Source organism: Mustela putorius, unplaced genomic scaffold (assembly GCF_011764305.1).
Source record: "Mustela putorius furo isolate JIRA1106 unplaced genomic scaffold, ASM1176430v1.1 tig00537297_pilon_pilon_pilon, whole genome shotgun sequence".
NCBI classification, from domain to species: domain Eukaryota; kingdom Metazoa; phylum Chordata; class Mammalia; order Carnivora; family Mustelidae; genus Mustela; species Mustela putorius.
Window position 1 is genome coordinate 395,927 of NW_025422435.1, and position 122,165 is coordinate 518,091.

At 41.6% G+C, this 122,165-nt stretch overlaps 2 protein-coding genes across 12 annotated transcripts; both read left to right on the forward strand.

Moving 5' to 3' along the window:
- The first annotated feature begins 20,274 nt into the window (after window positions 1-20,274).
- Window positions 20,275-29,590, forward strand: LOC101683861 (rho-related GTP-binding protein RhoG-like). Of its 2 annotated transcripts, XM_004777234.3 has the most exons (4): window positions 20,275-20,641; window positions 24,307-24,370; window positions 25,781-25,878; window positions 26,060-29,590. In XM_004777234.3, exons 3-4 carry the CDS (start codon window positions 25,867-25,869, stop codon window positions 26,648-26,650), a joined length of 603 nt encoding a protein of 200 aa, XP_004777291.1. In that variant the 5' UTR covers window positions 20,275-20,641; window positions 24,307-24,370; window positions 25,781-25,866; the 3' UTR covers window positions 26,651-29,590. The 2 variants fall into 2 exon arrangements, with proteins under 2 accessions (XP_004777291.1, XP_004777290.1); XM_004777233.3 differs by lacking the exon at window positions 24,307-24,370.
- Window positions 29,591-36,393: 6,803 nt separating this feature from the next.
- Window positions 36,394-112,546, forward strand: TAF1 (TATA-box binding protein associated factor 1). 10 transcript variants are annotated; one of them, XM_045074012.1, is made up of 40 exons: window positions 36,394-36,636; window positions 37,597-37,711; window positions 37,851-37,967; window positions 41,703-41,822; window positions 43,106-43,347; window positions 43,730-43,948; window positions 44,342-44,560; window positions 44,912-45,116; window positions 46,369-46,545; window positions 47,033-47,160; window positions 47,272-47,379; window positions 47,503-47,676; window positions 48,337-48,510; window positions 48,717-48,821; window positions 49,493-49,693; window positions 49,866-50,007; window positions 50,372-50,502; window positions 51,188-51,268; window positions 55,990-56,139; window positions 56,320-56,439; window positions 56,739-56,914; window positions 57,530-57,708; window positions 59,137-59,350; window positions 59,822-59,987; window positions 61,447-61,658; window positions 64,446-64,554; window positions 64,774-64,872; window positions 65,181-65,358; window positions 69,000-69,067; window positions 70,592-70,714; window positions 71,434-71,526; window positions 71,610-71,694; window positions 95,746-95,813; window positions 96,237-96,353; window positions 96,504-96,509; window positions 100,127-100,252; window positions 101,092-101,193; window positions 101,462-101,618; window positions 102,688-102,865; window positions 112,421-112,546. In XM_045074012.1, the coding sequence occupies exons 1-40, from the start codon at window positions 36,457-36,459 to the stop codon at window positions 112,497-112,499; spliced, it is 5,643 nt and encodes a 1,880-aa protein (XP_044929947.1). In that variant the 5' UTR covers window positions 36,394-36,456; the 3' UTR covers window positions 112,500-112,546. The 10 variants fall into 10 exon arrangements, with proteins under 10 accessions (XP_044929947.1, XP_004777293.1, XP_004777294.1 ...); XM_004777236.2 differs by lacking the exon at window positions 112,421-112,546 and adding an exon at window positions 105,455-107,304; XM_004777237.2 differs by lacking the exon at window positions 112,421-112,546 and adding an exon at window positions 105,455-107,304 and having other exon boundaries at window positions 59,140-59,350.
- Window positions 112,547-122,165: the final 9,619 nt, after the last annotated feature.

Genomic DNA, 122,165 nt, shown 5'->3' on the forward strand with positions numbered 1-122,165 from the left:
GAGAAAGCACAAGCAGGGGTTGGGGAAGAGGCTGAGGGTGAAGGAAAAGACTCCTTGCTGAACAGGGAGCCCCATCCGGGGCTCAGTCCTGGGACTCTGGAATCATGACCTGAGCAGAAGGCAGACACTTAACTCACTGAGCCACCCAGGTGCCCCATGACTGTGTGATATTTTATTCTTTTTTATGTTAATGTGGTATATCACATTGATTGATTTTCGTATGTTGAACCATTCTTGCATCCCAGGGATAAATCCCACTCGGACATGGTATATGATCCATTTAATGTGCTGTTGAAATAAATTTCCTAGGATTTTGTTGAGGATTTTTACATCCATGTCCATCAGGAATATTGGCCTGTAGTTGTCTTTTCTTGTGGTGTCTGTCTGGATTTGGTATCAGAGTGAAGCTGGCTTCATAGAGTAAATTAGGAAGTTTCCTCCTCTTCAGTTTTTTTTTTGTTTGTTTGTTTGTTTTTTTTTTGGAAGAGTCAGAGAAAGACTGACGTTAATTTTTCTTTAAATATTTGGTTGAATTCACCAGTGAAGCCATCTGGTCCTGAGCTTTTCTTTGTCAGGGAGTCTTTACTGTTTCAAATCCTTACTACTCACAGGTCTTTATGGATTTTCTACTTTTTCCTGGGTTGGTTTTGGTAGATTGTGTGTGAAAGGGACATAATTTGTTTCCTCTACCAAGTGAATATTTCTGTATTCCAACTGTGTGGGTGTTTTTCCCACATCAAGCAATTATCCACATCTCTCTGCAGACTCTGAGTGTTCTGTAATTTAACTCGATTCTGACACTATCTCCTGGAGATAGCATTGTATCCCACAGGTTAAGGGCTCAGTTCCACAAGTCTCCCCCCACTTCAGATGCCAATTGCAAGTCCAGGTTGTCATTTGTGCTCCTGACTGACTAGCTACATATCAGGGGTCCCCATAACCCTCCTCCTTATATTTGATAATTTGCTGGAACAGCTCAAAAAACCCGGGAAAACAGTTAACTTACTAGATTACCAGTTTATTATAAAAGGATGAAACTCAGGAAGAGCCAGATAGAAAGATACAGAAATGTGTAAGGGAAGGGATGTGGAGCTTACATGCTTTCTGTGGGTATGTTTCCCTCTCAGCACCTAAACATGTTCACCAGCGTGGGAACTCTCTGAATCTCTTCAGTTCAGCTTTTTATGGAGACTTCATTACATAGACATGATTGATTACATAATTGGCCATTGGTATGACTCCAGCCTCTCTCCTTTCCATATTCTCTGTACACATTGTTGGTTCTCCTGGCTACCATCACTCATCCTGAGGCTATCCAGAAACCCCCAGCTACAAGTCTTATGTTTTTGGTTTTGTTCGGGTTTTTTGTTTCTGCAATGACCAGTCTGGTTGTACTATCCATTACTGAAAATGGAGTATTGAAGTCTCCAACTTATTATGGAACTGTCTATTTCTCCTTCAGCTTTGTTAATATCTGCTTTATATATTTTAGGGCTCTGTTCTTATGTTTAAAATTGTTATATATTCTTGCTGGATCAAACATTTTATCAATATATAATGCCATTTTTTGTTTTGTAATCTTTTTATATTTAAAGCCTTATTGTCTCACAGTAATATAGTTACCCCTGTGCTGTTTTGGTTACTATTTTCATGGAACATATATTTTTTTTAATATTTTATTAATTTATTTGACTGAGAGAGAGAGAGAGAGATCACAAGTAGGCAGAGAGGCAGGCAGAGAACGAGGGAGAAGCAGGCTCCCCGCTGAGCAGAGAGCCCTATGCAGGGCTCGATCCCAGGACCCTGAGATCATGACCTGAGCTGAAGGCAGAGGCTTAACCCACTGAGCCACCCAGGCGCCCCTCATGGAACATATTTTTAAATCCTTTTAGTTTCAGCCTCTTTATGTTCTTATGTTTAAAGTGACTTTCTTATAGACAGCATATAGATTCTGATCCTCATTTTAAAATACAATTTAGGGGCTCCTGGGTGGCTCAGTTGGTTAAGTGTCTGCCTTCAGCTCAGGTCATGATCTCAGGGTCATGTTTAAAAACTCATTTTTAAGCATGTGATCAAGCCCTGCATCAGGCTCCCTTGCTTGGCGCGGAACCTGCTTCTCCTTCTGCTGCTCCCCCTGCTTGTTCTCTCTCTCTCTCTGTCAAATAAATAAATAAATAAATAATCTTAAATCAAATCAAATCAAATCTGGCAACCTCTGCCTTTTACCAGGAGAGTTTAAACCATCTATATTTAATGTGAGTATTGATAAAGAGAAATTTACTTCTGTCATTTATCTATTTGTTTTCTTTTTTCACACCTAACCCCCACCACTTTAGTAATTGTAAGTTTGTTCTCTATAACTCAGAGTCTGTATCTTGATTTGTTTCTTTCTCCTTTTTTTTTTCCTTTGCTAGTTTGGTTTGATTCTTAAATTCTACATATGAGTTAAATTGTATGGTATTTGTCTTTCTCTGACTTATTTCGGTTAGCATTATGTTCTCTAGCTCCATCCTTGTTGTTGCAAATGGCAAGACTTCATTCTTTTTTATGGCTGAATAATATTCTACTGTACATAAAAGAAGGGAAGCTGGTGAAAGAATAGGTGGCCTGCATTTCATCTGTCCCTTGAATTCAGTTAGTTATGTATCAAATCATTCTGAAGACCTGTGAATCCAACCTGAAGTCTAAAAAAAGAATTACTGCAATTCTTCAGATAGAAAAGTGACCAGTTTTTACAAGAGTGGTGAAAGGAGCCTTCAGGAAGCAAAGGCCACATAGAGAAACCTGAAGCAGCTTACACTGAACCTGCACCCCTGGCAAGGGGTGATGCAACTCCACCCAGGCAAAGACAACTGAGAATCAGTGCAACAGGCCCCTCCCCCAGAAGACCAGCATGAACATCAGTCAAATAACAAGTTTATGGTTCACTCAGAACTGAAAAACTCCTGTGCTAGGGGAAAATAGTATATATAATTTGGGTTTTTTTCTTATGAGTCTATTGACTCATAAGTCTATTGACTTTTAAACTTACAAGTTTAAAATTTTCTTTTTCAGTTTTTTTCCTTGGGAACTAGTTTCTCATTTTGTCAACTTTTTGTTTTTAAGTCTTTTAAAATTTTCATTTGTACATTTAATAGATATATTCATTTTGTCTTCCTTTAACTATACACATATATAGTTTTTCTTTCTTTATAATTTTGGGATTTAGTGTCTTCTAACAAACAGACCAAAATACACCCAGGACCAAGTGGATCACCCTGTTTTGTCCACCTGTGAGATTATAATCTCTTTTTCTCCCTTTTTCTTTCTTTTCTGTTTTGGTTTCTGAACTTTTCAGATTTGTCTACTGTGTATTTCAGTGGTATTATGGTAGATATTTTTAAATTTTGTTCCTTTGTTCATCTGTTCTTCTCTGGACAAAATGACTAGAAGGAGAAATTCACAGTAAAAGAAAGAACCAGAAGTAATACTCCCCACCATAGATCTAATTGATATGGATATAAGTGAAATGTCAGAAATTGAATTCAGAATAATGATTATGGAGTTACTAGCTGGGCTTGAAAAAAGCATAAAAGACTAGAGAATCTCATAGTGCAGAAACAAAATCTAATCAGGCTGTAATAAAGAATTATTTAACTGAGATACAGTCCAAAATGTTTGCTCTAACATCTCAGGTAGGTGAGGTAGAAGAGAGGGTCAGTGACATAGAAGACAAAATGATGGAAAGGAGGGAAGCTGAGGGAAGGCTTTGAGAAATTGGTGATACCATAAAGCAAAAGAGTATTAGAATTATTGGGGTCTCAGGTGCATGTGGGTGACTCAGTTGAACATCTTCCTTTGGCTCAGGTTGTGGTCCTGAGGTCCTGGGAACAGGCCCCGTGTCCAGCTCCCTGCTTAATGGGGAGTATTCTTCTCCCTCTCCCCACTTGTGCTCGCTCTCACTCTCTCTCACTTTCTCTCTCAAATAAATAAAATCCTTTTTAAAAAGATGTTATTTATTAATTTTCTTAACAGAGACAGTGAGAGAGATAACACAATTGGAGAGTGGAAGAGGGAGAGTGGAAGAGGGAGAAGCAGGCTTCCCACCCAGCAGGGAGCCTTTGCAGGGCTTGATCCCAAGGCCCAGGGATCATAACCGGAGCCGAAGGCAGATGCCCAATGACTGAGCCACCCAGGCACCCCAGATAAATAAATAAAATCCATTAAAATTAAAAAAAAAAAAAAAGAACTGGGCACCTGTGTGGCTCAGTGTGTTGAGCCTCTGCCTTTGGCTCAGGTCATGATCTTAGGGTCCTGGGATGGAGTCCCACATCAGGCTCTCTGCTCAGTGGGGAGCCTGCTTCCTCCTCCTCCTCTCTCTCTCTCTCTGCCTGCCTCTCTGCCTACTTGTGATCTCTCTCTGTCAAATAAATAAATAGAATCTTAAAAAAAAAAAAGAATTATCAGGCTACCAGGGGAAGAAGAAAGAGAGGGATAGAAGATATATTTGAGCAAATCATAGCTGAGACCTTCTCTAAGCTGGGAAAGGAAACAGGCATTCAGGTCCAGGAGGTACAGAGAACCCCCCTCAAAATCAATAAAAATAGATCAGCATGCCAACATATAATAGTGAAGGTTGCAAATTTCATAGATAAAGAGAAAATCTTCAAAGGAGCTCAAGACAAGAGGTTCTTAACATATAAGGGGAGGAACATCAGACTGGCAGCAGACCTATCCACAGAGAACTGGCAGGCCAGAAATGGTTGGTATGATATTCAGGGTACTAAATGAGAAAAACATGCAGTCAAGGATACTTCATCCAGCAAATCTGTCATTCAGAATGGAAGGAGAGATAAAGAACTTCCAGGACAAACAGAAATTGAAAGAATTTGTGATTACTAAACCAGCCCCACAAGAAATTTTTTTTTAAGATTTTATTTTTATTTATTTGACAGAGGGGGGGGGCACGAGCAGGGAGAGCAACAGGCAGAGGGAGATGGAGAAGCAGACTCACCGCTGAGCAAGTAGTCCAATGTGGGGCTTGATCCCAGGACCCCGGGATCATGACGCAAGCCAAAGGCTGCTACTTAACCAACTGAACCACCAAGGCACCCTGCTACAAGAAATATTAAAGGGGATCCTGTAAATTAAGAGAGACTACAAAAGTAATATATACCCAAAAGAAGCAGAGACAATCTACAGAAACAAGGACTTTACAGGTAATACAATGGCACTAAATTTGTCTCTTTCAATAGTTACTCTGAGTGTAGATGGGCTACAAGTTCCAATTAAAAGACACAGATTATCAGATGGGATAAAAAAGCAAGACCCACCCATATGCTGTCTACTTGAGACTCATCTTAGACCTAAAGTCACCTCCTGATTGAAAGTGAGGGCGTAGAGAACCATTTGTCAGGCATAACTGACAAGAAAGTTGGGGTGCCTGGGTGACTCAGTGGGTTGAGCCTCTGCCTTCGGCTCAGGTCATGATCTCAGGGTCCTGGGATCGAGCCCCACATCGGACTCTCTGCTCAGCAGGGAGCCTGCTTCCCCCTCTCTATCTGCCTGCCTCTCTGCCTGCTTGTGACCTCTGTCTGTGAAATAAATAAATAAAATCTTTTAAAAAAATAAAAAATATTTTAAAAAAAGAAAGACACACTGGAGCAGATGGACTTCACTGATATATACAGAGCATTCCATCCTAAACCAACAGAATACACATTCTTCTCTAGTGTACATGGAATATTCTCCAGAATAGATCACATACTGGGTCACAAATCAGGTCTCAACTATTACCAAAAGATTGGGATCATTCCCTGCATATTTTCAGACCACAATGCTTTGAAACTTGAATTCAATCACAAGAGGAAATTCAGAAGGAAATCAAATAGCTGGAGGTTAAAGAGTATCCTATTAAAGAATGAATGGGTCAATCAGGAAATAAAAGAACTTTAAAATATCATAGAAACAAATGAAAATGAAAACAACAGTTCAAAACCTCTGGGATGCAGCAAAGACGGTTCTAAGAGGGAAGTACATAACAGTACAAGCCTTTCTCAAAAAGTTAGAAAACTCTTTTTTTTAAAAGATTTTATTTATTTATTTGATAGAGAAATCACAAGTAGGCAGAGCAGTAGGAAGAGGGGGAGGGGGAAGCAGACTCCCCGCTGAGCAGAGAGCCCGATGTGGGGCTCGATCCCAGGACCCTGGGATCATGACCTGAGCCGAAGGCAGAGGCTTTAACCCACTGAGCCACCCAGGTGCCCCAAAAGTTAGAAAACTCTTAAACACACAACCTAACCTTACACCTAAAGGACCTGGAGAAAGTAGAGCAAATAAAGCCTAAACCAAGCAGGAGAAGAGAAATAATAAAGATTAGAGCAGAAATCAATGAATTAGAAACCAAAAGAATAGTAGAACAGATCAATGAAACTAGAAGCTGATTCTTTGAAAGAATAAGATCAATAAAACTCTAACTAGACTTGGACACCTGGTGGCTCAGTCATTAAGTGGCTGCCTTCGGCTCAGGTCATGATCCCAGGGCCCTGGGATTCCAGGATCCCCGGCCCACATTGTGCTCCCTGCTCAGCGGGAAGCCTGCTTCTCCTTCTCCCAGTCCCCCTGCTTGTTTTCTCTTTCTCTGTGTCTCTCTCTGTCAAACAAATAAATAAAATCTTAAAAAAAAAAATCCTAAGGGCGCCTGGGTGGCTCAGTGGGTTAAAGCCTCTGCCTTCGCCTCGGGTCATGATCCCAGGGTCCTGGGATCGAGCCCTGCTTCGGGCTCTCTGCTCCGTGGAGAGCCTGCTTCCCCCTTTCTCTCTCTGCCTGCCTCTCTGCCTGCTTGTGATCTCTCTCTGTCAAATAAATAAATAAAATCTTAAAAAAAAAAACCCTAGCTACACTTATCAAAAAGAAAAGATGAAGGACCCAAATTAAGAAAATCATGAATGAAAGAGGAGAGATCATGACAACACCAAGAAATACAAACAATTTTACGAACATATTATGAGCAACTATATGCCAACATTAAGCAATCTGGAAGAAATGGATGCATTCCTAGAAACTTATAAACTACCAAAACTGAAACAAGAAATAGAAAACCTGAACAGACCCATAAAGAGCAATAAAATTGAAGCAATAATCAAAAATCTCCCAACAAACAGGAGTCTAGGGCCAGATGTCTTCCCAGGGGAATTCTACCAAACAGTTAAAGAAGAACTAATACCTATTCTTCTGAAGCTATTTCAAAGAAAGAAAGAAAGAAAAGGAGGAAAGGAAAACCTCCAAACTGGTTCTATGAGGCCAGCATTACCTTGATCACAAAACCAGAAAAAGACCCTACCAAAAAAGGAAAATTACAGACCAATCTCCCTGATAGACATGGATGCAAAAATTCTTACCAAGATATTAGCCAATAGGATCCAATAGTTTATTAAAAGGATTAGAGGCACCTGGGTGGCTCAGTGGGTTAAGCCTCTGTCTTTGGCTCAGGTCATGGTCTCAGGGTCCCGGGATCGAGCCCCACATTGGGCTCTCTGCTCAGCAGGGAGCCTGCCTCCCCCCTCCCTCTGCCTGCCTCGATGTCCACTTGTGATCTCTCTCTGTCAAATAAATAAATAAAATCTTTTTTAAAAAAGACAGCAGGTGCCCCATGAATGAGCTTTTAATGTATTGTTGGATTCAGTTGGCTAGTATTTTTTGAGAATTTTTGCATCTATGTTCATTGGAGACATTGGCCTGTAGTTCTCTTTTTTGTAGTGTTTTTATCTGGTTTTGGTATCTGGGTTGTGTATGACTTGTAGAATGATTTTTTGAAGTTTTCCTTCCTCTTCTGTTTTTTGGAGTCTATTTATTTTTTTTAATGCCTTATCTGCTCTATGCTGCCTTTGTTGGTAGTGTGCCTTTGTGATTTCCTTCTTTCCTTTTTGGAGTATTTTGAAGTTATTTTCTTACTAGTTACCTTGAGGATTACAGTTAACATTTTAAATTTATAACAGTCTAGTTTGAATATTCAATAGCACCTTAGTGTCTTTTTAAAAGTTTATTTATTTAAGTAATCTCTAACCCAAATGTGGGACTTGAACTCAAAACCCCAAGATCAACAGTCACACGATCCACTGACTGAGCCAACCAGGCACCCTAAAAACAATTTAGTTTCAATAGTATACAAATACTCTGTTCCCATCCCCATCTCTGCCCCTTCATTATCATTGTCACAAATTACATCTTTATACACTGTAGACCCATTAACATGGATTTCCAATTATGTTTTATGCATTTGCCTATGAGATCATATGGGAAAAATAAGTAATAAACCATACCAAAAGTACAATAATACTGTCTTTTGTATTTACTTATATAATTGCATTTTTCCAGTGTCCTTTATTATTTCTTTTAGCTTCAAGTTATTGCCCAGTTTCCCTTCATTCCAGCCTAAAATTCTCCCTGTAGCTTCTCGTAGGTTAGGTCTATTGGCAATAAACTCCTTCAGCTTTTATTTTTCTGGAAATGTCTTCATTTATCCTTCATTTATAAAGGATAGTCTTGCTGGATATAGAATTCTTGGTTTCCATTTTTTCCTTCAGAATTTTAAACATATCATCCTACTGCCTTTTTTTTTTTTTAAAGATTTTATTTATTTATTTGTAAGAGAGAGAGTGAGAGCGAGCACAGGCAGACAGAGTGGAAGGCAGAGTCAGATGGAGAAGCAGGCTCCCTGCGGAGCAAGGAGCCCGATGTGGGACTCGATCCCAGGACACTGGGACCATGACCTGAGCCGAAGGCAGCTGCTTAACCAACTGAGCCACCCAGGCGTCCCTCATCCTACTGCCTTAAGGCCTACATAGTTTCTGAGGCAAAATCAGCCATTAATCTTATTGAGGTTCCCTTGTTCATGATCAGTCACTTCTCCCTTGCTACTTTATATTCTTTTTGGGGCGCCTGGGTGGCTCAGTGGGTTAAGCCTCTGCCTTCAGCTGAGGTCATGATCTCAGGGTCCTGGGATGGAGTTCCACATCGGGCTCTCTGCTCAGCAGGGAGCCTGCTTCCTCCTCTCTCTCTCTCTCTCTCTGCTTGCCTCTCTGCCTACTTGTGATCTCTCTCTGTCAAATAAATAAATAAAATCTTGAAAAGAAATTTTTTTAAATTCTTTTTTCGCCTTTGGGATTCAATGACTTGACAATAATGTGTCTTGATATTGAAGATTTGAATTTGTCCTGTGCGGCATTTGTTGAGCTTCGTAGACATATATATTCATGTGTTTACTCAAATTTGGGACAAATTTGGCTATTTTTTTAATGTATTTATTTCTGCCTTCTCTCTCTTTTTTCCTTCTGGAACTCCTATGTGTACTGTGGTACATTTGATGAAGTCCCACAGGTCCCTCAGGCTCTGTTCATTTTTCATCATTCTTTTTTCCTTTTCCTTAGAATAGATGATTTTAGTGGTCTCATCTTATTCTTAATTTTCATATATTTATTTGGCAGAGAGAGAGAGAGCACGAGAGAGCACCAGCAGGGGGAGCGGCAGACAGAGGGAAAGGGAGAAGCAGGTTCCAAACTGAGCAGGGAGCCCAACATGGGATTCGATCCCAGGACCCTGGAATCACGACCTGAGCCAAAGACAGACACTTAACTGACTGAGCCACCTAGGTACCCCAGTGGTCTCATCTTAAAGTTTGTTGGTCTTCTGCCTTTTCGTGTCTTGCCTCTTGTATGTTTCATGTTGGCCCCTGGTGAGTTTTTTCATTTCAGTTATTGCATTTTTCAGTTCCAGAATTCCAGTTTGGTCCCTTTTTGTAATTTCTGTCTTTTGTTGATATCGTCATTTTAAAAAATACATTGTTAACTTGATTTCATTTAATTCTTATCCATGGTTTCTTTGAGCTTACTGGATATATATAAGACTGTTTATTTAATATCATTGGCTAGTAATTCCAATGTTTGGGCTTCCTCTTTCAAATCTTCTTTTCCCTGTGACTGGGTCATACTTCCATGTTTATTTGTATATTTTGTAAATTTTTTGAGAACTGGACATTTTGAGTATTACTATTGTGGTAACTCTGACATTTAATTCTCCACTCCCCTGGGACTGATGAATCTTGCTTGTTGAGGTTTAGAGCCATCTATTTATGACTTTTGTGAACTCTTTTTGGAAAACGTGTATTATTTGTTGTACATGGGCACTGACATTTCTGTTCTGTTATCTCTGCGGTCAGCCAGTAACCTGACAAAGATTTCTTTAAATGTCTCTGTCCCTAAAGGGGGAAAAGAAGCAAAACCCCTCCAAAGATCCAAGTACTGTTTCTTTAAATCTCTTGTAAGCTGCTTCAGCCCATGTGGACGGAAACAATGGTCAGCCTCTGTGCCAGCCTCTCAGCCCTCAAAAACGGCAAACCACATAATTCTGATATATGGAGGACAGTGCCTTTATTGCCCACTCAAGCTTCAGGAAGTTGCGCCAGGAACTGTTCCCTTATGTACCTGCCTCAGTGCTGGGAGATAGCAACTGCTGGGTAAAAGGCCAACATTTCAAGAAATTTACCAAAACTTTATAAGCCTTTTTATCAAGCTCTCCCATGGACTCTGCAGGAATTTAACTAGAGTCCATAGTTCCAAAATTGTTACTTTCAGCCAGTTTCTGCCAACTCAGTAATTGTTTAGGAGGATGGTTGGATTCCTAGAGCTTCCTGCTCTATCATCTTCCATGACATCTGGCTGGTATTATTCTACTCCTTGGAATTTGTTACTATTTTCTTGTAGCCTAGTACATGATCAATTTGGTAAGTGTTCTACAGCCTTTGAGAAGAATGTGTAGTCTATTTTGGGGTGCAAATTTCTACACAAATCTATTAAATCTGACAAATCTACAACCTTACCTAGTTTGGCTCTTTGGCTGTCAGTCTGAGAATGGTATGTCTCCGGCCATGATTTTATCTCTGTACTGTCTTGTATTTATAAATAGTTTTTACTTATGTTTCACTACTATCTTGCTCTGTATGAAAAGTTCAATGACAGCTATAACTTCCTTGTTGGTCAATTGTGCCCTTTGGCCAGTTTAAACAAATGGTACCTTTCTTGCACCACTTAACACCTTTTGTCTTGAATTCTACTTTATCCTATATTAATATTCCCATTCTGCTTTTTTAAAGTTTATTTATTTTGTTTATTAATCTTTACACCCGACATGGAGTTTGAATTCAGGACCTTGAGATCAAGAGTCTTCTGACTGAGCCAGGCACCCCCTCCATTTCTGCCTTTTTAAAAATCCTATTTGCCTGATGAGTTTTTATCCCTTTATTTTCAACACTTCTGTGTCATTTTGTTTTAGGTTTACCTCCTGTAAATAATAAATAATTGGATTTCTTTTAATTTTATTTTTTTTAAAGTTTCTGTTCATTTATTTGAGAGAGAGAGAGCAGGAGGATGAGCCAGGGAAAAGGGGGAGAAGGGCAGAGGGAGAGGGAGAGGCCTGACACAGGGTTCAATCCCAGGACTCTGGGATTGAGATTTGTGTTGAAGCCACCCAGGTACCCCTGGAATTTTTTTTAAGTAAGCTTCAATGCCCAATGTGGGCTTGAACTCATGACCCTGAGATCAAGAGCTGCATGCTCTACCTACTGAGCCAGCCATTGGATTTTTTTAAAACTAATTTTTCAGGGGTGCTGGGGTGGGGGCTCAGTTGGTTAAGCCACAGACTCTTTCTTTTTTTTTTAATTTGAATTCAAGTAATTAACATATAGTGTACTACTGGTTTCAGGGCTAGAGTTCAGTGATTCATCAGTCTTATATAATACACAGTGCTCATTACATCACCTGCCCTCCTTAATGTCCATCACCCAGTTACCCCTCCCCCACTCCCTCCCCTCCAGCAACCCTCAGTTTGTTTCCTATATTTAAGAGTCCCTGGGGCATCTGGGTGGCTCAGTGGGTTAAGCCTCTGCCTTTGGCTCAGGTCATGATCCCAGGGTCCTGGGATCCAGCCCCACATTGGGCTCCCTGCTCAGTGGAGAGCCTGCTTCTCCTTCTCCCTCTGCCTGCCACTCTGCCTACTTATGCTGTCAAATAAATAAATAAAATATTAAAAAAGAAAAGAGTCTCTAATGGTTTTTCTCCCTCTCTGATTTCATCTTGCTTTATTTTCCCCTCCCTTCCCCTATGATCCTTTGTTTTGTTTCTTAAATTCCACATATGAGTGAGATCATATGATAATTGTCTTTCTCTGATTGACTTATTTCGCTGGGCATAATACCCTCTAGTTCCATCTACATCATTGCAAATGGCATGATTTCATCTGTTTTTGTTGAATGAGTACTATTCCATTGTATATATATATATATATATATATATATATATATATATATCACATCATCTTTGTCCATTCATCCGTTGATGGACATCTGGGCTCTTTCCATAGTTTGGCTATTGTGGACACTGCTGCTATGAGCATTGGGGTGCATGTGCCCCTTCAGATCACTACATTTGTATCTTTGGGGTAAATACCCAGTAGTGCAATTGCTAGGTCATAAAGTAGTTCTTTTTTTTTTTTTTTTTTAACTTTTTGAGGAACCTCCATACTGTTTTCCAGAGTGGCTGCACCAGCTTGCATTCCCATCAACAGTGTGGGAGGGTTCCCTTTCCCTGCATCCTCCCCAACATCTGTTGTTCCCTGTCTTGTTAATTTGAGCCATTCTGACTGGTGTGAGGTGGTATCTCATTGTGGTTTTGATTTGTATTTCCCTGATGCCGAGTGATGTTGAGCACTTTTTCATGTATCTGTTGGCCAATTGTATGTCTTCTTTGGAGAAATGTCTGTTCATGTCTTCTGCCCATTTCTTGATTGGATTATTTGTTCTATGGCTGTTGCGAAGTTTCTAAAGGTGTAAGAGAATATACAGGTTAAAAATTTTCCTCTCAGGGTGCCTGGGTGGCTCAGTGGTTTAAAGCCTCTGCCTTTGGCTCAGGTCATGACCCCAGTGATCTGGGATCGAGCCCCACATGGGGCTCTCTGCTCAGTGGGGAGCCTGCTTCCTCCTCTCTCTCTGCCTGCCTCTCTGCCTACTTGTGATCTCTGTCTCTCAAATAAATAAATAAAATCTTAAAAAAAAAATGATTCCAGGGTCCTGGGATTGAGCCCCGCATCAGGTTCTCTGCTCAGCAGGAAGCCTGCTTCCCTTCCTCTCTCTCTGCCTGCCTCTCTGACTACTTGTGATCTCTGTCAAATAAACAAATAAAATCTTTAAAAAAATTTTTTCCTCTCACTGTTACTACCAAGCTATACAGGTTCTTTTTCTAGGAAACAACTAAAGTTATCAGTTTCTTACATATCTTATTAAAGACATTCTTTGCATATACAAACAAGTATTCCTAGCCTTTCCTTTTATTTTTTTCTAATTCAAATGATAGCATACCATCCTCATGTTCTGAATCTTACTTTTATCTTAACAACGTATCTTTGATGTCATTCCAAACTATCCATTTTTAAGCCTTTTATTGTGTAAATTTTTAAACATATAGAAAGCAAAAAGAATAATATAATGAACCTCCATGTACCCATCATCCAGTTCAATAATAATTAACATCCTGTTATTATTATTTTATATATCCCTTTCACTTATTAAGATTTCACTGGCATGCTTTATTTTATTTTAATTAATTATTATTATTGTTTTGCTGGAGCATTTTATTTTTTAAAAAATTATTTTTATTAACATATAACGTATTATTTGCCCCAGGGCACAGGTCTGTGAATCATCAGGCTTACACATTTCACAGCATTCATCATAGCCCATACCCTCCCCTTGCTGGAGCATTTTAAAGCATATTTTAGGTATCATTTTTAAGAACTTGGGCTCATTTTGGGCTCAGAAGATGAAGGCTTTAAAAAAATACAACCATAATACCATTATCATACTCAGTACAATATATAATTTCTCGGCATCATCAAATACTTAGTCTGTGTTTAGTTTTCTGTTAGTATCTAAAAAATGTTTTGTTTCATGGTTGCCAGTCTAAGGACATTTTTACTGACAATTTCAGAAGATCTGCCACTTCCACTCCTTGTTTCCCTTGAGTTCTTTCTCCTATTTGACACTGTTAACTATTCCTTACAACTTTAAAAGCTAGATACCCTTCTGTTCTAAATCTTTTTTGGGGGGTGCCTGGGTGGCTCAGTGGGTTACAGCCTCTGCCTTCAGCTCAGGTCATGATCCCAGGGTCCTGGAATCGAGCCCTGCATTGGGCTCTCTGCTTAGCGGGGAGCCTGATTCCTCTGCTCTCTCTCTCTCTGCCTGCCTCTCTGCCTACCTGTGATCTCTGTCTGTCAAATAAATTAAAAAAATTGAAATCTTTTTCTTCTATTTTCTTTTTAAAAAAATTTTATTGACATATAATGTCTTATTTGCTTCAAGTGTACAGGTCTGGGAATCATTAGTCTTACACAATTCACAGCACTCACCATAGCACATACCCTCCCCAATGTCCATAGCCCAGCCACCCTCTCCCTACCCCCACCATCCCCCATCTATTTTTTTCTTGGTTCCTCTATTTCCTCCTACCTTCATCTTTGAGGTCCAGTGTTAAAACTCTTTTTTCTCTTTTTCTCTAATTTACTTTCTTTAAAAGAGAGAGAGAGAGAGATAGACCATGAGCAGGGGTAGAGGCAGGGGAGAGGGAGAAGGAGAGGGAGAGGGACAAGCAGACTCTCCACTGAACAACACTGAGCCTGTTTCGGGGCTTGATCCCAGGACCCTGAGATCATGACCTGAGCCAAAGCCAGATGCTTAATCAACTGAGCCACCCTGGCACCCCTAACTTCTCTTCTTCTTCTTCTTCTTTTTTTAAGATTTTATTTATCCATTTGACAGAGAGATCACAAGCAGGCAGAGAGAGAGGCAGAGAGAGAGGTGGGGGAAGCAGGCTCCCTGCTGAGCAGAGAGCCCAATGTGGGACTCGATCCCAGGACCCTGAGATCATGACCTGAGCCGAAGGCAGTGGCTTAACCCACTGAGCCACCCAGGCGCCCCCTAACTTCTCTTCTTTTAAGTAATAATCCACATTATTATTTCAGTTATCACCTTTGCTGATGACTCTAAGGTCTTTGTCTCCAGGCCAAGCCTCTCATCCAAACGCAGGTTCTCTAACTGCCTAGAGGACACCTCTGAATAAAAAATCCTTTGTAAACTCAAAATGAAACTATCTGAAATGGAACTTATCTTTCTCTTCAAATAACTTTCTTCATTGTTTGATTTCTGATAATGGCAACTTCATTCTCCCTGTTCCTAATCTTAACATCCAAGTTATTTCTAAACTGTGATTCTCTTTCATCCCCCTTATTCAGTTAGTTAACAAGTACTATTGAGTCTTCCTTTGTAGTGTCTCTAGCTTCTCTCCAGTCTCACTGTTATTCCCTAAAACCTAATCACAGACGTTCACATAGGTAAATTAGCTACCATTCAGCATTATGCTAGAAATCCTAACCAATGCAGTGAAATGAGAAATCAAAATAAGAGGTATAAATATTGGCAACAAAAGCTATAACACATAAAAAATACAGGTAATGATCTCTTACGCAGGAGAGGACCAAAAAAGCACTAAGCATAAAAGAAAAACTTGAATATATCAAAATTAAAAACTTCTGCTATTTCAGAAAATGATACATAAGCCACAGAATGGAAGAAAGTATCACAAGACATATGTCTGACAAAAGATTTTTTTTTAAAGATTTTATTTATTTATTTGACAGAGAGAGATCACAAGTAGGCAGAGAGGCAGACAGAGAGAGAGAGGAGGAAGCAGGCTCCCTTCTGAGCAGAGAGCCCGATGCGGGACTCGATCCCAGGACCCCGAGATCATGACCTGAGCCGAAGGCAGCGGCTTAACCCACTGAGCCACCCAGGCGCCCCTGACAAAAGATTTTTTAAAAGATTTATTTATTTCTTTATCTTAGAGAAAGAGAGCAAGCATGAGCAGGGGCAGGGGTAGAAGGGAGGGAGAAGCAGACTCCCTGACGAGCAGGGATTTCCCTATGTGGGACTCGATCCCAGAACTGTGGGATCATGACCTGAGCCAAAAGGCAGATGCTTAACCAACTGAGCCACCCAGGCGCCCCAACATTGTCAATATACTAAAAAACCATTTAGTTGCACATTTAAAATGGGTGAATTTATGATGTGTAAATTTTTACCCCAATAAAGCTGTTTTAAAAAGATAATTACCCATTTGGGCCAGCCATCACATTCATATTTCCCTAAATGAACTGAAAATTCACGACCACACAAAAACCTGCACTTAGATATTTATGGTGCTTTATTCATAATTGCTGAATCTTGGAAGCAACCAAGACGTCCTTCAGAAGGTGAATATATAAATAAATTGTGGTACATCCAGACAATACAATATTATTCACTAAAAAGAAATGAGCCATCAAACCATAAAAAGACATGGAAGAACTTCAAATGCACATTACTAAAGGGAAACAGCCAATCTGAGAAGTCTACATATTGTATGATTCCAACTATATGGCATTCTGGAAAAGGCAAAACTATGGAGACAATAAAAAGATCTGTGCTTGCCAGCAATTGTAGGGAGAGGGGAATGAATAGGCAGACCACAGATGGTTTCTAGGACAGTGTAACTATTCTATATGCTGTTATAATAGTGGATATATGCCATTGTATATTTCTCAAAACTCATTGGATATACAACACCAAGAGTGAACTCTAAGATAGACTTTGGATAGTAACAGTGTGTCAACATAGATTCATCAGTTACAACAAATGTGCTACTCTGGTGTGCGGGATTTTGAGATAGCCTAGGCTCTGCCTGTGTGGGGTCAGGAGATAAATGGAAATTCTCTAATTCCTGTTTAATTTGCTGTACCTAAAACTGCTCTAAAAAATAAAGTCTATTGGGATGCCTGGCTGGCTCAGTTGGTACAGCATGTGACTCTTGATCTTGGGGTCATGAGTTCAAGTCCCACGCTGGGGGCAGAGCTTACGTAAAAAAATTCTAAATAAAAGTCTGTTAAAAATGAACCATTGGGGCACCTGGATGGCTCAGTTGGTTAAGTGTCTGCCTTCGGCTTGGGTCATGATCCCAGGCCTTGGAATTGAGTCCTGCTTGGGGCTCCCTGCTCCATGGGGAGCTTGCTTCTCCCTCTGCCTGCCAACGTCCTGCCTGTGCTCTCTCTGTCAAATAAATACATAAAACCTTTAAAAAATTAACTATTTATAGGGCCTTTGGGTGGTTCAGTTGGTTGAGCATCTGACTCTCGGTTTCAGCTCAGGTCATGATCTCCTGGGTCATGGGATCGAGCCTTGCACCAGGTCCCATGCTCAGGGGAGTCTGAACAAAGATTTTCTCCCTCTGCTCCTCCCCCAACTCATGCACACATACACTCTCTCTTTTTCTAAAATAAATAAATCTTTAAAAAATTTAACTGTTTAGGAGCACCTGGGTGGCTCAGATGGTTAGGCAGCTGCCTTCAGCTCAGGTCATGATCCCAGGGTCATGGGATCGAGCTCCGCATTGGGCTCCCTGCTCAGTGGAGAGCCTGATTCTCCCTCTGCCTGCTGCTCTGCATACGTGTGTGTGCTCTCTCTCTCTTTCTCTCTCTCTATATATATCTAAATTTAACTGTTTAAACAAAAAATAGTAACAGTGCATTGTGGGGTAAAAGTAAAATGCATAACAATAGTGTAAAGTCCAAGAAGAGAGAAATGGATGTACACTAATGTAAGTACATAACAACATATAACTCTACATGAAGTGGTATAATAACACTTGAAGGTAGACTGGTAGGTTATGGTTGTACATAATAAACCTATAAGATGTAACAAAACAGAGATATGAAGCTAATAAGCCAATAAGGAGATAAAAGTGAAATTAAAATAATACTGATTAATCCAAAAGAAGGTAGAAAAAAAGGAAAAAGAGAACCAAGAAGAGATGGGACAAATGGAAAATGAGAACATAACAATTCTACATATGTATGCGTATAATAATAATACAAGAGCTTCAGAATACATGAATCAAAAACTGACAAACTGCAAGAAAAGCTAGACAAATCTGCAGTACTAGTCAAATTTTAATACCCTTCTCTCAGTAATCAATAGAACGAGGAACCATAAAATTAGTGAGGATACAGAAGAAGTGAACAATACTATCAACCAAATTGACCCCATTGACATTTTTAGAACACTCCACCCAATAACAACAAAATACATATTCTTTTCAAGTGCACGTGGAGTATTTACCAGGGTAGACCATATTCTAGGCCACAAAAGAAGTCTCAATGAATTCAAAACGGTCAAGTCATACCAAGTATATTCTCTAAAAAAATGGAGTCAAATTACACACACCAACAACCAAAAGATCTCTGGAAATCCTCAAATATTTGAAAATGAAACAATCCACTTCTAGATATCCCATGGGTCAAAGAAGAAATCAAAAGAGAAATTAGAAAATATTTTGAACCAGGTGCGCCTGGGTGGCTCAGTGGGTTAAAGCCTCTGCCTTCAGCTTGGGTCGTCATCCCAGGGTCCTAGGATCAAGCCCTGCATAGGGCTCTCTGCTCGGAAGGGAGCCTGCTTCCCTTCCTCTCTTTCTGCCTGCCTTTCCGCCTACTTGTGATCTTTGTCTGTCAAATAAATAAATAAATAAAATGCTTAATTAAAAAAAAAAAAGAAAATACTTTGAACCGAATAAAGATGAAACCACACAATAATTTATGGCATTCTGCTAAAGAAGTATTTAGGTGGTAATTTTTAGAAATATATTTTATTTATTTATTTTGAGAGTGAGAGAGCAGGTGAAAGCTGGAGAGAGGGGCAGAGAGTGAGAGAATCTTAAGCAGGCTCCTCCACCCTCAGCACAGAGCTTGATGAGGGGCTTGAACTCGTGACCCCGAGATCATGACCTAAGCCAAAATCGAGAGCTTAATCCACTGAGCCACCCAGGTGCCCCTTAGCAAGCAGTTTTTATACACTAAAAACCTGTATTAGAAAAGAAGAAATGGGGGTGCCTGGGTGGCTCAGCGGGTTAAAGCCTCTGCCTTCTGCTAAGGTCATGATCCCAGGGATATGGGATCGAGCCCCGCATCAGGCTGTCTGCTCAGCGGGGAGCCTGCTTCCTCCTCTCTCTGACTGCCTCTCTGCCTGCTTGTGATCTCTGTCTGTGAAATAAATAAATAAATAAAATCTTTAAAAAAAAAGAACACAAAAAATGTCTCAAAACAATGACTTCAGCTTTTACTTCAGTAAAAAGAAGAGCAAATAAATTCAAAGAAACAAAAATAATGAAGATCAAAGTGGAAATCAGTGAACTAGAAAATAATAAAGAAAACCAGATTCTTGTAAGCCAGTATTCATAGCACCATTATTCACAATAGTCAAAAGTTGGAAAACAACCCAAAATGTCCATCAATAAATGAATGGTAGCTAGAAAAGTCAAATTCATGGAGAGAGAAAGTTGGTTTCCAGGGGCTGGAGGCAGGGGGAAATGAGGAGTTCTTGCTTAATGGGTACAGAGTTTTCTGTTAGGGATGATTTAAAAAGTTTTGGAAATATCAATGGTGATGCTTTGCACAACATTGTAAATGTACTTAATGCCCCTGAACTTTATACTTGAAAATGGGTAAAAGGGCAAATTTTGTTATGCAGTTACCACAATTAAAAAAAATTAATAAGGTAACACAAAAAAACACATTGAACTGTACAAAAAAATTTTTTTTAAAGATTCTATTTATTTACTTGACAGAAAGAGATCACAAGTAGGCAGAGAGGCAGGCAGAGAGAGAGAGTGGAGGAAGTAGGCTCCCTGCTGAGCAGAGAGCCTGATGTGGGACTCGATCCCAGGCCCCTGAGATCATGACCTGAGCCCAAGGCGGAGGCTTAACCCACTGAGCCACCCAGGCGCCCAAAATGTACAAACATTTTTAAAAGATTTTTTATTTTTAAGCAATCTCGACACCCAAGGCAGGGTTGGAAATTACAACCCCGAGATCAGGAGTCACATGCTCTACTGACAGCTAGACAGGGACCCCTGAACAGTACAATTTCAATGAGTGAATTGTGTGGTATATGAATTTATATCTCCATAAAGCCACTAAAAAAGGAGTGCATACTGTATGATCCCACTTACAGAAAACTCCAGAAAATGCAAATTAATATGGTGACTGAAAGTAACCCTAATTCGCTCACTCCCTCATTTTCTTTTATCGCCTCCATTTTTTCCTAATACTTCAGTTTCCTGCCTGCCTCCTACGTCAGGGCTGGTCTTGAGAAGGAAACCGGGGTCTGGGGAGGAAAGGGCGGCCTCACTTTGGCAAGGGAAAGAGGAGTCTTGGGGACCTCTGCACCGGGTAACTGGTCTTGTGGGTCCGCACCTGAGGGCCGGATCCAAGTAATCCTCGTTAGTTACTCCAAGGGGTAGTCAGTCTAGAAGCCTGTGAGTCGCAGACAGTGAGGCCGGCGCTAAGACTCCACTTCCCAGGAGGTGTCGGGGCATCCAGCGGAGGCTGCGTCTGACGACGGGGTTGGGACTCGGTAGCTGCCCGGATGTGGCGCCGAGCTCGCAGGGCCTGCCCACCCTCGCCACAGTCGCGCTGGGAGGCTCTGCCCGCTGTAGTCATCAGCGGTGGAAGACGACCGCTTTTGCTTTGGCAGGTAATCTTTATGGAGACTCCCCGCCCCCAGCGCTTCCGCACCACCCCCTCTTTATCCCCCACACTTTTCGTGAGTCTCCCCAGCTCCGGAGGCTTGCGTGAGTCTGTGAGCCATTCCCGAGATGGAAGGCATTGGACGGTGGGATGAGGTGTATGCCTATGGGGGAGACTGAGCCCGCTCCGGCTCTTGCTACTTGCGAATCCCAGGTGGGGCAGCGCTCTGTCCCAGGCTCACGAGTCCCTAGGAAGTGCGGGAACCAAGTAGGCCTGGTGGTGAAGGATGCGAAGGAAGTGCTGAGCGGGCTTGTGGAGCTATGCTGGGTCACTACTCCTGCGTCTCTGGTTAAGTTTCCAGTCGCGGGGTAGTCTTCCCCTGGCTCGGATTTGGGGAGTGTTCACATGGCTTCCTTCGGCTTCGAGAGTCCCAAAGCCTTTGGCTGGACCTGAACCAAAGAAGGCAGTCTCCGGTGTGAGAAAGCTGCCGGTGTTTAGTAGAGGAATTAAGTTGTGTGAGAGTAATAGATACAGATTGGGGGGCGGGGGGGGGTGTCTTCTGCTAAATTGTTTTGGTTCCAGAGAGTTACAGCGTGATTTCAAGTGCATTAGACTCAGACTTACCAAGAGGGTGAGACCTGGAGGAGAATGTGCTAGAAACAGTAATCCTTTGAGCTGCATTCTTGTCTTGACTGTTACTGGGTCTTTTACACTGTCTAACCTAGGAAAAAATTGACTCCTACGCAGACTGTACATGTGAAGAAGGATACTTTGTCAGAAGAGATGGGAAGACTTAGAAGAAACTAATTCCAGTTTACTGTGAATGGTTGGGAAGGGAACTTTCTGAGGGTCCTGGTTTCTGCAGCACCTCTCCCAGTTTCCAAACTTAAAGGCATACCTAAAGATCTCTGACTTGCTCTGATGTCTGCTTCCCAGAGCTACTGTGAAGCTTAAATAAGATATGTAAAAGTATTTGGCACAATGCCTGTAACCTCTCATTTTTAAGTTTCCCTTTGCTTCCCTACAGCAACTTTTTTCCCCTGTGAGCCATACATCATTTTGTATTATTGTTTGCTTTTTCATATGAGTCCTGCCTTTCCCACAAGATTGTAAGCTTCTAGCAGTCTTTCTCTTTACTCTTTTTTGAGTCCTTTCTAGCAGTTCGTTGCCCATAGGAGTACCGGGGAAAATGTAGATAGTGGTGGTGATGAGGAGGGCAAAGCTGTAGGTGATCCATGACAGGACCCCATTGTGCTAGATCCCGAGGCTGAGGTAAACAAGCTTTTCTCATTTACCTTTCTTTTATGACCCCTAGCCTTCTCTCAGAGCTCCAAATCCTTTAAAAATACTTTTATTTTTAGTACTTTAAACCATTTTAAAATATTCATTACAGTAGTGTTAACTATATATGTATTGCTGTGCAGTAGATCTCTAGAATTTTTCATCTTGGCAACCTAAAACTTTCATTTTAAAGATTTTATTTATTTGAGAGAGTACGTAAGCCTGTGAGCATGAGTGGGGGAGAGGCAGAGGGACAAGCAGATGCCCCGCTGACCATGAACCCACCCCCCTCAATATGAGCCTCGATCTCAGGACCCTGAGATCATGACCTGAGCAGAAATCAAGAGTCAGATACTTAACTTACTGAGTCACCAGGCACCCTGCAAAACTGAAACTTTGTCACCGGTAAACAACTCTCCATTAGGGTGCCTGAGTGGCTCAGTTGGTTAAGTGTCTGACTCTTGATTTTGGCTCAAGTCATGATCTCATGGGTCGTGGGGTAGAGCCCTGCGTCAGGCTCCATGCTCAGCAGGTACTCTGCTTGAAGATTCTCTCCCTCTGCCCTTCCTATTCTTTCTTTTCTCTCTAAAATAATTTTTTTTAAAAGCCCTCCCCATTTCGCCTCCCCCAGCCCTGGCAACTACCATTCTACTTTCTGTTTTTATGTGTTTGACTACTGTAGATACCTTATGTAAGTGGAATCATGCAGTATATTGCTGTCTATGTGATTTCACTTAGCGTATGTCCTCAAGTTTCATCCATGTTGTAGTGTATGAAGAGTTCCTTCTCTCTCTCTCTTTTTTAAGTAGCCACCATGCCCAGTGTGGGGCTTGAACTCATGACCCTGAGATCAAGAGTCGCATGCTCTACCAACTGAGCCAGCCAGGTGCTCCAACATTTCCTTCTTTTTGAGGTTGAATAATATACAACATATATATATATATATATATATGTTTTTATGTTTTATTATGTGTTTATCTGTTGATGGTCTTTAGGTTGCTTCCACCTCCTGGCTCTTGTGCATAATGTTGCAATGAACACTGGTGTACGAATAGCGCTTTGAGATCCTGTTTTTAATTCTTTTAGATATAGTTTTAGTATATTTAAACTTTTAACTGTGGATAATTCCAAACATACACATAATTAAATAACATGATGAACATGTGGGACATGTGGGACATGTGGGCTGAGTAAATGAGTCAGGTGCTTGTACAAAGTAGCCCCCCAAACTTTGATAGAGAATTTGCTATGGGTGAGGATGTCCTGGGTTTTGTTTCAGACCTGGGATGTTCTAGCTGCCCTTCATCATCTAGTCCCTCAGCCATAATCAGTGTGGTTTGAGTGCCCATCTGCAGACCATATATACCAGAAGGGTTAGTAGATATAAACAAGCAGAAGTGAGTGTAGATGCCTTTTCCTAGTTATTGAGATGAGGAGCTGAGAATTTGGGGTGCAAAGTGGTCTTTGGGTCTAAGAGTTTGGTCTGGTTCGGGAACCCCCTCAGATGCACAGTTGTCCTGAAAGCAGTCACTTTGAACAGAGATGTTGGCTACTGGATGATAAAGGATAGCAGGCTGGGAAGGTGAGTTGTTCATATAGGAATTGCTACAGGAATTCAGAGGAGAAAGAAGTTAATCCAGACTGGGAAAATCAAGGAAGGCTATTCTCAAAGAATGTGGTGGTGACTTTACCCTTTTCCCATTGACCTTGTATGTTTGATCCTTATGCCTGTTCCTAGGTGGAAAAAGATAGGGCTGATGGTCAGTGAATACTAAAGATGAATTACACTCCGGACTTTTAGCTGTGGGACCTGTGCTAATGAAGGCTTTAGGTGGAATGCCTTGTGAGTCAGAATTGGCTGTGTGGGAAGAGAGCTACCTCTAATAGGCCTGTGTGAAGCATACTCAGAAGGCCAACTTTTCTCTTTTCTTTTTTATTTTTTTTTAAGATTTAATTTATTTATTAGAGTGAGAGAGAGAGAGACAGAGACAGAGGGAGAGGGAGAAGCAGGCTCCTCACTGAGCAGGGAGCCTGATGCAGGACTTGATCCCAGGACCCCAAGATCATGACCTGAGCCAAAGGCAGACTCTTGACCCACTGAGCCACCCCGGTGCCCTAAAGGCCAACTTCTCTTTACTCTGACTGAAAATAAGATGTTTTGTTTTGTCTATGATATGGACCTTAGCTAATATGACAATAGAGGGGCGCCTGGCTGGCTCAGTCAGTTAAGCGTCTGCTTTTGGCTCAGGCTGTGATCCTGGAATCTCAAGATGCAGTTCCACATCGAGCTTCCCGCAGATAGCCTGCTTCTCCCTCTGCCCTTCATACTGCTAGTGCTCTTCCTTGTGCGCGCACATGCTCTCTCTCTTTCTCCCTCTCTCTCAAATAAAGAAAGAAGGAAAGAAAGAAAAAGACAACAGGATGAGCGATGTATCTATTCCTCCAAATTCCTAAGGTGAGAAACTAATTTGATTCTCAATTTTTAAAAAGATTTTATTTATTTGAGAGTCGGGAGAGAGAGCGAGAGCGCAAGAGTGGGGAGGGTCAAAGGGAGAAGCAGACTCCCTGCTGAGCTGGGAGCCCAATGTGGGACTGGATCCTGGGACTCTAGGATCATGACCTGAGCCAAAGGCAGTCGCTTAACTGAGCCATCCAGGCGCCCTCAGTTGTTTTTTTTTTTTTTTTCTATAATTAAATACTTAAGACAGTTTATCCCCTTTCCTCCATGTTCTGACACATGAAGTTAATGCTATCAGGATCAGGTCTGAAATTAGTGCAGTAGTTAAGCTAAAGGAAATGGAGTGCTCTGGGGGCACTGACAGGGTAGGGCGGTGATAGGGTTTTAAAATGGGGTATAAATGTGGGAGCTCATAGTAAACACGCTTCTTGGAGGTCATCTGTGCCTTACCGTTAACTCTCAAATGCTTGATTCCTGAAGAAGTAAAAGAGAAAGTATGGTGGTGGTATGACTAATGGTTTTGCTCAGATAAGGTAGGAAGGGATGAGATCTGTGGTTTGTCTAGCACTGGAATCACATTACAGAACTGTTGCCTTCCCCGGAACAGTACAAGAATTATTATGAAGTCATAGTAGTTTTGAACGCTTAATGAGTACTTTCTGTGTGACAGGCATTAGTAAGTACTACACAAACATTCTTTCACTTAAGCCATGGGTGAAGCACTTGCTGAAGTCGACAAAGCTTAGAAAAAGAAAGGACTGGAAAAAAAAAAAAGAAAAAGAAAAAGAAAGGACTGGTTTTGGACTCCAGGTGGCTTAACATCAGAGCCTGGACTCTTTACTCTGGGAGGCTAAGTCTGACTGGCCTACCTTTCTCCAGTTTTAGGACGTCACTGTCAGGAACAGAGATTGCTTTGCTGGGTCTATAGCCACAGACCCAAAGTCAGAGCCATATTTCTTTTGTTTCAACCTTTAGACCCTTCTTTCTACATCAGTGTGTTTTTTAAAAGACATATTTATTTATTTGAGAGGGAGGGAAACGGAGAGAGAGAGAACATGTGCATGCATGAGCAGGAGGGGCAGAGGGAGAGAGAATTTCAAGCAGAGTCTGTGCTGAGCATGCAGCCCAATGCAGGGCTCCATACCATGACCCCGAGATCACAGCCTGAGCTGAAACCAAGAGTCAGATGCCTAACCGATTGTGCCACCTGGGTGTACCAACATCAGTGCTATTTTAAAAATTAGTTTCCATTTACTGAGCACCCACTATGTTTTAGCACCTTTGATAGAGTATAGCCAGACCTGACAAAAATAAAACAGAAATACCTATGTATGTGAATGGTTTTTAATCTTTTTGGGCTCACAGCCTTTTTACCAATCTGATGACAGTTTGGGATCTTCTTTCCAGAAAAATTCACTTATGTACCTACACATAATATCACATACTTCAGAGGCGACTTCTAGGACCTACTGAAGTTTATCCTCTAGCAGTCCATGGACTCCATGGTAAGATCTCTTGTCCTATGTACTCTTTCTCAGCTGACTCTTCTATGGTGTTAAGGGGATGGTCGGTGGGTGGGGGGTCTTACCTCCTCTCTTTCTCCTCAGAGAGAAATGTTGGTAAAGCTTAGGCTCCCCAAATGAACCAAACATCTATGAATGTTCTTTCTTTCTCTATTGCACTTAGGACTCCAAGGAAAGAATGCAGACAATCAAATGTGTGGTTGTAGGAGATGGGGCTGTAGGTAAGACCTGCCTCCTCATCAGTTACACAACAAATGCCTTTCCTGAGGAGTATATCCCCACTGTCTTTGATAACTATAGTGCCCAGACGTCTGTGGATGGCCAGATCGTCAGCCTGAACCTGTGGGACACAGCTGGCCAAGAGGAGTATGACCGACTGCGAACTCTATCCTACCCCCAGACCAATATCTTTGTCATTTGTTTTTCCATTGGCAACCCATCCTCGTATGCCAATGTGAGGCATAAGTGGCACCCTGAGGTCTCCCATCATTGCCCCAATGTGCCTGTTCTGCTGGTAGGTACCAAGAGAGACCTGCGGGATGACATTGAGACAGTGAAGAAGCTGAAGGAACAGAGCCTAGTGCCCACAACTCCTCAGCAAGGCACTTCCCTGGCTAAGCAGGTGGGGGCTGTGAAGTATCTAGAATGTTCAGCCCTGATGCAGTATGGGGTGCATGAGGTATTTTCAGAAGCCGTCCGGGCTGTGCTTTACCCTGCCACAAAGAAGAACACCAAGAAGTGTGTCCTTTTATAGCTTTTGGGGTGCTATTTGGGGACTGCACCGAAGGGGGAATAAGAGGGATTCCTTTGATAGCATTGAACAATGCCAGCATGAGCCATTTGTCTCTTTTCCTAGAAACCCTAGACTCCAGGTTATCGGGATTTTGGAGGAACAAAGACAGCCTTGTTTGTACATGGTTGCTGTGAAGTTTGGTCTGAACCTTTTGGAGGAAGTTTGGGGGGAGAGGGGGAGAGAGAGAGAGAGAGAGAGAGAGACTGACTTTTACCTCTGAACTAGCTTTCCTAGCTGTATTACCATTGAGCAAGTGCCTCACAGAAGGACAAGTTTCTACAGTTTCGAAAGCATTGCCTTAAACTTTCTGATACAGTAATTTTGGAAAATTATTTTATGTGTGACTCCTGGGTGTTCCAGTGTCGACATGTTCTTCCCATTCTGGAGATGGGACATGTTTGCAAAAACGGTTAAGCAGCATTTCTTGAAGTTCTGGAAGATACTAATTGATGTTCCTTAACAAGGATCTGTGGTCAAGTAAGTCAGAAACCAGTGGGGTTTTTTTAAGTGTTTATTTAAATTCCAGTTAGTTAGCAGACTATGATATTAGTTTCAGGTGTACAATTTAGTGATTCAGCACTTCCATACAACACGTGGTGCTCATCACAAGTGCCCTTTAATCCCCATCACCTATTTACTCCAGCCTCCCCCCTTTTGGTAACCAGTGATTTAAGTAAAGCTGAACAGGTTCCTCTACTGGAGGGATTTATAACTTTTAGTAAGTGGGCAACATTTCTCAAATTTATTTCACTGAATTTTTTTTTTCTTCCACGCAACACCTGTTAACCTCTTTAGAAACACAGTTTCAGAGATGTTGGATTAAGAGGAGCTAGAAATTCCCAAAGAGTCTGGAAAAAAAAAGCATAATGTGGTCCTGTTCTTTTAGTTGTTTCCCTCTTTATGCCTTTGAGAGCAATGTTTATCAGCCATGGACTTGTTACTGGCTCCTTTTCCGCCCTTAGGTGTTGGATTTGGCACTTAGTCATGCTAGCACATTGGATGTGGGGTCTGATGGTCAGATCTGTTGTTAGATTATGATAGCACTATGGGCCTGGTGATGTGAAATTAATCCCCCATAAAGCTGTGTCCCTGAGGCCTCTGTGAGGCGCCTTTTTTTCTGTCAGCTTCTGCTTTAGGGAAAGACCACTGAAAGTTAACCCCATAAACCAACCAACCAACCAACCAACCAAAATATTCTGCCAGTCGTTATCAGGGAGTTGTGTGATTCTCCTCTGTGTCCTGCCTTGCTCTCTTCCTATTCCTCCCTCCTCTGTACGTGTGTGTATGTTTGTGTGTGTTTTCAGCTTTTGAGGTCTTTTAGTTGCTCATAGAAAGTTGGAGTATATTGGATTTCCAGACCCTGGGGCTGTCAACATTGGTAGGGATTTTGCCGGAGTTGCTCAGCCTGCCCTGCGGTGGTAGGAGTCACATTCTTTACCCTACTAAGCCTGTTTCTCCTTATTCTTTCTAGTTGTATTTTTTATTTTCCTCCTTTGATATGGAAGGGAAACTTCCTTCTCCACCTGGCAGATAGTGGTTAACAATTCCACTGGGCACATATCCTCCTACCCTGTCAAAATAAACAGTGGATCTTTGAGAGTTTGGGAAATGGAGTTAAAAGAATCACCTAGCTACTTCTGTGACAAATGAAGTGTCTGTGCTTTGCTCTGGGGTGGTCTCACTGTTGCTCTTTGACAATATATGATCACATTACTGCTCAGGTTAACTGAGCCTCCTGGACAGGGTTGCCAGGTAAAAGAGAGTAGTTTTTTTTTTTTTTAACAAATAATTTTTTAGTGTAAGTATGTACCATACAGTATTTGGGACTAGATTTAAAAAATATTTGCTCTTTATCTGAAATTCAAATGTAATGGGACACTTTGTATTTCTATTTGCTAAATCTGGCACCCCTATTCTTGGAGGATTGGAAAGCGGGAGGTCAGGCAATACCAAGTATTGTTAGAAAGTAAAAGGTACATAAGCTCACTGTTCCTCCTCCTTTTCTTCTGGTTTTCCTTTCCCTCACCATGGGCTAAAGTGTTCTGTTTTGCTTTTCCTGTATCACTGCACTCTCCTCTTCATACAGTAATTCATTGGTGTGTATTTCTACACCATCGTCTAAGGCTGTGTTGAATAGCCATTCAACACGCATTTTCCTGGTCAGTACTAGGAAATTTACTTGTGGAGGATCCAGGGTGGATAGCATTGTCTGGTAGATGTCTTCTCATTTTCAATGTACTGTATCTGTTTCTGGTGTGTGACCTAGGGCCTCCTGTTGCGGGGGCTGTAGGAGCTCTGTATGAACAGGGTGTTAACTGGAAGAGGGTGAGGGTGGCCCTCCTTAACTAAGGCCCACTAGCACTTTGGGAAGTGGGGTCTATTATCATAGTGTGGGTACTGTAAGAGTCAACTGGCCTGTTGGCAGGTGTACCAACTGCTGTGTGTAGTCCCTGAGTTTTCTCATGAGCGGCCAGATGAAGCGCCTATTGCTTGAGTGTGTTCTGGTCTCAGGATGTTTGGACTGATGCTGCCTGAGGTCCTTACGGACTTCATGGTTGAAAGGGGCTAGAAACACAGCTGTCACCTATGTCTCTGGGAACTTTCCATAGCTACTGAAATCTTTTTAACTGACTTTTAATTTAATAGTGCCTCCTGCTCCCACTTTGTCTGGGAAGATCTCAAATGTAAGCCTGGGCTTGGTTTTGTCAAACTCGCATCCTTTAATGAAGGGAGGTGTGATCCATAAGTCTGAGAGTATGGTTTTGTATTGGACTGACTTGATGGTCCTACATACACTGACATCTTGATTTTTATACTTAAAATGAATTTGTATAAGGACTAACATGCTAATATCACTTTTAAATTGTTCATAATGAATGGCAATAAACTTTTCTGATTTCACTGGGTCTGTTGCTTTCTAAAAATCAAAGCAATTCCTCAACCCTCCTCCTTTGTTGAGTGGTTTCTAAATCCCTTTCAACTTGCAAAGGATGAAATAACTATAATTGTATTCCACATCACACCTATGTGTAACTGTACTTATTTTTCTACCTCAGACAATCAGGGCAGGGAACTGTCTTCCCTGCTAACATCGATTCTCTTGTTCCTGCTGGTTTTCACTAATGACAGACCAGTTAGTTCCCTGTCGGCGATTTTTCTCACTTAGTACACTACATTCGGTAAACAATTATCACACTCCTATTGTGTTATAGGTATTATAGTAGTAGGGACTAGGGTTGTAAATATAGGATATAACATTTAATGTCCTTTGCCTCTTCCAGTTATTTCAGGAAAATATCTTTCTTCTGTTATAAAAATGAACTGATACTCTTAATTGTATATAGCGCTGGTGCACTATTAAGTGACTAGTAAGGAAGAGCAAAACCATGTTGTTTTGTGTTGCTTTGCAAACAGCTTTATTGAAATATAATTTACATACCAAAAAGCTCATCCATTTCAGGTGTATAATCTAATGATTTTTGGTAAATTTATTTACACAGCTGTTACCAAAATCCAGTTTTATTTTTTTAAGATTTTATTTTATTTTTTATTTATAGATTTTATTTATTTATTTGAGAGAGAGCACAAGACGGGGAAAGGGAGAAGCAGGCTCCCCTTCAAGTAGGGAGCTGATGTGGGACTTGATCCCAGGATGCTGGGATCACTGCATGAGCTAAAGGCAGATACTTAACCAACTGAGCCACCCAGGTGCCTTAAGATTTTATTTTTAAGTAATCTCTGCACCAAATGTGGGGCTAAAACTTACAACCCTGAGATCAAGAGTTGAATGTTCTACTGACTGAGCCAGCCAGGCACGTCAGCTAAAATCCAGTTTTAGAACATTTCTGTCACCTCAAAGAGATCCCTCATGCAGTGAATCCCTGTTCCTGGCCCCAACCCTAGGCAACTAGTTATCTACTTTCTTTTTTCTGAACATTTCATGTACATGGAATCAAATAATATGTGGTCTTTGTTTTTTTAATCAAGTAAGATCTGCACCCAATGTGGGACTTGAACTTGTGACCCTGAGATCAAGAGTTGCATGTTCTACCAACTGAGCCAGTCAGGATCCCCCAGTATGTGGTCATTTGGAACTCACTTTCTCTGTTTAGCATAATGTCTTCAAGGTTTATCTATTTCGCAGCACACGTTGGTACTTTCTTTCTTTTGGTGGGGGATCTTTTTTTGACCAAACTTACTTTTATCTTGAGAGAAGATCAAGAAAGGCTTTCTCCTCCACCCCACCTCCCTAATTATATTTATTGCCTCTCCCATTTTTCCCCTCAGTACATCCTAGTTTAACTATATCTTTTTTTTTTAAGATTTTATTTATTTATTTGAGAGAGAGACAGTGAGAGAGAGCATGAGAGGCGAGAAGGTCAGAGGGAGAAGCAGACTCCCCATGGAGCTGGGAGCCTGATGTGGGACTCGATCCCGGGACTCCGGGACCCTGACCTGAGCCGAAGGCAGTTGCCCAACCAACTGAGCCACCCAGGCGCCCTATATCTTTTTTTTTTTTTAAAGATTTTTATTCATTTAACAGAGAGAGAGAGAGTACAAGCAGGGAGAGCAGCAGGCAGAGGGGGAGGGAGAAGCAGGCTCTCTGCTGAGCCAGGAGCCGGATGTGGGACTTGATCCCAAGACCCTGGGATCATGACCTGAGCCAAAGGTAGCCGCTTAAGGAATTGAGCCACCCAGGCATCCCTGACTATATCTTTAAGTAAGAGAATTGCTCTGTTCCTCAAAGAACCTTGGTCATTTGAAAGCAATCTAAAGTGTTCTTCAAATTCCCATAGTTCTATGTATCTTTTATTTTCTAGAGTATATACTGTTGAAACCAAGTTATATGTATAAAAGTTGTATGTATCTTTTATCCTTTATAGCACATAGTATCAGAAAGAAAAACCACAGGCCCAAAATGGATTCACTAAGGTTAGGAGCCTGAGATCAGTAAAACCAAGACTTAATACCTAATTAACAAGTGTTTCAGTTCCACCAGGAATAGCCATTCAACACGCATTTTCCTGGTCAGTACTAGGAAATTTACTCATAGACCTCTCTGTTCCCCTTTAGAGGGTGACCTTGCCTAAAACAGTGCTTTCTTTATTAATAATTTGGAAGGGGTATTTAAAATTTACTTATAATCTCTATGCCCAATGTGGGGCTTGAACTCACAACACCGAGATCGAGTCACATGCTCCACCATCTGAGCCAGGCAGGCCCCCCTACTTCATTTCTTTTGATTGCTGAATAATATTCCACTGTATGGATATACCTTATTTTATCTACTTATAATTGAGGGGAATATGGATTGTTTCTACCTTTTAGCTATTATGAATAGTGCTGTTATGGACCTTTGTGTACAAGGTATTTTTTTTAGGTTTTATTTATCTGACATAGAGAGAGAACACACAAGCAGGGGGAGAGGCAGGCAGAGGGAGAGGGAGGAGCAGACCCCACAGGGAGCCTGACGTGGGGCTTGATTCCAGGACCCTGGGATCATGACCTGAGCCAAAAGCAGTCGCTTAACCAACTGAGCCACCCAGGTGCCCCTGTGTACAGGTTTTGTGTGGACATGTTTTCAGTTTTCTTGGGTATATACTGGAGTGCTGGAAATTGCTGGGTCATGTGGTAAATTTATACAAAACCACGTTTTGAGTCAAGAATAGCATCTTTAGTGTTTATAGTATGTGAAGTCCCCTTCCCCATTCTTTATTTTTTTTTCAAGAATTATTTAAAAAAATATTTTATTTATTTATTGACACAGAGAACGAGCACAAGTAGGGGGAGTGGGAGAGGGAGAAGCTGACTCCCAGCTGAGTCAGGAGCCCAACATGAGGCTCGATCCCAGGATGCTTAACTGACTAAGCTACCCAGGTGCACCGTGCCCCTTCCCCATTCTATAAGACTCTATCTACCTCTTGCTGGATCTGCTTTTCCTCAAGCACAAGCAACTAAGAAGCAGTGTAAAGTACATTTAGGGCGCTTGGGTGGCCCAGTTAGTTAGGTGTCTACCTTCGGCTCAGGTCATGATCCCGGGAGCCTGCTTCTCCCTCTCCCTCTGCTGCTTCCCTGCTTGTGTTCTCTGGCTCTGTCTGTCAAATAAATAAATAAAAATCTTAAAAAAAATAAAGTGCATTTAGGGGCGCCTGAATGGCTCAGTGGGTTAAAGCCTCTGCCTTCGGCTCAGGTCATGATCCCAAGACCTTGGGATCGAGCCCCACATTGGGCTCTCTGCTCAACAGGGAGCCTCCTTCCCCCTCTCTCTCTGCCTGCCTCTCTGCCTGCTTGTGATCTCTGTCTATCAGATAAATAAATAAAAATCTTTTAAAAATGTGCATTTAAAAACATATTCTATTTTGCTTTTTTGTTTTAAATACTAGTATAGCAATAGTATTCTAAATTTTCATTACAAAAGTGCAGCATCTCAGCTACTGTGCAGGTTCTGGCAGATTTTTGTCACCTAGCCTGGAAATATGACTACTGTTAACATTTCAAGGGATATCCATGCAATGAACTATCAAGGAGCCATAAGAATGAATGAGGAAGCATGCTAAAAAGTGGTACACTGTGATTTCCAGGCTAAATTATTAAGTGAAAAAGAGCAAGGTGAAAGAGTATATAGTATGCTACCTTTTGTATAATGAAAAAGAAGTAATATGTATACTCACTGACTTATTTTTGCAAAAAAGAAACATAGGAAATACAAATATCAAGTCATTATATTGTATACCTGAAACTAATAGAATGTTACATGTCAGTTACAACTCAATAAAAAAATAAACACAGGAAGGATAAGCCAGAAATTAATGAATGGTTACTTATAGGGAGTGGCTTGGTATTGGGGTAGAGGGCATAGGCACAGGAGTAAGACTTCTCTGGAAATAGCTTTTTACATACTTCTTACTTATAACCATGTAAAAATTTACATATTAAAAAATTAAAATGTATTTAAAAAGGATAATAAAAGCAAATCATAAAGTTGACTAGAAACAGAACTCCACAAGGGCACCTGGGTGGCTCAGTGGTTTAAAGCCTCTGCCTTTGGCTCAGGTCATGATCCCAGGGTCTTGGGATTGAGCCCCATATTGGGCAATCTTCTCAGCAGGGAGCCTGCTTTCCTTTCTCTCTCTACCTGCCTCTCCACCTACCTGTGATCTCTGTCAAATAAATAAATAAAATCTTTATTTATTTATTTGACAGAGAGAGAGAGAGGTCACAAGTAGGCAGAGAGGCAGGCAGAGAGAGAGAGGAGGAAGCAGGCTCCCTGCTGAGCAGAGAGCTGGATTCGGGATTCAATCCCAGGACCCTGAGATCATGACCTGAGCTGAAGGCAGAGGCTTAACCCACTGAGCCACCCACGCGCCCCAATAAATAAAATCTTAAAAAAAAAACAACAGAATTCCACAGAGGAAAAAAATGATTCAAGTAATTTTTACACACAGTGCATTATATATCCTTAATAGGATATAGTCTAAGGACAAAAAACTGCAAAGAACTTCTGAACTTTACTTAGGTTTATTGTTGCTAGTGGTATCCACCTTGCAATTCTGAGAAGGGTCAACATATGGATGTCGGGAACCAGAATTTTAAGAGAAGCAAGATAGAAATACGGAATGGGGAAAAGTGAGGGAGAACCCTGTGGTGTTGGACTTGAATTGGAAGTATTAGTATAAAACTCATTTTTAAAAAATTTCTGTTTTTTAAATGTAAGCTCTACACCCAATGTGGGGCTTGAACTCACAGCCCCAAGACCAAGAGTTGCATGCTCTACCGACTCAGCCAAAGAGACTCTCTCTCTCTCTCTCTTTTTTTTTTTAGCTCTCTCCACTGGAAGGGCTTATAAGCAATGATGCCCCAGTTTCTAAATACCATTCCCCACTAAAAGATATCAGGGCTCCTTGGAGAAATGGCTTATATCAGGTCTCGGACAGGGAATGTACAGAGTAAGCCTAGAACATCTTGTGCCAAAAAGCAAGGAAGTACTTTAAGACTAGTAACACAGGAGCCAGAGTGAAGTGGGTCCCTCTGGACAAAGTTGGAACAGTTTGAGCATCAAAAAGGATAATGATGGTGCTAGATTATGACACATTAAAATAAAACGGGAGGGGGAGGTAAGACCAAGTTCTTTACTGAATAAATGCACTTAATAAGTGTAAAAGGCATTTAAGAATAAGTCACTCTTAATCTCACAAAACAAACTGAGGGTTGCTGGGGGGAGGGGGGTTGGGAGAAGGGGGTGGGGTTATGGACATTGGGGAGGGTATGTGCTTTGGTGAGTGCTGTGAAGTGTGTAAACCTGGTGATTCAGACCTGTACCCCTGGGGATAAAAATATATGTTTATAAAAAATAAAAATTAAAAAAAAAAGAATAAGTCACCCTTCTGCACTCTCCCAATATAACTGATTCAGGCAAGAATCATTAAAGGATGCTAAAACCATTGGGCGAATATTCACACAATCTCAACCCCATTTACTAATTACAAAAGGAAAAATGTGCCTTTGGGATGGAGAGATCTGGTGCTCAAATACAGCATCACCAAGAGTGACAACCTGACATTTGTGCCTTCTGATGCCTGATAAAATAATTAACATAAATCAATTTGAAGAAACAATCAGATGAATTCAGAATATGGAATATTTTCAAGACAACTTGCCAGGATTCTTAAGAAAAAAAAATGTAGTATGCAACACAAAGAAAAGGCTGGTGTTTCTGGATTAAGACTGAAGGGAGATTACTAAGTGCAGTGCAAAAACCTTCAGCGGATCCTGGACTGGTGTAAAATGCTCCAACTAGGACACCTGGGGAAATTTAAATACGAAAATACAAACTGTATTCTAAATGATAATGATTCAATGTTAATTTTTGAAGATGCAGTAACGATTTTGTTGTTATGTAGAAAACGTCCATTTTTAGGGCTGGAGAATCACATTTGGTTCTGAACCTTTCAAATGGTTCAGAAATTAAAACAAAAATAAAACCTGGGGACGCCTGGGTGGTTCAGTTGGTTGGACGACTGCCTTCGGCTCGGGTCATGGTCCTGGAGTCCGGCATCGGGCTCCCAGCTCCATGGGGAGTCTGCTTCTCTCTCTGACCTTCTCCTCGTTCATGCTCTCTCTCACTGTCTCTCTCTCAAGTAAATAAATAAAATCTTTAAAAAAAATAAAAATAAAAAAATAAAACCTGTAAAAATGTCAACAATTGTGAACCTAGCTGAAGGGTCGGCTGTTCCTTTTACTCATCTTTGTCGCACTTCCCGAAAGAAACCGAGGGGGAAGGGACTCCATTTCCCTGGGGAAATGTCAATTCAAAAATTGGAGAGGTACTTCCGGCACAGTGCGATTTTCGGCCAGCCTCTCCTCCCGAAGCAGAAGCGAAGGGGCTTCTAATCTTTACTTCCGCGTACCACGGCGTGGTGACCCGCGGTAACCAGGACGTAGGCTACGTGACCCAAGCAGCTCCTTCTGATTGGAGGAACAGCCGTGACACCTATCCAATGCACTGGGAATGCTCATGCGCAGATTAGCAGAAGGGGGCGGGACCAAACATTTTCTTTGACCAACCGCTTTCCACATACCCAACCTCCTGATCCCTTACGGTCGAATCAAATGCCGTTATGTTAGTAAAGTAGTTCGCCTTTTTCGTAGGACGGCCGGTCTTTCCGGTTACGTCCCTCCACCCCCTCATTCCGCTTCCGGTAAGGCCTGGTGGGGTCAAGGAGCCCTGTAAGTCACTTCTGGGCGACTAATGTTTTTATTTCCGGTCCATGGGACCAGGCTGGGATTTGCTGCTCCCCGCAGCCTCCGGTGACACCACAACCGCCATCATGTCAGACACGGACAGCGATGAAGATTCTGCTGGAGGCGGCCCATTTTCTTTAACCGGTTTCCTTTTCGGCAATATCAATGGAGCCGGACAGCTGGAGGGGGAAAGCGTCTTGGATGATGTGAGGGGGGCGGGCGTGGGTATAGGGTTGGTGGTTGTCGGGCTGAGTGAGGAGAGTAGAGCCCCTGTGAGAGGGCGCGGTTAACGTAAGAGGAGAGGAAATGAGAAGCGGATGCTATCCTAGTAGAGCGTGGAGATCGTAGACTGGAGGCTTCGTTCTGGTTGAGGGTGGGAAGAAAGAACTGTAGGCAAGCTCTCGTAGGTCAGGGGTGCTGATGTGGGTGGCTTTGGGGTTAATGGTCATTCTCACAAGGCAGCCGGAAAATAGCTTAACCTTGTGACATTACATTTAAGCCATTGCTATGAGGACTTGGGAGATTCTTGAAACTGCCTGTCTGACATCGTTGACTTGAGGTGGCTCTAGATCAAGAGGACCTGTGACAAATCGTGTGGTTCAGGCCTCAGTTCTTCCAACAGCGAATGTTCAGACTATCTGGGGCAGACCTCTTCTTGTCCAGTACACTTCTTGGGTAGTTTTCTCTGACTTTCATGAAATTGTTTCCTGTGTCCGAATGAACCTTACCTACTTTCATTTAGATTCATTGTAACAAAAAGAAAATATTGATCAATATTTCTCCTCTGCATCACACACAAATACACAAAAGCCAGCAAAAAAAATTTCTTGCCATCCCTTCTTGAATCCCAGTGGCTTCAGTTGCCTTAGCCTTTATTCAGAGAACTACTGTTCTATTTGTTTAGTCTTGATGATGGTTCTTTGATCTTTTCTTATTAAAGTGTGGTGATGAAATTGGACTTAATATGTTGATAAAGATCTGATCAACGTGGAGTTTAGTGGAAGAGTTACTTTACAGTTCTGGAATGTGATGCTCCTTTTAGCACACTGCAGAGTTATATTTAATATGGATTTATAGCTTTATGCTGGACCAGGGAAATAAGCCTTGTGGTGTGGGAAGCTTAGATTTAGTTGTTATCTTCGATTCTGGTGCTGTCCCTTTTTCAGGAGTGTAAGAAGCACTTGGCAGGCTTGGGGGCTTTGGGTCTGGGCAGCCTGATCACTGAACTCACCGCAAATGAAGAATTGACTGGGACTGATGGTGCCCTGGTAAATGATGAAGGTGAAGTGTGGGTCATGGGGAGTAAGGAGGGAGGAGGCTAACCACTTACTGTGTATGCACTTTTCACTGGGAATTATCTAAGGGAGTGAGAGTTACTTGGCCTTTGTTGAGATATACCTGCCCTCCCCTTTATCTATAGGATGGATCAGGAGTACAGAAGATGCTGTTGACTATTCAGACATCAATGAGGTAGCAGAAGATGAAAGCCGAAGATATCAGCAGACAATGGGGAGCTTGCAGCCGCTTTGCCATTCAGGTGATTCTTTAGTGTCATCAGTAGAGCATTCCAGTCATTTTCTTACAGTGTAGTCCATTTTGTTTCTGTGTATGCTTTCTGCCATTGTTCCTTCTCTCCATCCTTTCCTTCTCTCTCTTTTTGTCAGCTCAGTCCCATGTAGCTCCTATCTTTTTTGTGTGTGTTCTGGGTCATTGTTACACTCGGGGGTTTATTCCTCAAACTGGTTATTTCCAAATTCTTGGTGAATGCCAAGTAAAGATGTTTTCCTTATCTGGTATTTGAGGATCTACAGTGTTCATGGCACTGTTTTAGAAATTATTTGAACTCAGGGGCGCCTGGGTGGCTCAGTGGGTTAAAGCGTCTGCCTTCAGCTCAGGTCATGATCCCAGGGTCCTGGGATCGAGCCCCGCATCAGGCTCTCTGCTTAGCGGGGAGCCTTCTTCCCCTTCTCTCTCTCTCTGCCTGCCTCTCTGCCTACTTGTGATCTCTGTTTGTCAAATAAATAAATAAAATCCTGTAAAAAAAAAAAGAGATTATTTGAACTTAGTCTTTGCTCTTAAGGACTTGGTAGTTCAAGGAGGATTAAGTATTTGCAATGTCCTATATAAACAAGCACACGTATTTACTGGCTTAATGTTTATTAATCACTTACCACCTGTATGCTGACAGAATGAACTTAGTGCTTGCTCCCAATATAGGTGTCTCTCCCTGGTGTAAGGTGCTACATATAGAATCAAAATCAGAGCTGGAGGGGGTCTTAATGATTGTCTATTATTAACTTCATCATAGGAAAAGAAAACTTGGACTTTAATAAGATGTGGGACTTTTTAAAAAGTTATATAAGTTAGGTAGTGGCAGACCTTGACTAATTCAGTAATTCAGGATATTAGACATTTGTTGAGCTATAAACTGTGATAGTATGGTTCAAAGGTGATCCGTTTTCTGATCTTGAGGAGTTTAGTTCTGTGGTCTTGAACCTAGAGCAACTGATCACAGTTCCTTTTTTCTGACTTGTAATTTTTTTACGACTTTTAATTGAGGTATAGTTGACATATGTATAAGTCATTGTTTCTACTGCCTTACCCTATCTCTCACTGCTTGACACTTTTTTATGAGGTTGCTCATTGTTTGTTCATTGTCCACCTCTTTGAATTAGATTTCAGTACCAGTTAATTGATTTGAGTGCTTATCATAGAGAGAGAATTAACTGTGCCACATACACAGGAGGTAACCCAGAAAAAATAGAAGATACAGGTCTCCCTCTCCAGGATATTATCATCATTTGGGAAAGTGGGATAAACAACAGGAAGCATAATTACAACAAAAAGACAAGCAGCTATAACCTCATATTTCTGTATAGAGTATTCTATTTCATTTCAGCAGGTTGACAGAATATCTGAGACAAATACTATAACTATTATTTTTGAGCCCCCTGACTTAGGCTAAGGGGGAAGTGGTAGCTCTGATTTCCAGGGAGTTTTGGAATTTTCAGGTTTTGGTTTGTTGTCTTGGATAGGAATGTTAAGGAAGATGACGAGTGGGGGTGTCCTATTAGGGTTTTATGAGCTGACCTCCTAGAAAAAGGGGATGCTGCATTCGGTAGTCTTAGTACTCTGGGATGCTCATTTCTAAGTTCTCTTATTTAGTGAGGGTGCCTTTACCTGTGTCCTAACTTCCTCCTCCTCTGGCATTGGCCCCTTCAGGTGGCTTGATTTACTAGGATTCTTCTTTGGAGTAATTAGAAGTGGATGGAGGTCATTAGAGAAGATGTCATGGAGGTGAATTTTGAGCAAAAGTTTGAAAGAGTTTCTTGGGGAGGAAGTAGCAGGGCATTTTGGTTTGAAAACATGGCTTCTCTAAAGGTTTAGAGATAGAAATAAGTGAATAGTGCAGGGGGAATTGGCCAGCAGGTTTTCTTGAAAGGAGTGGAAAACATACTAGGGATAGAGCAATTTGATAACACGTGTATGTATGCCTTACTTGGGATTTGATGTCATAAAGGATTGTAAACCAAACATTGTTGAGTAAAGGGCAGGGTGGTACAATGAAAAGATAATGAACTTTGGAGTCAGAATAATAGGTTCAAGCTGAAGCTCCATATTGAGTTTGATCCTGGGGAAGTTGCTTAGTCTTTGAAGCTTGGATTTATAATAATGCCTTAGTTTTCTTATCTTCAATAAAGGTGATAATACTTCATTAGTGGGTCTTATGTGGGAATTTAAGTTCAATATCACAGGTTGTGAAGACACCTACATAGTACAGGGTCATGGTAGATGCTCTGTAAGTGTTAGTTGCCTTTCCTTCCTAAATGAAAATGAGAAGTGACACTTGTTGCTTTAGGGTTTTGATTAGAAAAGGGGTAAAGGGGCAGACTAACTTAGAAACTGTTCTTGCAGGCTAGATAAAAAGTCATCAAGGTCTTGGGTAGGGTGACAGCTGAGGAAAATGCTAAGCAGAATTGAACTTGAGAGTTGCTGATAAAACATCAGTAGGACTGGGTAAGTAAGGAAATGCATTGAAATGAGTATAGGCTTTGTTCAGCCAGCCTTGAATTCTGATTTAGTCATTTAAAACTGTGTGACCCTGAGTAAGTCATTTCACTGTCTCAGAATAATTCCTACTTTGCTGACATTCTTGGGAGGATTATAGATAAAACCTCTCCCACTTCCCTTGCTTGCATTCCCTCTCTTGCTGTGTCTCTCTCTGTCAAATAAAGAAATAAAATCTTAAAAAGAAAAAAAAATATTTTAAGTTTATTTGTTTTAGAGAGACAGGGACAGAGCATGAGCAGGGGAAGGAGGCAGAAGGAATGGGGGAAATAGGGGCGCCTGGGTAGCTTAGTGGGTTAAGCCTCTGCCTTTAGCTCAGGTCCTGATCTCAGGGTCCTGGGATCGAGCCCCGCATTGGGCTCTCTGCTTAGCGGGGAGCCTGCTTTCCCCTCTCCCTCTGCCTACCTCTGCCTACTTGTGATATCTCTCTCTCTCTCTCTGTCAAATAAATAAATAAATAAAAATCTTAAAAAAAAAAGGGAAGGGGAAGCAGACTTCCCGCTGAGCAGGTAGCCTGATATGGGGCTCGATCCCAGGACCCGTAGATGATGACCTGAGCTGAAGGCAGACACTTAACCAACTGAGCCACCTAGGCGCCCCTGAGTGGAAAGGTTCTTTAGGCAGGAGAACATATGGTGTGATTGTAGAGGGGTAAGTCAGGGCCAGACCTTCAGATTTGGGGTTAATCCTGAATAAGGTTGATTCTTGAGTAAGGGAATGGGGCTTGTGTAGAGGAATAAAAGCAGAGTGTTCACCATCCGGTGTGGAGTGAATGCCAGAGGTAAAAAGTCAGTGGAAAGAATAACAGACTTTAGAAGGTAGATCAAAGAATGTGTCAAAGATTTGGGAAGTGGGAAGAGAGAAAGTCCAGTCTTAAAGGAAGCTGACAGAGAAGGAAGAATGTTAAATGCAGTTATGAGATTGAGCAGGATGAAAATAAAAAATCAAATAGAATTTGATCAGGAGATGGAGCAAAGGTTTTAAACAGTTCTTGGACGCTCCCTATATTTCTGTATGAGATATACGTAGTATTCTAGTATTTAGTGATGCTGTGTCATCATCTCTTTCTGAAGGTAGAACCTGCACCTCCTGCATGTTGAGAACAACACTTTGACGGGGTGCTTTAAATTCTTGTGTAACAAAGGAACTCAGGGCTGTTGTATGACATTCTGGATATTCAGAATCATCTTCCCGGTTTCATTAGATTATGATGAAGATGACTATGATGCTGACTGTGAAGACATTGACTGCAAGTTGATGCCGCCTCCACCTCCACCTCCAGGACCAACGAAGAAGGATAAGGACGAGGATGCTCTTACTGGTGGTAAGTAGAGACTATATTCTTTTGTCCAAGGAACAAGTTCCATTCATAGAGCTAGGCTTTTGGCATACCCATAGGGTACTATTAAAATTAAGCTGCTAGGAAAGGATACAGCTTCTGGAAGTGATTCATACAGTTTTCAAATTTTAATGTCAGAGGGAAGTTTTACTTTTTAAAATATTTGGCAACAGTATTTTAACAGGTACTCGAGGAAAAGTAATTGAGCTTAGTGGTTCTTAGATCTGGCTGCCCATCACAATCATCCCAAGCCTGTTAAAAAAATACAGATTTAGGGGCACCCGGATGGCTCAGTGGGATAAGCGTCTGCCTTCAGCTCAGGCCATGGTCTCAGAGTCCTGGGATCGAGCCCCACATCAGGCTCTCTGCTCAGCAGGGATTCTGCTTCCCCCTTTCTCTCTGCCTGCCTCTTTGCCTACTTGTGATCTCTCTCTGTCAAATAAATAAATAAAATTTAAAAAAAAAAATACAGATTTATGACTCTCACCCAGAGAGTCTGATTCTGAAGAGCTGGGTCAGAGCCCAGGAATTTCAGAGTGTTCTCCAAGTAATTGCTGATGCAACTGATCTGCATACTGGTATTTGGAAACTCCCTGTCTAGATGACTCTCTTTAAAATAAATGATTGAATGGGGAAGGCATCCTAGAATGTGTATAAATCAGAGAGAGCCAACTACCAGATTCAGAGATTTCCAAGGCGAGGGCTTTAGTGATCCTCTCCACCTTCCCTGTGTCAGCCACAGTAGAAACTCTGTCCTAGGCTAGGAGATTGCGGAATAGCAGTGTTTTTGATCTCCTGTATTTTGAGAATTATGTTGACCAGTTTTAGCCATTTCTGCATTAGTCTGTAGGCTAAATAACATCTGATAACTTGATGTCCTAGATAATTTCATTATCATCCTGTGGGCTTAAAAAAATTCTTCAGTTATGGGTCCCTGAACTAGAGATGATAAGGCCTGCTTGGTAAAAAAGTGTCATAATTTTGCTGTTGATCACATTCCTTTAATACATGTATAGAAAGTAGTAAATGTAGTAATAGTGTTTGTTTTCTCTCATCACAACCCTAGGGTACCGGGTACAAGGTGAGTTGGGGACAGTGGGGGATAATGAGTTGGAATGAGTTTTCTGGGTTGCATACTAGTGATCTGGGTTCTTGGAACTATATCCCCTGCCACTGAGCCATGCATATAGCTTAGAGTGGGTACTGGCTAAATCGGAGGAAGTATGCTCACAGTTACATGCCAAAGGGGTTTCTCTTCCTTGTTGCAGTGTCTGAGGATGGAGAAGGCATCATCTTGCCCTCCATCATTGCCCCTTCCTCTTTGGCCTCAGAGAAAGTGGACTTCAGTAGTTCCTCTGACTCAGAATCTGAGATGGGACCTCAAGAAGCAACACAGGCAGAATCTGAAGATGGGAAGCTGACCCTACCTTTGGCTGGGATTATGCAGCACGATGCCACCAAGCTGTTGCCGAGTGTTACAGAATTGTTCCCGGAATTTCGGCCTGGGAAGGTACTTTCCACGGAGAATGCCCATATTGCAAACCACTGACCTCTCCTAAATTCTGAGTTCTGTTGCTAAGGTGTTGGATACAGAAAGGATAAGATGTAAAAGTTTTCTTATTCAGTGACACTGCATTAGGTCTTTTTGAAAAAGCGTTGATGAGAATACATGTGATTTACATGGTTCTCATCAGAAATTGTCCTTGTTGTCTTAAAAGAACTAGTCCAAATTATTAAGGGATGCTTCTTTACTTTCTTGGTAGATGTTATAACTCTAAGTTGAGCACTCTTTGGTCCCCCCCACAGCTGAGTGGATCTCTCAGGGGAGTTTGTAGACCCAGATGCTGCTCTTTTCCTGTCTGATACTGAGTCTTTGAGCCTCTGTGTTGTAGGTGTTACGCTTCCTACGTCTTTTTGGACCAGGGAAAAACGTCCCATCTGTTTGGCGGAGTGCTCGGAGAAAGAGGAAAAAGAAGCACCGTGAGCTGATCCAGGAAGAGCAGATCCAGGAGGTGGAGTGCTCGGTAGAGTCAGAAGTCAGCCAGAAGTCTTTGTGGAACTATGACTACGCTCCACCGCCACCTCCAGAGCAATGTCTCTCTGATGATGAAGTAGGCAAAATAGAGACCTGGGCTTGAGACCTACAGGAGGAACAAATGAGTTCTCCCTAGCTTATGTCTAAATAGGAAATGTACTTTAGCAGGCAGAGCCCTGTGCTGATTATGAACGAGAAATCGTGAGTTCAGTCTTAGTGGCCGTCCCTTCCCTATTGTAGTGGAGAAGTACTATGGGCCAGCAGTGGGTGCTACACATGCTGGTGAATAGGAGTTTGAATCCTTTAGGCAGAGTGTGCCATGATCTAGCCCCATTGTTCCCATTCTGACTCCAGTTCTGTTGAAGAATCATCCTTGTAGTTCTCTAATTTCCCTTACTGACTGTGGATTCCTTATAGCCCTATGACATCTGGGATCAGGAAATCCTCCTCCTGCTTTATTCTGTTACAGATTACAATGATGGCTCCTGTTGAGTCCAAGTTTTCCCAGTCAACTGGAGATACGGATAAAGTGGCTGATACCAAACCGAGAGTAGCCGAGTGGCGTTACGGGCCTGCTCGGCTATGGTATGATATGCTGGGTGTCCCTGAAGATGGCAGTGGGTTTGATTATGGCTTCAAGCTGAGAAAAATGGACCTCGAACCCGTGATGAAGTGTAGAATGTTGGAGGTAAGTGACACTGGTATATAAAAAAGGAATCTGCGCACAGGGCCCTTTCCATTTTACTTAACTTTGCTTTTCTGGGTGGGGAGATACCGGGTAGGTTGTCTTCGGTAGGTTATGGAGGTTCTAAGCCTTGGGCTTGTTACGGTGTGTCACCCTGGCAGCTAGCCCCGTCACAAGGATTCTGTCTGGGCAGTGAGTGCTATGCTAGCCCAGGAGTGTGCAGAGGCAGACCTCCCTTATCAGGTACTTCTTTCAAGTCAGGGACCATGTTTGATGGGTCTGATGAGGGATCTGGAGTCAGAACTTTGACCAGTGACCATTCAGGGATTTGGTCTTCCGTCTTCGTTTCTGTAGGATTTCAGGAAACTTGAGGAAAATAGCACTGACCTTCTGGCTGATGAAAACTTCCTGATGGTGACACAGCTGCATTGGGAGGATGATATCATCTGGGACGGAGAGGATGTCAAACACAAAGGAACAAAACCTCAGCGTGCAAGCCTGGCAGGCTGGCTTCCTTCCAGCATGACTAGGAATGCCATGGCCTACAACGTTCAGCAAGGTGTGCTTTTGTGCCAGCCATGTCTAGCACACTCCCTTCAGCTCAGTCATCCTAAGTGGGTTTAGCTGTGCTCTTTGTTGCTGCTGAGGGGCAGCAAAATGTTTTGGACTTGAGCCCCGATTCTAGTCCATAATAAGTTGTACACCATTAACAAGCTAGGGTGGACTCTGATTTCTCATTGGAAAACTGGGAAAACCACTTTGAAGTTGATGATCTATCCAAACTAGACCAAGGTTTTATCTCAATGATTTACTTCCATTTTCAGAGCTAGCCCCTTTGTCTTTATCATGCTAGAATTTGCTTTTTCTCTCCTTAAGTAGGCAAAAAAAAAAAGGGTATGTCATGCTTAATGTAGAAAACTTTGAAAGTAGAATACAGTGACAAAAATCACTGATAATCCAGCTATCCAGAGAAGATCGACTATTAACTTTTTGGTGTACTTTGTTTTTGGTTTTCTGTCTTCTCTGTGTTTATGTAGTTGAATTCATTTCTGTAGGCAGTTTTTTGCATATTGTGCTTTTCATTTGACATCATTATTCTGTGTCATTCCAAATTTTTCATAAAAACATTTAATGACATGGGAAACTCAAGTGAGAAAAACAAAGTGGCATATATGATACCCTGTTCGTGTAAGTGGGAAAAGAAAAAGCGCACTATATAATTACAGAAAGCTGACTGAAAGGAAATGCACTATGGGATTTCACAGTGGTTATTTCTGGTTTGTGGAATCACAGACAGCTTCAGTTTCCTTTATATTTTTCTGTATTTTCCTTCAGTTAACCTGTATTACTTTTATAATCTAGAGGAAAACAAAAATGTTTTAATTTTTAAGTCGAAGAAAGAGGTTTTTTTTCCTTCTCTTGTTCTATCTAAACACTTTGCTGATTGCATAGTATTCTTATATGGATGTTTTCATAATTGACCAATAGTTACTGTATTTTTAATATATATTTTATTACCATTAATTGTTAGTATATTTTACCATATCATTTATTACCATGATTTCTTTAGCCAGTCCCTTATTAAACACACTTGGCTGTTTAAATTTTGAGTCTTACGAAAAACACTGCAGTGAACGTTTTGTCTGCAGCTTATTTTAAAATGAGAAATACACTGTGTGCACTAGGTTCTTTTTCAGTAGCTGCATGAATAACTTTACTAACATGTGCTCCTTTGCCCTTTGCTGGAATCATGATTGAAAGGGGCATAGGTGTTTTGTCTGTTACTGAGTGTCTCCTCCTCTTCTGAGTAGGTTTTGCAGCCACCCTGGATGATGACAAGCCTTGGTACTCTATCTTTCCCATTGACAATGAGGAGCTGGTGTATGGACGCTGGGAGGACAATATCATTTGGGATGCTCAGGCCATGCCCCGGCTGTTGGAGCCTCCTGTTTTGACACTTGATCCCAATGATGAGAACCTTATTTTGGGTATGGTGTTGGCAGGGACCAGTGTTTCTTCTCTGTAATGGACAGCTTGCTGCTAATGTCAGAAATCAGAAAGGTTGGGAAGGTCAAGACTATAAGCTTCTCGGGGGCGCCTGGTTGGCTCATTCAGTGGAGCAGGTGACTCTTGATCTCAGGGTCGTAAGTTCTAGCTTCATACTGGGTGTGGAGCCTACTTTAAAAAAATAAGGAAAGAAATGAAAAAGACTAGAACTTTCAGGTAGCAGTTGAGAGAGCAGAGTTGTGGCTGTTTCTGGTATTTCTGTTTTGCTTAGGGAAAGCTCACAATGTAGGAATGTTGAAAAGCAGTACCTTTAAGATTCCGAGTATAATGTGTTTAGTTAGAGGGAATCACCTACTAGAAGTGGTCTGGGGTGGGATGAGAGATCTGATTAGGAAGTGCAAAGATACCTGTGGGAAATGTGAATCTTCAGGGATAGTATCTCCAGAGTGACTTTTGTTTCATCCTTAGAAATTCCTGATGAAAAGGAAGAGGCCACCTCCAACTCCCCCTCCAAGGAAAGTAAGAAGGAATCGTCTCTGAAGAAGAGTCGAATTCTGTTAGGGAAAACAGGGGTCATCAAGGAGGAACCACAGCAGGTCTGTGGAGGGAAAAGGAACCTAGGGTGTTGAGAAGAGCAGAGAAAGGTAATGGCGGAGGGTAGTCTGACTAAGGTTTATTTGATATCTGTTTGATGTCCCCATCATTAGAACATGTCTCAGCCAGAAGTGAAAGATCCATGGAATCTTTCCAATGATGAATATTACTACCCCAAGCAGCAGGGTCTTCGAGGCACCTTTGGAGGAAATATTATTCAGGTAAAAGTAACAATTTATTCTGTGATGGATGGGAACCACTGCCTTGTTTTAATGGAGGATATGGGTAAATCTTGCATAGGCTGGAGTAATTATTTAATTTGAACCCTGTATTTCTTGTCTTAGCACTCGATTCCTGCTGTGGAATTACGACAGCCCTTCTTTCCTACCCACATGGGGCCCATCAAACTTCGGCAGTTCCATCGCCCACCTCTCAAGAAATACTCTTTTGGGGCACTCTCTCAGCCAGGTCCCCACTCAGTCCAGCCCTTGCTAAAACACATCAAAAAGAAGGCTAAGGTATGACTGAACTCTGGGTAGGAAAAAAAAAAGCAGCTATAAAAGATGTTAGCGTACACGTTGGGGAAATGGACATGCTATTAGATGATACTAGGGAATTACTTTTTTCTCAGATGTAATAGAATGTTACTATAGTTTTTTAGGAGAATGTCCTTATTCTTAGGGGATGCATGTGAAAATACTCAAGGTGAAGTGTAATGATGACTGCAGCTTTCAGAAACGATTCAGGGGGCACCTGGGTGGCTCAGTTGGTTAAGCATGTGCCTTTGGCTCAGGTCATGATCCCAGTTTTGTGGAATCGAGCCCCATATTGGGCTCCCTGCTCAGGGGAGCCTGCTTCTCCCTCTGCCTCTGCCTGCCACCCCCCCTACTTGTGCACGTGCACACTCTCTCTCTGTCAGATAAAATCTTTTAAAAAATGGTTCCAGCAAAAATCTGTGGAGATAATTTTAGTTAGGTAGGGTAAAATATGAAGTTATAGCTAAGCGGTGGGATTGTAAGTGTTCATAGTTTCAGCTTCATGGTTGAATATTTTTGCAATGAAGTTTTAAAAAAGGCAAGGCAAAATCACTTTTCATGTCATTGTCTCAGAATGAACAGCATCATTTTGTGGTTCTTGTCCTGTCAGGAGCTGAACTGTGTTCTCTTTGTTCTGGGCAGATGAGAGAACAAGAGAGACAAGCCTCTGGTGGTGGAGAGATGTTTTTTATGCGCACACCTCAGGACCTCACAGGCAAAGATGGAGATCTTATTCTTGCAGAATACAGTGAGGAAAATGGACCATTAATGATGCAGGTTGGCATGGCAACCAAGATAAAAAACTACTATAAGCGGGTGAGTCTCTGAGAAAACTTGTTTGTAATATAGTTGTAATGAACATCCAGCAATAGTCTGCGATTGTATATTTTGTCTTTTCCATGCTGAAATGGTGTCTTTTTTGTAGTTAGTAATATTAGTAAAATGCTATGCTCAAGGAATATTTTGTGAAGATTTATTGATTCTATTCTGTAATAGTAACTGGGCTTTTTTGTTCCTTCTAGAAACCTGGAAAAGATCCTGGAGCCCCAGATTGTAAATATGGAGAAACTGTTTACTGCCATACATCTCCCTTCCTGGGCTCTCTCCATCCTGGCCAATTACTGCAGGTGAGGGATTCTTTCCTGTTAACAACTCCTTCCTAAGGAACTTGACAGGTGAGGAGCTAGTGAGCCCAGAAAGAACTAATTCTAGTTGATTGAGGTACTATGTACATGGCAGGTATGGGGAAGGAGCACTACAATCCCCAAATGATTATAATCCCCAGACTTTCTTTTGATCTTTTTATTAAAACTGGCTCTAGTAATGTTATTTGTAAACTAAATTGGAAATTGTTTTTAGAAAACACACACTGGTAAGAAGGCCAGCAACATCTGGGTGGCATATGGAAGTCAGCCTGGGATTAGTAATTTAGTGAGTTAATTAATGAGTATTTAATTTGTGTCTGCAGAATTGGTATGTTTTCATTTGTTTAAATGTTTTGTAGATGAGGTCAGTTAAGCTCAGAGATACTAAGTGACTAATCTGACATCATATAGTAAGTAGCAGAGTCGTGTCATCTGAATCCAAATCCTGTAGTTTCCCTACTACTGCCAGTGGGTAAAAAATTATTTTCTAATCCAGTTTGACATTCCATATTCCGATTTATTTATATTATTGGATAGGTTTTAGATGGCAGTCTGGGGATGGAGAGCAAACAGGCCTGATTTCTCTTCTCGTTAGTTGATGAAATTTCCTAGGGCTTCTCTGTGTATAATTTTTGTGTTTTTACTTTTGTTAGGCATTTGAGAACAATCTTTTTCGTGCCCCAATTTACCTTCATAAGATGCCAGAAACTGACTTCCTTATCATTCGGACAAGACAAGGTTACTATATTCGGGAATTAGTGGATATTTTTGTGGTCGGCCAGCAGTGCCCCTTGTTTGAAGTTCCTGGGCCCAACTCCAAAAGGGCTAATACACATATTCGAGACTTTCTCCAGGTAAGAATGACAGATGAGGGAGGTGGGTCAGTTTGCACATAACAGGGTATTGTTGATTTGGGGGCACATCAGGAGAGCTCAAAATACATCAGGGCTTAGTAGGGGAAAGAGCCCTGGCGAGCACTTTTGTCTTCTGTTTTGCCAAATGAAAGACACTTGGTTTGTTGGACAGGTCTTTATTTACCGCCTATTCTGGAAGAGTAAAGATCGGCCACGGCGGATCCGAATGGAAGATATAAAGAAAGCCTTCCCTTCTCACTCAGAAAGTAGCATCCGGAAGAGGCTGAAGCTCTGCGCTGACTTCAAACGCACAGGTCATCATTTGTGACTATTTGTTTCCCCTGTCTCTTTCCAAGAAAGGAATTACAGCTTTTGATGAAAGGATAAGTATACTGCTCCCAGATTGAGAGAATGATAGTCATCAAAAGAGGGAAGTAGTAAATCTAATTATGGAGGCTATGATTGCTTTTTGATTTGTGCCTGCTAGGAAATTCATTGGATGGTGGATGTCAGGAGGTGCAGGCAACCTAGCAGTGGGGCTTTTCTTCGGCAGGCAGGCTAACTGTGGCTAGACCTTCTGGGACATTGCATGGCCTGGTCTCGATTCATTATCCTTGTTGCTATCAGTGGAAGGGCCTTTGGAATTTGGAATGGTCTCATTCTCTCTACTTTTTCTAGGGATGGACTCAAACTGGTGGGTGTTGAAGTCTGATTTTCGCTTACCGACTGAAGAGGAGATCAGAGCTATGGTGTCCCCAGAGCAGTGCTGTGCCTACTATAGCATGATAGCCGCAGAGCAGCGACTGAAGGTAAGCACCTTTCCCTTTTGCCTATGCCTGTGGGTTTGTTGCAGAGGAGGATGCAGATTGGTGGTACTGGCCAAGAAGTGATGGTTCCTGGATTATGAACCAGTTACTGACAGATTTGAGCTCTGAGGTACTCTGTGTCCATTGGTTCTGAGGACGACTCCAGTCTAGCTAAATAGAAGTGGGAAGGCTTCATGAGGGAATGTAGGGCGTATTGTTCCATCCATTTGGGTGGTGACTTTAATCTTTGTTCCTTACGAGGCAGGTTCATACACAGCAAATACTTCTTGGTTGTTTTCCATAGCCTTCCCTATGGGCTGAGATGGTGGTGCTAGACATGTGCTTTTCGAGAAGTACGATATTCTTAGGCCCAAGCAGGGAAGATCTAGCCGGGGTGAGACAGCATAGCTACACCACTGAGTTAGTGAGTCTGCAGTGATGAGCATCTCTACTTAGCTTCCTTTTTGAGCCTTAACAACCTACATGTCAGCTGGCAAGTTCCCTGAAATGTAATATATCTTCTGATAGCCTAAGGATGTAGAATGGTGACAGAGACAGGAAGACTTTACAGAATCCATTCTCTGTGCGAAAATGTACTTTGATATTCTGTACTTGGTACTTAGTGAAACTTGTACTTTGTGTTTTCCAATTTGTTGACTGGTTTATGCTTACATTTGTGCTCTTCCAGGATGCTGGCTATGGTGAGAAGTCCTTTTTTGCTCCAGAAGAAGAAAATGAGGAAGATTTCCAGATGAAGATTGATGATGAGGTAAGGCTTTACACTAGTTTTTTTTAAGTTAATTAATTATTTTAGAGAGAGAGAGAGAGAGCGCGCGCGCATGTCAGTGGGGCTGGGGAGACAGAGGGAGAGAATCTCAAGCAGACTCTGCCCTTAGCCTGGAACCCAGTGTGGGGCTCGATCTCACAGTCCTGAGATAATGACCTGAGCCAGAATCAAGAGTCAGATGCTCAGGGGTGCCTGGGTGTCTCAGTGGGTTAAGCCTCTGCCTTCAGCTCAGGTCCTGATCTCAGGGTCCTGGGATCGAGCCCCACATCGGGCTCTCTGCTCAGCAGGGAGCCTGCTTCCCCTTCTCTCTCTGTCTGCCTCTCTGCCTACTTGTGATCTCTCTCTCTGTCAAATAAATAAATAAAATCTTAAAAAAAAAAAAAAAGAGTCAGATGCTCAACTAACCAAGCCACCCAGGCGCCCTGGGTGTAATTGTGTAATAAATTTTTATTAGTATGTCCCATTTATCCATTTTAATTTTTTTTCCATTTATCCTTTAAAAAAACCCAACTTTATTGAGTTAAGATTGATATAAGTAGCATGTATTTAAAGTGTACTATTTGATACGTTGTGATATGTTTTTATATCTGTGAATCCTCATAACAAGATAGTGAATGTATCTGTCACCCCCCAAAAGTTTTTTTGTACTCCCTTTGGAATTCTTTTCTTCCTTCTTTTCCCTTTACTCTGGCCTCTTTGTGCCCTGAAAACCACACTGATGCTTTCTGTCACTATAGATCAGTTCACATTTTCTACATTTTTAGATATGTGTGCTCATATAGTATGTACTCTCTTATTTTAACTGTGGTAAAATATACATAACAAAATTTACCATCTAACCTTTAAATGTACAATTTGGTAATGTTAGGTATGTGCACACTGTTGCATAACCAATTTCCAGAACTCTTTTCATGTTGCAAAACTGAAACTCTGTTACCCACTAAATGACAAGTCCCCATATCTTTCTTCTCCAGCCTCTGCAGCCACCATTCTACTTTCTGTCTCTCTGAATTTTACTACTCTAGGTACTTCCCCTAAGTGGAATCATGAGGTATTGTTTTTATGTGACTGGTTTATTTTATCCAGCGCGATATCCTCAAAGTTCATGCATGTTGTAGCATATATCACAGTTTCCTTCCTTTATAAAAGGCTGAATAACATTCCACTGTGTGTATGTACCACATCGTGTTTATCCACCCATCCATTGGTAGATGTTTGGGGTGCTTCCACCTCTTGCTGTTGGGAACAGTGCTGCTGTGAACATGGGTATGCACATATCTCTTCAGAATTCTGTTTTCTGTTCTTCTGCATATAGACCCAGAAGTGGATTACTGGATCACATGATAGTTCTGTTTTTAGTTTTTTGAGCAACTTTCATACTTATTTTCTTCAAAGCAGCTGCAGTATTTTACGTTCCTGTCAATGGCATATAAGAATTTCAATTTCTCCACACTCATACCAACACTTGTTATTTTTTAGTAACCATCCTAATGGATATGAGACAGTATCTCATTGTGATTTTGATTTGCATTTCCCTAATGGTTAGTGATGTTGAGCCATCTTTCCCTGTACTTATTGGACATTTGTGTATCTTCTTCTGAGAAAGGTCTATTCAAGTTCTTTGCCCATTTTTTAATCAGGTTGTTTGGTTTTAGTTATTGAGTTGTAGTTCTTTATAAATACTTGATATTAATCTCTCATCAGATACATGCTCTGCAAGTACTTTTCTGCCATAGGTTGCCTTTTTATTCTGTTGTGTCCTTTGATGCAGAGAAGTTTTTAATTGAGATACAGTCCAGTGTATCTTATTTTACTTTTGTTGTTTGTGCTTTTTTGATACCATATCCAAGATGTCATTGCCAAATCCAGTGTCATGGTATTTCCTCTGTTTTCTTCTAAGGGTTTTATATTTTTAATTCTTTTTTTAAAAACATTTTATTTATTTATTTGACAGACAGAGATCACAAGTAGACAGAGAGGCAGGCAGAGGAGAGGAGGAAGCAGGCTCCCCACTGAGCAGAGAGCCCAATGCGGGGCTTGATCCCAAGACCCTGGGATCATGACCTGAGCCAAAGGCAGAGGCTTTAACCCACTGAGCCACCTAGGTGCCCCTATTTTTAATTCTTATACTTAGGTATGAGACCTAAGATGGTCTTTGCTCCATTGTGAGTTAATTTTTATATATGGTATAAGGTAAAGGTCAAGCTTCATTATTTTGCCTGTGGCTATTCTATTTTCAGCACCATTTGTTGAAAGTATGTATTTTTTCTTGTCTGTCTTTAACCCTGTAATTATGTTGAGATTCATCCAGGTTATTGATCGTTTGTTCTTTTGTATTGCCACATAGCACTCCATAATGTGGTTATTACCACAGTTTAGGTAATGGCCTATCAAAAGACATTTTGGTTGTTTCCAGTTTTTGGCTATTATGAATAAAGCTGCTATCAATATTCATGTATAAATCTCTGGACACATTTCCTTTTTTCTTGGGTAAATACCTAAAAGTAGAATTATTGGGTCATATGGTAATTCTCTTTCACATTTTGTTTAAGATTTTATTTATTGGGGAGAGAGAACATGAATGGGGTGGAGCGGGGAGAGGGAGAAGCAGACTCCCCACTGAGCAGCAAGCCCGACCTGGGGCTCAATACCAGAACCCCAGGATCATGAACTGAAGGCAGACACTTAACCAGTTGAGCCACCTAGGCACCCCACTTTCAACTTTGAAGGAACTACCTTCCACAGTGACTGTGTTATTTTTACATTCTTACTAGCAATGTATGAGGGTTCTAGTTTTTCCACATCCTTGTCAACACTTGTTATTTTTCTTTTTTATTATTACTACTTTTATGGCCGTCCTGTTAGATGTGAAATGGTTTCTTGCTGCTGTTTTGATTTGCATTTCCTTAGTGGCTAAGGGCGTTGAGTATCTTTTCATGTGCTTAATTTATCATCCAGACTTCTTCTTTTCGTCAAGTGTCTGTTCATCTTTTTAATCCACTTTTAATTGGTTGCTTGTTTTCTTCTCATTGAGTCTTGAGAGAGCTCTAGGTATTCTAGGTCCGATTCCTTTATCAGGTATGTGATTGCCGAAAATTTTCTCCCAGTCTTTGGCTTGTCTTTTAATTGTTTTAACAGTGTTTTATGAAGAGCAGAAATCCAGATTGTCAGTTTTCTCTGTTGCTTGTGGTTTTGGTGTTGTAGCTAAGAAATTTTTATCTAACTCAGGGATGCAAAGATTTCCTTTTATGTTTTCTTCTAAAAGTTTTTTTGTTCTAGATTTTAAGTTTAGATCCATTTTGAGTTAATTTTTATGTAGGGTGCAAGGTATAGATTAAGGTTCTTTTTTGCATGTGAATGTCCAGTTATTCCAGCACCATTGCTTAAAAAGTTGAATGACCTTTTAAAATAAAAATTTGGAACAAAAATCTGATCATATGATTTTCTAGCCCAAAGACTTCCTTTGGGTCCTCACTTCTTTTAGAAAGAAGTTCTGCACATGCTTTACAAGGTGCAATGTGATTTGGGTCTTGTATATAACTCTAACCTGCTCTCATCTCCTGTCACTGTCCATCTTGTACTCAAGCTGCAAACATACTGAAGTTCATTCAGTACCCTCAGTTTCTTTCTGTTGCCTTCCAGGATTTTGCAACTGCTTTTCCCTCTGCCTAGGATATTTTCTTGCCACTCTTCTACCATCTTACCTTCACCTATGATTTATACTTCGTGGAAGCTTACCCTGACTTCTGTCCTCACTCCCATCATATTGGCTCATTATTCTTCCCTTCTTTATGTACATGTAACACTTTTTAATTTCCTATCAATGCACTGATTATGCAGTATTGTATTTGGTTGGTTATTTGTCTCTGTCTCACTAATGTGAGATCCATGAGAAAGTAGTGCCTGGCATGTAGTAGGTGTTCAATAAATATCTATTAAATCAGTGAGTGATTATAAATGAGGTCAGACAGAGTGAGTGAAGAAGCTCATTGTGGTGTTTTGAGGATGGAGTGAAAAATGAGTGGATGTCTAAGAATTTCAGAAAGTAAGGATTTGGTCAAATAGCCTTCGAGATTGAATCTTGATTAGAGAATTGACCACTCTTTAGCTAATTGTGTATACTCTTAACTGGTCTGTGTGGACAAGCACATTCCTCTTGTCTTAATTTCCTGGTTATTTTGTGGGGTCAGTAAACACTATATTCAGGGCCCCAGGACAGGACAGACTTTTTAACCAACCAGTTGCAGAGGTAAAATGGACCTGGGGTTAAAGCCATTACTTTGTAAAATATGCTTATCATTTAATTACAGAATGTATTGGCTATTCTAAAGCAGCCATTCGAGCAATCGGGCAGTCAGATGCATCATCAACCTCTTTGAGCATCATGAAGAGTGGGGCATCACTGTCTTTGAGAACTCTCAGTATATCCCTAGGGATATGGGACCAAAGGGGACCACTGTTCCACAGTGTTCTCCTTATACTGGCTGAGATTTGATTTTTGTTTAATATCATAACGTGAGTACCATAGAGGGGAAGAAGAGTAAGCTGAGTACTGGGCAGCTTTATATGCAACTATTGATCTTCGTGGATAATTTAGGAAAGCATCAAATTGTACATTATTGTAATTATTCTGATCTTCTAAGTATGGCTAGACGTAGAGCAAATTTTTCCCATAGCCCTTATAATCTTTTTCTATACCTCAGGTTCGTACTGCTCCTTGGAACACCACAAGGGCTTTCATTGCTGCTATGAAGGGCAAGTGTCTCTTGGAGGTGACTGGGGTGGCAGATCCTACAGGGTGTGGCGAAGGATTCTCCTATGTCAAGATTCCAAACAAACCGACACAGCAGAAGGTGAGACTGTCTGAAATCCTGGAAACCAAAAATTAAGGGAGGAAGAAATGGAGGTTAAGGAGTGGAAGTGAAGGGGCTGGGGGATGGAAAACACTTAAGTTGACAGGATGGCTTAGGCACCTACTGTAAGGAGTTCAGCTTATTACAGTTCTTGCCTGTTTTGTTTTATGTTTGAGGTAGGATGATAAAGAGCCTCAGCCAGTAAAGAAGACAGTGACAGGAACAGATGCAGATCTCCGTCGCCTTTCACTGAAAAATGCCAAGCAGCTCCTCCGTAAATTTGGTGTGCCTGAAGAAGAGGTGAGTGTGAAAGAGGAAAACTTAGTGTCCCCTAGGGTAGGAGGGGGCCTTTGATAGAGGGAAGAACTAGGAGGCAGATGTAAGGAACTATCTGGATAAGTTTGTGGTGTAGGTTGTAGTACCCTGAATCTTAGGCACTTTTTCAGGAGTTAGCTTTCCCCAAGCTTTCTGTTTAACCTGCTTTGGGTGGTGTTTTAGTTTTAGTTTTTTTGTTTTTGTCTGGCTCTCTAAGTTCTGTGCCTTGGTTTATTTTTTGAAATCTCTGATGATTTAGGTGTATGTGTTTGTCTCTCTCGTAGATTAAAAAGCTGTCCCGCTGGGAAGTGATTGACGTAGTCCGCACAATGTCCACAGAGCAGGCCCGCTCTGGAGAGGGGCCCATGAGTAAATTTGCCCGTGGATCAAGGTTTTCTGTGGCTGAGCATCAGGAGCGTTACAAAGAGGAATGTCAGCGCATCTTTGACCTTCAGAACAAGTATGTTGTTCTAGTGCTGCAGAAAATCCAAGCTGGAAAAGGGAGGAGTCCCAGACACTATATGTTACAATGAACAGGAGGTCACTTGATAATGTGACTCGTTGCCCAGGTAGCTGAGATTTCAGGGTGGTCTCTGTTCATAATACTGCTAGAACACCTGCTCCTTTCAGAGCAACTTGGCAAAGGTTTTGCATTGGCAAGACGTACTCTAGGTTCCATGGTAACTTTTGTGGCCTGCTTGAGCCTGGCAGTTATTCCAGTGGTGATAAGGGACAATGAGTGTGTTTTGTTTTTTTTCTGAAGGCTTACTGTGAGAGGATGGTAATGCTCTATTATTAAAAATGACCAGTGTGCCGTTTTATTTCTCAGGCTTTTTCTAGGAATTCTGAAAGAGTTGCTGTGTTATAGCATATTTCAAACTTGCCTTGTTGACAAAAGTCAAGGAAAATTTTGTAAAGCTCTTCTGTTAAGGCCCCCATGTCTTAGTGGATTTGGGTATTCCTTTTTAAGGTTGATTTCCCAAGTTCCTCCTGTTGCCTAAAGCTGTATTTCTTCAGCTCTTTATACACTTTCATGTTTCTCTTCTTAATTTTCAACATCGTTTTTCCTTTTTAGAGTTTTGTCATCAACCGAAGTATTATCAACTGACACAGACAGCAGCTCAGCTGAAGACAGTGACTTTGAAGAAATGGGAAAGAACATTGAGAACATGTTGCAGAATAAGAAAACCAGCTCTCAGCTGTCGCGTGAACGGGAGGAGCAGGAGCGGAAGGAATTACAGCGGATGCTACTGGGTGAGGGTAGTGGCTTCATAGACAAGAAAGAGAAGGATCGGAAAAGTGTAAATAACTGCAGACTAAGAACTGAGCCAAAGCTGGAGGCAGAAGAAGTAGCGGATGAGTGTAGAAAAGCCTGTAGATGAGGTGGAAAGGTTACTGCAAGCTGAACTTGGAGGTTTTTCTGGGGGGCCCAGATTGAAGAGCTGCCACTGGCCCACTGCTGCCTCTGTCTGTGTCAGGGCTGTCCAAGCCAGGGCTAGCAGTGCCGTACGTCAGGTGATCTTTCTGGTCATTCATCTTAGAGGCTAAGAGTTTTTAAAACTGATTTCATGGATAAATTTGAGGGGTTGCTCTTGAACCCTCTGAAATCATATATAAAATTCTGTGCAAATGTACCTTTCCTGAGAAGACCTGTGACTTTCAGAAGATTCTCAAAGGAGTCCTAGACCCTAAATAGAGTTAAAAATCACCAACCAAGAACTGCAGAAGTTGAGAGTGGGGATGATAAAGGCTTGAACTGGTTTGGGGTATGGATTTTGTGAATGAAAAGGGGTAAAAAATCAAGGTGACCTTAAGATTTCACTCCAGGCTTTCCAGAAAGATGGTACCTTTGATTAAAGTAGTAAACTTCAGAGAAAGAAGCAGGTGTGAGAAGGGAAGATGTAATATGTGGAGTTTGAGGTCCCCATGACACTTCCCAGTATAGACGTCAAGCAGGCAAATGAAAATTTGGATATAGATACTATGAGAGGGAGGATAAAGGCCTGAAGTTGCATATGTAAATGACTGTTCTCACTCCCAATAGGCTTTTCCTTTATTTCCTGCTCTGTAAAAAGCTTTGTGTAATTTTGTGTTCTGACTACTTTGTAAAGATGTGATAAAGCCTTTGCACTGGGGTGGTCCTAGACCAGCAGTAGGGACATCACACAGGAGCTTTTTGGGAATGCAGATTCTCAGGCATCACCCTAGAATTTAGTGTAATGAGAATTCTCAGGTGATACCTCTTCATTCGCGTTTGGGTTTGAGAAGCATTCTCCTAAGGCTCTGGACCTGTGTCTGTGGTGCAGTTTTCCCTCTTGGTGCCAGAGTGCTTTTCTTTAATGTGATCAATCAACTACTTGCTGCTTGGGCTTTCTTCTGCTCTTGAGAGGAATCAGAATACAGCTGCTGTCTTTCTGTCCCCTCTAACAAATGTAGTTCTTTGAGTTCCTTTCAGAACTTCTCATACTTAGAAAAATGGGAATGGGGCAGTGGTAAAATGAAGTCAGGGCAGGACAAATCAGTGCATTTGCGGGCGTGATGCTTTCTGTAGAACCATACAATGCTTTTGGTAAGCGTACATGCTTTTGTGGACCGTTGAACTTCAAGGTTTCCACCCAGTCTCAGGAAAATGACCATGTGGGTGGTAGGGGGAATGCGTGGAAATCTTTTTCTGCCTTGCAGCAGCAGGTTCAGCAGCATCAGGAAACAATCACAGAGATGATGACACAGCTTCTGTGACTAGCCTTAACTCTTCTGCCACCGGCCGTTGTCTAAAGATTTATCGCACATTTCGAGATGAAGAGGGGAAGGAGTACGTTCGCTGTGAGACAGTCCGAAAGCCAGCTGTCATTGATGCCTACGTGCGCATACGAACCACAAAAGATGAGGAATTCATGTGAGTTTGACTCACTGCTTTCCAGTATGATAAGGAGGACGATGAAAGTGGTGGGGGATGGGGATGAGGGAGATATGTGCTGGAGTTTTAGTGACAGGATTCTGGACAGCTGGAAGTTGGAAGTCTGTGTTGGTTGGGTGCCTTTAGGTCTTGGGGTTTGGACAGAGCCAAATCACAGGGAGATATTTTAAATTTGCTTCAAAATAAAGGCATGTTTTCCATTCCACCTGGGTCCTTTGCATTGTGGTTGGTTGGCATAACTCTTAGTGATGACTCAGGACACCTTATTCTGAGAGAGGTGCTGCTCTGCACATGGAAGGCTGATGAGTAGGGGAGATGGGAATATAGGTAGCCCCTTTTATTTCTGTCTGGATGGATTATTTTAGTTCTGATGTGTTTAGCTATCAGGACGGTTGTCTTTGGTTTAGCTTTGCTTATGGTCCTGTGATATTTTTCCCCCTTGCCCTTCAGTCGAAAGTTTGCCCTTTTTGATGAACAGCATCGAGAAGAGATGAGAAAGGAACGGCGGAGGATTCAGGAGCAACTTAGGCGGCTGAAGCGGAACCAGGAAAAGGAGAAGCTTAAGGGTCCTCCTGAGAAGAAGCCCAAAAAAATGAAGGAGCGCCCTGACCTAAAAGTAAATAGAATGTGGCATGATCATAGCTAAAAAGGCGAAGAAAGCATACCTCTGCCAATAGCTTTTGGTGTTCTCCCTCACTGGGAATGAGGGCAGTATTGTGGAAAGCTAGTTTGAGTTGGTGTGGCTGCTCAGATGTTACCATGACTAGTGTGACTGGCACTAACAACCTAATCTGGTGCCATTTGGTGTCATTTTATACTTCACCCATTGGGAGTATTTCCTAGGGGTTGAAATGGGCTTGGGTGAGAGAGGTGTTTTTTACACACACGCGCGCGTGCGTGTGTGTGTGTACGTACACATACACATATCCTTTAAAAATTGTACATATTAGAAGCAACAGGGGGCACCTGGGTGGCTCAGGTGTTTTAAGTGTCTGCTTTCAGCTCAGGTCATGATCCCAGGGTCCTGGGATTGAGTCCTGCATCGGGCTCCCTGCTCAGTGGGGAGTCTGCTTCAGTGACCCTCCCCTGGTTCCTGCCTTCTCTCTATTTCCCTCTCACTCATTCTCTCTCTTGAAGTAAATAAAAACAATATTTAAAAAAATAAAAAGGAAAAAGAAGCAACAGGAAAGAAACTTATCAGTACAGGTTGCCTTCTGTAACTTAGGTAGGGTTCCAAATATTACTGTACATGTAGCTGCCATGTACACCATAAAACGAGGTCACTGCTGTATAAAATGATAGTTGTCTCACAGTGTTGTTGGAGTAAGTGAGACAATGCCTGGGAAGCACTTTAGAAACTATAAAGTTCTTAACAAATATAAACTGGTGGTGACATGTACTGAGGTCATTATTTTCATGTTTCTTTGTTATATATGATATTCTATAAATGTGATATAAAATGTGACCCATTTTATAGCTGAGACTGAGGTCAGTTGCAAAACTTAGATAGAGACTTGGTATTATTGAGCCTTTTCCTTGTGCCTGGAAGTATATACCCACGCTGACTGTGTGTGCTGGTGAAGGCAGCCCGGGGCTTCCGATGGACTTTGTCCTGCGTATTTAACATTTTCATACTCTACAACTAAAATTGAGAGTGGAAATCCTCTCTGTTTTCTTCCTCGCTTTTTTTTTTAAATGTCCAATCTCTGGATTGCATTTTATTTTTAAGATTTTTTAAAATTTATTTGACAGATCACAAGCAGGCAGAGAGGAGGGAGGGGGAAGCAGACTCCCCGCTGAGCAGAGAGCCCAACGTGGGGCTCGATCCCAGGGCCCTGGGATCATGACCCAAGCCGAAGGCAGAGGCTTTAACCCACTGAGCTACCCAGGCGCCCCGCATTTTATTTTTAATGTGTCATTTCCATTCAGGTTCTTTTGTCCAATGGCTTCTGGTTGAAAGATGTCTAACAGTCCTGTTACGACAACAGTTCTGTGCCTGCCTTGTATGTGTTATGTAAGGCGAACGTTAAGCCGCCCATTTACCTCTGATACATTGATACTTTCCCCTTTTGCAGCTGAAATGTGGGGCTTGTGGTGCCATTGGGCACATGAGGACAAACAAATTCTGCCCCCTCTACTATCAGACAAATGCTCCACCTTCCAACCCTGTTGCCATGACAGAGGAGCAGGAGGAGGAGTTGGAAAAGACAGTCATTCATAATGATAATGAAGAACTTATCAAGGTTGAAGGGACCAAGATTGTCCTGGGGAAACAGCTAATTGAGAGGTAAGAAATAGCAGACGGGAAGTGCTGTGGGGAGATCCGTTGGAGGTTGATGCTAGCAAAGGGTGGCAAGGGTGGATGTGATATGTACTGTGAGGTGGAACTCAGAGCATGGGGACTGGGATGGATTTTCCTCAGTAACTGTTGCCAGTAGTGACAATTATGGTCTTTTGTCGTGAAGCACTCCTCAGGCTTTCCTACTTGCCTTGGGGCATGTGACCTAACTTTTCTGGGTCTCAATTTCCTTATTTTAACCAAATAAAACCACCCTTACCAGGTAGCTATGAAGATAGAATGGCAGGCTATATAAACACGTAGTATAGTGCCTGGCATATCATAGGTGCTCTTTCTGTCCTACATCCTGGTGCTCCTCACACTTGTCAAGTCCCTAATCGCTGAGTGTTCCGATAATGGACCATCCCAGAAAGACTAAGGAGACATACACTGTGCTTATCCCTGTCTCTTGTTCTCAGAGAATTTAAGAGTTAATCAAGTGGAGAAGTTTTTAAATTAAAAGACATTTTTCCCCGACTTTTGAGTTTGAAAACTGCAAATCTACAGAAAAGTTGAAAGGTTAATACAGTATATCATTCCTCTAAAGTCACCAACTTAACATTCGTTACATTTGTTTTGTCTTTATATGTCTGAAACTTTTTTTTTTTTTTTTTTTTGGCTGAACTATTTGGAAATAGGTTGCGGGCATCTTGATGTTTCCCTCAGAAGTTCTTGACCACACATTGTCTAAGAGTCGGGATATAACAACATGATACTACCATTACACCTAAGAAAATTAGCATCAGTTCAGTAGTTTTAACATTGGTTCTTACTTAAATTTCTCCGGTTATCTCAGTGTCCTTTATGGCCTGCCCCACTCCCAATTCAGGGTCCAATTCCTGTTCAAACATTAAGTATTTTGAGTGTCTTTAAATCTAGAACTGTTCTCTCCACCTATTTTGGTTTTCATGGCATTGACTTTTTGGAAGAATTCAGGCCAGTTGTCTCCTAAAATAGCCCATATTTCTGGATTTGTCTGATTGTTTTCTCATTGATTATGTTTAGATTAAATGTCTTTGGCAAGATTACTACATAGGTGATATTATGTACTTACTACACCACATCAAGAAGCACATAATGTCAGGTTTTTTCACTGTTTTGATCATCTTGTTTAAGTGGTGATCCCAGAACCCTCTATAATAAAGGTATGTTGTTCCCTTTGTAATTAGCATGTGGGTGAATTTCCTGTTCCCTAACAGTCTTTCTCTCAGTAGTTGTAGCATCCATTGATGATCATTGCCTAACTCCGTTGTTACATTGGGGATTGCAAAATAGCGGTTTTTCTAATTATAGCATTCTTTCTACATTAACTGGTATTCTATAAAGAATAGCTTTCCTTTCCTTTCTGTTTGAGTATTTCTGTGGATTCTGGAATTCTTCCTTTTGTGAACTTAATGTAATATGATTTATTAACACCATTTGTAATTGTGATGCCCGTATTGTCTTACATTTGACCTCTTAAAGCCAGCTCCTGTGTCCTTTTGAAACAATCCTGTAAATCTTCGAGAACGTCTTTGCTTTCTGACACAAGATGTTCTAGGCTGTCCTTGAAATTTTCTTGTTTGAGACCTAGAATCAGCCATTTCTTCAAGGAGCCCTGGTTCCTTTTATCAGGGAATGGCATTTAGAACCAGGATCTAGGTATTAGGTATGCTCATTGCCACTGAGATGTCTGTCATTGCTTTTAGGCTTTTAGTGGACAGAACTAGGAAATAAACACATATTGTAAATCACATACCAAAACCTTCCTATCAAAACCTCCCGTTCAAATCATATCTACAGATTCTTCCTCCTCTTCCCCTATTCATATCTGCATCCTTTCTCTGGTTCCCAGCATTAATATGTTGTTTCATTTGCTCTGTCTATACATCTGTTATACAGAATAGTTTGAGAATTACAATACCAGTACCACTAACAACAAACCCATAAAGTAGATTCAAGGTGTTTTCTGTCATTTGTTGTCCTTAGACTATATGCCACTGCAGTAGTACAGTCAGGGTATTATGTGCAAAATATATTTGAATTCTCTTTTGTGCATAACTTGCAATCAATTTGATACATACTTTTGTTTCTTACTGAGGTAAAATTGGTAGATACCATTGTGTAAGCTTCAGAGGTACAGTATTATGTATTGGTATTTATATACATTACAAAGCGATCACCACTGTAAGTCTAATTACCACCCATCACCAGATAGTTTGGTTTTGCTTCTATTAAGTTTGGGGCTCTTTTTTCCATTCTTGATTTAATTTATCAATATCCGTAATAGCCATTATATTATGAGGCACATTGGAAAAGGAAAATTTAGTGTCTTGATCCCCTACAATGGAAAGGAAGAAGGTGAATGGCCTTTTAATGACTGAGGGAAACTTAGACTATTTTTTTTTCAAGCCAGTTTTTCATTTCTTCTTTGTTTCTATTGTAAGTTTAGCCTCCTAGCCCTTGAACCCTAAGATAGAATGTTGGAGCTGGAAGCGTTCTTGAAATTCCTTTAGCCTAGTTCCCTTATCTTCCAAATAGGAAACTGAGGTTGTGGCTTGCCTAGTTCTTTATTAATTTGGATATCCCGTGAGGCCGTGCCTGATCTGAGCCTGAGAGTGTGGATATCTGGCCTTTGGTTTGGCTTTTTCCTCCCCAGGCTCATGCTCAGGTACTTTGGACTTCTTCATTGTAGTTGCTTTTTTTCTGGGGTCTAGAGCTAGGGACTGCATGCTATGAAAGTGTTCTTGATTACAGCGCAGATGAGGTTCGCAGAAAATCTCTGGTTCTCAAGTTCCCTAAACAGCAGCTTCCTCCCAAGAAGAAACGGCGAGTTGGAACCACTGTTCACTGTGACTACTTAAACGTGAGTATCTGCATTGCTTCTTTCTGGCCACATGTGGTTCTCATTGGTTCCTCCAGCCCTTTGTCCCATGGCTCTGGCACAGCCTTAGAGTCTCCCTTTGGCCTTACCCTGAAAATTATGTGTACTGTTCATTACAAAATTCCTAAGCTATAGCTAGAAAGCATCGTCTGTTTGTTTTTCTTATCTAAAGAAGCACTCTTATTTCTTGTTTATCCTTAGAGACCTCATAAGTCCATCCACCGGCGCCGGACAGACCCAATGGTGACATTGTCCTCCATTTTGGAGTCTATCATCAATGACATGAGAGATCTTCCAAATGTGAGTTCATCACATTCATGTCTACAGTAGGAATGGCAAAGCCCTTTGTTCTATCTGTGATTTCAGATAGAGGATAGTAGAGTACTTGTAGGGATGTGGAACTCCTGATTCTTTGGGATGTAGTTTTTTGGGTTTGTTTTATTTATTTATTTTGAATAGTTTAGTAGATGAAACAGACCTACCTGCTTCATCTAGAAAGATTCCTTTGAGAGTTGGTGGCCAGGTAGACAGATAAGATACGAGTCTTCGGGAGTTGGCTCTGACAGGTGTTCTTTGCTCACCAATAGTGCTGTCTCTTGTTTGCACAGACCTACCCTTTCCATACTCCAGTCAATGCAAAGGTTGTAAAGGACTACTACAAAATCATCACTCGACCAATGGACTTACAAACCCTTCGTGAAAATGTGCGCAAACGCCTCTACCCCTCTCGGGAAGAGTTCAGAGAGCATTTGGAGCTAATCGTGAAAAATAGTGCAACTTATAATGGTAAGAATCACCTTTCAGATCCTTATTTGTCTCATTAGTCCCAAATTCAGACAAGATTGGACTGACTGGAAGGATCTACAATGTATGCATTTTGAAAATCAGCGCACGTTTCTGTCATTTAAGGTTGCTTCTTTTTAGTCCCACTTTTTAAATGTATCCTTTGGAGAATTTGGAGTTTGTTGAAATGAAACAGTTGCAGGGAGATTAGTGGGAGGAAGAAGTGGACCTGATCAAATAGAACAAAGAGACAGTGTGGAGGGAACCTATGCAGAGTGTGAGCCTGCGACCATGTTGACTGTGTGTGAATCTTTGATTTGATCTATAGATTTGTTACAGGGGCTCTTACATGTTCACTTTGCTCCAAATCTGCAAAGGAGAAAGAAATCTGCTTTCTGTGTCTTAAAAGGGGAAACAGTACAGCTTCTGCATGTCAGGGATCAAGGTTTCTGATCTCCAATTGTATCCTTGAGCACAGATTCATGTGTAAGTGTTGGGTTGAAGGGTATGGTTAGAGAATGAATCCCATCCCTGCCACATACTGATTAAGTTACCCTGGACAAGTTCTTAGACAGTTTACTGTAGACAGCCTGTCACAGCTTCCTCAGTTTTGTCTTTTGTAAATGTGGCAGTACCTAGATTCTGAGACCTTTTATAAGCAAGCCTGACCCATTTATCTGGTATCCTGTCCAATGCCTGACTCCCATACCTACTAGAGACTTCTGCCAGATTCAACATTATATTTCACTAAATATCTTATGCCATTTCTTCATGCACCTTGCACAGTCTTTGCCCTGTCTTGAATGCCCTTAGTTCCCACTGAAAAGTGGAAACATGCCCTATGAATTTCCATTCATATTTCCAGACCAATTCATATCATCTCTCCATGAAGAATGGAGAATACCCATTAATTTTCTGTCGTTCTCGACACAATTAAACCAACTTCTATGACTCTTAACTGTGTTGTATGTAATTATTTATGTGTCTGAATCTTCCATCACTTTGCGACTCCTGGAAAGACTATGTCTTATTCGTCTTTGTATTTTCAGGGCCTAGCAGAGTTCTAGACATACAGAAGGGAAGAACACATTTGTTAGGTCCAACTGTCATTCATATTACAAGGATAAATACTTAAAAGTCAGACTGGGGGGCGCCTGGGTGGCTCAGTCATTAAGTGGCTGCTTTCGGCTCAGGTCATGATCCCGGGGTCCTAAGATCAAGCCCCACATCGGGCTCACAGTGTGGAGCCAGGCACTCTTGGTTTTTTATTTTTGTTTTTTTTTTTAAGATTCTACACATAAGTGAGATCGTATGTTTTTGTTTTTGTTTTAAAAAATTTATTTATTGATTTGACGGAGAGAGAGAGATACCATAAGTAGGCAGGGCAGAGAGGCAGGCAGAGGGAGAGGAGGAAGCAGGCTCCTTGCTGAGCAGAGCCCAATGCGGGGCCCTGATGTGGGGCTGATCTCAGGACCCTGAGACTATGATCTGAGCCAAAGGCAAAGGCTTAACCCACTGAGACACCTGGACGCCCCAGTCATACGGTTTTTGTCTTTGATGTTGAACACCTTTGTGTGTGCTTAGAAGTCTCTTGAACTCCAGTGTATTTGGCACTCTTGACTACTTGACGCTCCTCGATACTCTCTTATTTCTTTTCTAGGGGTACTTTCTCTAATTATTTCTGATCTTTTTCATTCTCATGACTTCAGCTACCATGTATCTACTGATACCATTATCTCCAGTCCATACCTCTCTTCGGAGCTCCATACTCAAGTTTCCAGTTGCCTGCCAGACATGTCCATGTTTCAGTGCCCTACTGGCAACTGTTGATCTGGTTGCTTTATTTAGACTGATGATATTACCATCCATCTGATTGTACAAACTAGAAATGATGGTCATCGTTAGTTCCACCCATTCTTCCCCCCCTCCCCCATTCATAGATCACTAAATCCCATAAATAAGTAAGCAAAGTCCCCTCTACAGCTTGCTGGAGCACATCCTCTTCCTTTTAATCTCGGTTGCTGCTCTTATTTGAAGCCCTTGTCATTTCTTGTTTGACCCCTTGCAACAGCTTATGAATTTTAACTTTGCTGCTTGCCTTAATTCACACTGTTGGTAAGGTAATTTTTTCTAAAACACAAATTTGAAAAAATTTTCGAGCATAAAATCGTTAGTGGCTTTTTGTCACCTATGAGACCTTTATAATGTGGCCTCTCCTGCCTTTCCAAGTTCTATTTCCTGTTTCTCCTCCACACATACCAGTGTTGCACTTGTACCAAACTACTTACGGTGCCTCCTGTTTCTGTTAACTTGCTTACTTTGTATCTTTGTATACTTTTTCTTCCCTCTGGAATGTCTTTCTACTGTATTGCCTACTTGATGGACCTCTACTCTTCATTAATGACACTACTCCAATGTCAGTCACAGCAAGCCTTCCTTGCTTCCCAGTATGCAGATTTAATTGTTGTAAAAATAGCTTACAACATGTTTCATATGCAACCCTACCATATTTCATAGCAACCAGTGTATCCCCATGTTTGCACTATACTCAGTTTTTAAAACTTTCATTATGGAAATTGTTAGGTATGTACAGAGGTATAGTAAACCTCAGCACACCTATTCACCTGGTTCAACAATTACCCTCATGGCTGATTCTTGCTTACTGTTCAGTCTGTATTTCCAGACATATCATTTCATCCGTAAATACTGCAAGCGCTCATACTCTGTCTTGGCAGTGATACATTTTCATGTCATTTTCTTTGATTGACCCAAGAGCTAAGGTAGGAACTATGTCTTATTTTCTCCTTATTCTCATCATTGAGTACATCACGGACCATCATTAATCATTCATTGAATGAATAAACAAATGAATGCTAAATTAATTAGTTACAAATAGAGTTGAGGTTTGGGGTCTGGGGAACACTTAACAAGGATGAATAGAGGAAGATGGTCAAGCAGAGGATACTGAAAGGAAATAGAATTACTGTCTAGGTGAAAATGTTTTAACTATCCCTATAATGAGCTTAAATTAGGGCAGCCATAAGTGAGGGCTGTAAGAAGGAGTTCAAGGATTTTCTGAAGCTTCTGTTAACGGATTTCAAGGAAACTAAATAGTCTGAGATGGGATGGAGAATCTTTTATGACAGAGGCTTTGGATTAGCCATATGTTGGGAGTACCTCACAAACCATGAGTTGTGTAAACAAAAATTGGAATCACAGATCTTATATGCTAAGTGTGTAAAGATACATAAATCATGCCTTCATCTCCTAAGCCATCCTTAAACAAAATGTCATTCTTGTCCATAGTATTATTACTTCCAAGGTATTAAAGGTAGCAGTATCAATAGTAGTACTGTCGTACAAGTATTAATAAAGAAGAGAGTTAAAATTAGTTTTTTCATCCATATTATATATCTGCCATGTGTTAGCACTGAAAAATGGAGTTAAAACTGGTATATATGTATGATCTAGCAGACAGGCTGGTGCCTGACACTTATTAGGTGTTTAAGTAAATGTGTTAAAAGTCTAGAGAGGTGTGCTCGCTTCGGCAGCACATATACTAAAAAAAAGTCTAGAGAGGTATTGGCAGCTCTCGTCTCCCATTTTTAATGGTCTCATCTCTTACTGTTCCTCTATAAATTTAGGTCCAAAGCACTCACTGACCCAGATCTCTCAATCCATGCTGGATCTGTGTGATGAAAAACTCAAAGAGGTAAGATACTTAAAATGAAAGAAAGGCAGGGGCGAATGGCTGGCTCAGGTGGAAGAGTATGCAACTCTTAATCCCGGGTCATGAGTTTGAGCCCCATATTGGGTGTAGGGATTACTTGTGAATAAATAAAATGAAAAAGAGGCATGGAATTTGAGGTGGGGCTGGTAGCAGGGTTGAGGAAGGAGAGAATGTAATAGAAGGAAGAGTAGAGAAATATAGGAGTAGCAGATCTTTAGTGTGTTAGAGGCTGGAAGGGACCTTAGAAATCTCATAATCCAATTCCTTCTTTTGTAAATGGAAAACTAACATCCGTAGAAGAAAATTGCTTGCCCTGGACATCATGGTTATTAAGTAGTATGGCTAGGACTGAAATCTAGAACCTACATAACTTTAGAAAGGGCCAAGGAAAGTGAATTCCCAAGAGCTAAGAGACTGTTTCAGCAGAGAGGAATTTTAATTTTTAAAATTTTTAATTAAATTTAATTAAAATTAAAAATTTTAATTTTTTTTTTTTTAAAGATTTTATTTATTTACTTGAGAGAGAGACAGTGAGAGAGAGCATGAGCGAGGAGAAGGTCAGAGAGCGAAGCAGACTCCCCATGGAGCTGGGAGCCCGATGCGGGACTCGATCCTCGGACTCCAGGATCATGACCTGAGCTGAAGGCAGTCGTCCAACCAACTGAGCCACCCAGGCGTCCCAAAAATTTTAATTTTTAAAAGATTTACTTTAGAGAGGGAGTTGGGAGAGGAGCAGAGTGGAGAGGGACAGAGAGAATCTTAAGCAGGCTCCATGCCCAGCATAGAGCCTGACATGGGGCTGGATCTCACAACCCTGAACTGATACCAAGAATCGGACGCTTAACCAACTGAGCCACCAAGGCGCCCCTAAAAGATTTTCTATATTCCATTTTCTTTTTCTTTAAGATTTTATTTATTTGTTTTCTTTTAAGATTTTATTTATTCATTTATTTGCAGTGGGGGGTGGGGAACAGAGGGAGAGGGACAAGCAGATTCTGTGCCGAGCAGGGAGCCTCACATGGGGCTTGATCCCAGGACCCTGAAATCATGACCTGAGCCAAAGGCAGAGGCTTAACTGGCTGAGCCACCTAGGCGCCCCTGAAACAAATTTATTGGGTTAGATTCCCTTATGTAAAAGTCACTAATCAGCAATGTGTTCAGTGTTTTTAGCAGTAGTTTAGAACAGAAAGTGTTACATTAAAACCTAACTTGGTGAAAATGTTTTTATTCTGAGACCTAAGTTATCAGTTTCCAGGGATGTATATTTTTGGTGATCTACAGATAGACGATAGAATACCTAAATGAGTGGTTGGTACATCCCTTTGGATCCTTTAACTAGAATATCATTTCTCATTTGGACTTTCTGTCTACAGCTGAAGTTGAGAATTCAAAGTTAGGCTTTTCTGGGCAAGGGCAATAGACAACTGAACCATAAATTATCCATAAGTTTCTGCAGTGATTACACCTCAGGGAAACCTCTTTTTCCTTTGCTTTGTTTCATATCAGAAAGAAGATAAATTGGCTCGTTTAGAGAAAGCTATTAACCCGTTGCTGGATGATGATGACCAAGTAGCATTTTCTTTCATCCTGGACAACATCGTCACCCAGAAAATGATGGCAGTTCCAGATGTAAGTAGTCTCTGTGCTAAATATTGTGAAGATAGCAAGGGAAAGAACAGTAGGATGTGCATGTGTTGGGGAGTCTAGAGGGTAGTGTTTGTAAATTCAGACTGGCATATAATTTTAAAAACTGACCTTTTTACCGTATGACTGCTGATCATTAAAATCAGAGGCCAGGAACCCATGGATATAGAGAGAGTTCTTTGTTCCTCTTGTTGAAAGCTCCTGAATATCCCTGGAAAGAAATGAGGATGACAGCTAATGGGAGGCTTTGGATTAAAAGGTGCCTCTTGACAAATGGCAGTTTATTTAATTATCCATTGTTTGTTGTCTTTTTAATCTATTTTTGTCTTTTACAACTTTATGGCATGGCTACCATGTTGACTGTGTGTATCCGTTTTGGGGAATGATTTTCTCTTAGGAATGCTGGACTAAATTTCCTTTTGTGTTGTAGGCATATGTTATATATGTGTTAATGCTATAAAATTTCTGGATGGGACTGGGGTATAAGAAGTTTTAATTGTGAGTATAGAGCAGGGGTTCTTCCTTAAAGGACCCCATGAACCACTTAAGTTATAGACAAAATTTTGTGTGATTATGTGTCTCTGGGAAAAGGGTTTCGTAGCTTTTTTGGGGAACCTTAGGAATATTTGTGACTCAGCGAAGGTTGAGAATCTCCAGTATAAAGAATGGTTTCCATTTAATTTCTCACGCTTTCTGTTTTATAGTCTTGGCCATTTCATCACCCAGTTAATAAGAAGTTTGTTCCAGATTATTACAAAGTGATCGTCAGTCCAATGGATTTAGAGACTATACGTAAGGTGAGTGATTTGATCTAAAATGTCTTTTTGGAAGCCAGTAGATTTGTGCATACATCTGAGTCCCCTGGTTCTTTTAATCACAGAATATCTCCAAGCACAAGTACCAGAGTCGGGAGAGCTTTTTAGATGATGTCAACCTTATTTTGGCCAACAGTGTTAAGTATAATGGTGGGTATTTCTGCTTTTCTTCTACTTTCCATCATTCTATTCATCCAATGTTAGTTAGCATCATTAAAATTTGATTGCATGAAGTATCCTTGAACAGTACTCTGCTTTTTTTTTTAAGTGGGCACATATTTTAGTGTGTTTTGTAAATTTTGCTAATTACTTTTAATGATAAAACAATGTGCATTTATTTTCTTATACTTTAGAAAGCACAGAAAAATGAGAAGAGAAATATCAAATCGATATTGCTTTGGGCTTTGAGCCAACACCGCTTCTCATGAGATGTGAAAATTCACCTGTCCTCCAGGCCCTTAGATGGAGCTTAAGGGAATGTGTGATTATAGACCATAGTGAGCTTCCTCAGAGCATGGGGTTTTGGTCAGTGCACAAAGCGATGATATATGCCAAGCTAGTTACTTAACTTCTGTGCTGACTACTTAATCTACTGGTGGGAAAGACAGTCACTCTACCCACAAAATTCATAGTCCAGCTGATGGAGGGAGGCTGTTGAATACAGCTTGACAAGCAAGAGCTGTATTAGAAGGATGTACAAAGTGCACTAGAGGAGATAAAGGAGCACCTTCACCTAAGGGTTAGGGAAGGCTTCATAAATAAGCTAATAAAGATCAGTTTTGGATGACTCACTTGTTGAGTAAACATTGAGCACCTAGTACATGCTGGCTCTGATAAGTGCTACAAATATAAAATCAATGTAGATATGATTCCTGTCCCCAGATTGGTTGTAGTTTATTTGGGGAAACAGAAAAGAAAATTTACAGAAGTATTATGCAAGATGTGCATGCAGAGTGCCAGAGGGGACACAGAGACAAGCTGTTTAAATCAAATCAAATTGAAATTAGAGGAAACTTTCTGTAAGAGAGTTATCTTAAGCTGAATTCTAAAGGATTGGTGGGTGGGTGTTGCTAGGCAAAGAATGTAGAGGAGAAAACATTCTAGGCAGAGAACAGCGAGCAGTATGTAAAGAAACCATATAGGCTTAAGAAACAAGTTATTGGGGTTGCAATTATGTGTCCATGTTGGTGAGTGACTCGTTACATGTAGAAATCTCTAGGAGTCAAATCCTAGAGACCCTTGTGTGTGCTCTGTGTCATGTTTAAGAGATTTTACTTCATCCTAAGTGGAAAGACAACTGAGGAATTCGGCAGTGAAATTAATTAAATTCTGAATTTAATTCAGAATGTTTAATTCTGGTAAAAGAAGTGTTGGGAGGCTCATATAATTCCTTAAGCAAAACAGAAGAGGGCGCTATGGTGCTATGGTGAGTGCTGTGAATTGTGTAAGACTGATGAATCCCAGACCTGTACCCCTAGCAAATAATACATTATATGTTAATAAAAGGAAAAAGAAAGAAAGAAGCAGGAGCTAAGGGCATTTGAGAGAATTGCCTAGCATACCGAGGTCTCAACTAAAAAATCCACATGAGTGTGGCTGTATGTTTGCTAGATAGAAGAGACAGAGAATTTGGAGGGAGGTGGTGAAAGAAGGGACAGCCAGAAAGGCAGATGAGGAAGTGGGCATTGAGAAGAGAATGTTTAATGCCATGGAGGAATGAAAGAACAGGGCACTTCAGAGAATGATACTTGGCTAGAACTTATATATATCATTAAAGAAAGGTGGTAAGAGATGAGCCTTCCATTTTTCTTTATCCAAGGTGGTTTAAAAGATTCTGCTTTCTCCCTTGTGCTCTTCTTACTGCTCATCTGAAATTAGAGAGTGAAAGTGCCCTCTGTCAGGTCAGTTATATCTCCATTATTGTCTCCTGAAAACACCTAAAGCTGTAGCCAGAATTCTGGTAAAAGAAGTGTTGGGAGGCTCACAGATGTCTGAAAATGATTGTAACAAGTGATAAAGCAAGAGTGTTACAGAAAGCCTGCTTAGCCTTGGTGATGGCTGGCGTAAGATATAAGGCAGAGTAAAAGGAGCTTATATAAGGCAATGAGAAAAACCCAGAAGATGCTAAGGGAAAAATGAGCAAAGGGCAGACAGGCAAATCACAAAAGACCGAAATTAAATAACTAATGAACATGAGTAAGTTTTCAGTTGTACCCAGTAATCAAAGAAATGCAAATTAAAACAAATAGGTATCTTTTTTCCCCACCTATTAGATGAACTCAGTTTTTTTTTTATTAAATTGATTTATTTATTTTCAGAAAAACAGTATTCATTATTTTTTTCACCATACCCAGTGCTCCATGCAATCCATGCCCTCTATAATACCCACCACCTGGTACCCCAACCTCCCACCCCCCCGCCACTTCAAACCCCTCAGATTGTTTTTCAGAGTCCATAGTCTCTCATGATTCACCTCCCCTTCCACCTCCAATTTACCCCAACTCCTTTCTCATAACACCCTTTGTCCTCCATGATATTTGTTATGCTCCACAAATAAGTGAAACCATATGATAATTGACTCTCTCTGCTTGACTTCAGTTTTTCTTTTCTTTTTTTTTTTAAAGAATTTATTTATTTATTTGACAGAGAGAGATCACAAGTAGGCAGAGAGGCAGGCAGAGAGAGAGAGGAGGAATGCGGGACTCGATCTCAGGACCTTGGGATCATGACCTGAACCAAAGGCAGTGGCTTAACCCACTGAGCCACCCAGGCGCCCTCAGTCTTTCTTTTTTTTTTTTAATTTTTTTTTATAAACATATATTTTTATCCCCAGGGGTACAGGTCTGTGAATCACCAGGTTTACACACTTCACAGCCCTCACCAAAGCACATACCCTCCCCAATGTCCATAATCCCACCCCCTTCTCCCAACCCCCCTCCCCCCAGCAACCCTCAGTTTGTTTTGTGAGATTGAGAGTCACTTATGGTTTGTCTCCCTCCCAATCCCATCTTGTTTCATTGATTCTTCTCCTACCCACTTAAGCCCCCATGTTGCATCACCACTTCCTCATATCAGGGAGATCATATGATAGTTGTCTTTCTCTGCTTGACTTATTTCGCTAAGCATGATACGCTCTAGTTCCATCCATGTTGTTGCAAATGGCAAGATTTCGTTTCATTTGATGGCTGTATAGTATTCCATTGTGTATATATACCACATCTTCTTGATCCATTCATCTGTTGATGGACATCTAGGTTCTTTCCATAGTTTGGCTATTGTGGACATTGCTGCTATAAACATTCAGGTGCACGTGCCCCTTTGGATCACTACGTTTGTATCTTTAGGGTAAATACCCAGTAGTGCAATTGCTGGGTCATAGGGCAGTTCTATTTTCAACATTTTGAGGAACCTCCATGCTATTTTCCAGAGTGGCTGCACCAGCTTGCATTCCCACCAACAGTGTAGGAGGGTTCCCCTTTCTCCACATCCTCGCCAGCATCTGTCATTTCCTGATTTGTTGATTTTAGCCATTCTGACTGGTGTGAGGTGATATCAGTCTTTCTTTTTAATGGAAGTATTGAATGCTTGTGAGGCAGGTGCTGTCACATATTGCTGTTGGCAGTATAAACTTGTAAGGCATTTCTGGAAAGCTCTTTGGCAGCATTGAGAGACTTAAAAGTAGTTAAGTGAACAGACTTTATAATGAAGTAGGCCCCACCACTTAATAGCAGGGTGACTTTGGGCAAGTAACTTAGCCTTTGCTTTCCTGTCTGTAAAATGGGAAAAATAATAGCACCCTCCTCAGTGCTGTTGGGAGCATTAAGTAAAATAAGGCACTTAAGTGTTTAATAAACATGCATGGTATATACAACATGGTAGACTAATCTGCCTTAATCAGAGATGTGGACAGATATTCATGATAATGTTATTTTTATTAATGAGAAATAACCTGAATGGTTAATGTAGGGGAAATGATCAGCTATTGTGCCATCTGTATGATGGATTATTATATAAAGATTGAGTGGTCTTTTTTAAAAAAATTTAATGACGAAAGTATTCACAATGTTAAGTGAGAAAAGCAGAACATAAAACTTACTTCATCTCTGTTACACTTTTTTAAAACTGCATATGCATAGAATAAAACTAGAAAGAAACACATCATTGTGATAATAAAATAGTGTTTTTTTCTGAGATGTAGGGTTAGGATTTTCTTTGTTTTCATCTTTTGCATGTTTTCCAAGTCTCCTACTAGTATGAAAGGCAGGAAGCTCTTTCTGGAGGTTTTTTGAAAATTTTTTCAAAAGACTTATTTATTTATTTGACATACAGAGATCACAAGTAGTCAGAGAGAGAGGAAGCAAAGCAGGCTCCTTGGTAAGCAGAGAGCCCAATGTGGGGCTCAATCCCAGGACCCTGAGATCATGACCTGAGCCGAAGGCAGAGACTTTAACCCACTCAGCCACCCAGGCGCCCCACGTTTTTTGAATTTTGAAGGATGATGATTATAGTAGCTAGTTCTATATTCAGTACCTCCTGTGCCTAGCCAAAAAGTAAAGTAGAGAAGGGTGGGGAAGAAGTTCCAGGCAGAGGGCACAAACAGAAAAGAAGATGAGGGTGCCTTGGATAGGGAAGTGCAAATAGTTGATTTGACTAGGGTGAAGAGTGGGAGCTACTTGGTGGTATGAGATGAGTTTTTCAAGGTAGATGGGGTAGATCACAAATGGCCTTACTATGTCACACTTAAGCCTTTAAAAGGAAAGAGGATCATAACAGGTATTTTAGTAAGGTCATTCTGGAAGCTATCTAAAGGATAGGTAGGAGGGGAATTAGATAAAGAGACCAATAGAGAAACTGTTAACAATAGTCCAAGTTGAAAAGATTGAGGGTTTGGGACACCTGGGTGGTGCAGGTGGTTAAGTGTCTGCCTTCGGCTCAGGTCATGATTTTGGGGTCCTGGGATCTAGTGCCTCATTGGGCTGCCTGCTCAGTGGGGAGTCTGCATCTCCCTCTCCCTCTGCCCCTCCTCTCCACTCATGCTGTCTCTCTCTCTCTCCCTCAAATGAATACATAAAACCTTTAAAAAATACTGAGAGCTTGAGCCCAGGTTAAGTAGTTTTAAAAAAAAATGGAAATATGGGGAAAGTATCTCTTGTGGAGGTGGAGCTGATACTTTCATAAATGGTTGGAACTCGGGGGTGTTGGGTCAGGGCGGGGAGAATTCAAGATGATGGAAAGCACTCACGCTCTTGGATACAAACATAAATGGGTATAAACTTTTTATTATTTATTTATTTGTTAGAGAAAGTGAGTGAGTGAGCAAGCCCCCGCAGGGCTATTGACAGGCAGAGGGAGAAGCAAGCTGACTGAGCTACCCAGGTGCCCCAGGTATACACTTTTTAAAGGACTGTAAATGTTTATTACTTTTGATCAGTTTTACCTCTGGGGAATACTCCACACACACGTTGTCTAAGGGCACGTATGTTTATAATTGCAACATCATACAGTTGACCCTTGAATGGCATGGGTTTAAACTGTGCAGGTCCATTTATACATGGATTTTTTTTTAATAGTAGAGGACTGTAAATGTATTTTCTCTTACTTATGATTTTCTATTTATTTATTTTTAAGATTTCTTATCTATTTATTTGACAGAGATCACAAGTAGGCAGAGAAGCAGGTAGAGAGAGAGGAGGAAGCAGGCTCCGCGCCGAGCAGAGAGCCCAATGCGGGGCTCAATCCCAAGACCCTGGGATCATGACCGGAGCTGAGGGCAGAGGCTTAACCCATTGAGCCACCTAGGCGCCCCTACTTATGACTTTCTTCATCGCATTTTCTCTGGCTTTATTCTTAAGAGTACAGTATATATGGGGCGCCTGGGTGGCTCAGTGGGTTAAAGCCTCTGCCTTCAGTTCAGGTCGTGATCCCAGGGTCCTGGGATCGAGCCCCGCATTGGGCTCTCTGCTTGGTGGGGAGCCTGCTTCCCTCTCTCTCTCTGCCTGCTTGTAATCTCTGTCTGTCAAATAAATAAATAAATAAATCTTAAAAAAAAAAAGTACAGTATATAATACATATACAAAATACATGTTAATTGATTATTAGTATTTTTAGTACGGCTTCTGGTCAGTAGTAGGATCTTTATCAGTAACTAAGTCTTTGGGGAATCAGAAGTTGTAAGTGGATTTTTGATGCACGGGGTGTTGGTGCCTCTAACCTATGTGTTGAAGAGCCAACTATAAATTGCAAAAACATGGAAGTACATGGAATATCCAACATAGAAAATCAGTTAAATAAATTATGGAACTTGTATATGATGGAGAACTGCTTAGCTATCAAAATGGTAGATTAGCTAACAAATAAGGTATATTCGTATATGCCAATATGAAAATGTATTCAGGATATATTGTTGAAAACTAGATTACTTGACAGTATGTACAGAAAGGGTTGCAAATTCAGATCTTATAAAGGCCAGATAGGTATGAGTGAAATGGGCACAATAGGGACTGATGAATTGGAGAGCACTTACCCACCTAAAGGAATCAGTCACTGTTTCTTGTTGCCATAGAATAGAGTTACTGAAGGGAGAGCTGGAGGATAATTTTCACTTCCTACTTGTTTGTCCTTAGGTATTTGAATTTTTTTAGTTGAGCGTACAATAGTTTCATAATTAAAAGAAAAAATCCACTTTTGAAAGGATGTATAAATCAAATGACATCCAGAATTCTGACTTGGGTAACTGGTGGTGCCATTGACTAATATAGAAAATAGAGGAGGGGTTTTGGAGAAAAAGTGGTCCAAGTTCAGTTTGGGCTGTGTTGTATTGACGTAGAGCATCGAAGTAAAGACTTAGTAGATAGTTGGCTATGTACATGTCCTAAGCTCAGAAGAGAAGTCATTACTGTAAATACAGATATTTTCTCAGACCAGCAGTATGTTACAGTGGAAGTAGATGAGCTCAGATAGGGACTAGGGTATATTCCTTGAACTCCTGATGCTGTATGTAAAATATGGCTCTATGTTTTTCCAGGTAGAAAGGCCATAGTTGTATCAGATTACTAAAGTATGTAACCCAAAAAAGATCCACTGTTTAGTTTAGAGAGAATGTAGGAGGAGAATAGACTTGACAAACTCCAACATTAATTTAAGAGATCAAGTGGAGAGTACTGTGGAGTGGCCAGAATGAAACAGGGAAAAACCAAAGAGAGTAAGACCTGGACACCAAGAGAAGAGGAAGGTGGCCAACAGGTCAAGTGCTACATAGAAAACCAGAGAGAATGGTTGTTAGAAGAGTTGTTTCAGTGAGGCAGTTAGAATCAAAAGCCAGGTTGTGGGGGTGCCTGGGTGGCTCAGTCCATTAAGTGTCCAACTCTTGATTTCTGCTCAGGTCATGATCTCAGGGTCGTGGGATCGAGCTCTGCTTCAGGCTCCACACTCAGTGCCAGGTCTGCTTGTCCCTCTCCCTCTGCTCCTCCCCCTGCTCATACTCTCTCCTCTCTCAAAGAAAGGAAGAAAGAAAGAAAATCTTAAAAAACCAGACTACAGAGGATACAAATGAATGGGAAGTGAGGAAGTAGAAACTGAAATTTGCCTGTGAAGGGAAGCAGGAAAACTGTACTCAATATGTGGAAAGGGATGAAGACATTGGGACAAGGTACCTTCGTATAGGTGAAAGAAAAGAAAATTAAAGATAGGAGGAGAGGTCCTTCTGGAAGGTGGGAAGATAGACACCGAGAAAGTTTCTGCTGGGTAGCCTGTTATTTTCTCTCCAAAGTAGGAAATAGGGTCTTCTGCTGACAGTGGGTGAGGTGGTGGGAGAAGGAATTTGAAGAGAAATGTTGATAAGGATTTGAATTATCTGTTGTAGGAAATTTGAAAAATAGCTGACTAGAGACATTTCAGAACTGTTGAGAAGCCTTTGAGGGTCCAGCTCATGTTGGAGACTATTCATTTTTATAGCAGCATCAATTGGCACAGTTGTGTAATTGTCAGGGAACTAAGAAGGCAGATGATAGAATTGATTCAGGATTGGGATCTTATTTTCTAGGTGTGTTGGAAAGATTGGGAATTGAAGGTGTCAGCAAGGTGGGGGAAAGGTTGAAGTTGGAGCTTCTCAGATTTTGTCACCAAAGGACCCTTTTATAGCAGAGGATTGTGATTATATAGTCTCTGGTTTGGGGGAATATCCCAAAACGGCTCTGCAAAGGCTTGAAATTTCTTTGCAATTTGTGGTTTTTGTTTGTTTCTTTCTTTCTTTTTAATAATTTCTATACCCAGTGTGGGCTCAAACTTAACAAGCCAGAGATCAAGAGTCATGGTTTTTGTTTTTTTTAAGATTGTATTTATTTGTTGGGAAGAGAGTGGAAGCACATAAGCAGGGGGAGTGGTAGGGAGGGAGGAGAAGCAGACTCCCTGCCGAGCAAGGACCCTGATGCGGGACTCAGTCCCAGGGCTCTGGGATCATGACTTGAGCTGAAGGCAGACGCTTAACCGACTAAGCCACCCAGGCGCCCTGGAAATTCACGTTTTATCTTTTTTTTTTTAAAGATTTTATTTATTTATTTGACAGATCGAGATTACAAGTAGGCAGAGAAGTAGGCAGAAAGGAAGGGAAGCAGGCCTCCTGCTGAGCAGAGAGCCCGATGTGGGACTCGATCTCAGGACCCTGAGATCATGACCTGAGCTGAAGGCAGCGGCTTAACCCACTGAGCCACCCAGGCGCCCCTCATGTTTTATCTTTAAAAGTTCATCTGAATTTGCATTTGACTTATCTGTACTTTTACACACTTCACATTTCTTACAAATTATTTTATTTTCATTTTTTAAAAAGATTCATTTATTTGAGAGAAAGCATGAGCTAGGGGAGAGGCAGAAGGAAAGGCACAGCAGACTCCCCACTAAGCAGGGAGCCTGATATGGGGCTCAATCCCAGGACCCTGAGATCGTAACCTGAGCCAAAATCAAGAATCAGATGCTTAATTGACTGAGCCACCCAGGTGCCCCCAAATTATTTTATATCATCCCCCCAACCTCCATCTTCAAATACAATTGCTAATGGAGGGAGATGTACCACACTGTGTATACATTACCTTACTTTTTAAAGCATGGGGGCTTATGAGGGCCAAAACTAAAGCCAAGAGAGGCTTAATAGATTGGGAAATAGAAATTAATGGGCTTACAGGCTTTTACATTTTCTTGAGGTCAGAGGGAGTGAAAAAACAGAACAGATACAAGGTTGTGATTAAAAAGTAGGATACCGGGGGGCGTCTGGGTGGCCCAGTGGGATAAGCCTCTGCCTTTGGCTCAGGTCATGATCTCAGGGTCCTGGGATTGAGCGCCCCCACCCAATGGGGCTCTCTGCTCAACAGGGGGCCTGCTTCCTCCTCTTTTTCTGCCTGCCTCTCTACTTGTGATCTCTGTCAAATAAAGTCTTTAAAAAAAAAGGTAGGATACTGGAATTGAAACTTTCAGAAGTGAATGTGTTTTCAGTTAAAGACAACATTCTGGATACAGCCTTGGATATGTGTGCTAGAGTGGAGCTGCAAACCATGGGCCTGAAATTAGCAAGGATTTTGGATGGGTAGTGCAGGTGAACAGTAGAGTAATCCACCATGATGGGGAGGGATTTGGAGCCAAGAAGGAGACTCTGCCAGGTGTGTAGGTCCTTGGTGAATGTGAGTAGATTCATGATGGTGAGTAGAGATGAAGAGCAGCGATCTCAAACTCAGACAGCTTGCGGGAGGCGAGGCAAGTAATGTAAATGAGGTGGGCCAGGTGTGGATTGTAGTAAATGAGAAGAGTATACATTCCATCTAAAGAGTCCTATGTTTCATTTGTTCATTGTCCTAAGGAAATGAGCATAGTGTTACTGGGTAGTCTTAATTTTTCAAGAGAAGCAGAAAATGTAGATATTTGTGTGTGACATTTCCCAATTTTTACGTATTTGCAAATATACTGAAATTTAAAAAAAAAAAATTCTGTGAGCCAGTCAAAAACCTCTATCTGCAGGCCAAGTCTACTTCCCAGGGCAGCTGGTTTTCAACCTCTGGTACAGTAGAGAACAAGTCTCAAAATAGGAGGGATTTTTTTTTCCATGGGAGAGTAAATAACTTGATAGCAGCAGTGGACAGCCTAGAAGGCTGACTTTTCCCTCTAAACAAGTTGATAAGAGTGTAAGAAACTTCTGACTAGGGCTGTTAAGGGTTTGTAGTGTGCTGTGACACAAAATGTGACATCTTTTGTACTAAAAGGACATCAATCATGGAGTTGAAAGTCACATATGAGATGTTTCCTACATTCACAAAATACTACTTTTGTTTAAAATTTTGTTGATTTTGTTGATTTGAACATGCTTCTGTTTTTAGGTAATAATAATGGGGTCCACATAGGGTCTATGCCCTACCAAAGTTAGTAGAACAGTGTATCTAATTAGCATTGATTCTTGCCATTCTGATCCTCCACACATAGTATCACACTACATATAAACATATTTCTGTAGCATTTTCTTTTTTTAAAAAAAATATTTTATTTGACAGATAAAGATCACCAGTAGGCAGAGAGGCAGGCAGAGAGAGGGGGGAAAGCATGCTCCCTCCTGAGCAGAGAGCCCGATGCAGGACTCAATCCCAGGACCCTGGGATCATGACCTGAGCCGAAGGCAGAGGCTTTAACCCACTGAGCCACCCAGGCGCCCCTGTAGCATTTTCTATAACTCTATCAACTTACCTTGCATTATTTTGTGTGTGTGTGTGTGTGTGTGTGTGCGCGCGCGTGCACGCGCGCATGCGAACACTGAGGCTGGGCTCTTCAGGCAGTGAGTACCACTCCAAATACAAGTGCACCCGGAAGGGGGCAGGACATGTCAGAGAACTGCCTTGTACTCAAGTGGTGGTGTTGGGCTGCACACTCCGAATAGAGTTCAAGCACTTGTGCCTTCCAGCTCCCCAATAGGTACTGAATCTATCTCAGAGCCTCTCTTTATGCTCAAGCATTTGAAAAGAGCATTAATAATCAGGGAAACCTGAAACTTGGGATTGGAGCTATTTGCAGTAGTCTCAGAAGGCACATAACATTTCAAGTCTATGAAAGGAGGGAGGCATGTAGATCAAGAAATCCCTTCTGAAAAATACAACCCAAACTTTTTGTCAGTCTTCACAGAACCGTTAAGGCATAAGTTGTTGGTAAAGATAGGTTAGTACTGAATGTTTGGTTAAATTTGAAGTGAACTGCATCATCTGTACCAGTAGGTGATACCAAGCTATTCATAATATTTCTTTCCCCAAAGAATTGCCTAGCAAGTTCCTCCTCTAGTGCTTTTGTTTGTTTTCCTTTGAAAACTTTGTTTTATTAATTATTTTTATTACAGGCCTGAATCGTCAGGCTTACACACTTCACAGCACTCACCATAGCACATACCCAAAGTCCATGACCCAGCCACCCTCCTCCTACCCCCATCCCCCCAGCAACCTCTAGTGCTCTTTAAACCAAAAATCAGCTCTGATAAGCCATCTTCAAGGTAGGCCTAGGATAGGTAGATCATGTGTCATTAAACCTGAGAGCCTGAACTTACACAGTGCTCAGTGGGACCCTACAATCTATATAAAGATACAGAATAACTTTATAAAAAGTAAAAAAAACAAAAAACAAAAACCCCAAAAAAACTACTGGGAGGGTTTTTTTTTTTTCCCCACTTTCATTTGAGTAACTCCCAACCCTGTGTGAGCTCTGATAGTTGTTCTGCTTATAGGGCCCCTCATGGAATCTCATTCTAAACATGTGCAGTGGGCGCCTGGGTGGCTCAGTGGGTTGGGCCGCTGCCTTCGGCTCAGGTCATGATCTCAGGGTCTTGGGATCGAGTACCGCATTGGGCTCTTTGCTCAGCAGGGAGCCTGCTTCCCTTCCTCTCTCTCTGCCTGCCTCTCGGCCTGCTTGTGATCTCTCTCTCTCTCTCTCTCTGTCAAATAAATAAATAAATAAATCTTTAAAAAAAAAAAAAAAGTGCAGTTTAGTGTTTAGCCAAAGACTCAAGGGAGCCTGTCTGCAGATCTAATTTATTAAGTGGAGTAGAGTTGACATACAGTGTTACATTAGTTTCAGATGTACAATAGGATTCAAACAGTTCTGTACATTTCTCAGTGCTCTCATCAAGATAAGTGTATTCTTTAATCCTCATCACCTATTTCACCCAACACCAAACCCACCTCTCCTCCGGCAACCACCAGTTTACTCTCTGTATTTAAGAGTCAGTCTTTTTGTCCATCTCTTTTTTGTTCTTTTGTTTTGTTTCTTAAATTCTACATGTAAGTGAAATCATTTGGTATTTGTCTTTTCTCTGACTGGCTTGTTTCGCTTAGCTTTATACTCTAGCTCCATCCATGTCAGGGCAAATGGCAAGATTTCATTCTTTTTTTATGGCCAAGTGGTATTCCGTGCGCGCGAGAGACTGTGTGTGTGTCTGTGTGTCTGTGTGTGTGTGTATGTGATGCACACGTCTTTTTTTATACATTCATCTGTGGATGGACACTTGGGCTGCTTCCATATCTTGACTGTTCTGAATAATGCTGCAATAAACATAGGGCTGCGTATATCTTTTCAAATTCATGTTTTCATTTTCTTTGGGTCAATAGATACATGAAAAGACATTAGTAATCATCGGGGAAATGCAAATCAGAACCACAATGAAACATTGCCCTACACTTTCAGAATAGCTAAAGAGCATTAGATACAAGTGTTGGTGAGGATGTGGAGGAAAAGGAACCTTTGTGTACTCCTGGTGGGAATGCAAATTGGTGTAGACATTGTGGAGACATTATGGAGCTTCCTCAACAAATAAAAATAGAAATACCATATGATCCAATAATTCCACTATGGGTATGTACCCAGAGAAAATAAGAAACTTCATTTTTCTGTATTTATCAGTCTTTTCCTTTATGATTTGTCTTTGGTATAATTGTTTAAAAGAGCTCTCCTAGGGGCACCTGGGTGGCTGGGTGGCTCAGTGGGTTAAGCCGCTGCCTTCGGCTCAGGTCATGATCTCAGGGTCCTGGGATCGAGTCCCGCATCGGGCTCTCTGCTCAGCAGGGAGCCTGCTTCCCTCTTTCTCTCTCTCTGCCTGCCTCTCTGTCTACTTGTCATTTCTCTCTGTCAACTAAATAAAATCTTTAAAAAAAAAAAAAAAGCTCTCCTACCCCTAAGATATCCAAGTATGTTCTCTTCTAATGCCTATCATATTTTAAATATTTGAATGTTTATCGATTTTTAAAACTAGATCCTATGGTATAAGATAAATATCTAACTTATTTTCTCTTCCAAATGATTAGCCAAAGTGTCCCAAGTTCTATTTATGAAATAGTCTTGTCCTTTCTTACTAAATGAAATGATACCTTTATCATGTACTAAAGTCGTATATATTCCTGAATCTATTTGGGGGTTTTCTGTTCTCTTTTATTTATCTATTTGTCTACTCTGCACTATTTTCACCTGATAGTGTCACTGTGCTTATCACTCAGACTTTATAATTTTAAATTCCTTGGCTTTCTTTGCTCAATTATTAAATAAACTGAGATCATTTTTGTTAGATTCTAACTTGTTCCCAAATAAATAGTATTGAAATCTTACTTAATGTATGGATTAATTTAGAGAGAGGATATATCTTTATAATATTACATTTCTTCCTCTAGAAGCTTTTTCATTTATTCACATTTTCTTTTACTCAATAAAGGCTACTAGTCTTCTTTGGATAATTTCTAGGTATCTTTAGTCTATTCCTATACATAGATTTTATAGTTTTCGTTGCTTTTGAGCATCTGTCTTTTTGTTACTAAGTTCATTCCTAGGCAGTTTTAAAGTTTTGCTGCTATTATACATGTGCTCTTTTCTTCCCTAACTGGCTATTAAATCTCAGGTTTCCAATCTGTTTGCATATGAGTAGGTTATTCAGTATTATTTGTAGGTAAATATAATGCTTAAACTATTTCCATATATTCATTTCTAAGTCAGTCTTCTGAGACTATCCTGTAAGTTTGGCCAGTATTACACAATAAAGGTCTTTTTAAAAAATCTTTTAGTGATCTTCCTTAGACTGGGGCCAAGATACACATATTCCCATGTGAAGTTTCAGTCTCTCACATCTTTGAAGAGAATAAAATCTCTCTTAATCCGGCTTCAGCCTCTTGCTGCTATTCTTGCTCTTTCTCTTCTTCACAGCCAGACTTTTTTTTTTTTAATTCTGGTAAAATGTACACAGCATAAGCATTTTCCTTTTTAACTGTTCTTAAGTGTATAATTCAGTGGCATTAAGTACATTGAAAATGTTGTGCAGGTGTTACTGCCATCCATTTCCAGAACTTCCTCCTCATCCCATAACAGAAACTCTACATCCATTAAACAATAAACCCATTCTCCCATTCCCACCAGCCCTTGGCAACTTTGCCCCTTCTAGGCATCTCATGTAAGTGGAATCCGAGTATATGGAATATTTGTCCTTTTGTGTCAGGCTTATTTCATCTAGCATAATGTTCTCAAGGTTCATCCGTGTTGTAGCATGATCCGAATTCCTTTTTTTTTTTTTTTTAAATGAGGAACATCTCTCCTGTTTTTAACCTGCAATTTGTGCCTCATTCAGTCTTTGGCTTCTTCCTTGTCCAGTACAACAAGTGAATAGGATCACATAATTGCCAGATATGGTTGGCTCTTTTCAGTCATTACCTTGGCTTCACCCCAGTATTTGACATCACTGACCATTTCCTTCCTTGAAACTATATTATGATTGGCTTTGTAACTTTTAGCTCTTCCATTCCTCCTACTTGGTAGATCATGCCTTCTCAGTCTCCTTTGCTGAATGTCCTTTTGCCTGTTCCTCTAACTTCAGCAGCTACCTCTTTCCTGATAACTCAGTTTTATTCTGAGCCATGATCAATATCCCCATCCACCTGCTGAACATTTCCTCTCGGATATCCCGGTGGAACTTCAGACATACTTCTCACACTTAGTATTCTTCTGTCCTTATCCATCCCAGCTTTCCCCCTCCCTCCTTTACTCAATTCAGTCCTTCACTATTTGCAGTCTGGGTTTAATGGGGGCACTGGTGTTACCCAGTAGCTATACCTAGAAACCTCAAAGTTTCTTTTCCTTCTTTCCCTTGAATAAATCTCTGACCCCTGGTAAATCACTAAAGCCCTTATTATATTTTGTATGGATTTTTACAGTAAATAGTCACCTGGCTAATGTTCCAGCCTCTAGACTTACTAACCTATCATTCACATTCCTGTCAGACCTCTTTTATAAAAAATTTTAAAAAATTCGGAGCACCTGGGTGCCTCAGTGGGTTAAAGCCTCTGCCTTCAGCTCAGGTCATGATCCCAGGGTCCTGGGATCGAGCCCCGCATCAGGCTCTCTGCTCTGCAGGGAGCCTGCTTCCTCCTCTCTTTGCCTGCCTCTCTGCTTACTTGTGATTTCTCTCTATCAAATAAATAAATAAAATCTTTTAAAAATTTTTTAAAAATTCATATTTCTTATAAAAAGGTCAAGCAATATGGAAATATGTAAAATTAAAAATTAAAGTTTCTGCCTGTCTTCTGTCCCCATCTCCCATAGTTTCTTTCATAGTTTCATATGTTTCCTTGCCATGCTTGTTTCTGTACTAGTATAAAGCATTTAATAATGACATGTGGTTTTTTAAAATTTATTTTTTTCAAGAGTTGCCATTTTCGGGGGCACCTCAGTGGTTCAGTAGGTTAAAGCCTCTGCCTTCAGCTCAGGTCATAATCCCAGGGTCCTGGGATTGAGCCCCGCATCGGGCTCTCTGCTCAGCCAGGAGTCTGCTTCCCCCTTTCTCTCTCTCTCTCTCTGCCTACTTGTGATCTTTCTGTCAAATAAATAAATAAAATCTTTAAAAAAAAAGAATTGCCATTTTAAGAGATAATATTCTGTAAGTTGCTCTTTGCTCGTGACTATATCATGATTGTTTTTGAAATAATTTTAGACTCAAGAAATTACAAAAATAGTACAGAGTCCAGCTTTCTCTTGTAGTGACGTCTTACATAGCTATAGTTCACTATCAAAACCAGGGTAATTGATTTGGTATATTACCATTAACTAGATTACAGACTTTATTCATTTTGCACTTTTTAAGGAAATCTATATTCATTTGTGTGTGTGTGTCTACAATTTTATGCAGTTTACGCCATTGTGTAGCCCCCACTGCAGTCAGTTTTGAGAACTGTTCTGTCACCACAGAACTCTCTGATGCTACTTCTCTGTATCCGCATCCCCCGACATGCGTCTACCACTGTCTTGTCCCTTGGCAACCACTTATGTGTTTTTCATCTTTGTAGTTTTGACATTTGAGCATTTTTTTTTGTTTTTTGTTTCTGCTTATTTTTAATTTTATTTACATTCAGTTAACATACAGTGTATTATTGGTTTCAGTAATTCATCATCTTATATAAGACCCAGTGCTCATTACATCACATGCCTTCCTTAATGCCCATCACCCAGTTACCCCGTCCCCCCACTCCAGCAACCCTTGGTTTGTTTCCATGGTTAAGAGTCTGTTTTGGTTTGTCTCCCTCTCTGGTTCTGTCTTGTTTTTTTTTTTTTTTCTTTCCCTTCTTCAGTGCTCCTTTGTTTTGTTTCTTAAATTTGACATATGAAAGAAATATGGTATCTGTCTTTCTCTGACTTCTTTCACTTAGCATAATACCCTCTAGCTCCATCCATGTTGTTGCAAATGGCAAGATTTCATTTTCTTTGATGGCTGAGTAGTATTCCATTGTATATATATACCACATCTTTATCCATTCATCTGTTGATGGACATCTGGGCTCTTTCCATAGTTTGGCTATTGTGGACATTGCTGCTATGAACATTGGGGTGTAGATGTCCGTTCGGATTGCTACATTTGTATCTTAGAGGTAAATACCTAGTAGTGCATTGCTGGGTGATAGGGTAGCGCTATTTTTAACTTTTTGAGGAACCTCCATGCTGTTTTCCAGAGTGACTGCACCAACTTGCGTTCCCAACAGCAGTGTAAGAGGGTTCCCCTCTCTCCACCCTCTCTGCAACATCTGTCATTTCCTGACTTGTTGACTTTAGCCGTTCTGAGCTGTGTGAGGTGGCATCTCACTGTGGTTTTGATTTCTGTTTCCCTGATGCCGATATATGAACAGATGCTCAGCACCACTCGGCAATATATTTTTGACATTGATTTTTTTCACTAAGCATAATTGTCCTGAGATCTGTTCAAATTGTTGTATGTATCAGTACTTCATTTTTTCTAATTGTTAGTAGCATTCCATTGTGCCCGAGTCTGTTCAACCATTCACTCAGTGAAGGACTGTCAGGTTTCCAGTACTTTGTATTGTAAATAAAGCTGCTGTGAACATTTGTGTACAGGATTTTGTATGAGTATAAATTCATTTGCCCGGGATAAATGTCCAAGAAGATGATGGTATATATATGTTTTGTAAGAAGCTGCCAAACTCTTCTCCTGTGTGTCTGTACCATTTTATATTCCTACAAGCAATAGATGAATGATCTAGTTTGTCTTTAGTATTTAGTATTATCATTGTTGTTGTTTTCTTCATTTGAGTCATTCTTTAATCTCATTGTGGCTTTATTTTGCATTTCCCTAATGGCTGTTGATGTTAAACATCTTTTCTTATGTTTATGTGCCATCCATGTATTTTCTATGTTGAGGTGTCTGTGCATTTCTTTGCTCCAGTTTTAATTGTGCTGCTTTCTTTTTGTGTGTGCATTAATGAGTTTTGAGGGTTCTTTATTTTAGGTACTTGTTCTTTATTATATGTATGATTTTTAAAAATTATGAAACCAAAACTTATTGAAGTATAGTTGACATATGTCATGTTGGTTTCAGGTGTATAACATAGGGACTCAGCAGTTCCATACATTATGCTTTGCTCACCACATAAGTGTAGTTACCACCTCTCATCATAGAACATTATTACAATATTATTATGTTCCCAGTGCTATACTTCTTATCCCCATGACTGACTTATTTTATAACTGAGTGTTGGCAAGGATGTGGAGAAAAAAGAACCCTCATGCAGTATTACTGCGAATGTAAATTGGTGTAACCACTGTGGAAAACAGTAAGGAGGTTACTCAAAAAGTTAAAAATAGAAATACCATACAATCCAGTAATCCCACTGCCTTTTTTTATCCAAAGAAAACGAAAACACTAATTTGAAAAGATATATGGACCCCTAGGTTTCTTGTAGCATTATTTACAGTAGCCAAGAAATGGAAGAGGTGGAATAGATCAGGTAGATGTATGATTTACAAAGATTTTTCTCCCAGTCTTTGTCTTCTTAGTCTTTTGACTGTATCTTTGGAAGAACAGAAATGTTTAATTTTGATAAAGTCCAATTTATAATTTTTTTTCTTTTGTGGAGTACACTTCTGGTATATCTCCAGGAAGTCTGCTTAACCCCAGGTCACAAAGGTTTTTTTTCCTCTTAATATTTTCTTTTAAAAGCTTACAGTTTTAGAATTTCACAATTAAATCCATAATCCACTTTGAATTAATTTTTGTGTATGGTATGAGATTTTGGTTGAGGTTCATTTTGTTTTGCCTGTGGATGTCCAGTAGTTCCATTTCATTTGTTGGGAAGGCTATCCTTTCTCCATTGAATTGCTTTGAGCACCTTTGTCAAGAATCAGTTGAGTGTATGCATCTATTTCCAGGTCTATTTTGTTCCACTGATCTACGTATCTATCCCTCTGTACAGTACAACGATTGTTGTAGCTATGTATAATAACTCTTGTCATCAGGTAGAGTGATTCCTCTCATTTAAATCTTTTTATAAATGGTTTTCTTATTCTTTTGCCTTTTTAAAAAAAAAATTTATTTGACAGAGATCACAGGCAGGCAGAGAGAGAGAGGAAGGGAAGCAGGCTCCCTGCTGAGCAGAGAGCCGGATGCAGGGCTTGATCCCAGGACCCTGAGACGATGACCTGAGCCGAGGGCAGAGGCTTAACCCACTGAGCTACCCAAGCACCCCCCCCTTTTTAAAAGATTCTTTTGCCTTTACACATAAATTTTACTATTTTTTTAAGATTTTATTTATTTGACAGAGTGATAGAGAGCACAAGTAGGCAGAGGGAGAGAGGGAAGCAGTCTCTCCGCTGAGCAGGAAGCCTTACATGGGGCTCAATCCCAGGACCCTGGGGTCATGACCCCAGATGATGGCAGATGCTTAACCGACTGAGCCACCCAGGAGCCTCTGCACATAAATTTTAGAAGAGTATTTATATCTACAGGAAAGTCTTGCCGGGATTTTGATAAGAATTGAGGTAAATGTATAGATCAGTTTGGGGGAAAATTGGCATGATTATTGATTCCGTCGTCTTGGTATGTATTGCTCTCTCATTCTTTTTAATGTATTCCATAGCATAGATATATGTATCTTAATTTACTTAAGTATCCCCCTATTAGGTATTTAAAGTATTTCTATAATGCTGGCTCTTGAATAGCTTTTCACTATTTTTATATTTCATTGATATCATTGTGCATTTATAGGAGTATTTTTGTAGGAAATTTTCATCTGTGTTCTGGCGCAGTGGGTTGAGCCGCTGCCTTCGGCTCGGGTCATGGTCTCGGGGTCCTGGGATCGAGTCCTGCATTGGGCTCTCTGCTCAGCGGGGAGCCTGCTTCCCTCTCTCTCTCTGCCTGCCTCTCCGTCTACTTATGATTTCTCTCTGTCAAATAAATAAATAAAATCTTTAAAAAAAAATTGTGTTCTAGGGACACCTGGGCGTCTCAGTGGGTTAAAGCTTCTGCCTTTGGCTCAGGTCATGATCTCAGGGTCCTGGGATCGAGCCCCACATCAGACTCTCTGCTCAGCAGGGAGCCTGCTTCCCCCTCTTTCTCTTTGCCTACTTGTGATCTCTCTCTCTCTGTCAAATTAGTAAAATCTTCAAAAAAATCATTTTAAAAAAAAGTACTTCAAAACTGCTTTGCAGGGGCGCCTGGGTGGCTCAGTGGGTTAAGCCGCTGCCTTCGGCTTAGGTTATTATCTCAGGGTCCTGGGATCGAGTCCCGCATTGGGCTCTCTGCTCAGCAGGGAGTCTGCTTCCCTCTCTCTCTCTCTCTGCCTGCCTCTCTGTCTACTTGTGATCTCTCTCTGTCAAATAAATAAATAAAATATTTTTTAAAAAACTGCTTTGCATAGAGTAAAGTAAAAGAGTTAAATAGCCAAACCATCTGTAACGCTTGAGGGCACACACTGTTAAAAATGGAGGACACAGGGGTGCCTGGATGGCTCAGTGGGTTGAGCCTCTGCCTTCAGCTGAAGTCATGATCTCAGGGTCCTGGGATCGGGCCCCACATCAGGCTCTCTGCTCATCAGGAAACCTGCTCCCTGCCCCCACCCGCCTGCCTCTCTGCCTACTTGTGTTCTCTCTCTGTCAAATAAATAAAATCTTCTTTAAAATGGAGGACATAAGGGTGCCTGGGTGGCTCAGTGGGTTAAGCTTCTGCCTTGGCTCAGGTCATGGTCCCAGGGTCCTGGGATCGAGCCCCACATTGGGCTCTCTACTCAGCAAGGAGCCTGCTTCCCCCTCCCCCTCTGCCTGCTTCTCGGCCTACTTGTGATATCTCTCTCTCTCTCTCTGTCAAATAAATAAAAGCTTTAAAAAAAGGGAGGACACAAACAGCTAGTAATCCAAACACATGAACAGGTAGTATCAGCTTTTGTAAATAGTGTAGTTTTGTAAATAGTGTAGTTTTTTTTTAAGTGTTTTTTCTTAAGATTTTTTATGTGTTTATTTGAGAGAGAGAGGAAGTTGAGAGAGAGCATGAGAGGAGAGAGGGTCAGAGGGAGAGGCAGATTCCCTGCTGAGCAGGGAGCCGGATCTGGGACTCAATCCTGGGATCCCAGCTTCAAGACCTGAGCCGAAGGCAGTTGCTTAACCAACTGAGTCACCCAGGCGCCCCAAGTGTGTTTTTTAAAATATATTCTGGGGTTGTTATTAGCAGGTGTTTCTCTAGAGTTGCATGTTGCAAAAAAAATGGGGAAGGAAGAGGTCCCGTCTTCAAAATGGTTAGGATAGAAAATTGTGCAGATGTAGAAAACACTTTTCCCTGTCTTTTTTTTTTTTAAGATTTTATTTATTTATTTTGACAGCGAGAGATCACAAGCTGGCAGAGAGGCAGGCGTGGGTGGGGGTGGGGGAGCAGGCTCCCCGCTGAGCAGAGAGCCTGACGCAGGGCTCTATCCCAACACCCTGAGATCATGACCTGAGCTGAAGGCAGAGGCCCAACCCACTGAGCCACCCAGGTGCCCCTTCCCTGTGTTTTAAATGAGAGCAGTGAGATGTTAAAGGGTTAGTTTAGGTTTAGGTTTCAAAACCAATTCAAGTAAGGTCTAAATTCTTCAATTATAGGCTGGAATTATAGCCACATGGCAAGTACCTGTAAGTAGAAGAGTCACTGTACCCAAAGAAGCTGATGTTGTATTGGCTTGATGAGGGAGGCCTGTAGACTGTGTGCCACGTGTTTGCCCTAGTATCACACGTTACTCTCAACATGAAGAAGCTTTCTGATAACGTCTGCAGTCTTGTCTCCTATCAGTATTTTGAGGACCAGCCTACTGGTGGCCCTAGGAGATTAGAACTCTGGAAACTTGAGCTGCAGTCTTCATATCACTCAAACTGTTCTTGATGGTGAGCCGGCTCTGGCTGTCTTTATATGTGTCCTGAATATCTTGATGGTTGACTTTGTTTTCTTTCTGGTTTGTGTTTTCTTTCTGGTTTGTTTGTGTTTGGCATGGTCAACTTGTGTGAGGATACCATTTTTATTGCCTCTTTGAAAGAACAGAAATCCTATCTGAGGTTTTAACTGAAAGAGACTTTGTTGTTCATACAATAGCTTGTAATAACCAGATTAAGTCTGGCATGAAAGTGGCACATATATACATAGTATGTTTTTTATTCTGTGCATCCTAATAAATAGTAGGTCTAATTCAGGGATCACCTCCTCTGTGAAGCCTTTCCTAAATCCTTTTTCCCTCTCACTTCCCAGAATTGGCCACTTCTTCCTCTGTGCCTCTACTGTACACTGTATGAATTTTTCCCCTTCATTATATTGCCCTATTTGTTTATAGTCTGTCTCACTGGACGAGACCATAAGCTTCTTGAGGACGTAGTCTATATCATATCGTTCTCCTTTCTGCCTGGCACATAGAAGGTACTCAAAAATGTTTTAAGAATGAACGCATGCGGGGGTGGGGGCGCCTGGGTGGCTCAGTGGGTTAAGCCTCTGCCTTCAGCTCAGGTCATGATCCCAGGGTCCTGGGATCAAGCCCCGAATCTAGCTCTCTGCTCCACGGGGAGTCTGCTTCCTCCTCTCTCTCTGCCTGCTTCTCTGCCTACTTGTGGTCTCTGTCTGTCAAATAAATAAATAAAATCTTTAAAAACAAAAAAGAATGAATGCATGGGTGAGGGGTGCCTGGGTGGCTCAGTGGGTTGGGCCTCTGCCTTTGGCTCAGGTCATGATCCCAGGGTATTGGGATTGAGCCCTGCTTTGGGCTCTCTGCTCAGCGGGGAGTCTGCTTCCCCTCTCTCTCTCTCTGCCTGCCTCTCTGCCTACTTGTGATTTTTGTCTGTCAAATAAATAAAATCTTTTTTAAAAAAAAAAAGAATGAATGCATGGGTGAATGACCAGAATATTAAAGAACATTAAAGTCAGGGATTAAAAACTCAAATGCCTTCAGGGTCCAGGCAAAAATAAGTTAAGCAGACCTGGTAGGGAGGACGATAGCCTGCAAAACACATGCCTTATCTAAAAGGGGCAGCTGCTCTTCAGCTCCAGCCCATCGGTGCTTTGTGGGAATGATGACTCTGTTACCACATCTTTTTTAAGAGAAGCCAGATATTTGGGTTTTTATATGAAATTTTTCAGTTAACTAAATATTGTCAACTAATGAAGATTTTCCTGAATTTTTTTTATTGAGGTATAATTTATACACAAAAAAGTATATATGTTATGGGTATACTGCTCAGTCTGACTTCACAGACTGCAGTGATTTTTTTTATGTGGGCCAGACAAAACTGGATTGACTTGCCAGGCACCCGTCTGCAGCTATGACAAAGACCATATCGGGAACAGTATTGGCTAGTTAAGAATCACTTGATAGGGGTGCCTGGCTGGCTCAGTGGGTTAAAGCCTCTGCCTTCAGGTCAGGTCATGATCCCGGGGTCCTGGGTTCGAGCCCCGCATTGGGCTCTCTGCTTGGCAGGGAGCTTGCTTCCCACCCCCACCCCCGCCTGCCTCTCTGCCTACTTGTGATCTCTGTCTGTCGAATAAATAAATAAAATCTTTAAAAAACAAAAAGAATCACTTGATAGGTAAAAGTGTCTCAGAGCGGTGTGTAGAATTGATTTGGATTATGATTCAAAGAAAGCAGATGTAAAGGAAACTTTATGAAACAATTGGTGAATTTAAATGTTGACTGGCTATTTAATAGTATTACACAATTATTGTTAATTCTTTCATATGTAATATAGCTGGTCTGGTGTGAATATACATATATATATATATATATATATATATATATTCAAGTTTTTAGAGCAGTTCAGGGAACAGTCGAGTGGAAGGTACAGAGTTCTTATAGACCCCCCCCCCACCTCCACATGTGCATAGCCTCTCCCATTATCAACATCCTCTAGCAAGTGGTGCGTTTGTCACATTTGATAAACCTACACTGACACATCATAATGGCCCAAAGCCCATAGTTTACATTAGGGCTCATTCTTGGTGTACGTTCTGTGGGTAGATACGTATAATGATACGTATCTGCCATGATCATGTGTAGTTATTTTTAGAAGAGTACTCAGAGACACACATAGGTTTTAAAATAATTACAGGTGAGATAAATGAATCAGTGCTGGAATTTGCTTCAGAATAATTTGGGAGGAGTGTAGAAGTTGAAGTGTAAGTGAAACAGGATTGGCCATGTATTGACAATCACTGAAGGTGGGCAATGGGTACATGGAAGTTCATCATATTGTCTGTTTTTGTATTTGTTTGAAATTCTCACCTCCAAAAGTAGAGCAAGAGTCTAAGATGAAGCCGGGGCACGGTTTTTCGGGTCTAGGATAACATGGGACACTACTGCTGGTGACAGAAGTAAATTTATGGAACTGAAGTCTGCAAAAGTCATGGCATTTTTCTTTTTTCTTTTGTAGGGCCTGAAAGTCAGTATACTAAGACTGCTCAGGAGATTGTAAATGTCTGTTACCAGACACTGACTGAGGTAGGTGGTAAATAGAAGGTCTTCTTGGGATGTAGCATTCTGGAATATCTTTGTTCCTTTGGGTGGAAGTCTTCCCTGCCTATATCATTTTCATATGTAACCTCCCACCTCATATCCCTCATTTCCTTTCCTGCTTTATTTTCATACCTGGTGCTAAACATTTTTAACAAATTATATGATTATTTACTTTAATTATAATAAGTGACCTGTCACTAGAAGAAGCTCCATGAAGACAAGGATTTTTTTTGTCTGCTTTGTTTACCTTTATTTTATTTTGTTTACTAAGTAGGCTCCACTCCCATCGTGGGGTTCAGACTCACAGCCCTGAGATCAACAGTCAGATGCTCTACCGACAGCCAGCCAGGCACTTTCAGTGCCTAAAACCTACATTCAGTAAATTCACTAATTTTCTTTATTTCTCAGTATGATGAGCATTTGACTCAACTTGAGAAGGATATTTGTACAGCTAAGGAAGCAGCTTTGGAGGAAGCAGAATTAGAAAGTTTGGACCCAATGACCCCAGGGCCTTATACACCTCAGGTAAGTCTGAAGACTAGGAACTGCCTCTTAGAGTTTTCTTATTGGTTTGGGGGAATTGGGAGCATGTTAACAGTTATGTTTACTGAGATGCCCTTCTTCTCTGTCCTTCCTCTTCATATGCCTTTCGTGTGCTTTCTTGTCTTCTCAAAGGCTAAGGTGAGTGAGGGCCATGGGTCTTGGTGGCCTTGTGGAATCCAGAAGAAGCAGGTGTGGGATGAATGAGTGGGGTGGGGTCTTAGTTCTTTGGGCAGTGTTTAGGAATACCAGATTCCTGACTGCTATGGCCATAGGTATCCTCTTCAGTCTCTGGAGTTTCCTTACCCATGAATTGGGGTTCTAGGATATCCCTAGAGGATAGAATTCTCAATTAAAGGCATTGGCCACATTGTTCCTGTGCCTCATAGATGTCCGATTACTCATTTCTTCAGATGTGTCTCAGTGTAGCTCAGATGTCACCCCTTTTCCTGGATTGATTCCCTCTACTTGTAAATGAGGACAGGTAACATTTATAATGTTCTTAAAGTTACATGTCACAAGAGTAGGGAGCAAGGTTAAAAGGAAATTTTTAGTCTTTGTGTTCTGTCACTTGAATATATTGGAACATAAGCATATGTTTCCATATTTGAAGACTAGGACTTAGCAGAATATAGCTGGTGCTTGGTTTCTGTGTTGAAGGCACTATGGTAAAGTGGGAAGTATGAATTTTGGCAATAAAACAGGCCTGGGTTTGAATCTTAGCTCTCCTCTTACCTAGCTTTGTGAACTTGGCAAGTTAGCTTAAATGCTCTCAGTCTCTTTTTCTATAAAATGTACTTTTCAAGATTATTATAAACATTAAATGAGTTAATTTGCCTGGCACATAGGAGACATTCAGTAAATGTTTCCTTGTCTGTGTGAAGATTGTCTGCAAAGTTCTCAGACTTCCTTTCAAATTTCACCAAATATTTTTTTGTTTTTTAATAGTTTTTTTTTTTTTTGACACAGAGAGAGAGATCACAAGTAGGCAGAGAGGCAGGCAGAGAGGGGGGGGGAAGCAGGCTCCTCACTGAGTGGAGAGCCCGATGCGGGGCTCAATCCCAGGACCCTGAGATCATGACCCGAGCCAAAGGCAGAGGCTTAACCCACTGAGCCACCCAGGCGCCCCAAATTTCACCAAATATTTTAATGCAGAATTCTCCCAATTCCCACTGGAAAACTTTTGTTCATTCTGCTCTGAACTGATACTGCTGCCTGTATGATCTCTGTTGGATTATTGCTGTTTGTATTTCATGCACTCTCCCTATCTTTTACTCTCTCTCACCCCAAAACCTAGGTTACTGAGGGGCCAAGTATAAAGAGCCCTAAGATACTACTTCAGGCCCAGAACAAGGAAAGGCTCTTGGAGTATGTGGGCAGATTGGGTCCGGGGGGCTTGGGTGAGTGATGTTGCCCAGAAAGGTCCTTTTTGCTTATACGCCCACAGCTCCCACGAGGTCCTTTCTGGTAAGTTAAAGCCTGGGTTTTAGCCATCACTTCTCAGAAGAGTCTCGCCACTGAGCAGCACCTGCTTAGCTTTAATCCATGACAGCATAAACCTAATCCTTTGGTGAGTCAACGCCTTAGACCCAGAGGTTATCTTCCTTTCTTTCCTGCTCCTCCCACACTGTCTCAGGTAGCTGAGGAAAGCCTGGCAACTATTCTCCCTTCTGAGCAGTTGCTGTCATTCGGTACAGTTAGAGGGTCCCCTGCGAAGAGCAGGGTGTAGATAGCGCCTCTTCATTATTCCAGTTCACCCTCTCATCGTTGCCTTCACTCAGATGTGCACACTATGAAACAGTAAGCCCCATGTGTTTTCTCTTAGCCTGAGGACGATGCCCCTGCGTGATTGTCCTTACTCATCACTACTTTCCAACCCAGTGTTATCAAAGGGTTTGTCATAATTCTGGTTGTATGGAAACATAACAGTAATCTTACTTTACTTCCAGCCCTAAACAGTGGTAGTCAGTACCGTGTTTTCACTCAGTTGTTCCCACCAGGCTTGAATTACACCCTACATTGCACCTAACACTTGATCTAAAATTGCTCACTTTGCAGTTTCCCACTAGCTCCTCATTCCCTGATTTTCTCTTCTGTTCAACCACTAGTTTACCTACTCTGTAGTGCTTTAAATTCTGTTACCTCTTTTTCCAAAACCCTCTTCAGTCATCCTTGCTTGTTTGCTTTTAAAAACACCCAACAAAGTAACATATATGTGGGGTTCGTTGGGCAATACAAAGGAGAAATAAGGGGCACCTGGGTGGCTCAGTCATTAAGTGGTTGCTGCTTTCAGCTCGGGTCATCATCCCAGGGTCCTGGGATCGAGCCCCACATAGGGCTCCTTGCTCAGCAGGGAGCCCTTCTTCTCCCTCTCCCACTCCCCCTGCTTCTGTTCCCTCTCTTGCTGTGTCTTTCAAACAAATAAAATCTTTTAAAAATATTTTATTTATTTATTTATTTAGTTAGTTATTTGACAGAGAGATCACAAGTAGGCAGAGAGGCAGGCAGGGGAGGGGGGAGGCAGGCTCTCTGCTGAGCAGAGAGCCTGGTGTGGGGCTCGATCCCAGGACCCCAAGACCATGACCTGAGCCAAAGGCAGGAGCTTAACCCACCGAGCCACCCAGGCGCCCCAATCAATAAAATCTTTTTTTAAAAAAAAAGGAGAAATAAGTTACCTAGAGTTAAGTCCACCAGTCCAAAAGAACCAGCCACTGTGAACATTTTGGTGTGTTTCTTTCAAATCTCTGGGGTGTGTGTGTGTGTGTGTGTGTGTGCGCACGTGCACATGTTCACGCACATGTGCATGTGCACACCAGGGTATGTAGACACTTTTAAAGTGAAGTTGGTCAGTATGATTTTGTGTCTTACTGTTTTCACTTCACATTATGTTATGGACATTCTACCTCATACGTCTTTGAAAACATGGTTTTTAAATAGCTGCATTATACTTCTACCCCCCAGAGTTTTAGAGAATGCTTTCCTACTTCTCCAGCCTGTTTATCAGTTCCTCCTGCCCTCCTGTCACTGAAAAGTCCATTTGCTAAATCCCTCTTCTCTTCAGGAGAGGGAAGAGGGAAAGGATCTGTAATTTATTGAATTACAAATTATCTTCATTCTCCCAACAGCCTCGAGAGGCAGACATTATCATCCATGTTTTATAATTGAGGAAACCAAGGCTTAGAGTGATTAAATAGTTTGTTGAAGTTACTCAGCTAGCAAGTGGTGGAGCAAGGACTCAAACCCGGGGTATTTTGTTCCAAAGCCCGTATTGTTTTGTTTTGTTTTGTTTTTTACCACACCATTTTGCCTCATAGCATTCTCTGATGAGCTCACAAACTATTAACCCACTACATGCTCTTGTTGGAATTGGAATTCCTTTATGCAATTTCCTATTAGAGGCCTCTAAACCAAACAAGATTGCACAGGTATGAAGGCCTAGGCCTGCCAACAATAAGACAAGGCTTAGAGGACACTAGGTTATTGACCAGAAAGACTGTCAGGACATAGAATTATCCCACAGCTTTGATGCTTTTCTGTTTTAGGCTTCTGATATGAGTCAAACATCAGATTCCTCTCTGCTAGAATGAGCAAACATTTGTAGGATTCCCCAAAACCTGCCCATAAAGCTGTGTCAAACTGTTTCTCTTTAAATGGATTGTTCTGCATGACCTTTTTCTGCAGTGAGTGCTCTAAAAGGGAGTTCTGGATTTCTTACTCCCTTTCCTAAACAGAAGCTAAGTTGTACATTTGTGCCACAGCCTCCTGATTTGTATGACACCAACACGTCCCTCAGTATGTCTCGAGATGCCTCTGTATTTCAAGATGAGAGCAGTATGTCTGTCCTGGATATTCCCGCTGCCTCTCCAGAGAAGCAGGTGACGCAGGTAGGATGTTCTTCTCGTTGCGGCATTGGTAATGTGCTTTGGTGTGGGGAGTGGGAGAGAGATGATGTTGATACGTGACATGCATCATGAATGATTGGGCCCCTTTGGCCCTGGGCATGAAGGCTTAGAAGTGGGTTTTCGAGGTGGGCTGGTGGCAGGTCTCATGACCGGCATGGTCTTCTGTCTGTCCCCATGGGCAGAGTCAGGCACAACAGCTCCTCAGGGAAGGCACAAGTATGAAAAGTGTATGAGGCATCAGAACAACCTCACAGGTGACTAGAAAGACCAATTGCATTCAGAGACAGAGTTCAAAATAATTGGCCCTGCTACCGTACTGTATGGATGCTATAATCTAAGTTAAAATTATTTATAAAATTAAGTTAAATTTTTAAAAATTGGCCTGTTCTAGAGTGCCCGAAGATGCTCCTGATCTGAAGCCAAAAATCCTATCAGCTGCTCTGTCAGGCTTCCACTGGAGAGTACAAAACCCAGGAGAGTTTTTCTATCCCGAAGAGTCCTAACAGAAGCTAAGGAAAGCTTGGGTTAGGAAGGAAGAGTCTCCTTGTGATGATACAGCAAGAGCAGACCAAGGACCTTCCTATTCGGGTTTTTTGTTTCTTGTTGGTTTGTTGTTTTTGTTTTTGCTTTTTTTTTATAACTCTACCAGTGATTTCCAAAGAATGGGAAAAAGCACACATGCCTTGAGCTGTGTAAACAGCCCCCACTAGCTGTGGGGTTGGCTGGGATGTCAGGGAGGAGCATCTGGCCTGGGTAAGAGCCCGTGGTTAACTCCTACAGGCACGTCCCTCAATGATGTGCTGTTTGTGTTCCTTACTCAGATGCACCAGGGCCGAGGTAGGCTGGGCGAGGAAGACTCTGATGTAGATATTGAAGGGTATGATGATGAGGAGGAGGATGGGAAACCTAAGACTCCAGCCCCAGTGAGTATGCTTATAGAAGGCTTATGGTTACGTTACACCCTCGTACGATAGGAGCCCCACTAGCACAGGGCAGGCCAAATCCCAAGCTGATATCAGAGAGTCCGTAGTGAGGCCCAATCAGACTTTAATCCTTGGAAAATTAGCTAAATGAATTCATCCACCACAATTACTTACCTTCTTGTGAGGCAGCAAGGGGGGTGCTGGTGGTGGCTTCTGGTCTCTTACTTGGTCGAGTGATGGGACTTTGTCCTCAACTGGTCCCATTCAGGAAGGCGAAGATGCAGATGGCGATCTTGCCGATGAAGAGGAAGGAGCCGTGCAGCAGCCTCAAGCCAGTGTCCTATACGAAGACTTGCTTATGTCTGAAGGAGAAGATGATGAGGAAGATGCTGGGAGTGACGAAGAAGGAGACAATCCTTTCTCTGGTAGGTCTTGTCCGTGACTTCTGTTCTACGTAGCTCACCATAGCACCCTAAGGACTGGATAGGAAACTCTGGGCCACGTGTGCTTTTACCAGAAACTGCTCTTTTCTTGAAGTCTCATTAATAGACCCAGAGTCCTCAGTGCTCACAGGATGAAGACCTTCATCAGCCTTTGAGGAGGTAAAGAAATGTAACATAGAAGTTCAAAAGGTCATCGTGGAAGAGGCAATGCCTCAGTAGCATCTTTGACTTGAATATTTGATAAAGAAGAGCGAAGAGGTGTTGTGTTTATAATAGGGAAGTGGTGGGAGGGGATAAGGAAATAAGATCATCCTTTACTCAGCCGTAAGAAAGAATGAGATCCTGCCATTTGTGGTGACATGGATGGACCTATAGAGGGTATAATGTTGAGGTAAATAAGTCAGTTAGAGAAAGACAAAATACCACATGATTACACTCATATGTGGGATCTAAAAAAACCGTACAAAGCAGAAACAGACCCCTAAGTACAGAGAACAAACTGATGGTTTTCAGAGCACAGTGGGGTAGGAGGGGTGGGCAGATGGGTGTGAAGGGGAGAGGGAGATCTAGACTTCCAGTGACGGAATGAATAAGCCACGGGAATAAAAGCACAGCATATGGAATGTAGTCCATGATATTGTAATAGTATTGCACGTTGACAGATGGTAGCTACATTTGCAGCAAGCATAGCATGCAGTGCTGTATGTACTGCCAAACCACTGTGTTGTAATCCTGAAACTAATAACGTTGTACGTCAACTATCCTTCAGTTTAAAAAAAAAAAGATCCTACTTAGTTTATTTTGTCAATTAATGACAATGGCATGGAAAAGTACAGGAGAAGATTGGGAGAAAAACAAAACTGGACTGAGATGAGAAAAGGAAGTGGTTATTTGGGTTCTGTTTCCACACTGTGGTCTTGCTAATGTTGGTCCGAGGTGAAGAGTCCAGGCAGGGTGCCTGTGTAGATGGAGGGCAGGAACTGGTTTGGAAAGACCAAGCCAAAGATGGCAATTCTGTCCAGCTTATCTCAGGACCGTCCTCTTTTTACAGCTATCCAGCTGAGTGAAAGCGGAAGCGACTCCGATGTGGGATCCAGTGGGATAAGACCCAAACAGCCCCGCATGCTTCAGGAGAACACAAGGATGGGCATGGAAAATGAAGAAAGCATGATGTCCTATGAGGGAGACGGTGGGGAGGCTTCTCATGGTTTGGAGGACAGCAACATCAGGTAATCGGCAGCAACACACTCCAGGGCTGTGGCCTCAGGGCCCAACTGTGATGGCAGAGGGCCCAGCCTCAGATTACTTTCATCCAACAAACATTTCCACAGCTCCCTCAAGGGCCAGGCATTGTGCTGGGCCCTTGGGGAGACACAGAGGAACAAGCCATATCCTGCCCTCAAGGAGCTCACAGTCTCGTGGAAGAGACTGATAACAAACAAAATCATTGCAAGTACAGTGTGCTGTACAGAGGGGGTATCTCCCTCTGCTTGGAGGGGGCAGGGAAAGCATGGAAGATGAGGGAACATGAACCTGGCAGTAAGGCCAAATAGGAGTCTGCTAAGTAGAAAAGTGGCAGGAGGTGAGGAGACCCTTAGAGACAGAACAGTAGGTCCAAAGGCACAGAAACCAAAGGATGTTCCAGGGTGAAGGGAGGTTGTGGGGAGTTGTGGCTCCAGAAGCAACAGGCATTTTATCGTTGAGGACCTTACATGACATGTTAAGACACTTGGAGCTTGGGTAATAGGAATCATCACTTCAAGGAGAAAGAAGTAACGTCAGATTTTTATGTTCAGTAACTCTAGGGTAATGGTAAGGATTTCAAATGGGATCTGTCAGAAGTGGGGGAAAGAAAGGGATATATTTAAGAGCTATTCAGAGGATAGATCAGTTGGATTTGGGAGATACGGACATAAAATGAATGGGAATGTCACTGAGAGAGGGAAGTGGAAAGAGTATTCGATGAGGTGGGAAAGGAGGGGAAAATGAATTTGTCTTTGGACATGTTAGATTTAAGGTACATCAGATACATCTAACCACATGTGTCCAGCAAGCAATTGGAGTCTTTATTTACTCCTTAAGCAAATATTTATCACAAGTTCAAAAGCAACTAAGGTGTGTTCCCTTCTTTCAAGGAGCTCAGTGTAGTGGGGAACCTAGAACAGGTTAATAGACGATCATAGTGTGACATGGAGCGTGTTCTGATAGGCAACTGCAGGGTTTTTCTGGGGCTTGGGTAGGAGAGGGATGGGGGAGCTACTTGGAGAAGGAAACTGAACTAACTCAGATGAGCAATTAGCTAGACCAAGAAGGAAGCGAAGGGCACTTCGGAGAGCAAGAACAGTGTGTTATGAGGCACTAAACAGTTCTAGCGTGTGCAGGCAGCTTGGTGTGGCCGGAGCTTTTCATCCATGATCTGTGTGATAGAGACGATTTACAGAGGTAGGTAAGGACCAAATCATGAAGGGCCTGAAAGTTCAGGGCAGACATTGAATGAGAGGTATGAGCAGATCTACATTTTTGCAAAGAGTGTTCTGTACCTGAAAAGAAATGCACATGGCCAATAAATATATGAAAAAATAATTCCCCTAGGAATTAAAGGAAGGCAATAAAGCAATGAAATGCAGTATTTTTACTACAAGATTAACAAAGATTAAAATGAATGATAATGCCCAGTGTTGGGAAGGTGTGAGGAAAAAGACATTCTCCAATGACTGCTGGTGATGTGAATTGATAAAATGAGTGGGTAGGAGAGAGGCATAGCAATTTATCGTTATAAACCAAAAGCTTAAAAAATCTGCATCCCCCTTGGCCCCCAAAATTCCATGTCTACGAAATTATTCTGTATCAGTAATGAAATACCTTCATCAAGACATTTGTACAAGGAGTTTAATCACAGTATTGTTTTTTGATATGGGGAATATTGGAGACTGCTTCAGTGTCCCAGTGAGAAACAGTTATTATCAATCATGTGATGGCCATATAGTGGAGTACCATAAAGCAGTTGAAAGCATGCTATAGATGTGTGTTTATTGACATGGAAGGATGTTCATTATAATCAGTGAAAAAAGCAGAATCCTGAAGTATTCCAATTTTGTAAAGTAAAAATGTTTAAGTATCTAAATTCAGTGCATAGAAAAAAAAAATTAAGGTGATCATATACCAGGAGATTATCTCTGGGTAGTGGAGTTACTGGTGGTTTTTTTTTTCTGGTGTGTATTTTATTAAAAAAACAAAACAGTGAACATGCATTGCGTGTATGGTGGGTTTGGGGGGGGGTTTGTTTTGTTTTTTGTTTTTTAGCAAAATTAAGAATAAAGAAACAAAAAGAGCACTGTGGCAGAAGTGTGAAGAATGAACTGGAGGAGAGCAGGACTGGAGGCATGGAGATTTATTTCAGCGGTGCAGGCCAGAGATAGCAAAGGACTGAGTGAAGGCAGGCAGAGTAGAGATGGAAAAAAGGGACAGAGACAAGATATATTGAAGAAGTAGCATCTTTAGTACTGTTGACTAACTGGATCTATAGACAAGTCAGGCTGTAAGTGGGAGAGGAAACTCTGAGGCTGTCTGAGCATTTACGGCCATGCCAGCTGGCAGTGTGGTATTCAGGGGTTAGGGGAGCTTTTCATTCGGGTTCTTGTGAACGTGATATTGGCAGGTTGATGTTTTGCACAGGATCATTTTCCTGTCGGGGACCTATAGAACAGTCCAGAACGAGTCATTTTGGTGTCCAGGGAAGATGAGATGGGCTGATCCCGTGATGGCCCCGAGAGCAGGATGGTGCCTGAGCTTGAGAGATGGCCTGTTTCTCTTCTCAGTTATGGGAGCTATGAGGAGCCTGATCCCAAGTCGAACACCCAAGACACGAGCTTCAGCAGCATCGGTGGGTATGAGGTATCAGAGGAGGAAGAAGATGAGGAGGAAGAGCAGCGCTCTGGCCCCAGCGTACTAAGCCAGGTCCACCTGTCAGAGGACGAGGAGGACAGTGAGGATTTCCACTCCATTGCTGGGGACAGTGACTTGGACTCTGATGAATGAGGCTTCCTTTGGGCCTCCCTTTAGCCTTCCCTGTTCTCCAGCCTAGGTGGCTCACATTCTCTAATGTTCATACCTGTATAGAGTCTGATCCTGAAATCATGAGATTGACTAACGCCTTAGCCCTTAAGAAATAGTATATAAATGGTAATAAATCACCTCCTCTGATCTTCCTAGGGCAGTGTCACACTTTGATTGAAAACCAAGCAACCCCTTTTCCCGTACCACTAACAAAAGGAGAACAGTCTCTTCTTTCTCCAGTGCCCTCCTTTAGCTCCACTTACAGCTCTTGGTATCCCTTTTTTCCCCAGGAAGGAGAAGAAATGATGAAAGGACTAACAAATTTCACTTTCTGTCTTCTTGGTATATTAGACATTTTCCAAGCATGTTATCATCTCAGTTTTCTAATTTGCAGGCTGGAACAGGTGACAGCCCCCTTGCTGGGACAGAGAATTGGGTTCTGCTCGACTCTGTGTCCCAGTAACCACATAAACCTATTGGACAAACTGCCCATTACTTTATTTATTTGATTATACAATGCCTTGTCCCTAAATGGATTTGGGGCAAATGGCTATCAGTCTTTCGAGCAGCCTGTATGTCAGAAATGGTATATTGTCATGTGAATGTGTTCCATGCCCGTCATCCCCAAGGGACAAGGTAGGAAAATGGTGAGGTCCTTAGTGCAAACACTGTGTGTCGTCTTTTGTTTTTTTTTATGCCTAGGATATGGTTCTGTGCATTGTAGGTGCTCAGGAAATGTTCTACAATCATAACATCCTTGAAAGACTTGTTTTTTGACCATCTGCTCTGTGGTAAGCACTCAATCAGATCCTTGGGGTGCAAAAGTAAATAAGACACACAGCTTTTAACTATAGAGCTTGCCCTCGATTTGGGAGAGGGGAGTAGAATTAAAAACTTGTTTCTTAAATCATTACCATGGTGCTGTGAGCTAAGCGCAATGAAGACACTAAATGTAAAATAGAGGGGAAAACAGAGGAGTGACTGTGTCTGAAAAAGTCAGGGAGGTCTTCCTAGAGGTAATTTATAGGCTGACTGTTGAAGAAAGAGTAGGAGCTGCCAGATGGAAAAGTCCAGGCAGAGTGTAACCTGCTGTCTCTACTAGAGATAGCAGGGTGAGTTCCCGATCTGTGCATGTGTGTGCCTGCCTGTCTTGTTCCAGAAAGGGGTGGAGGTGGTTTGTGCTCCAGTCCTTTAATGCTGGAGTGCCTGGAGACAAGACGGAAAAGACTGGCAGGAAACATACCCTTGATGCTAACGGGTGTGAACTGTAATTATAGGAAATGAGTGCATCAGATTTGTGTGTTAGAAATTTTCTATATGTGGAATGAAAAACATTGAAGAATCCTATGTAACAGACAAGTTTAACTCCGCTTTTGTAAAGACAAAACCACGTGTGTATATGTGTGTATATACTTGTATATACAGAGGAAAAGGTCTGAAGGGATATATGCTGAACTGTTCACAGTGATAACCTCTGGGAAATGGGATCAGAGGGGAGGGAGCTCTGCGGTTGTGTGTATATTGGGAATGTATTGTGCTTTTATTTCTATATCGTTTGAAACTTTTTACAAGTATGTACTATTTTTGTAATAAAAAGAATCTTTTTAAAATACCCAGCCATAGTGTGGAGAATGGTTTGGAGGGGAGCAAATCTAGTCAGTCTAGAGCTGAGGGGCGTGAATTTGAGAGATCTTCAGGGGGTAGAATCAATAGGACTTGACCAGCTGGCATTCGAGGGTGAAAAAGGAGGAATGGGATGGAAGGTGCTTTCAGGATTTGGGTTTGGGAGACTGGGCGGGTGCATGGTATGCATTCATTTGTTCAACTTTTATCAAGCAGTCTGCTGGATGCTGATATAAAAGTAAGGTCTAGTTTCTGATTGCAGGGAACTTTAAGGGCTGGAATGAGAGGGAGAGACATGTCAATAAGTTTAATAAAATGTACTGTTTGCAATATATACTAGACAAGGATCTGTGGTGAGAGGAAGGAGTTACCAACTCTGCTTATGGAGTAAGGATGTGCTGGTTTCACAGGGGAGAACTTTGAGATGGATCTTGAAAAGTAGGTAGTTTGCCAGACAGAGGGAAGGGGAGGGAGAAGGGCCTTCTTGACAGAGGGTGTGGAATTACCCAGCCCCTTCAAAGAACGAGTAGTTCTGGATGGGTGGAACAGATGGATCATATGTCAGATGGTGAGGACCGTACTCACGATCGGTGCTCATTTTAGAGAGAACGTGCTGGCCGCACTTCGAAAACGGATGGACTGGGGGAAGAGAGTGGTGCCAGATGAGAGGAGGCAGACTCAAGCTGGCCGAGGCTTGGGCAGTAGGGACGTGATGAGAGGTACACTTTGGTGACTGATTGACTGGATGATGGAAGGTGAAAGAGCGGACCCTAGGTTTCTGACCTAGGTGACCAGGTCAGTGGTGATGCTGTTCACAGGCTGCAGTTGGAAGGTAGGAGAAATAGCTTCGTTTGGTTGGAAGCATGGAAATTGAAAGGGTGATAGGTGGAAACCCTAGGATTTGTGTAACCTCAGGAGCAGGTGCGATCGGCCAGAAAACGTGTCATCAAAAGAACATGGAGGTCAGAATCCCGGTGAAAACCAGTATTTGGAGGTGGCCAGAAATAGAAGCAAACCCAGAAAAGTGGTATTTCTCAAACCAAAGGAGTTTTAAGACAAACCACTCCCCCGCCCCCCGCAAAAATACATGGTTGCCACGGAGCAGTAGAGTAAAAGGAAGCCTGAGGGAGAGAGCCTTGGGTTTTGTCACCTAGGAGGTCCCTGGTGGCCTTAGCTAGCAGAAGCAGTTGTAGAGGAGTGAAATTGGAAGCTAGCCAGCAACAGGGTCCAAGGAGCCCATGGAAGATGAGAGTGACCATAGAGACCATAGACTACTCTTGAGAAGCAAGGCTGTGAGGCTTAAAAGGGGGAGATAAGTAACCATGCCTATATGAGCTTAGGGGAGAAAACAAGAGAGAAAGGGGTTGGGGGAAAAAAAAAACAGGATAACTGTTGGGAAGCCCTGTGTGAGAACAGGTGGGAATGTCAGGAAGCAAAGCCAGCACGCATACCAGCAGGAAAGAAGTCCTTTTCCCTGAGATCCCAAAGGATGGAGGTCCCAGAGCAGTGTGTAGATATGGGAAGTAGGAAGCTGGAAGAGTTCCCACTTAATAGCTTCGGTTCCCTCTGGGAAAGAGGGAAGAAGATCCTTGGGAGAAAAATGAAAATGGTCTGGGATCATGAATAGAAGTGTGGCGCTACTGGGGGAGGTGTCCCCATTGGTAGCAAGGAGGCAGAATCGTGGCACATCCATTCGGTGGAAAAGCGTGCAGCTGTTAAAAATAGAATGAGGAAGAGCAGTGTGTATTCATAGGGAATGGTGTTCTTGAAAAAAAAAAAAGAGAATCGGCAATGATGTTTGATTTCATTTGTTTGGGGGACAAGGAGGATATACATCCATGTTTGCATACTCACAAAGAGGAGGTGGCAAGGTGCACTTGAAGCTGTTAACACCTCTAGGAGTGAAGTAGAACGGGGGAAGGGAGGGAAGGAGGGCTCATTCTTTTCACCCCAACCCCTCTACTCATGTTGAAGTGTTTCTTTTTGGTTTGGTTTTTTAATGGTCCCTGAAGGAGGGGTGCCTGGGTGGCTCAGTGGGTTAGGCCACTGCCTTCGGCTCAGGTCATGATCTCAGGGTCCTGGGATCGAATCCCGCATCAGGCTCTCTGCCTAGCAGGGAGCCTGTTTCCTCCTCTCTCTCTCTCTGCCTGCCTCTCCGTCTACTTGTGATCTCTCTCTGTCAAATAAATAAATAAAATCTTAAAAAAAAAAAAAAGATAATGGTCCTTGAAGGAAATGGGAGCTGGAGCTGACAGGAGCCAAAAAAGGATTGCTGGGTGTTGAACAAGCAAATGAGGTTACAGACGTTAATTTGAAACGGCACCAAATTGGGGTGCCTGGGTGGCTCGGTTGGTTAACTGTCAGACTCTGGATCCCAGCTCAGGTCTTGATCTCAGGGTCACGACTTCAAGCCCTGCATTGGGCTCCACGCACGCCCACCTACTTAAAAGTGAGTAAATACATACAAATATACACACATACCTTTAACCTTTTACTTTATTGTGTGATTTTTCCCCAAGGCTGTGTTGACAGCAACACAGCTGTCAGGGTGTAGAACCAAAGGTAAGCAGTTTGGGGTGAAGACCCAAATATAGGAGAGAAATTGGTGGAATTTCTTTTGGTCACTCTTTGTTGACTACTCTGTACCAAGACCTTGCTGGGTGGCTGTCATTGGCAGATAGGTATGCATGTGTTACTTTGATAAAGTTAAGATGTTTTGTAAAAATCTGGGAAGGTAAGCAATGAAAGAACCACACAAGATGCTTTGAAAGACTGGCCAGAGAAGTGTGAAGGGAACAGGATATACTGTTTTCAGGGAAGCCAAAGGAGAATTTCAAAGGATAGAATTGAGGTCAGTGATGTCTAGTACTTGCAGAAAGGTCACTCGTGTCCTTTGGACTTGGCAATCAGTGAGCCTAGTGCAGACCGTTTTCTTGGAGTGGTGGGTACAGAAACCAGATGGTAAGTGGGCTGAAGAATTAAATGTGAGGAAATAGACACAGAGCTTGATTTGATTAAGTAATAGCCATCATTCACTGTGCCAGCCTCTGTGCAGAGAGCCCTTCTTACCTAACCTCACTCAGTCCAGAACCATCTATGAGATAGGTGTTACTATTCTCATTTTAGAAATGAGGGAACACGTTCAGAGGTACAAAGGGTAGAGGGATTAGTCTTGGACTGCAGAAGGACCCTCCCCCCCTTTTTAAGATCTATTTATTTATTTTAGAAAGTGTGAGTGGGGGATGGGGGGAAGAGAGAGAGGGAGAGAATCTCAAGCGGGCTCCCCACTGAGCGTGGTTCTGGACATGGGGCTTGATCTCACAATCTGGAGATCATGGCCCAAGCTGAAATTAAGAGTCACACGTTTAAGTGACTGAGCCACCCAGGTGCTGCAGAAGGATGCCCTTGACCAGAAGAATGAGTGTTGGATATATCTAAGCAGTAGGAAGGGGGTAAACCATGCCTCTGGGCATTGTAGACCCTAATAAGGAGTTTTGTCTTTATCTGAAAAGTAGTGAGACACTTTTCTATGTCAGAGGAGTGGAGCTGGAGAAGGTTCCCTCAGCTTTGTATTTTTAAAACTTCAATCCCTTATCAGTATAAAAATAGCTAATTTCTTTCCTATTAGTAGTTTAAGTTTTCTTTCCCAATTCCAGGGTCTTAGGTATCACAGGACAGTATTTGCCTAAATACAATAATCTGACTTGATTCCCCCTGACTTTGAAGAGAGACAACTGGTGTGCTTATTAAAAACCCTGTTTCCCAGGCCCCAATCCAGCCCTCTTGAGTCAGAATGTCTAGGGAAGAGGACTGGTGTTCTGTGTATTTTATAGAGAGCCCAGGTAATTCTTAATCTGAGAGGTTTGGGAAACTGATCCAGCGACATTCCCAAATTACTGCTAGCCTCTACATCAGCTGTTGTTTTTATTTAGTATTTTTTAAGGATTTTATTTATTTACTTGACAGAGAGAGAGAGAGAAATCACAAGTAAGCAATGAGGCAGGCAGAGAGAGAGGGAAGCAGACTCCCTGCTGAGCAGAGAGCCTGATGCAGGGCTCAATCCCAGGACCCTGAGATCATGACCTGAGCCGAAGGCAGAGGCTTAATCCAGTGAGCCAACAAGGCGCCCTTTTATTTTATTTTTTTTAAAGATTTTATTTATTTATTTGACAGAGAAAGAGATCACAAGCAGGCGGAGAGGCAGGCAGAGGGAGAGGGAGAAGCAGGCTCCCTGCCAAGCAGAGAGCCTGACATGGGGCTTGATCGCAGGACCCTTAACCTCACTGAGCCACCCAGGTGCCCTGAGGCGCCCTTTTATTTAATATTTTTTAAAGATTTTATTTGAGAGGGAGAGAGTGGGCACACAAGCCGGAGGTGGGGGTGGGGCAAAAGGAAAGAGACAGGTAGACTCCACACTGAGCGTGGCGCCCAACGCTGGACCCGGAGATCATGACCTTAGCCAAAATCAAGAGTCCTTCAACCGAATGAGCCACCCAGGTACCCTCAGCTCTTCATAAACTAATATATATCCAAGTGGCACTGGAGTCACTTATTACAAATTCAAATTCCTGGGCTTGGAATGTGCATTTTTAATATGCCTACCTTAATGTAATAATAGTAACAATATCAATAAGATTTTTTTGGTAACTATAAATGCTTTCGAAGAAATACACAATCACAGGTTTTTTTAAATTATCGGGTAAATAATGCAAATTTATCTTTTGCTTTTTGGCTCATAAAAATAGTCAAATGTTCTAAAAATAAGTTACCTTTATTTTTTTAAGATTTTGTTTATTTATTTGAGAGAGAGAGAGAGAACACAAGCGGGGAGAGGGAGAGGGAGAGAAGCAGGCTCCCTGCTAGGGAGCCCGATGCAGGACTTGATCCCGGGACCCCGAGATCATAACCTGAGCCGAAGACAGACGCTTAACCAAATGAGCCACCCAGGCACCCCTAAGGTACCTTTAATATTTTGTATCTCACCCATTATTTACAAATGTTATACAGAAACTGTGATACTTTATATATAAATTATAAATTCTACAAGTTGGCTTAAATAGATGTAAGAGTTTCAAAATCATTTCTCTTGAATTTTCCTTACATAGGTTTGGATTTCCTACATTTTGGGGACTTGGAATCCAGTGTTTCCAATCAACTCCATATTACAGCTTTTCGAATTTTTAAAAGATCCATTCACCCTGATTTACAATAAAATAAAAATGTATGCTTATATCCTATATTTGTGACTCTCTCACTTCTATAGTACAAAAAAGACCTATCAACCAAAAATTGGGGTTTTTCCTATCTATAATATATGTAAGAAATGCTCAAATAACAGAAGAAGCACAATTAAATTGCATTTCAGTAGGCAGTAAGGAATAAAAAAAGAAAGTTGGGGTGCCTGGGTGGCTCAGTGGGTTGAGCCTCTTCCTTTGGCTCAGGTCATGATCTCAGGGTCCTGGGATCGAGCCCTGCATCGGGCTCTCTGCTCAGCAGGGAGTCTGCTTCCCTCTCTCTCTGCCTGACTCTCTGCCTACTTGTGATCTCTGTCAAAAAAAAAAAAAAAAAAGATGTAGGGGCACCTGGGTGGCTCAGTGGGTTAAAGCCTCTGCCTTCAGCTCGGGTCATGATCCCAGGTCCTGGGATCGAGCCCCGCATCAGGCTCTCTGCTCAGCAGGGAGCCTGCTTCCTCCCTCTCTGCCTGCCTCTCTGCCTATTTGTGATCTCCGTCTGTCAACTAAATAAATAAATAAAATCTTTTTTAAAAATGTAGTATCAATGATCACAAAACTGTTCACTCTTCCTTTGTTTTCTTCTTTATGAAGTCAGGAGTATTTTAAGAGGAAGAAATAGCTATATTGGAAAACTGGAAGCAAATGTCTAAAGTAGAGAAATAGTTAAATAATTAGGCAGGAAAAAGGATTTGCAAATGAGAAATAGTTGCTTCAGTTTTCCCAGCTGTGTCAGAAGAAAGTACATCAGTAGTAGTAAGTGTATTAAACGCTGTGTTTTTTATGATTTATTTATTTATTTGAGAGAGAGAACAAGTGTGTGCTTACACTAGCATGAGGGGTAGGGGCAGAGGGATAGGGAGAAAAAGAACCTGTTATTTTTGGAGGGGGGTGGAAATCTTAAGCAGGCTCCACTCCCAGTGCAGAGCTAGACACGGGGCTCGATCTCACAACCCAGAGGTCATGACCTGAGGTGAAATCAACATTCGGATGCTTAATGACCTAGCCACTCAGGCATCCCTGGGAGAAGGATTATTATTTTTTTGTTATTATTAACATACAGTTACATTATTTGTTTCAGTGGTACAGGTCTGGGATTCATCCGTCTTACACAATACACAGTGCTTGCCACAGCACATACCCTCCCCAGTGTCCAGCCACCCCATTCCCCCACCCCACTCCACTCCAGCAACCCTCAGTTTGTTTCCTGAGATTAATAGTCTCATATGGGGGCGCCTGGGTGGCTCAGTCGGTTAATCTTCTGCCTTTGGCTCAAGTCATGATCCCAGGATCCTGGGATCAAGCCCTGCATCGGGCTTCCTGGTCATCAGGAATCCTGTTCTCCCCCTCCCACTCACTTTGCTTGTGTTCCCTCTCTTGCTGTGTCTCTCTCTGTCAAATAAATAAATGAAAAATATTTTTAAAAAAATAATAAGAAGAGGGACGCCTGGGTGGCTCAGTTGGTTAAGCTGCTGCCCTCGGCTCAGGTCATGATCCCAGGGTCCTGGGATCGAGTCCCGCATCTGGCTCCTTGCTCAGTGGGGAGCCTGCTTCTCTCTCTGCCTCTGTCTGCCGCTCTGCCTGCTTGTGTTCTCCCCCTTGCGTGCTCTCTCTCTCTCTCTCTCTGACAAATAAATAAATAAATAAACAAATAAATAAAATATTTAAAAAAGAAGAAGAAGAAAGAGTCTCGGGGCACCTGGGTGGTTCAGTCAGTCAAGCGTCTGCCTTTGGCTCAGGTCATTATCCCAGGGTCCTGGGATCCCTGCATCAGGCTCCCTGCTCAGTGGGGAACCTGTTTCTCCCTCTGCCATTCCCCCCAGCCTGCACTCTCTAGCACACGCACACTCTCTCTCTATCAAATGAATAAATAAAATCTTTAAAAAAAAAGTCTCTTATGGTTTGTCTCCTCCTCTGGTTGTTCTGGTTTCATTTTGGGGGAGGAGGATTATTTTTAAAGCCTCCCAAGTAGTAGGGAGGACTGTCCACCTCTTCCCCAATCCCTGATTTAGACAATTAGATGAAATTTCTCCAATTTTGCAAAAATTCTTAGGCCTCAGTACTTAAATTCAAACACAACTGATTCCTTATCAATAAGAAATTTTCAGCTTTTGGGGCGCCTGGGTGGCTCGGTGGGTTAAGCCACTGCCTTTGGCTCAGGTCATGATCTCAGGGTCCTGGGATTGAGCCCCGCATCGGGCTCTCTGCTCAGCAGGGAACCAGCTTCCCTCTCTCTGCCTGCCTCTCTGTCTACTTGTGATCTCTCTCTCTGTCAAATAAATAAAATCTTTAAAAAAGAATAAAAGAAAATTTCAGCTTTTATCTTTGTTCTGCTTTATCAAGCAGCTTTCAGTCTGTCAAACAGTGGTTAAAATAGTCTTTTCTTGAGATTTGTACTTATTGACAGAGAGAGAGCACAAGAGGGTGTGGGCCATAGAGGGATAGGGAGAAGTAGGCTCCCCGCTAGGCAGGGATCCTGACACGGGGCTCGATCCCAGGACCCTGAGATCATGACCTGAGCCAAACGCAGACACTTAAGTGACTGAGCCACCCAGGCACCCCTGAAATAATGAATCTTAACTTGCTCAGGGAGTTGGGGTATGGACAATTTTGAAAATATAAAAGGGCACCTGGGTGGTTCAGTTGGTTAAGCATCTGACTGGTGATTTCAGCTCAGGTCATGATCTTAGGGTCGTGGGATCAAGCCCCATGTCGGGCTCCATGCTGGGCAGAGCCTGCCTGGGATACTCTCCTTCTCCCACTGCCCTTCACCCCCTTTCCCTCTCAAGAAAAAAAAAATGTGGTAAGCACTGAACTCCTCCTCCAGAAAAAAATGTAAATATATACATAAGGTTCTGTATATAAGATGTTTCTTGGACTCCTGGTTAAGTTAATTTGAAGGGGGTGTGGCCTGAGGTGTAAAGAAATGTTCTCTCCAAAGGTATCTAAATCTCAAACAATAGAGCATAATTTAAATACTCCTAAATCCTAAGAAAGAATCCTAAGCAAGTTACAGGCCAGATTTCGGTGTTACAAGAGGAAGGAAAGTTGGGACAACATATTTTCATTCTCTTGAGGTAAGTTTACAAGTCATTCCACTTTCTCTATCCTTCTACATGCCAGCTGTGACTCTGCATTCCAAGAGAGTCTGTGGACAAGGAAAAAAGAGCATTCCAGCCAGAACCCTCATTTCAGATGCAAATGTCTTGGAGACAATGTAATGGTGGTTTGAAATACAGGCTTAAATGTCACACTTAAGGCTTCCATGACTTCCTAGCTGTGTGACCTGGAGCAGTTAGCAAAAGGTCCGTTTTCTCAGCTGTCTGACAGGGCTGTGGAGAAAATGACAGGAGCTGATACATATAAATTACTCAGCACAGTGCCTGCCACATCTTACACAGTCAACATTAGTGTGGTTTATTATATATTCTGAGAAAATGAGTTCAAACATTGAGAATTACATTTCTTATCAGTGTAAGGAATTCCAAGTCCTTAAAGTGAGATCTTAAATTCCAAACACCATGTACTCTTAGGGTTTTCCAGACTAAGTAGGAGTCCTCAAGAAAGGATGGTTTGTCAGAATTACCCAAGAGGATTTTTCCAAACGTTCATTCTCCCGTGAATCTTCCCCACATTCAGATCTGCTTGCATCAATCACCCTGAGCTGTTTTATGCCCTTAGCTGAAAATCAGTGCCTTGGTGAGCCACTGTTACTGGGGAAAATGTGAAAAGGTAGGGGGAAGCTGAAAACCTTCAGAACCACATACCGACTTCATCTCCCATTATGGCAGGGCCAGAAAATTGAACCGTTCCATTTACTTGACTTCTCTTTATTGAAAATTAACTCTTGAGGCACCTGGGTGGCTCAGCCGGTTAAGTGTCTGCCTTTGGTTCAGGTCATGATCTCAGAGTCCTGGGATCAAGCCTTACATCAGGCTCCTTGCTCAGTGAGGAGCCTGCTTCTCCCTCTACCTTCTGCTCCCCCTGCTTGTGCTCTCTCTCTCTCAAATAAATAAATCTTAAAGAAAATGAACACTTTATGACATAATCAAATTTAAAACACAAATATTTGAGGGCTCTAGACATTTCCAAGTACTATAATACACCCAAACTATTGTAGATGTGGAAAAGGTACAAGATTTTCTTCACCACTAACTTTTATTTATTTCTTCATTTCTTTTAAAATTTTTATGTTTAGTAGGCTCTACGCCCAACATGGGGCTTGAACTCACAACTCTGAGATCTAGTGGGACACCACCGACTGAGCCAGCCAGGTCCCCTTTTATTTATTTACTTAATTTTTATTTTCAGTGGGTTCACCACTAACTTTGTAATTTCAATTTCATTTTAGCTCTTCTCCAAGTTTCTTGATGTGTTTCCAATATCCAAGGTTAGAATAAAATTGGGGGTTTTTAAATGTTTGTTTCGGGGCACCTGGGTGGTTCAGTGGGTTAAGCCTCTGCCTTCGGCTCAGGTCATGATCCCAGGGACCTGGGGTCGAGCCCCACATCGGGCTCTCTGCTCTGCAGGGAGCCTGCTTCCTCCTCTCTCTCTGCCTGCCTCTCTGCCTACTTGTGATCTCTGTCAGATAAATAAAGAAAAAATCTTTTTAAAAAAAATAAATAAAAATGAAATGTTTGTTTCTTGTTTCCTCTTCTTACAATTCCTTTTTTTTTTTTAACTTTAAAATCAAATTGTAAGTTACTGGATTTAACTCTCAGCTCACCAGTTGAGTATGGCTTCTTCTAACTTTGAGCAATAAATATCAGACTGGACAGAATGTATTTGCCAGAAAATGTAATATAATTCTTAAAAAGGTAAGATGAGGGGGCGCCTGGGTGGCTGGGTTGGTTGGGCATCTGCCTTTGGCAGATCATGATCTCAGGGTCCTGGGACCAAGGCCTACATCAGGCTCCCTGCTCCGAGGGGAGCCTGCTTCTCCCGCTACCTCTCCCCCTGCTTGTGCGTGTGCTCTCTCTCTCTCTAATAAATAAATGAAATCTTTAAAAAAAAAAAAAAACAAGGTGAGGATATTCTCTTATAATTAAACCAGAAGTTGTTCCCTTTAACTGCATCCTAGCATGATCACTTTTTTAAAAAATTTATTTGAGAGAGAGAGAACTCGCACATGTGCAAGCAGGGGAGGGGCAGAGGGAGAGGGAGAAAGATAAATCTCAAGCAGACTCCCAGCTGAGTGCAGAGCCTGATGTGGGGCTCGATCTCAGGACCCTGAGATCACGACCTGAACTGAAATCAAGAGTCGGGTGCTTAACCAACTGAGCCACCCAGGCGCCCCACGTGATGACTTTTCAAATGGTTATTTAGAAGTAAGTTATTACATAGTCATACATCCACTTGATTATTACCTACTTTATATCCCAGTTTAGTCCATTGACTTTTAGCTCAAGAGCTCTCTTCATCTCATAACATAAAATGCAGGTTTTTCCACGCAAACCTCTAATTATTAACATTCAAGCTGTGTTGGTTGGAGTCATGTGACAAGGACTGCCTGGAGCTTTCCCTTGATGTCAAGTCTTAGAGCCTCAAGACTGAGACGATAGTCTCTAAATATATTGGCAAAAGAGGCTAGGTTGCCCTGTCCCCTCCCCCCAGTACTCATTACGAAATAACTGAATTTTCATGACCTCTGCTGTCTTCCAACATATGCTATACTTATGCATTTTTCCGGGAATCCATTTCCCTACCCAGTCTGTGATATCCTGCTTTGGAGCCTGAAGGCAGTTCAGAGAGGCCCACATGCATGATTTACAAAATAACTAGACAAGATGACTTCTGACATTTTTTCAAATTAAGATAATACATCACAGTGCCTAAGAACATGGCTTTGAAGTCAAACTCCTGTGCTCAAACTCTGGCTTTTAAGGCAAGTCCCCCGACACTGCCCCACCTTGGGCCTTAGTTTCCTCTTCTGTAAATGTCAGATCATCATAAAGATGAAATGAAATAACATCTGTTGAATTGCTTAGAATGATGTCTGGCACATAGTAAGCCCTCCATATGTGTTAACTGTTATTTTACTACTCAACTATTTAACGATTTAAATAACAATAATGCATAGGAGAAGGGAGAGGGACCTTCCTTCATTCTGACTCCATAGCTGATGGATTCCTAAATCACAGCCTACTGGTGGTGAAGTTCAAGTAGAAAAGCAAGGCATGCTGGTAAAACAGTGAGTGCCAAACTGCCGAGAGAGAGTAGGTTTACTCAGCAACAACCAGTTCATCATCTAGTTAGTTGACTATCGGTAGCGCATATCCCAGCCCATGACCTTAGTCTCACCAACCTGATGCTATGTTCAAACCTGAAAGCAATACATGAACACTTACTAAATTATTAATCAGCTGCAAGAAATTTAACAGATAGATGAGGACTCATTTCTGCTCAAGGACATTGTCCACTAAATGACAAATTGAGATGAGAAGACATTGCAATCGGAATGTTGCTCAGTAGGGAGAAAATCAGAACCAGGACAGTAAGTTGCATTTTACTTCTAACTTTTCACTATAAAAAATTTTAAACGTATTTAAAAATAGAAAAGTATGATGAACCCTAATGAAGCCCACATCTGGCTTTAACAATTATCAACAGTTTTTTAGCCTTTATTAATCTGCACCCCTCCCCTTTTGGGAGGGCTGCTGTAGTGTTTTTTTGAAAATCCCAGACATCATATTTGCCAATAAGGTATTCAGTATGTACCTCTTAAGGACAGAAACTTTTAAAAAATAATTATCTTCATCACACACCATGAATAACAATAATCCCTGATACTATTATCAATCTGTGTTCAAATTTCCCACACTATCTCAAAAAATGTTTATATTTGGCTTGTTGAAATCAGGAACAAAACTGCATTTGGTTCCTCTGTCCTTTTTATTTTTTTTTAAGATTTTATTTATTTATTTGACAGAGGGAGATCACAAGTAGACAGAGAGGCAGGTGGATAAAGCAGGGGAAGCAGGCTCCCTGCTGAGCAGAGAGCCCGATGTGGGGCTCCATCCTAGGACCCTGAGATCATGACCTGAGCCGAAGGCAGCAGCTTAACCCACTGAACCACCCAGGCACCCCCCTCTGTCCTTTTTAAAAGTTTTTTTATTTAATCACCTGGTGCTCATCATGACAAATGTGCTCCGTATGCCTGCCACCTTCTTCCCCTCTGGTAACCATCAGTTTGTTCTCTATAGCTAAGTATCTTTTTCTTGCTTTCTATCTCTCTTTTTCCCATCTGATCATTTGTTCTGTTTGATTTTTTTTTAAGATTTTATTTATTTATTTGACAGAGATCACAAGTAGGCAGAGAGGCAGGCAGAGGGGTAGGGGTAGGGGGGACAGACTCCCCGCTGAGCAGAGAGCCCGATGTGGGGGGGCCGATCCCAGGACCCTGGGATCATGACCTGAGCTGAAGGCAGAGGCTTTAACGCACTGAGCCACCCAGGTGCCCTGTTCTGTTTTAAATTCCACATATGAAGGAAATCATATGATAATTGTCTTTCTCTGACGGACTTATTTACTTAGCATAATACTCTCTAGCTCGATCCATGTTGTTGTAAAGGTCAAGATTTCATTCTGTTTTATGGCTGAATAACATTCAGTCTTTGGGTAAATACCCAATAGTGTGATGACTGGGTTGTAGGGTAGCTTTATTTTTAACTTTTTGAGGGCACTCCATACTGTTTTCCAGAGTGGCTGTACTGGTTTGCATTCCCACCAACAGCACAAGAGGGTTCCCCTTTCTCTGCATCCTCACCAACACCTGTTGTTTCTTGTGGTTTTCATTTTAACGATTATACAGGGGTAAGGTGATACCTCAATGTAGTTTTGGTTTGCATTTCCCTGATGGTGATGTGCAGGTTTCCATGTGTCTGTTGGCCATGTGGATGTCTTTGGAGAAATGTTTCATGTCTTCTGCCCAGTTTTTAATTGGATTATTTGGTTTGGGGGTAGCTAGTTTTTATAAGTTCTTTATATATTTTGGATACTAACCCTTTATCAGATATGTCATTTGCAAGTATCTTCTCTGATTCCATAGGTTGCAGTTGTGTTTTGTTGATGGCTTCCTTCACTGTGTGGAAGCTTTTTATTTTGATGGAGTCCCAATAGTTTATTTTTGCTTTTATTTCCCTTGCCTCAAGAGACCTATCTAGAAAAAAAAAGTTGCTATAGCCAATGTCAGAGAAATACTGCCTGTACTGTCCTAGGATTTTTATGATTTCAGGTCTCACATTTAGGTCTTTCATCCATTTTAAATTTTTTTCTGTGCCTTGTGTAAGAACATTGTCCAGTTTCGTTCTTTGGCATGTAGCTGTCCAGTTTTCCCAACACCATTTGTTGAAAAGACTTCTCTTTAAAAAGATTTATTCATATTAGAGAATGCACATGTGAGCAGTGGGGAGGGGCAGAGGAAGAGGGAGAGGACACCAAGCACACTCCAAGCTGAGCACAGAGCCCAACATAGGGGCCTGAAGTCACCACCCCAATGATGTGGTGTTTCACACTGATTGATCTGCGAATATTGAACCACCCTTGCAACCCAGGAATAAATCCCACTTGATCGTGGGGAATGCTTTTTAATTAATGGATCATTGGATCCAGTTTGCCAGTATTTTGTTCAGAATGTTTATATCCATGTTCATCAAGGATATTGGCCTGTTCTATTTTTTAGTAGTATCTTTATCTGGATTTGATTTCAGGGCAATGCTGGCCTCATAGAGTGAATTTGGAAGGTTTCTTTCCTCTTCTGCCTTTTGGAATAGTTTACATGTTCAGTAGAATTCGCCTGTGAAGCGTTCTCGTCCTGAACTTTGTTTTTTGATTACTGATTCAATTTATTTCCTTGTAATTGGTCTCTTGAAATTTTCTATTTCTTCCTGTTTCGGTTTTGTTAGGTTATATGTTTCGAAGGAATTTATCCATTTCATCCAGGTTGTCGAATTTGTTGGCGTATGGTTTTTCATACTATTTTCTTTTAATTGTTTATATTTCTGTGGTGGTTATTTTTCTCTCATTTGTGATTTTATTTGGGTCATTTCTTTTTTTTTTCTTGATATGGCTGGCTGGAGGTTTATCAATTTTGTTCTTTTCAAAGAACCAGCCCCTGGCTCACTGTTGTGTTCTATTGTTTTATTAGTTTCTATGTAATTTATTTCTGCTCTAGTCTTTATTATTTCCTTCCTTCTGCTGTTTTGGAGTTTTGCTTGTTGTTCTTTTTCTAACTCCTCTCAGTGTAAGTTTAGGTGGTTTATTTGAGATCTCTCTTGCTTCTTGAGGTGGGCCCCTTTGCTATAAACTTCATTCTTAGAACCGCTTTTGCCACATCCCAGAGGTTTTGGACCATTGTGTTCTCGTTTCATTTAATATCTGCTCATTTCCATGTACTTTTTTTTTTACATTTTATTTATTTATTTGAGAGTAAGAGAGAGAGCACGAGCAGGGTGAAGGGGAAATGGAGAAGCAGACTCCGTGCTGAGCAGAGAGCTGGGTGTGGGACTTGATCCTGGGACTCCAAGATCATGACCTGAGCCGAAAGCAGACACTTAACTGACTCAGCCACCCAGGCGCCCTTCCATGTACTTTTTAAATTTCTTCTTTTTATCTCCTGGTT

What these genes read in the sequence shown, in the direction of transcription:
- TAF1 (XM_004777236.2), top strand. Translation starts at nt 36,457, where the DNA reads ATGGGACCAGGCTGGGATTTGCTGCTCCCCGCAGCCTCCGGTGACACC. An exon ending in TGATGAGAACCTTATTTTGG is followed by an intron (nt 46,546 to 47,032) that starts GTATGGTGTTGG and finishes TTTCATCCTTAG; the next exon opens with AAATTCCTGATGAAAAGGAA. An exon ending in AGGAGACAATCCTTTCTCTG is followed by an intron (nt 101,619 to 102,687) that starts GTAGGTCTTGTC and finishes CTCTTTTTACAG; the next exon opens with CTATCCAGCTGAGTGAAAGC.